The 144,179-nt window shown below is 35.9% G+C and overlaps 1 protein-coding gene across 2 annotated transcripts; it reads left to right on the top strand.

The window, feature by feature from the left end:
- Positions 1–33,677: 33,677 nt before the first annotated feature.
- On the top strand, positions 33,678–139,668 carry LOC128864454 (uncharacterized). 2 transcript variants are annotated; one of them, XM_054104118.1, is made up of 3 exons: positions 33,678–34,757; positions 102,642–106,065; positions 138,652–139,668. In XM_054104118.1, exons 2-3 carry the CDS (start codon positions 104,520–104,522, stop codon positions 138,855–138,857), a joined length of 1,752 nt encoding a protein of 583 aa, XP_053960093.1. In that variant the 5' UTR covers positions 33,678–34,757; positions 102,642–104,519; the 3' UTR covers positions 138,858–139,668. The 2 variants fall into 2 exon arrangements, with proteins under 2 accessions (XP_053960093.1, XP_053960094.1); XM_054104119.1 differs by having other exon boundaries at positions 33,678–34,770.
- The last annotated feature ends 4,511 nt before the right edge of the window (positions 139,669–144,179 follow it).

Raw genomic sequence — 144,179 nt, 5'->3', positions numbered from 1 at the left:
CTATACCAGCGAGCTCTTCATGTATAAGGCATATGTGTGTGTGTGTGTGCGTGTGTTGAGCAAGTCAGCTAAACTCAATCGTTGAAGCCAATTTATTTTTCTCAAAGGCCCTGAAGAAATAAGAATAGAAAGAATCGCATCAGCTCAGTTTAGAGTGGTTAGAGCTACTATTTGCTGTTAAACTGGTAACATCAATATTCTATTTCCTGCATCACTACATATTTCGCAATATAGGGGCTCTAAAGTTACAAGTACATGTGCGGGTGTATATCCACAAACGTTTCCTTGTAAACTGCTTCCATATCTTCATTTTCAACACTCACCATACGCGAGTTATTTGTGTGTGTATGTATGTATGTATGTATTCATATCTATCCTCGTTTTTTTTGCCTGTCTGGTCTATATATGTCACTCTCGCTCATGCGTTCTACTTAAATCATACCAATATAGAAAAGCTCATTTTTAGCTGATTATTTTCTCCTTTTCCTTCACTTTCACTATGCAATGACATACTGACAGCGAAATCTTGTTACTCGAAGTGCATGTAAAAATAAATACACATATACACCCACCCACCAGGGCTTATGTATGTAACAAAAATTCACCTAACATTTCCGCTGACTTTCTGCGTTGACTTTTACTGTCTGTATTTTTATTCGTCTTGTTAGGAAGCACATCCATCCACCTAACTTCTCCTTCTGAGTATACTTTGTGATAAAATGATAAATCGAAAAAGCTGAAAATGCATAATCAAATTGCATGACGTACAAGTTATTCAGTGCAAATCATAGTCAATTCGCATGCAAATTCTTACAAATTTCATGTTTTTACATATTGTGAATGGATTTGCGAGCTAGGAACCACGGGACAAAAAATATATATATAAATATAAATGTAATAATATTGTGTGACATTTTCATATATGTAAAAGTTTTACTGAATTCGTTGACGGTTTTTCTTAGGCATTCCGGTTGATATTGTGGAGCTCCAAACGTGAAATGAGCGAAAGGAATGTAAAAATTATGCTGATAAGGAAATTAAATTAGTTTGTCAATCTTATTATTTGTTTATTTTAAAATTATAAGATTATAATTATAAGATTAAAATTATTATTATATACTGTAGGCAAAAAGTAAGGTCAATTTATTTGTCAAACTTCGCGGGATTAAAATTTCGCTCTAGTTATTTTTTTCATGAGTTGGCAGCACTGTTAATAACATCTGGGCCAACTTTCATGTGAATGTCATTATCAGTAATATATTTACGCTTATGTTTACCAAACGACCAATAGTGCATTTTTCGGTTTTTACAATGTCTGATTTGATTGAGTAGAGAAGTGCCATCAAATTTTGTTTGCGGAATGAAATTTCGGCTGCGGAAACGTTTAGCATGTTGCAGAAGGCATTTGGTGATTCGACCATGTCGCAGAAAAATGTTTATAAGTGGTACAAAGACTTCAAAGAGGGTCGAGAACATGTTGATGACTTGGAGCGCTCCGGACCACCATCGACGTCAACAGATGACCAACACGTCAATAAAGTGAAGGAGTTAGTGCTCAAAAATCGTCGGTTTACTGTTAAAGACCTTACTGATATGATCGGAATATCAGAAGGATCTGTGAAAACCATTTTGAAAGACCATTTGGGCCTACGAAAATACAAATCTCGTTTGGTACCGAAAACTCTCAATTTCTTGGAAAAAAGTCGTCGCGTTGATGTGTGTGAAACAATGCTTTCAGACTATCAGGACAAGCTCAAATGCATCATTACGGGAGATGAGACTTGGATTTATGCTTACGACCCTGAAACAACCGACCAATCAAGCGAATATCGTGCTAAAGGCGAGGCCAGACCGAAAAGAGCACGTCAAAGTCGTTCAAAAATAAAGGTCATGATGACAGTTTTTTTCGATTTTCGTGGTGTGGTGCACTATGAATTCCTTCCACCTGGCCAAACTGTTAATAAGGAATATTATTTGAGCATTAAGCGTCGTTCACGTGAAGATCAGAATTATGGGCCAACAACTCTTGGTTTTTGCATCACGATAATGCACCGTCTCACACTGCACTCGTTCTTCGTGACCATTTCGCCAAAAATTCCACGTATATCGTTCCGCAATCACCGTATTCGCCTGATTTCGCTCCGTGTGACTTCTGGCTATTCCCAAAACTCAAGAGACCACTCCGGGGAACGCGTTTCGAGTCGATTGAGGAGATAAAAGCTGAATCGAAGAAGGTGCTGATGGCTATACCCGAAATGGACTATTTGGCATGTTTCGGGGATCGGAAAAATCGTTGGCATAAGTGTATTTCATCGAGAGGGGATTATTTTGAAGGGGATGAAATTGATTTACAAGAATAAATAAAGATTTTTCATTTTACAACCAAATTCACCTTACTTTTTGCCCACAAGTATATAGTGAGTTTACTTCGTTGAATGCCGAATGTCCAGATACCGAACTTCCGATGGAAGCGAGAGAACGTAGTTCTTTAATTTGGGAAGTTTAAAATGTGGAGGTTTATATTTTTCGTAAATAGCACCAGTTTCATTTTGTCAGAGTTGACCCTGAAGCGGAAACTGTCAGCTCAGCAACTGATCGGACAGCCAATGACCTTTCCAAAATCTCAGTCAGGACAGAGAGAAACGGCCACGACACCATCAGGACCAAGTCATCGGCGTATGCTACTAAGGCGTTTTTCAATAGGTGCGCTTCAACTTTTTTCTGATATGGAGGGCGAACGACGCAATATTTTTTATTTTTCGCTTGTCATTTGTAAACTTCATTAGTATACATTTCATCATGGAACGCCACACACTTGAACAACAACTGCAAATCGTGCAAATTTTTTATGAAAATAATCCTTCTGTTGCTGCTACTTTAAACCCAAATAATTCCAAAAAATCATCTTCAGTGATGAAGCTCACTTTTGGCTCAATGGCTTTGTCAACAAGCAAAATATGCGTTACTGGGCAGAAAGCAATCCACACGTGATTCATGAGGCACCGTTGCATGCCGGCGGCATAATTGGCCCATATTTTTTCGTTAACGAGAACGATCGCCACGTTACTGTGAATGGAAATCTATACCGCGACATGATAAACGATTATTTTTGGCCGCAATTGAATGGTATGGGCTTAGACGACATGTGGTTTCAACAGGACGGGGCCACAAGCCACACAGCACACGCTACAATTGATTTGTTGAAGAGTAAGTTCGATGAGTGCATTATTTCCAGAAATGGACCGGTCGAATGGCCGCCGCGCTCGTGTGATTTGACGCCTCTAGACTATTTTCTTTGGGGTTATGTGAAGTCATTGGTCTACAGTAACAAGTCGGCGACGATTTATGAGCTCAGAGCCAATATTGAACGCGAAATTGCTGGAATTTCGGCCGATTTATGCAAAAGAGTGGTCGAAAATTGGGTTCATCGATTGGGCTTCGTAAAACGTGCACGCGGTGGGCATGCAAAAGAAATCGAATTTCATATTTAAATGTATATAGTTATATTATAATGTTACATACTATACTTAGTTACATGATCACCCTATTCCTATATTATACCTACTCTTAATTCTAACTTAATCTTACTCTTATATTTAATTACTTATGCTAACTGTTATTTAAACCAACAACTGTTTCACATACTTTCTCACACTCTACACCCACACGCTTACTCACGCACTCAACATACACTCAACATACTTTCTCCCATTCTCATAAATGTTAAATATTAGTTAAGCTTTAGGTTAAGAAGAGTTTTTGTTAAACTGGGAGTTGAAATAAAGTTCTTGGAAGAAGAAGACGTGTTTCACTTCGTTATTATATGTTCAAACTCGATAATAAAAAAAAATTAGTTAAAAAAGTCAAACCGTTTGTGTTTTATTCAAAAAAAAAAGTTGAAGCGCTCTTACTGAAAAACGCTTTACGTTAGCTCCACCCTTTCAAACTTCCTGTGCAGCTTCCCACATTGAAAATCGGATAAAGAAGGCCAGTATAGTTTTCGATTCCTGCAAATCTATGTTCGGTAAAATGTGGAGACGCAAGCCACAGGTCGTGCTTTGTATGTACAACGTAGTGGATCTGCAAAAGACTGCATGTATTGGCATCTCTGGAACATGTTGAACTTGTCCCAGTGATGCCCTATCGTTTTGCACTTACGGGCAATCAGGCCTTAGACTCAAGAGGCAATCTCTCAAGGGACCTAGAAGCATTTTTGGGCAGTTAACAATGTATTTCGCTGAACTCCGGACAGATATTTCTATTTGCAAACTTCAGTCGGAGGGTCATGCCAGGTCCATACAGGAATCTTTCCAGTATGCAGGACTGAATCGAGGAGAAAATCTGCCCCGAAGCTGGTACATCTGGAGATCAAAGCTCTTGGGTGTGCAGGTAACATTTCTCTGATCTGAGTTCGTGGCCATAGAAACATAGAGGGAAATGAAATTGATGATGAGATCGCCAGGAAGTTGACTGAGTTGGTTTCAGAGACCTCATTCCCGGTCATCGGCATCCCTCTGACTGTTGTTAAAGGGGAACTGCACAAATTAATTCTCAGGAAAGTGCAGAAAAGATAGAGCTCTATTTCTTCATGTGCTATTTCGAAAAACCTTTGGCGCCAGTGCAATATACGAAGGACTCAGAAAGTCTTTTGGACTCCTCGCGATTCAATTTCCAAACTCGTAGCTGTGTTTACCGGTCATTGGACAATCGGCACAGACGGATAAAAACCAAGTTTACTATTTAATCCCCATTTCAGAAGCTGTGGGGACCTTTCATAGAAGGAGACTGTTGATCACTTTCTCTATAAATGTCCGGGTTTGGCAGTTAAAGTCCATTAGGTGGTCCGCTCTTCGACAGCCTGGGGCTTTCCATTACATCAACAGCACTAAAGCGCTCATTATGGTTGGATGGCGCTTTAGTGCTACTTGGGTAGTGCCAGATTGGTACTTCAACCATTTCACTTACCTATCTACCTAAAATGTTTTGACCATTTTGCACCATATCTAACAATGTACAAGCCTACAGGGTTACCGAAAAACTTTAGTACATGATTACTCGTCTTTAGGAAATTTTTTTATTAATTTGTTTGTATGGGACGCCATGCTACACTTCACCGTTTTTGTGATAATCGATTTTAAATGCCATTTAAAATGTTTTTTTGCTTGTACGCCCATTTTTTTTGAGTTTTTTTTCAGTTTTGCACTTCGACCTCATCACAGTACCTTCTACTCATCACATTACCTCATAGATACCCAGTTCCCTTTTTTTGGGTGCAATTGGCCGAGATGCCTCAACTTTCTACACGCTGTACTGCCACGTCCAGGAAGGAGAAGATGTATTGGAATCTCCAGGAGTTGGCCGCAGAAACGACAAGAGTCAGGGGACTTGATCTCAATTCTATGCATATGACTGCGCAATTTGCAATGACCTGTGCAAATGCCCGTGAACTTTCTTTAGAGTTTCCTAAACCATATTAGTTTCTTTTCCTTATGAGTTTCCTAACCTTTTTTGATTGTTCCCCTATCTTCAAGAGAAGTTTGTTAAAATGAGGGTCTCAGGCGCTTGCTTGAGTTATCGATTCGTTAATGATGCCCCAAGTTTTAATTTATCTATTGCATAACTTAAGGCCCACAAAATTTTGCTCGGTAATCTCCACTTCGATTTCGAAAATTTAGCTTTCTGTCGTCGCCATAGTGGCAAAACTTTGCCTCATCTTTAAACTTCTCGTAGCAATATCGCAATGGTGAGTTTCGCTAACTGAACCTAGATACGAGTATATTATTTGATTAGATTTGGAAATGTTTGAGATAAAAATATATATTTGGAGAAAACAGATATCACGTACCTAACCTTCAATACCGAATTTACACTCACGTTTCATAATGAAGGCTGAAAGGTTCTTGGTAGCGACATTCCTAACATTCACTTGAACATATTTTTCGACTATTAATAAAAATAATCATTATTTGACTAAACCTCACACTTTGTTTTGAAGTTACTTTTAGAGCATTTGCTATTGCTTGCCGAGGAGTGACCGCTAAAACCAAATTCCGTAAAATAAACTGAAGAGGTAGTATGAGGCAGAGAATTGCTATGCTGGAAAGCAGCTTTGCCGTGTCTCTCTTTACACTGTGGCTGGTTTTCATTCAGCGCTCAGTTTAAACTAGGAGTGGGACTATTTTCGAATAATATTCGAATAAAACGAATAATACTATTCGTTTCAAATAATTCGAATAGTTCATTATTCGAATACCTTACTTTTCGAATACCTCACTTTTCGAATACCACCTCACTATTCGAATACCTTACTATTCGAATACCTCAGTATTCGAATACCTTACTATTCGAATACCTCAGTATTCGAATACCTCACTATATATTCATTTATATCAACCTTCTCAACCGTCTCAACCTTCCCAATGATACTTTGAGCTTTGACTAATTCATCAGAGTACAAAGCCTCAATTCGTTTTCGAATGGTTTTCCGACAAGGAACTTTGTACCCTGGCTCCAAAACACTCATTAACGATCTAAATCCTTCATTTTCAACAAAGCATGTCATAAATTGTTTAAAAATATATTGGCCTTAACTTGTACTTTGAACAGCAAATCAAAACTTCCCTCAAGTGGCGAGAATTCAATACACGAACTGCTATATTTAACTGGGCGAAAATTGATGAAAAGATATGAATTCAAAGCTTACTATGTAATACTTAAGAACTGTCAATTTCGACTAGTTCTTTGTTCTACACCCATTTATCGAAAAGCGGCGGAAGCAGGTGTGTACACTTCAAATATAGTAAATTTCGAACTTTTGTTTTGAGAATTTTCTCAGCCATACACACTGTTAATATTTTATGTTCAGTAGAATTCTTTTGGCTCCTCGCGAGCTGCCATCCATGGTTCATGAACGCGCAATGAATACCATCCGGTCTGTTTTTGGACTGGAAAAAATACATACGGCAATTTATACTATTTCTTTTACAAATATTTCAAGGTTTTCCTTCTCGATCCATCGTCGATATAATTTTTCAACGACATCCGAGAAATAATAGTCGCTTTAGACATTCGAATTTATGGGAACTTATCTCCTTAGCTGCTGTTTAATCATTGCAAAGCTAGGCGTTGGCATATTCACAAACACACACGCATTTGTTTGAAAGTATTTTTCATCACTTAAGTTATTAACAAAAAAAAAAACCAAAAGAGAAAGGAAAAATATTGCTGCTAATCTCCAATCCCTAAGTGCTATCATTCTTCTGTTCATTCCTTCAATTCTCAATGACCGTTCAATACCTAATTAATCTCTGAAGTTAAACTAATATTTTTTTACTTCTGCACCCACGTTGCAAGTGTGTGCAGCAGTAGATTTCCCAAAAGCAATATTGCCACAGCTAAATCGAATGAGAAAATAAAAGAAAATCTAATTTCATCCGATTGATTTATGGCGAAGTGAAAATAAATGCTTTTGTCTGTGGCGAATGCACACGACTTGGACTTCGACTTCTGTGCCATGGCTACGGTTGCAGTAAAAGCGCGTTTCCGGCTACGCACTGCGCCTCTGGGGTGCCAAATGCATATGTACATGTATGTATACGTATTTATAACAAGTTAGTGCTTAAATGCAGTCCGTTGGAATTTCAAGAATAAGGGCGAACATAAAAGAAGCTCTATAAAAGTGTTCCGGAAAGGAAGCCAGTCTAAAAGAACAAGTAATTCAACCAAGGCGATATGTGGCACGTGGAAGCGCGTAAGCTCATGTGTATATATATGTACTTGCACACCTAGTAAACATTTGATAGTGAACTGAATCGGAGGTTTATTTGGAATTTAACGTACTTCTCAATTTTTTCAACGTTGATTCTCAATAGTACCCGCGCTGAGGAGTCATAGGATTCTGAGCAAAAAGAAAATTTTCTATGGCAACAATTACTTGTACATATAAGCGACTCCTTGTGAAGAGATCCAAATATTTTGGACATTGTCGCCTATTCTTCCGAAATTAGGTTTATTTGTAGGCTTGAGTGTAATAAGACGTAGATTGAGGAAATTTCGAAAAAATTTAAAATTTTGAGATTTATTCAATTTTGAAAGTTTTGGTATAAATTTATTTCAAGTGAAATATCTGAGGTTCTTTTTAACCGGTTTATTTACGTTGAAAAATGTACTTATAAAAAAATTAGAAAAAATTGTGCTTCACCAAAATGTTGCAAAAAAAGAAATTTAAAAAAAATTCGCGTTAAAAAAAAATTAGAAAAAGTTAGCCGAAAAAAAATTAAAAAAAAATTTTATTTCTAAAGTTTATTGAAAAATAATTGTACTTAAAAATAATTGAGAAAGACTACTTTTACAGAAAGTTGCTTATCTTTGTTTGTTTTTTCTAAGTTTTGAAACGTTTCGCTAGGGAATTCGATTATGGGGGAATTCGATTGTAGGGGTTACTGATTAGTCTCAGCTATTAAAAAAAAGCAAACATTTGAGAGGAGTTTTTTTCAAAAATTAAAATACAAAATTTATACCAAAAATTTTCGGTTAGAAAAATCATTTTTTTTTTCAAAAAACTCTTTGAAAAATAAATTTTAACGGTAAAATTAAAAAAAAAAATTTTAATGTTAAAACAATCAAATATATTTCACTTTAAAAAACAAAACTTTCAACATTGATTAAATCTCAAAAGTATTGTTTTTTTGCTGAAGCCTATAAATATAAAATACCGAGTTTCAAATATTAAACAAAAAAAAAAAAAAAAAACACTAAATAATTGGCGCGTACACTTCTGTTAGGTGTTTGGCCGAGCTCCTCCACCTATTTGAGGTGTGCGACTTGATGTTGTTCCACAAATGGAGGGACCTACAGTTTCAAGCCGACTCCGAACGGCAGATATTTTTATGAGGAGCTTTTTCATGGCAGAAATACACTCGTAGGTTTGCCATTGCCTGCCGAGGATCGACCGCTATTAGAAAAATGTTTTTATTAATTTTGCTTTCACCGAGATTCGAACCAACGACCTCTCTGTGAATTCCGAATGGTTATCACGCACCAACCCATATTTTTAGTCTGAACAAAAAAGCAGGGAAACAATTCTGTTAAGAAAAATGAGAAAAGTTGAGAAAAAATAGTTTTTTCTAAGTTTGTTGAAAAATATACTAATAAAAAAACTATTTGTTTTTTTGATTTAGAAAAATTCTCTTGAAAAAAGCTAGAAAATTTTGAGAAAAAAATAATTTTTTTCTAAGTGTAGAAAATCATGCTATGAGTGTCTTTTCATTTGAATATAAGCCGTTGGGGAAGTAAGGGAATCCGATTATGAACCTTGTAGAGATTACAGGCTAGTCTAAGCTAGTAATAAAAAACTAAGAAAAATATCTAAGGGAGGTTTTACCAAACATTTTCAACAAGGAAAATTAATAATTTTTCCAATTAAGAATATTTTTTTAATAGATTTTAGTCATACAATTAAAAGAAAAAAGTTATATGTTAAAACTCAAATATATTTCACTTTAAATAACCAAATTTTCCAACATTGAATAAATCTCAAAATTTTAAAAAAATTTTTTGTTTTTTTCTTTCATGTTTTCAGGTTACATCTTAGGCTTTAGAATGGGCCTAAACTGAAATATATCGATTTTTAGAAAATGTTGTGAATGCCCAAAATAATTGGATCACTTGGCCGGTAGTCGCTCGAATATTTTTATGTTTTATCACTTTTTTTATTAATTTTATTTATTTAAGTCAAACGTGCCACCATAGGTTATATTTACAAAGGTTAACTTTAAGAGTATCTTACATATTTAAATCCGCTATAAAAGAAATTCAATAAATATACATAAAAAACTATATTCCTCCAGTTAATACAAATCAAACTCACAATATTTGGAATGATGTTCATCAGGTCCATTGCTACTTAGTGATATCAACTTTAGAACTATACCATAGAAGAATGATTGAGATGAAATATCAACTTGAGAACTAAAAATTTCTCGAAACTTTGAGATTGACTTTAGACATCAAATTTAGAATTATATAATATATAACTGAAAGCTTTGAGCCCACTTGAATGAGCCTGTGTTGTTTTGATCTTGAGGACCATACATTTCTGAAAGCTTAAATAATGATGCACATATAAACTTTCCTTATAGGTTGATGGTTCAATCTCGACGAACCTCAAATTTATTAAAACTTCAAGAAATATATTTTATTGCTTGGTGGGTTCAGTTATATGTTGCTGCCGTTTGCTATCTGCTGCCTGTGCTCTCGCTTGGCATTTGGTAAGCGCAATCCGAGCATAATGGCAGGCGTTGAGTTGTCTGTAGAATTGGCACATCACTGGTGCATGGGAGGTGGCGAGTTGCTTGCTTGCGGTGGTGCCGGTATATCGTCGTCAAGGCCATTGCTATAGACAAACTCCATACTTCCGTGTACTCGCAAAGAGAGATATATACACACATACTCACACACTTATTTATATATATGATTGGGAAAACCTGGCAAACACGGTCGGTTGGCAGTCAGCTGAGCGTCAAGTGATTTATGACTGCCAAATGAACTTCGACATTGACAAAATAAATTCCATCACCAGTGCAACAAGAAAATGCAAGAAAAAGAATTATAAAATAAAATAGATGAAGATGAAAAAAAAAATATGTATTATAAAATTAAGTTACAAAAGGCGATAGGATAAAATGCAATAACAAACTCATAACACCAATGAAAAATCTAGCAGTTAAAAATGGTCGAGAAAAAAGCTAAGTAGCCAGCGCTTGCCCGAGGAAGTTTTTTGGCATTGCAATATGATTTTCAGCGCCAAGTGAAGGCTGCAGCTATTCAGAAATGCTGCCAGCAGCATGGACAGACAGCTACTCCGTCAACCGCAAACCGTTCAATTGATGTGCATCAAACTGATATACACTTACACCCACTCACACACATACACAGCTGTTCAGCTGGATAATCACAACGGCAAACCGAAAAGCGTCAATCACAAAAGATTTACAACACTGCGCCATTGCTGTGCTCTTTGGTGTTTCTTTCTTGATGTCTGTATAAGTTTTTCATATCCTGTCCAATTTGTGTTTGTATTTGTATTTGTGAGTTCAGTTTTGTTTCGCTGCAATCGCAGCGGCCACCCGCGCATATAGACGTCACATGAACAGCATCATCAGCATCAGACGTCTCTCGATTATTTGTAACCTTCGCATGGATTGCTGAGTCATTGGATGGCTCATTTGTTAGGGATTATTGTTGTTTTTCTGCGCTTTCGTTTTGTTTTCTTCTTTGCGGTGTGAAACAGTGTCGCGAGAGTGGGAATTGAGAAAAATAATTGATAATTTGTATTCAGTAGCAAGGCAGCCGGGAAGATAAAGTGTGAATTGGAAATATGGATTGTTGCAGAAATATAGATTTTTTAAGAATTATTAATTCCTCGGTGATAATTGTTGCTGTGGTCGATAGCCACTGGGGACAATAAATATGAGAAAATTGTTTCCAATGGCGCTTATCCAACGGGAGGCAATGAGAAGTACCCGAGCGTGTTTATGCTATGAAAAAAGTTACTAACTTGTCCCGTGTCCTCGTCAGGGGCAATTTAAAGCTGTAGGTGCCTATTTCGATAGTTACACTGGCGAGCATAATGTTTTTAATTATTTACACAATTTTTCGATTTATTTCTTTTTATTATTTTCTGTTATTTTTTATTATCAAAAAAATCCTAGCTTATGACTTAAATCAAAACTTTATAAGTATAACTTTCAACAGGTTGGTTCAGAGAAGATTAAGGAGTAAAAACGCCGAGCTCCAGTGATATCACAATGGGAGTATTCAGGCCTAAGTGTGTCAGGTCGGAGCCTCTCAACCTAACCTAACCTAACGTAAACTTTCAAGCCTTATAAAATATGTATAAAAATTCAACAAATTTTAACTTAATTTTTCAACTTTTTAACATGAATCTTTAGAAAATTTTTGTGTACGTGTGAAATTTTATTAAAATAAGTGAGAGTTTTAAGCAGCTAAAAAATTGGTTTGATTTTTAATAACTTTTGTTTCTACTAATGGCAGTGATTTTTTGTTTTTATATTTTTTAACCATGAAATATTATGAGGAATAAAGTCAAGGCAGCCGACAAAAAAATCAAAAAAAAAAAAATATTTTTTTAATCGACGCGATTTTATAGCTGCTTAAAGCTTGCTCTTATTTTACTAAAATTTTACGAGCTACCATGTATTACTGCATACCTAAATTTTTTTCGAAATTTACAATATTTAAAATTTTTCTAAATTTTTTAAAAAGTTTGAAGATCTTGTGCTTATGCGTCTGGTTAAAGCAAGAACAATGCCTAAACAAAAAAAAAAAACAAAATAAATATTAAAAAAATAAATAAATTTTCAAGCACTCAGTAACTTTTCAGTGGTAGAAGATATAAACGCAAACAACTCCACTTTTATTAAAGCAAACAAAAGCATGTTAAACAAAATAAAAATTGCATCAGGTAAAAGGCAAAAGCAAACTCTCAGTCTGACAGTTTTCCACACATTCATGGATGGAATAATAACAGACGTTAAACAAAATGGCAAATGGCTACAAATTATTAAACACAGAATTGAAAATAATTTTCCAGACAGACGATGCTGTGATACTAAGTGGAGATGAAAATAACTTACAACAAATGCTTTGCAGCTTTAAAAAATTTGCAACAAAATATAATAGGAAAATATCGGTGCTAAGACTAAATCCTTGATAGTTTCAATAAATCCTCTCAGATGTAAAATTTTTGTTTATGGTAAAAGTGTAGAGTGGGTCATGGAATTCATTCAGTTATTTATTGTATTTATTCATTTAATAGTCTAAAAATGCAGTATTTTCTACAAACTATGAAAAACAGATGAATGTTAAATAAAATTTACCTACCATTTACTAGTTTCATTGTAATGAATGCAAGAAAAGGTAACATTTCTTATAATTTAGGAGAAGAAATATTAGATAATACTTAGAATTTAGTTTAAGAATTCATTTATGTATTTTTTTATTTTGTAATGGTATTTTGCTAAACAAAAATCTATGTTATGAACAAAAATATGATTTCAAAGCGAATTAAATTATCTTAAAGTTCCAAAAATCGGAGCATTGGAAGCATAATTCGTTTTAACCATCCCTAACCGCAAAATATCTTGATTCGCTAAGTTTCGCTGAGGAATATTGAAATTATCATCATTTTTTCGAGTGGCGATAGAGAGTCAATCGCCTCATTTATCAAATCGAAAGCGAGGGAGAAAATAGTTCTTCAAATATCTAGACTTGTATAGGATGAAATTGGATCAGTGTAATTCAAAGAATGCAAAGCATAACGCACAGAAGCTTTCTGAATAGGTACATTCAAGCCTAGTAATATCGCAAGCATAATATGCTCAGTTGTTCATGATTTACAGGTCATAGCATTTACAGGTTGGGTGAGCCAATGCTTCAATGCGCAGTAGTCAACGCTTCATACTGCCCACCTTCTTGGTGGCCGTCCGCATTTTCTGCTGCCCAAAATGCGAGGGTTAAAGTTTTCTTTGCAATTATGTTGTCTTCCATTCGAAGGACGTATGCTAACCATCGAAGATGTAGCAACTGCACGAAGCGCAACATGTTTTATCCGTTTATAAATTCTTCTATCGCATTGATATGTTTTATTCTTTAAAATTCCTTAATAGTCAGAACCTATATTTCACATCCATACGTAGCTACTGGCCTTATAAGGATGATCTGTGACTTACACGTCCATGACAAGAGTTTGTTTCTAAGCAGTTTGAGGTGTGCGTAATTTCTTCTATTTGTTGTTCTTTATGCAGATAGAGGGATCTGTTGTACTACTTAAGCTTACTTCTAGATACTTGAAGGAAAACCGCGTAAAACTCTTTGGACTCCTTCTCTTTGCGAGGGGATGAAGCAAGGTAGTTCACTCGCCTCAATTTTACTCGTATTTGCTCTGGAGAAGATTGCACAGATATCTGGTATATGCCTGATCGGCACTATAATTGTAAAATCTTCGCAGCCTCTAACTTTCGCGGATGACATCATCCTAGCACGCAGGTGTACCGCAGCTTTCGAAAAGGATTTCCCTAAAGAGGCTGGGACCTCCCCATAAACGAATCACAAACTAAATTTTTGTGTATTGGAAAAGTTCCAAATATATGTAAATCTACCATATCGATTGGCAGTTACATTTTTGCGCGGGTGGCGGGATTTAAATATCTTGGATCTATCATCTCAGCAGATGCGACAACCAAACAAGGCTTCAAATGCAGAACGTGGTCTTCTTTTTGCTTTATAGGGCTCTAGGTTCCTCGTTTCTTTCAAAGCGAACGAAGCTAAAACTCGAAGCTGAAGCTCTATAAAACATAATTAGAACTTGCCCTACTTATGCTTCTGAAACCTTGTTGCTTAAGGCGGATGAAGAAAAGCTTAACATATTTAACTGAACAATTTTACGTTAATTATCGTCTACGTTACAGCGAGGAATGCATAGCTAAGCTAAACGAAGCATCAACGTCTTAAGTGAGCTGGACTTATTTTGGGTAGATGAACTCCAAGAAAATTGCAAAAAAAACTTACAACAGTAAGCTTTATATGCCTTATTAAAGGGGTCACGTTAGGAAAACCTGGATTTACACAGTTGATAACAACGCCAAGACCTTTAGACTGAAAAATTGAGGGATATCTGCAAAGCATGGCGACTTTTGGTGGCAGATATTGAGGGATCATCACGCCAACAATGATGATGATGATTAAATTGCAGGTAACTTATATTTTACCCACTTCACAGTGTGCAGCAATTGCTAAAGAATATTTCTAGATAAAAATTGTATTTGAATAAAAAAGTTATCTGTGCAAGTTCAAAATTTAATAGCATAAAAGTAAAAAAAACTGGTTATATGCATACATACAAAAATATATCCAACTAAACACAGAGTGCAATTGCCTCACCGCACTTGCCCTTCGTTGCTTCTTTAACTCATTGATTCGCTTTCGATTTGCTGTGCAATCGATGAACCAATTGTTGAATCGATATTGAGTGCAATTTTGTACGTGAATGCTGCGCTGCTTGCAATGAAATGAGGCTAAACAAGCGAGCAGCTTAGCTGTGTAAATGCAATCTTGGTAAGCGATTTGTATTTATAGCTGATTTGCTTTATCGGTTGTACAATTGTGCCACTCGCACAAGGCGCACGGGGCGTATGAGCAACAATGCCTCGAAAGGCGAAGAGGTGCAGGTACTTTGTGCGCTGAAGATTTGATCAAAAGAACTACAAGTAATAAATGGAAAGTGATAAAAAGTGGTTAAGGAATGTGAAAAGAAAAATGGAAAATGATGCCGACTCAAATGCTACGAAGCATTTATATACTCGTACAACAACTTCAGTATCGCATTAAAGCGGCTGAAAGTAATGCACTCGACACGTTTGAAGTGCATTGGATTTTATGCAAATTGACAACACCACCTCCTTATGACGAGTATGTGGCAAATGCAATTGTTGCTTACGCTGCTGCTGTTGTTGTTGTTGTTGTTTTTGTTGCACTGCAATTTGCTATTATTGTAAATTTGCTGCGAGCAATACTGGTGAATTTGCTGATATGTGTCAGCTCTTAAATGAGGTCAGCAATGCAGCGAAGTCAATGCTAGCGGCAATTTAGCGGCAGCAACAACGAATTACAGATACAAAAATAAAGAACAAAAAAAAAAAGAAAGCTATAATAAGAAAAACATTCGTCCGAATAAGCGACATTGTAGCAACAGCAGTAAGCATTATTGCATACATGCATGCTGCATGCAACATGCCGTATGCCACATGTGAGTGATAACTACATTCATACATACATACATACCGCTTTAGCTGAGGGCTCTGAGGGCGTTGAGGGTGCTTAGGGGAAGAGCGTTGTTGCAATTCACCCGCTGCTCTCGCTGAAGACAAAATAGTAGGCCAACTCATGCGCGCTTATTCCCCCTCCACTCGAACTAGTTAGCGCGCTTTTTAAGGTTTCGTTTGTCTCTGTTTTCTTTGATTTTTTTAATTTTTTTTCCAATTTTGTTACTGCTCTTCATCACTCATTCTGTTGTGCTCAAACTGTCTTCTCCTGCAGGCCCATTCAGCGCTGAGGTTAGCTGATGGCATCTGGCAGTCAGTGTGTAGGAGAAAGAACCCTGAATGCAGTATATACAATATATTTTTTTATTTGTCAGAGCTTACAGTAGTAGTTGGCGGTATATTTTTTGTTTCTTTTTTGGTTTTGTTTGTTGCCGTTGAACGATTTTAGCATTTCAAATGTGTCGCTGACATTAGAAAATCAGCGTAAACTCATGTAGCCACAAGCACAAAAGAAATAAGTGGAATTGAAAATGCTAAGCACTGTGTGTGTATATATGTATGTATGCACTTTATGTGAATGAATGTACAAACGGAATAAAAAAAATTTTTTCTTTCCCTACTTCGATAGATAGTAAGGAGGATTATACTAAAAAGTGTAGCTGCTTTATGAAAGACCAGATAAAGGGAACAAAAATAAAAAAGCAGCTGAAAAAGTTAGCAACAAAACGAATTATACGAAAATATGAAAATTATGAAAAATGAGTGGCGAAAAGAAAATGGAACTTTGTGTTTAATTTTTTAAAACGACAGTGAATGAATGAGGGACCTTTTATATGTATGTATGTGTGTATGTATGCATAAATGGGTGACCAGGTGGAAAAACGACTAGTGCGAGTAATGTAGCGACGTAGTGTAGTTGATAAGAAGCACTAATATTGAAAGTCCGCTATGAGGACCTGAACCCTAATGGCTATTTTTCTCGCAAATACAGTCAGATGAGTGAATTATAATAAGGATATCGCATATTGATATTTTTATATTTTTAAAATAAATTTTAGCTTTTTTTGTATAGAGATATAGTTCGTTCCACAACAAATGCTATATAAATCCGAGCTTGAATCCTTGTTGAAGTTTTATAAAAATTAGACAAAATTCCAAGAAATATACTTTAACTATAATAAAAAAATAATTTTTATTTATAATAATTTAAAAACTTCTTAATAAAATTTTTTTTCAAAAAATTTAAGTACGCGGTTTTATAGCTCATTCAATTTTTGGGCAATAAAGTGCAAGTTTGAGAACGTTCTACCTTTTTTTGTGATTTTTGATAATTTTTTCGCACACGATGTGGCGCATTTTCTTTGCATAAAAACATGTCGTGCATTTGTTGTATGAAAAAAATGTGCAAAGCTGTTAGAAAAAAAAGATCAAGAATTAAAGATAGTTTTGTGCCACTTGAAAACGGAACTTTATTATATTAAAATTTTGTGGACTTTAAACTGCGTACAAACGTATTTTTTTATTCTGGTTGAAAATTTTGAAAGTTTGATAGAAATTTTTATATATTTTGTGCTAAGCTTGAAACTTGGAACTTTGTGTTATATTATATATGATAACGTATGAGTTGACACCTCCAATAAACTACCAACAACATGTGCCGGCACCCACATTTCTATTTTCCTCACGGGAAAGCTACAACAAAATCTGAAAAACCTGAAAACTGCTGGAAAAAAGTTACTTAAGCTATGCCAGTTTTCAAAGAAATTAAAAAAAATAAATTTAGAAAAATTCAAATAAAAAATTTAGAAAAACTCATAAATAATTTAAGTGGTGAATAAAAGTTAGATCGGAGTCCTTTTTTAGCGAAAATAGGCATCACTCACGATGCGGGTACTAGTCGGGAATATTAGAAGTCGCTCAAGCTCCAGTTCAGTGAGCATAGACATGCCGGCCAGTAGTAGATGCTCCAGGGTTACTCTTGTACCCAGCTCATTAAATTTCCTACAAGCATCGTCAAGAGGTAGATTTAGCTTGTAAGCTTGCGCCGCAACTAGACAGTGCCCAGTCAGTACAGCAGCTATAGTTCTACAGTTCCTTCTGTGGAACGATATAACCGATTTGGTGTACCTCTCATCATATGCGCGTTTATATTTAATACGAGAGTATTATCCACCAGACAGCCAGGCAGCAATGAAAGCTCTAGAGTCCAAAACACACTGGACAGAAACAGTCATAGAACAGAACAACAGAGAGGATTCAAGAACTTTTATAACGGGTGATCAATCATGAGGTGCTTTTTTCAATAGTTAAAAAAAAACAAAAATGTAAATTATGTTCAAAACCTTTATTTATCATTTGAAAGGACATTCTTTGACATTTACTTTTTGAATATGACTTCATTCAAATGTTGGCCGCAACTACGCTTAAGGTGGTCCATTCTGAAGGTCCAATTTTCAATCACTCGTTCGAGCATTTCGACTGGTATGTCGTGAATAACACGCGTAATGTTGGCTTCCACAGCTTCAATCGTAGCTGGTTTATCAGCATAGACTTTAGACTCCACGAATCCCCAAAGAAAAAAGTCCAAAGGTGTGATATCACAAGATCTTGGTGGCCAACTCACAGGTCCTAAACGTGAAATCAGCTGCTCTCCGAAATGACTTCTCAATAAAGTCATTGTTTCACGAGCTGTATGGCAAGTGGCTCCGTCTTGTTGAAACCAAATGCCGTAGAGATCATTAGATTCAATTTCAGGTAGCAAAAAGTCCGATATCATGGTACGGTAGCGAGCACCATTCACAGTTACGTTGCGGCCATCATCATTTTTGAAAAAATATGGACCGATGATTCCACCAGCCCATAAACCACACCAGACCGTTGTTTTCTCTTGAAAGGTAGCTCTTGAACCTGTTCTGGTTGCTCTTCATCCCAAATACGGCAATTTTGCTTATTGACGTAACCATTGAGCCAGAAATGCGCCTCATCGCTGAACAAAATTTTGCTCGAAAACAGCGGATCTTCTTCAATCTTTTCAAGAGCCCAATCAGCAAAACGGTGACGTGCAGGAAGGTCATTTGGCTTTAGTTCTTGTACGAGCTGTATTTTGTATGCTTTTAAATGAAGATCCTTCCGTAAAATTGACCAAGTTGTTCCATACGGCAGTCCAAGTTGCTGAGAACGGTGCCGAATCGATTCATCGCGGTTTTCACGTACACTCTCTGCTACTGCCGCTATATTCTCAATGCTTCTTGCTGGACGTGGTCTATTCGGTCGAGAATTATCCACCAATGAATATTCGGATTCAAATTTGTTGATGGTATGTCGAATAGTGTTTAAGGCAGGCCGATTATGTTGACCATAATGCGGTCTAAGCGCACGAAAAACATTTGTCACAGAACGCTGATTTTCATAATACAGTTGAACAATTTGTAGACGTTGTTGCGGTGTGAGTCTTTCCATGATGAAATGCCAAACGCTGTTCAACAAATCCACGATGACAGTTTGCCACAACTCGCGCGCGATCTGTAAAAAAAACGCAAATGAAAAAAACTCCTCTTAATTGATCACCCGTTAGGTTTATTAACCGGTCACTGACTAATAAGTAACTATGCTGGAAGGCTGGGAGTTCCATACCACGATTATTGTGGAAGCTGTTATAATACAGAAGAGGAGGAAACTATGCGACATCTCCTTCGTGAGTATGAAGGATTAACTAGAAGAAGGCTTCACACGCTTGATAGTGTATTTTTAACAGTTGTAGCGGATATAGCGCATCTTAAACTAATGAAGTTAAGTTCATTTATAAAAGGCGCAGGATCGTTTAAAAGGAATCTCATAGTGTAAAAAAGAACTTTCAGTGGTATCACAAACCAGCTACGATAGGTCTAAGTGTCTCATAATGGCGCCTATCAGACCTTTCTACCTACCTACCTGGAATTGCTGGAAAAATTCCGTCCGAAACTGGAGTTTTATAAGATGAATGCTTTTAGTGCCAAAGAGATACTAGAGTCTCTTTGGAGCTAGAAGTCCTTCTAAGGAGGAACGTATCTAATGTTTTTTCGAGAGAGTCTTGACAATTCTCATCATTCATATTATAATTTATGCTTTTTGAGTCAGACGACCTGAACTGATAAAAATAATGTACACAACCTCCATTAGGACTTTGATGTGACATAACTCAGTATAGTGGTCTGATATCAGCACACATTAGATGGCTGCACTTCTGAATTCTGGGTCCGATTCCCCTTATTTCGCTCTCCTTCTTTCTCGATAAGTCCATTTTGAAGAGACTTTTATAACATCCGCCTCCAAATACGTTTGCTGTGAAGATTCTGAGCATATCTTTATACCAATTCTCTCCTTATTCTCGTTGGGTATGTGGACACAGATATAAATGTATATACTTAAACGATTCAGCACGAATAATAGCGAGTTTCGAGTGATTGATGCGTAACATTTTCTGAAGCGTGAAAGAAGTTAGAAATTAAAAGAAGCAAAACTCTGAAAAGTGATTTTTTGAGATGGGACAGATTGCTTCAATGTTTACTCGTGAATACACTCACGTACGTATGCATTTAGTGCATGCCTAGTGGTTTAATTTATTAATTTTTATTTTTATTTTTATTTTTGGGTTACTAACCTGAGAATGCGGAATATTACTATGCCATAACGCGATGGAGTTGTGTTAAGTGATAAGTAGAGCAATGGGATTTTTGTTGTTTTTAATTCGAAGTATAAAACCTGAATATAGATTCCAATTTTTCAACGTCACCTTTTTTAAACTACTGATTTGAATATACAAACGGAAGGTGAAAACATTTGAGTTCACAAAAAATTCATCTAAGACAATAAAAATGAGTAATTATTTGGAACTTTTTGGTGACTGGTGTTAAGCTGGAGGATTTCGAACAAAGCTGTTGACAAGAACATAATAATGGTTGGAAGATGAGTCAGCGTGAATTTGCTTGTTAGGTGGAAACTGGCAAATAAACGAAATGCAGTAAGGCAAGACATTTGCGAAAGATTAGTAAATAATACAATAATAAATCAGCAGATTAGGAAATCAGAGAGTACGGATACATATTTCATATTTGCTTTGCCTGCTTATTTCCGCTTAGTAGAGTTTATCACAGAGTAAAATTATACGCAATTTTTGGAAAAAATGCTTCTTTAACTTTAAAAACTTTTTATAGGGAATTTTGGTAGCAAATAGTTGATAAAATTAATGTTGGAAACTGATGGTAAATATTCTAGACCTTTAAAGCAAAACCGCACTACTCCAATCGAGTGGATCATTTTTGATTTGCTTCAGTTTGAAAATAATTTTTTGGGATTTTTCAACACATTTTGGCGTATAGACACGATTCTTTTATTAATACACATATTTTATGTCGAAAAGAACCTTGTAGGGAAGAAATGCTTTAAAATACAACAAAATCTGTGTAAATCGGAGCATTATGCGCTTAGTTATTAGCTTACATATATAGGTTGTCAAAAAAGTCTTGCGGTATTTCCGGAAGCTTGTCTTTGCAAGCGCGTAGTTCTAGTTGTATTCGTCGCATCGGTTCACGCTAGAACTTTTTGGAAAGCTCTTTTCGCGTGCTAACACGTGTTTGATTAATTGTTGTTTGCTTTTATTCGTTCGTGAGTTATAGCGTCGCAAACATGGAGCAAAATAAAGAGAAAATACGGCATATTTGACAGTACTACTACGATAAAGGCAAAAATGCATCTCATGCTGCCAATAAAATTTGTGCAGTTTATGGACCCGATACAGTTTCCATTTCCACCGCACAACGATGGTTTCAACGTTTTCGTTCTGGTTCAGAGGTGATCGAAGATGCGCCACGGTCCGGAAGGCCTGTCGTCAAAAATTGCGATAAAATCGCTGAATTGATCGAAAGAGACCGACATAGTAGCAGCCGTAGCATCGGCCAAGAGCTGGGCATGAGTCATCAAACCGTTATAAACCATTTGAAGAAGCTTGGATTCAAAAAGAAGCTCGATGTATGGGTGCCACACGACTTGACGCAAGAAAACATTTTTGCCCGTATGGATGCATGCGAATCGCTTCTGAATCGCAACAAAATCGACCCGTTGTTGAAGCGGATGGTGACTGGCGATGAAAAGTGGGTCACTTACGACAACGTGAAGCGCAAACGGTCGTGGTCGAAAAGCGGTGAAGCTGCCCAGACGGTGGCCAAGCCTGGATTGACGGCCAGGAAGGTTCTTCTGTGTGTTTGGTGGGATTGGCAGGGAATCATCCACTATGAGCTGCTCCTCTATGGTCAAACGCTCAATTCGAACCTGTACTGCCAACAACTGGACCGCTTGAATGCAGCACTCATGCAGAAGAGGCCATCTTTGATCAACAGAGGCCGAATTGTCTTCCATCAGGACAACGCCAGGCCACACACATCTTTGGTGACGCGCCAGAAGCTCCGGGAGCTCGGATGGGAGGTTCTTTTGCATCCACCGTATAGTCCGGATCTCGCACCAAGTGATTACCACCTATTTCTGTCCATGGCGAACGAACTTGGTAGTCGGAAGTTGTCCACAAGAGAGTTCTGTGAAAATTGGCTCTCCGAGTTTTTTGACAATAGGGAAGCGAGTTCTATAAGGAAGCATTATGAAGTTGGCATCTTGTTGGGAACTCGTCATCGAACAAAACGGCGCATATTTGACTTAAATCGCATTATTATAACCAATTTTATGAACAATTGAAAATTCAATAAAAATACCGCAAGACTTTTTTGACAACCTTTATATTTTGGGACTTTATGATATGAGATGTAGAGATAAGTAACTAGCTAACTAATGAGCAAGTATAAGTAGCTAGTTTTGATTTATTGGTTTAATAAAATTTGGCGCATAATCTTTGGAAATCTTTGAATATTACGAGAAATACGGAAAAATACGGAAACGAATGCATGTCACAAGCGCGTTTGGATTGGGCGTAGCTGTTAAAGGAGAGTGGTATCATGCGGTGCAAGGGCTATCCTGCCAGACAAACAGAGACTGCACAGTTTGCTCGCCGGGTATGAAATATGGCTTTTCTTTGTTTACTGGGCGTTATAACATCGCTAAACTCCCCTTAAAGCTCCGAAATTGCCCCGTGCGATGGTTTCTTATTCCTCAAGATAAAGTGGCAGCTCAAGAAAACTAATCATAGCGGCGTGCAGGAGGTCAAAGGAGCTGCAGTAGCTGTACTAAACGAGTTAACTTCCGAGGATGCCTGGGATTTGATTTCTTATTCATATTTATGGGCCTTTTTTGTTTTTTCTCTGAGTAGCAAAGGGCCTCTACGAGGTTTCTCCAACGTGCGTGATTAGATGCTATCGTGTTAGCATTGGCCCAGCCTGTGTTTATAAAAATAAGTCAAGCGGAGGGATCTTTTCCAGCTGTTCTTTGACCATTCGCGGTTTTTGTAGCGGCTTGAAGATTCCAATCTAGGGCAATTTTTGTGATGCTATGGGACGGTGTTTTAAAAGCGTTGCCTATACAACTCCATTTCTTGCGTGTTAGCTGGCGTTAGATGGGCTCCTCGTTCGTTTGTCTCCATAGTTCCCTGTTACTTATTATGTTGGGTCAGAATATTTTGCATAAATATTATTCTTAAGCATTTGATGGTGAAGCACTGAAGTTTCTGCGTGACCGTTTTCGAAAGAAGTCACGTGCCACTTCCATATAGCAACGTAGACTTGACACATGCGTTGAGTATCCTCAGCTTGGTGTTTCTGGAAATTTTTGAGTTTACATACATTTTTCATAAGCGCACGAGTGGAACCTGTGGTGGTTCAATCTGTTGTTGACGTATTTTTCTTCTCCGCCGATCGCTGCTATAGTGCAGCCCAAGTAGCAAAAGCTATCAATGAACTCCACTTCTTTGCTGTTATTTGCATTATCTGCCTTACGTAGTTATTGTTGGCGTAATTGCTTCTCTTTGCCTTGGTTTTTGCGATGCTTAATTCCAGTGATAAGAAATTAATGATTGAGTAAAAAAGTAGTAGTAGTAATTGAGTAGTAGTACATTTGTTAAATTTTCATACGTTTTTTTGGAAGATTTAAATTTAGTTTACATTCTTGTTGTAATATGAATTATATTTTTACTTATTTATTCCGAATCAATAAATAGTTGTTCTTGCTGACTACTTATTACAAAAGTTTTAATTTAACTAAAAAACAAAAAAAAAAATTAGTTAAATTGATAAAAATATATCGTTGGCAAAATGTTAAATTACAATTAACGGCTTAATTGAGCAGAAAAACATAGCTTAGATAAAGTAAAATCCAATTCATTAGTATTTGATCTCTCATTGAGTTCATGAAGAGACCGAGCAATAAGAGCATTACAGGCATAAATTGTTCGGAACGTATACAAATATTTATTACGTAAAGCCCAGATAGAGACCGAAAAGTTAGTAATTTCTAGAAGAGAGGAGCAGTCAGTCTCCCTCTGATGATATTTAACAAAAAAGACAGCGACAAAATCGATAGTCTACTTTCTAACTGTTTAAAATTAATTAGAAGCAAGCGAGATTTATATGACGCGCCAGAATCAGACAAATCCAGAGAAGAAAGAGCATACCTACTATTTTTGAACTCATTCAGTTCTGTCTATAGAGAATAATATGCCAAATAAAAATGGCATATTCTAATGTAGATTGAACAAATCCTGTAAATATAATAATAACTTAAGCGCATAAGGGTCCTTTTTATAAAAGCAAGTATAGAGTACGTTTTAGATAAAATAAAGTCTATATGATTAAGAAATGTAAAACTTGCATCAAAAACAACCCGGAGATCTTTGATTTTTTCAACAGATTGAAGTATATCATGCCTGATGTTATAAAAGGTAGTTTAGTGTTTAAAATATTTTTTATTAAGCGATAATTGAGAGACATCACACCAACTAACGAAACTGTTGACATCAGTTGGAAGTTTATGTGAATCTGCTGAGTTAAAAATAAGAGAAAATATTTTTAAGTCATCCGCAAAACAACTACTTAAATCATTGATAAACATTGAACAAAAAAAAATCAAAGGACCCAATATATTTCCTTGAGGTACACCAGTGGACGCAACAAAGTGTGCAGATGAAGCACCATCAACGGAAACAATACAATGTCTATTAATATATATAAGTAAGATTTCATCCAATCTACTTATATGAAAACTGAGTGGAAACCCAGATGCAGAAATGTATCAAATAAAATTACATGCGGTACTTTTTCATACGCTTTTGAAAAGTCAGTGGAAATACAGTCGACCTGTTGCCCCATTGAGAAAGCTGCAATACAGTATTCAGTAAAAGCGGCTAAATTGGAAACTGTGGAATTGCCTGTAACAAAACCATGGTGGTATGCTGATATGATACTTTTAACTGTAAACTAAATCTGTTCTTTAACAATATTTTTAAATATTATAATTTACAAACTGACAAGAGCTATGTAATTGCGGACGTCATTTTTTTACCACTTTTAAAAATTGGAGTAATAACTGTCATTTTCCATTCATCGATAAAGATACCAGATGCTAGCGATTTATTCAAAATTAATTTGAGGGGCAGAGCAAGAGCTGCTCTATGTTTGAAAAGCGTAGCTGAAAGACAATCCACATTCGGTTTTGTGAAGGGTTTTATGTCTAACATACCCTTCGAACATCCTCCAATGACAGAATCAGACACCCAAAGTTCGCGTAAGATCTATGGAACTAATTCAGTTTGAACCAAATTCATCATAGATAAAGTTTGCTTTAAAAAAATCTGTAAACAAGTTTATTACTTCAGAAGAGGTGGTAGCTAATTTACCATTCAGAAAAACAACAGATGGAACACCAAAACTGGACTTCTAGACAAGACAAATGTAGGACTAGATTTAATAATGCTTTCACCACTTATATAGCAATTTATTTAAACAATTATTTTTTTTTAATACTGCTGATACATTGCTGAAACTTCCTGTCTATTTCCTATTTTAAAATTCTTAAAGAATTTGTTACGCTTATTTTTTAGTCTTTTATGCTTGCGCGTGAGGCAAAGAAACCTGTACTGCCTTTTTTTTAAATTAAAAGCATATTTATGCAGCAGATCTCAACCACTTTAGAATTAGAAATAGAAAAGCTTTGGGTAACAAAATATGTAAATTATATAAATAGAAAATAATCAAAACTTATAATTACGCCACTAACTTTATTTTTGCCGAGATTCCAACAGCAGTGAACTAGCGACCACGGCCGGAGTACCAGCCTCAGTCTTAGTGTTTAAGCTTTATGTGTTCGATTTAATACCATACTTATAGATTATCAGGGATGATAGAATACTATATTACGCAGTTTAATGCTGAAAATTGAACGAAACGTTGTTGCGTCGTAATTGCAGATGAGAGAACTTAGAAGAGGATTTGAAAGTACAGAACTTTGTAAAAGTATAAACCATTGAAAGTTAGATTAACTTAAAGTAAACGAGGAAGGTAATAGCAAAAATATTAGAAAGAAAAATGATGGTTGTAAAAAAAAACGTCTAACATAACTGTGCAAAGATATAAGAAAGAAAAAAGCTGCTTGTAAAAAAAAAAATTGAACAAAACTGTGCAATTACGTCAAATTTACTGATATCCGATTAGCTATACCAGGATATGCGCAACCTTCTGTATTGCCTCAACCGTGACAACTTTTTTTATTCCAGCGAACATCAAATACAGTAAAATTATTTGTATCACTAAAGGAGCATGGGACACCATTTCTTTGCTCCTTCAAACGTATCTAATTTTCTTTTTTTCCGCTGGGAGCGTAGAGGCAGGTACCTTCAAAGCTTATCAAATAATACTCGCACTCAGAACAAACTTTTGTTCGTCCAACTGGCTATAAGTAAATCCAACAATTAAATTTATCACAATTGCTTTAGCAGCAGTAGCCTGAAGGCTTCATTCACACCTGTTAAACGAGCTGTTGTATTCTTCTCTTCGTAGTATTGTATTATGTGTCAGCAATACAAAAAAACAAATTTATTAAATAGCAGATACTTCTTCACAATTCAACACTTTAACAGAGAAGAGCAATAGGTGAGAAGTTAAATGATATACTTATATGTATATGGATGGATGTGTGTATGAATGTATGTGTGTATGGATGTATGTGTGTATGTATATATGCATGATGAATACGCACAATTTTGTGTATGCAAAAGAGTCGGATGTGGGAACAGACAGCTTACGCAATAACAGCCAATAAGACGCACATCAGAATGTTAAAAATGTTGCAGAATGCTGTTAAGTGATATAATACGAGAGAAGTAATACTTGAACAATAACACTTACAAGTGGCTCGTTGCTATGCGTAATGAAAAATGTACATAATTGTGTAAGACGTCTGCAATTTAAAGCAGTTACCATAGCATTTTTCTCTGAACTGAATGACACTTACGGCTGGCGCAAAATGTGTCGCAATAAATGTTCGCAGGCCTTATATTTAGTACTCTACACGCACGCATTGGTATGTGTTGGTGAAATTTAACACATGCGCTCAAGAGGCGCTATGAAATAAATGCAGGAATTATTACTACTTAATGCATGCATTTGTAAGTGGATTTGCATGAAAAAAAAATGTATGAAATGAAGTTACAATTTTAAATGAAATTTGCTGTTATGTAGAAATAAATAGATGATCTGTGCCAGTGCAATGTATTTTGTTGAAGTACAGTATGAAGTTTATTTGCTCTTCGCTGAGATTATAGACTTTCTTTCACTAAACCACACAACTTAAGAGTCCAAAATAACTAGATAAATAGCCTAAATGTATGCAGCAACAGCAGCTCGACTATGTCATGCTGTGATTACAGATTTCGGTCTATATGCAGCTTCGGTCGGCTATAGCAGCTTCTAGGCGAATTAACAATTTATAAATTATTAAAGCTGTGGTTGAACGATATTACTAACACTAGATTTACCTCGGTTCACTCGGCATAGTTAAAATGGAAAATTCTAACCGGGGTGCTTTGTGACAAAAGAATGCCACTTCACTTAAAAGGCAAAATAGAAAAAAAATGAAAATGTTGAGATGGTCAGCCTCGCTCATAATGCTGGCCAAAGTGCCTAATTGGTTCATTCATGGAAGTATTAAAATTGCGCCGATTCAGCAAAAAATATAAGAAAATAGTCTGCGCTGGTATGGGCATGTCCAGAGGAAGCCGCAATCAGATATGACAAAAATGTGTTAAACATCGCCACGGAACCAAGGAAGCCAGGTCGACTAAAACTCACATGGACGTAAATAGAAAGTGATCCCAGACGAGGATCCAAAAATCTCGAGATTACATACGAGGAGAGCTCACCCCAACTGAAATGGGATAAAAGCGAAGAATAAGACACTCACACCAGTACGAGTCAAAGTGACAGATTATATGGGCTGAAAATGCATAGCTCAACAATTGACTGGTTTTAGAAGAAATAGGTATATTAAACGGCTGGTAAATCTAGTGCTAAAGCAAAAACACCTAAGTCGACTTAAGAATTAGTTGGAAAATATATGTACTTGGTATCATATTCTACATAATATGAAATGTTTAGTTCTCCTTATCAAAGAAGCTATTAATACCAATATATTTTTGTACAAATAAAATACTTTTCCTCAGAACTACAATTTTTGGCCAAAGCGATTATTGCTTGTGAGCACTTAAATATTAGCAGCGGCTTTGGACAATATTCCGCCCGATATCGTTTGTGGTTTTTGATCTTTTGCTAGCAACAGCAATACAGAAACTACCATGTAATATGAGTGGCTTTGTCTTTTGGTAAAGTTTTCTTTTGCATTGGCTTGTCATTACTGAGTAAGGGCAAGGATGATAGAATACATGGTTGTGCCGTCCGAATTCGCCTTGTCGTCAGAGCCCATGAATAAACGAACAAAAGGGAAGGAATTAGTTGTTTGCAAAAAGGAAGAGTAGGCAAAAGCGATAGAAACTAACAAATACAAGGAATTATACACACACACACACACTAGCTTGCCACGACGTCTTCCGCATAAAAACGCAGAAAACTATATTTGGAGGTTTTATACTTATTTGTACTTTCAGAATTTAGCACGCGGGACTTCATTTTTATTAGTTTGTTTAGTTTAAATCTTACAATTCACTGTATTGCCAAGCCATTCACTAAATTTTCATAAACGTGTAGTTTCTCAAACTTGTGTTTTTTTTTTTGTATTGAGAAGGAACCTGACGTCAGACTTGTCAAAATAGCGAATAATTAAGTAACTGTTTTGGGAAGGCGTCACCTATAGCACTAAATTCGCCTTGAGTGAGGGAAGGCCCTTTTGACAAATCATATCACAGAGAATGTTGCCTATCCAAATACTTGATATGCCGCGCAACTTCAATATTTTTGAAATCAGTAAATTATCCGCATAAATCAAGGGTCGGCAACCTTTTGAGTCGGAAGAGTCAGAAATTACAATTAAAATAATTGGAAAGTTTCTAAAGAGCTACAAAACTTTTTCTTGCCAACAAATAAAGTTTTTTGGATAAAAAAAATATCCAATTATATATAAGTAGTGCTTTTCACAACAAATTAGATAAAATTTCAATGGACTAAGAAACTAAGCAACAACCAAAACAATCAATTTATGTCAGAGAATTTGCTCCAAAGAAGGTGAAGACAGTCCCATTAGCCGGAAAGTTCATGTTGACGATTTCTTGGGATGTGAACGACGTCATCCTCATGATTTTTTTAGAAAAAGAAAGAACGATCACGGGACAATACTGCAGTGAGTTATTTTGACCGCTTTCACAAAAAATTGAAGGAGATATGGCGTAAAAGATGGTGCTGTTTCACCACGATAACGCTCCAGCACATTCATCCGGAGTTGTCGTCGCCAAATTGCATGAATTGCGTTATGAATTGCCGATCTGGCTCCCCGCGACTTTTTCTTGCTCCTTAGCATGAAGAAATGGCTCGGAGGAAAAAAATTTAGTTCAAACGAGGAAGTCATCGCCAAGAGCCGGACGTATTTTGGAGAACTCAACAAATACATAATATACTATTTTTGGAGGGGTTAAAAAAATGGCCGAAGCGTTGGGAGGAGTCTATTTTTCTATCTGAAAAAAATTTTTTTTTTTTTTTAAATGATGTTTTGATTTCTAACATAGGTATTTATTGAACCCTCCTCATATATTCATGCAAAAGATCGCTTACTCGAGTATGTCGATCTGAAGATAGGCAGCACTCCAAATGCCAACTTTTCAACCTCACTGTAACGATCAAGAAAACTATTCCATGCGTCGAATATACATCAGCGCCTCAACTCGCGGCATTTCTTTTAAAGCTGCCCACTTTTGTTGCTTTACATACGAACATTTTTGGACCTCCAACTTTTCTAACTTGCTTTTCAACTCTATGAATTTTCCACGTCACAAAACTCTACTTTTTAAATCGATGAATTGCATTTCTAGAGATCCAGTATCAAATTCGTTACTCTTTGCGTTGAGAAGATTTACTATGAATGCTAGAGTAGTTTTGTTGATTTTGAATTTCTCAAATCTGCCAGCAAATTCATCTTTAATTTTTTCTCATAACTGTGCTGAAGTAATTCGTATCAACAGTTGCACTACTTTTAGCGCGATATTAATTTAGAAATTAAAAATAAAGCAATTTACCGGTCTGAATATCTTCTGTAAAAATAATTAGTTTTTCTTCAAAACAAATAAATTCTTTTACCAAATAACATTGGCTGTGTTCCCTTTCCTTGTAGTTTTAGATTCAGCTCATTAAGTTTCGTTGTGATATCCAGCATAAAATAAAATTTTTGCAACCATTTGTCGTTCTCTGATTCAGTGTGATTAATGCCTTTTTCATTGGCCAAGTAAAACGTTTCAACACCTTATCTTTGGAAAGCCATCGCACTTTATTGTGAAGAAGGAGGTTGGAATGCTGAGTCGCCATTTCGTTTAAGAATTCTTTACAGTTAGCGAGTACAAGTGGCTGCGAGACAGAATCAGTGCCTAATCGCCGTTAACCAATACAGAACGATTTTATGATGTTTTTTTCGACAAAATAAATAATGTTTGCAGATGAAACTAAAGAGCCACATCTTGACATCCAAAGAACCGCATGTGGCTCGCTAGCCGTAGCTTGCCGATCCCTGGCCTAAATGATACAATTAAGTGTTACTTAGCATAAAGATTTACAGATGTTACATACATTAAGGCGTACTTTTAAATACTCATATTATGAATATGGGAAAAAATCCGGATGGTCAAATAACTTAAGAATCGTGGGTCCTGGCAGCTAGTCTGCTTTTCGTATACAGACTAGTTTTATGATTGCTTAACAAAGCTAAGAAATAAATTTAAATAAAATTTATATTTGAAGTCTTTTGCTCTACCTAGCCACGGGAAAGATATATTTATACTGACGAAGAAAGTCGAGAAAAATTTGCGAATGAGATCTAAAAATGCCACTTCAACTGAATTCGCTAACATTTATTTTCAATACAATCCGAAACAATTTTCAAGAATGTTAACATTTCTGTTCCCAGTATTATCATTACATTTGTGCTGTAAAGTTTGTGCAGTTCAACATTCCTTACATTAGCCGTTGAGTGGAATTTGCATTTCACACATATATTTACATATGTTGAGCACTATTTTGAGTTGCTTATTACCGTGTATGTTATTAACAGATTATTCGTATGAGCTATAAAAAGTTCATAAGCCAATCTTGTCTTTATTCTACAATGCATATAAAAAGCTGCAAGTCAATCGCTAAATGAGCTATAATATAAGTATAGCAAACTAGTACCAAAGGTTTGGTCTAGTCACTTTTTGGGACACATATTACAAGTGTTAGTTCAATGCAAATGGTATTTGCATAATGCTGAATAAGTTACGTTGTTAGTATTACAAAAATTATTTCACCACAATAATTTTGCTATAACCATAACATCAAATGCATTCGAACTTTCAAAAGTTTTGTATTTACTTATAAAAGCGCAAATTCGCTAAGCATAGAAATCACATAGCTACATAATTTTATAAGCACGATGTTAAGCAGAGAAAGTATAAAACAGAAGAGGTAGAATTTGTTCAGTATTTCTTTTGATATAATTGTTCTTAAATAATTTCGATTTAGTTCTCACCCTTAAAAAATTTAAAAATTTCATCCCTTAAAAGAATTCCTGTAGCAGAGAATAATAATGTTAATGTTCATTAACATACTCTGACTTGAGCACTGCAAACAAAAGTGCAGCTCTTCGTTAATGCTGTTAATTCAAAACAGAAAGTTCTCTTAACAGAATATGTAAAATTGGTACATAGCTCCGTGCTTTGACAGTGAACCATTCCATCCCTGTTCACACATTCACTCAAGCAATTGCAGATTCTGAGTAACAATTAGGGTAGTACTCAACTGTTAACAGTTTGCTGTTGTTGATTGCAACAAAGGACGTGCAAAGACAAGAAGGCATGTTCAGCCGGTTCGCTGTCTTAACTAATTTAGCACATTTTACCACCCTTAGCTGGTTTTTTTACCATACAAAAAAAGGCAGTTGTTTCAAATAAGAAACGAAAATTTATAATTGTTATTTTAACGTTTTTTGATTGTATTTTATCACTGCATTAGTTTCACATAAAATCCCAATATCGGAAGGACACTCGTGCTTGAGTTCAATGAGTTTTTCAACGATTTATTGCACCGAGTGGAGAGTCCTACTCGTAAAGCCTATTACGAGTATTGGTAGGCAAAATATTAGCCGCAAAAAATTGAGAACAGTTTGAGATAAATAGTTTTAATGATGCTAGAATTTTAAAGCTACACAAACTCAATTTATACATAAAAAAAACATAATTGAACAAGATAGTAGCGTAAAAAGGCTGGGAACAGTTGTCGGAATGTAATTTTTACGTTTTAAGTTTTTAATGCATCAAGGCGATCGATTTTAGCATAAATGCAACATTATTATACAAACTGAAAACATTAAATGGTTGGAAGCAGTTTTCAAATTAGTATTTTTACCATGTAGGGAGCATTTTAAGGCTCCAAATAGGTAAATTTACTATTGGTAGGCAAAAAATTAGCTGAAAAAAAATTGGGAACAGTTTTAGATAAATAGTTTTAAGAATATTAGTAGAATTTTAAGGCTTCAAAATCCTAATTTACATACGAAAACAACATAATTGAACAAGATAGTAGCGTAAAAGGATTGGGAACAGTTATCAGAATGTAGTTTTTACTGTGTTTGTACTATTTTTTTATGTTCATCTGTCTTTATGTATGCAAATTTATTATTAATTTGCCGAACAAGAGCTAGAAAGGTGTGGGATCAAAATTTCAACGCAACAATTTGTACATATGTCCAGACTTAATATAATTATTCATATAAATAGGTTGAGAACAGTTAAGTGGTGGTTCAGTAGGTTTTTTAGTTTATATTTTAGTTAGGCTTTAACATTTTTTAATGTTTCATACACCATTTCAGTTTTTCTCCATAAGAAGCGCATAAATGAGGTGGGATCAGTTTTTTGATTTAATGCTTCTGCAAATTTCAAATATTTGAGGAATAGTTTTTTCCACATTTAACATAATTACCCACATAAAGGTGCTGGAAACATTTCTGAACTAAGAGTTTGTGTGCACGTTGAATTCACGTGCTCGCATTTAACATAATTTCTCACATGAAAGGGTTGGGAACAGTTCTCAGTTCCTGTTAATAGTTCTCTGTAGTAACCATTAACCTTACATGCACACACCCTGCTGGTCACGAATTCGCCGTAACATTTTCGGAGTAGCGCCACCCCTCGAACGTGCACGGAGACGTACGTGTTGACAGTAGTTGGTCGGCTGCCAATTCAAACAACCAACAAACTTCAGTACTTCCCATTGCCTTACACATTGTCGTTCAACTTGTCGGCGGTTCCGTTGACGGACAACGACACTTTTGTTGGTGGTAGCAGCTGCGGTGATAGCGCTACTACGAGAACTTTGCTACTGTGGTTTTGTTCTGGCTGCTGATGCCGAAGAACAACCAGCAACGACCGACCGACCCACCGACCTAGCTACCGGTCGTAAGAAAACAATTGCGGCGATCTCGGCAGTTCAACGTGGGCATTCAAATCGAACGGATGTCCTGACGCGTTATGTAAATGACGGGCACACGTAACACTCAAACACAAGAAAGCTACCGCTATACGCGCATTGAAATCGGGATGTATGTGCGTGTGCGTATGTGAATCACTATATGCATGTGTGCGACATGCTGCGAGCTATGAAAAACTGTTGGCGAATGTGAGTAAAATTGTCGGAGATTGATTTCGCAAAGCAGTAAAAAAACAACCATAACGAAATACGAAAAAATTATGCGTCAACATGCACAGCGTAAAGTTTTGCAAGCGCTATTTGCACACTCGCCTACGAACACACCGATATGCATTAAAAAGTATGCAATAAAATACGCGTGACTTTGATGCGTGATGGATTGGTGTCGTGTGTGCCATTTTGTGTGAAGTTTTTGCCGGAAGAGCGCCAATGAAGAGAGTGGGCCAAGAAAAAATCTGCAAAGTAAAAAAGTGCAAAGTGGAAACAAAATCGTATATTCACAAGTGAATGAGTGGGAAAATTGTAGCGATTTAAAATGAGTGGAGTTCGCGTAATTTTTTGCATGCAGTTATTTACACACGCACACACAAAAAATGTAACGACATAAATTCAAGTGAATGCATAAAAAAGTTTTGAATGAAAATCACAAAAAAAACAAAAACACTTTGCTTGGTATAGCGCAACAGCAAAGGCGCGTGTAATTTTTGTGTGCAAATTGGCGGAAAGCGGAGATAGCTGGGGAAATGTGAATAGATGCCGTATCCGAATTGTTGGTTTTTCCACCAAATGTGAAAAGTAATGATACTTGTGAATGTTGATGTGCTCATAAAAGGTAAAGTTTGACGGTGAGTTTATAAAAATAAATTCGTTGCCGGCATTGCTTAAAAGTGTATGAAATATTTATTTATTTATGAATTTGTGAAAAAAGCGAAACGTTTTGTTTTTTTTTTTAAATAAGTTGCCGGCATTTCAGGCAGCCCATTTATTACACGTTCGCAATCAACATTAAAAAAGCGGAACGAAAACTGCAAAACAAAAAACAAAAATAAAAAATAAAAAAAAAAAATATTGGAAAGCTCATGAAAACCTGCCGAATTAAAATTTTTTTCAAGTGCTTTGCGTGTTTATGCAAAAGGGTTGTATGATTTTCGCGCAATAATAGGAAAAATGAATATAAAAACAAGAATTAAATATTTGGCTGGGTTAGTCAGTGAACAAACAAACGAATTGATTGTTTGACGCTACAGGCATATAAATATGAACTGCATTAACAGCAACGCTAGCGTGAAAAAAAGTGGAAACTGTTATTGAAGGCAATTGAGTAGCTTGAAAAACAGGAAATTGAGAGCTAAAGGCGCACAAAAAAGTTTTTAATGCTACATGAATTGCCGTTTTTCTACAAGTCTCCGAATATTTAATTTCGTTCCCTAAAAAAAAAAAACAAAAAATTCACACTTACATGTATTAAGCAATTTTCTTCAATTAAATGGAAACAATTTATTTATTTTCGAATCCATTAATAATCGAATCATTTTTAAATGAGGCCAAGTGCCGTGAGCGCTATTTGACTTAATTTGAGGAAGTTGATGGGTATTGATAAACAAATTGCAATTTTTTTTATGGATACTTTCGGTAGACAAAACAGGAAAATAACTGAAATTCATTTTAACTGTACGGCCGTTGCGTACCTAAATAAACAGAGGGTTGTAGAACTTAGTAAAAATAATTTTTTTATTTGCATTTATTTTTCTTATATATTTTTTAATTAAAAACTGTTTTTAAGATTTTTTTCAGCAAGCATAGCAGGAAAATAACTAAAATTTCCTTAACTCCACGGAAGTTGCTTATCTAAATAAACTAGAGGGTTGTAGAGTTTCGTAAAAATATATAATTTTTAATTTCAAACACTTTTCGAGAATTTTTTCAGTAGACGAAGCAGAAAAATAACTAAGACTTGCTTAAATTTTAACCCAGTTGCATATCTAAATATACGAAATTTTTTCTGAATTTTTTTTTAAATTCGTTTAAGGAAATTTTCAGCAGACAAAACGGGAAAACAATTAAACTCATTTCATTCCTATAAAATAGTTGCATTTATATTATATAAACAAAAGGGCTATGGAACTTGGTAAAAATATAATATTGTAGTTTTATTGAATTTTTTTTATTGGAAACTATTTCTAAGAACTTTATCAGCAAGAAAAGTAGGGAAATAACGATTTTTTTACCTCCGCGGAAGTTTTTTGTCTAAATAAACTAAAGGGCTGCGGAATTTCGTAAACTTTTTTTTAATTTATATTGTTTTTAATTTGAAACTTTTTTAAGAGCTTTGTTTGCAGGCAAAACGGGAAAATAAGTAAAATTTATTTTAATCCGAAGACGAGGGCTATGGCACTTCGTAAAAATTTTTTTTTAACTTAAAATTGTGTTTTAGCAGGAAAAACAGAAAAATAACTAAAATTTGTTTTAACTCAACGGAAGGTCTTCACCTAAATAAACTAAAGGGCTGTGAAAATTTGTAAAAATATACTTTTTCTAATTTTTATAAAATTTTTTTATATTCATTTTTTGAAAGAAAATGGTTATGGATCTTGGTAGGCATTTTCCTTCTTATTTGTAAAACTTTTCTTAAGGAAATTTCAATTAAAATTCCTTTTAACCTCATGGAAGTTGTTTACCTGAGTGAGCCATATAGATGCAAATCTTTGCAAAAAAATTTAACAGTTTTAAATGCTTCAAGTTTTAAAATGAAAAATATTTCAAATTAAAAAATTAAAAAACAAACAGTGAAAAAATACAAGTCAGCTTCAAGAACTCTTTGTCTGGCTAACTTAAACCGGTTTTGAGCTCGAAAAATTAAAATGCAAATACAAAGCGTTTGGATGCTGAGTTATTTGAATTATGAAACATTTTTTATTTAATTTGTTTTTGTTATTAAAAAACAAATTTCAAAGATATTATTGGCAGAGTAAGCAGGAAAATAACTAAAATTTGTTTATTAAAAATATTTCGTTTTATTTGTAAAATATTTGTAAGGAAATTTAATTACATTTTTTTTAACTCGGCGTAAGTGATTTGCCTAAATATGCAATGTTGTCGTAGATCTTGGCAAAAAGTTTAACAATTTAAAATGCTTCAAGTTTCAAAATTTAAAATTATTTTAAAGTTAAAAGTAAAAAAAAAATATTACAGTGAAAAAAAATAGGTTCAGATCTTTGCAAAAAAATTTAACAGCTTTAACAGCTTTGAATGCTTCAAATTTAAAAATTAAAAAATTTTTTAAATTAAAAAATTCAAAAAAAAATCAGTGAAAAAAATACAAGTTAGCTTCAAGAAATCTGTGTTTGGCCGACATAAACCGACCTTAAGCCGGCGCAATAAAAATACAAAAACGAAATATTTGGGTGCTATTAAAACAGTTTAAATTATTAAAGTTTTTTTATTTTATTTTGTTTTTTGTTTTTGTAATTAAGAAATCTTTTTTAACTTTTTTAACGCCTTCAGCTGACGAACGAAATATTTGGATGCTATTAAAACAATTTAAATTATTAATTTATTTTTTTTTGTTGTTTTTGTAATTAAAAAAACTTATTTAGAGATATGTTTGGTAGAAAAAGCAGAGAATGACCAACATTTGTTGCTTACTCACACCCGTTGACCGCTAATTAGATGTGAGATACTTTGACCAGCTTTGGATACTTTTCCTTTGGGTTTTTGTGTTTCTGTTTATTTATTGTGTTGTTATAATCAAGTTTATTTTTATTTATTTTTTTTTATAAAAATGTGGCTCATTCACCTACAAATATCATATAAAATTTATAAAAACTCCATAAATGTCATCAAAATTTCTCATTTTTTATTTTGATGTGGCTCTCGAAAGCAAATTTTTATTTAAATTGTAAAATAAAGACATCTAGTGGGCGTTATAGTGATATGTTTTGCTCCAAAAAAGTTATGGACTGCTAATGACAGGCAACATGCTATGATATGAATTATTTTCGCTTGATCTTCCCTTCGTTGTTTTGTTGAAATACTATTTATGAGGAAGGCGTTGTGTGGTTGTTGTTGTTGTAGTATAAACTTTTCCCTTACATATATGTATATGGGGAATGCAGCTGTAGTGACAGTTCTTGGTCGAATATAAATCCGCACGTTCCGATTACGTAGAATTTTCTGTCGTCGATACGGGCGTTGTGTGGTCATAATTGATGGTATATCCTCTGAAACATTCATTGCCTGCTCTTGACAACTTCAGTGAAGTGTTTTATGTTCCCTATTCTTTGCGTTATTTATCATCGTCATTAGCTTCTCATTCGCGAATTTTCTGTTATATGCTGACGACCTAAAAATACTTTGAATTATAAATAACACAACTGATGTAGGTAGGCTTCAAGTCGTAGACAAATTTATTATGGAGACAAACTTGTTATGTGGCACCAAAAATCACGATTTTTTATTAAATATTATGTTTTCCAAAATCCCTTTTGCTTTTCATACTTCTAAAAGCATATCAAATTTCTTAAAGGGTGGTTAAATTTCAAGGGCCGGTGTTGAATGTGAACCACACCTAAACGTCAAGTTTTTTTCTGCATTTCATTTGACACTTTTCAATCTCAATTTGAACCATGGAAAGATACACAATCGATCAAAGTTAAAGTTATTCAGGCTTATTGTGAAAACGGGCGTTCAAATCAAAATGCATATCGCTCACTTCGTGATTCGTGATGAGGCACATTTTCACCTCAGTGGATTCGTCAATAAGCAGAATTGCCGCATTTGGGCGAATGATAATCCATGAGTGATTGCCGAAAAACCAATGCACCCACAAAGAGTGACAGTTTGGTGTGGTTTATGGGCCGGCGGCATCATTGGGCAGTATTTTTTCCAAAATGAGGCTGGTCAGGCAGTTACTGTGAATAGTATTCGCTATCATGAGATGATAACGAACTTTTTATGGCCTGAATTGGAATATATGGATGTGGACGATATGTGGTTTCAACAGGACGGTGCCACTTGTCACACAGCTATCGAAACAATGGTTCTTTTGTGCGAAAACTTTGATGGCCGAATAATCTCACGTCGCGGCGATGTCAATTGGCCGCCAAGATCATGTGATTTGACATCGTTGGACTTCTTTCTTTGGAGTTGTTTGAAAGAAAAGGTGTATGTTGATAAGCCTTGCAACAATTCAAGAGCTAAAGGATGAGATAATTCGGCACATTAACGGCATAGAACCTCAATTATGCCTCAGAGTCATCGAAAATTTGGACCATCGGATGGAGGTGTGCCGCCGAGGCCGCGTCATCCATTTGATACATATTTTGTTCCATACGTAATTGAGCCATACCAGTATTGTCATAATAAAGAGAAATGACAATAATTTCTTAAAAAAATTGTATTTTATTCAAAATCAACACCGGCCCTTGAAACTTAACTCTACTCTTTACTTCAATCAGTTAAAGACCTTAACGATGACTGCCGTTTTTCATTTAATTGTCACATTAATTTCATCTTATCAAAATTATATTCTGTCTTACGCTTTGTACGATGGATTAGCTAACATTTGACACACCATTATACCTTCAAATTGCTGTTCATTGGCATTTCCTGATCCTATCTCATATTACACATCTCGTTTACTATTGACTAACTTGAAGTCTTTATAAAATAGAAGATTGGTTCTGGCTCTCACCTTTGTCTTCATTGCTATTAAGGGTGACATTGATTGTCCATTTCTGCTACAAAGTATTTATTTTCTTACAACTCCAAGAATTCATCGCAACACTCTTCCATCTTATCTTAATAAGTTCAATACAATTTATGCTCGTGATGCCCCTATTGAATGTGCTCTCCGCGATTTAGAGTGAGATCTCCAATTCTCACTTGATATACTTTTCAGTTTCAAAGAATGAATTTTCTGTACGATTGAATAATAAATAATGGAATAGTTAAAGAAAGAGCTTCCATTAGACGTAAGTTTGTAATTAATATTTTCACAAATTTTTCTTTATTCTTTAGTTTTAGTCCATATTTTCTTGAAATCGATAAATAAATAAATAAATGTAAAGTTATTAATCTACACCCCACCGTGAATTTCGAGCTGTCTGTAATTCGGGCTCCTAGAGATTTTCATGGTTAGTTGCAGTTTCTATATTTGATAATTTCAATTGTTTTACCTCCGTTGGCAAGCTACCGGAAAATGATCAATAAACTAATTATTTACTATTCAAACAAATTTATTCATTTAAATTTGAGGCAGTCTTCTGAGTAGGCTTCTTTTGAAATAATGCACCTATACCAAAGAATATTCCAATTAACAATGTATTTTCGAACATACTTTCCATAATTCACTTAAGATATCGGCAGACATTTTCCTCAATATCTTCTATTGACTGAGAAATGATGCCTTCAAGTGGTAATTTGCGTTTTGTAAAACGAAAAAGTCACCTGGAGCCACACCTGGAGAAAACGGCGGTAGTTCGAAAATATTTGTCGAGCTCATGGCTAAATATTCCTTCGCAATGATAGATTTGTGAGTTGGTGCATAATTAAAGTGCAACATCCAGAAAGATTTTTTCCAAAAATTTAGCCTCTTGTGATGAATTCGCTCATTCAAACGTCATTATCCTGATAATATTCCTTATTTACCGCCTGCTGGTTCATTTTAAAATTATGTAAAATAATCTTAACTGGTGCGGCGAATGATTAGAGGCCTTAGGGTTAATTTTAAACCTTGAATGCGTAAGAACCTCACCTTTCTTGATACGATGGCTGAGGGTTTGGTACAATGTACGCAGTGGGCCACTTTTGGTAAGCAAAATGAATGAATGAAAGTGGAATGAACCAAACGTTTTGTCCTGTGCGTAGCTTTGTTTTTAATATTTTTGTTGCAAATTCCTCTAAACGCGCTTTTTAGATGAGAGTCAAGTTACTTTTTTGACGCATTTTGTGTTGACATTTAGGTCACCTGAAGTTTAGGAGTTAAGCACCTTTTTCATCATGCGATGAATCCTTTGGAAAGTGCCAAGCATGCCTGCAAGCTAGCAAGTGTGCTTGTAACTTGAGCTTTAGTACAAAATATATTCACATTTTTGCACAGAATTATCTACAGTGTACAGTGGCTCCCAGCTGCTAACCCATTTGAGCCAATTAATTTTAAAAATAAAAATTCGCAAAATGCCTTAAGGGGTAACACCACTGTACACGTGTAAAATAAACACGATTTTTAAAGAATTTTTTTGTATAGAAGGAAAGGGGAAAGGAATCACTCTGATTTGGGAAGTTATTACTTATATACTAAAATACAAAACTACAAAGTTTGATCGGAAAATTTTACAAAATGGCGACATTGGAGACATTTTTGTAATATGGTTTCTCTTGAAGGAGCTCCGCGACACGCAGCACAGAGGGTGCAAATTTCTTTGGAACAAGGAAATTTTTTTTTTCTTAATCTAAATAAGAATAGCTAGAGAAACACGTCGGGGATTTAAAAAATATTTATTTTTGTGGAATTAGCAAGCATTTGAAGGAAAAAACTCTATTTTGGACTAAAAAAACGGCACTTAAATAATTATAACAATCGTTTAAATTAATCTATCGAAAATCCCCTACGCTCTTCTCTTAAGAAGGTTATTATACAGACGTAGTGAAAAACCTGATTAAAAATATTTAAAATTGTTTGAGTTATGCTGCGTGCCAATTTCAGAAAACGTGTTTTGAGAAAAACGCCTTTAAAGTTTGGAAATTTGGAGAAGTCGGTAGGTAGCAGTCACTAACGCTTGGTTAAAAGCTTAAAATATTTATGAAATAAACTTCGGTAACGTATAAAACTTTTTGTTCTGTATTTTAAAAGGTTCAAAGAATTTTTTAAGCTTATAAAAAAAAAATCAATTTTTTGAAATTTCTACAGTGGTGTTACCCCTTAAGTGACCTGTATGACAGTGACGTCGACATATTCAATATATGCTCGGCATAGGAGGGTGTCCCACACGATGCTAACCACCTATTCATATGCCCCCCGAATCCCACTCAACTAATACCGCTCTCCCTTTGGACACAACTCGTCGAACCAGCGTCTGCGCCTACGGATCCGGTATCCTCGACGTACTGGTAGGGCTTGGTGAGCTGCTACAGCAACAACAACAACATCAACTGCAATTGCTTTCGGCTTACTTCAATTTTGCTTACTTTGAAAGTAACCGTTATAAAGAAAGTTTGAATTTATGCTGCCAAAACGGGGCAATTTTCAATGGACACCTTCCATCAATCAAAATTCACATTCACCACTCTGCACTTCCTGTTGTTTATTTTATCCAATCAGTCGGCACTCATTATGCTCCCTTTTGGCAGTGAAAAATGTAAAACATTGAATTAAGTGGAAAATTGACTTTAAATAAAAAAGTGATTATTTTTCTGCGCCATAAAATTCCTCTGTTTAAATAACCGTTTATTAATTGTAAAGCCATTTGTTTCATAATTGATCGACAACTCTAATAGTTACCGTTGTACAGTAATGACATTCACGCTTTACAATACACAAAAAAATTATTTGAGAAGTAAATCAATTTTAAACATTTTTTATGTATTGCACATGTAAGCACACACGGTTGAAATAAAATTATAAAAAAAATATATATTGTATAAAAAAATATAGAACAATATAGAAAAAATATAAAGAGAAAATAAGGCAGTGAGTTACAAAAAATACCCTTAATTTGTTTTATAATTACATTACTATAATTAAATTTAGCAGCAGAAGATCAAAAGAGGGTTGCTACATAAAAACCAACGAAAGCAAATGGATATGTGAGCGGAGCCCGTGGTCTAACAGATGTCAATCTATGGAATTTTTAGGAGTTCTTTTGAAGGCCCCAAAATCTAAGTACGACATTTAAGTTTCATAGGTATATTATATAATAATACTTTGTTGTTTTTTTTATTCCTTGGTAATATATCCACAGTTAATGACGTTTTCAAGAAGAACTAAAAACACTAAACAAAAAATATATATATCTTATTGCACATAAAATCGCTTGTCAAATCTGAACAGAAGCAGCCCAACGATTTCTGCCATCCGGTAGATGTCTAATTTCGTTGGAGGTGGCGTTGGAAGAGCTCTCATGTAGCAACTCTCTCTCATTCGCATCCAAGTTTGTTGTGAGCTTCCTTGAGGGTACCATTTTGGCAACATTGCCGCCTTCTCTACGGAGAGGATGCCCAATTTAGTTCCATTTTCGCATTATAATTTTGCAATTGATTGGACAGCTTTATCAGTGTATCAGTACGCTTTAGTATTGGAAACTGTTCTTGGCAAAAAAAAAAAAACAAAAAAATACAAAACTTGAAGCACATAAAATTGTTTATATAAAAATAGAAGAGCTAAAAAGTAGCGCTAATTGTAGCTGGATGTAGCTGGATGGTTTCTTCACTTGCTTGGGAGATGCTTTAACTTTTAATGAAATAACTTTTGCACTAGGACTTATTGACAAGTTTGTACAATTGAATTTTTAATATAATTTCAACAGTTTTTTCTTATGAAAATATAGTTGATTATCCTGCAAAAACCATACCAATCCAATTTGTAAGATTTTGTGCAATTAAAGTAATAAAAATTTAAAAATGTTCAGCAAAATTTCGGAAGTTGACATGACTGATTATGAGTTCGATTTAGCATTATAGACTCAATAATAAACAAATCCACTTGGATTCAATACTCGTAAACTCGAATAGAGTGAGCTACTTACCTTTAACTGCCTCTCAAAACTTACGAGGTGTAGAATCGCTGAGAGGGCACTGCCACGTGCACTGGCATCTGTCCCTTACAAGCAACAACAAGACCAGAGAGGTAAAGAGATAGACAGTGGAGCACTAACTAAGTATGTATACCAATTGGGACCTTAGGTCAATCCTAGGAGTTTCAAATGGTTTATAGACGGTTCATAAATAGTTCGAAAACAGATACTGGATTAGGTGTGGGAGTCTATGGGTCAAACATAAATTTCCGAAGTAATGGGCAAATGGCCTAGGGTGTATGTATTCGAACAATCAAGCTGCATTAAAAGCCTATTGTAATGAAATAATTTATAAATAATTCTTTTTCATTTATTTTATTTTTACTTCAAGCTGGGCATCCAGCTTGTAAAGCAATTGTTTTATTCCTGATTTCTTACATACTACGTACAAGCGTTTTTATAGGAATTTTAGTCAATGCAAACCAATAATAATTTTTCGGTGTTTACTTATGTAATATGATTCTAGCATTCACGCGCCGCACATAAAAGAATTACGTTAGCTATGTTTGCATTTAGTTTCAAGTGTAATGAACCTTTAAAAGAAATATGATATTATTTAAACGGCACAGCAAAGTGAATGCATAAGTGGACAATAAATTATTTTAAAACCAAAACAAAACAATAAATGTTTATGAATATTAATGTTAAGGAATATCCGACTTATAATCATACTACACTATTTAAGCCTGCATTAAAAACTACCTTCACATTCTGTGGAATCGAAACTAGTATACGAATGCCTTAACAACCTTAACCAGTAGTGCGACCCACAAACATTAGTCATTGTCGACTTTTTTGCCTACAGTATTTGCCGTTTGCACTAACACGTTTGCTATTCACAAACTTATGTTAACTAACACTAAGCAGCTATCTCCTTCTATCTATTCAAACTGATATAGATTGGCATCTTTGTCAAATTATTATTTTTTTTTTTTTTTGGAAATACTTTATTTGCAATCTATCTTAGAATACAGATATTCAGCAAAAGAGATCTTATTACCTAATGACAGCATAGTATTTACACTGGTGCAAAACTACATAGAAAACTATAGCATTGTCAAATGAAATATCAAAATGAGCGAATAGTTGTGTGTTCGAGTGTTTCTACAATTATATTTGCATAAAGTAAGTGAAGTTGGCGGCCGCCGTAGCCGAATGGTAGGTTCGAATCTCTGTGAAACACCAAAATAAAGAAAAACATTTTTTTAGTAGCGGTCGCCCCTCGGCAGGCAATGGCAAACCTCCGAGTGTATTTCTGCTATGAAAAAGCTCCTCATAAAAATATTTGCCATTCGGAGTCGGCTTGAAACTGTAGGTTCCTCCATTTGTGGAACAACATCAAGACGCACACCACAAATAGGAGGAGGAGCTCGGCGAAACAAACAGAAAGGCTGTACGTGCCAATTATATATATATATATATATATATATTGTATATAAGTGAAATAAAGTAATTCTTTGTATGAAATTAATATTTACTTAATACTTTTTGTACATATAATATGTACATATATCTAAATGCCGCTCCACAGCCGAGCAACTCAATCAAAAATTTCTTTTGCATTGGACGGTTGATTGCATCTGTTACACTATGTACATTAGCTTCATGGATATTCCCTATTTCTAACCTAAAAGTCGTGGATAACATCCAATTGCAGTGCAGCTACAATCCTCTAAAGGCAGAGTTTCGATTTAAATTAGCTTGAAGATGACAAGATTTGCCTGTTTTACAGCCGAAATCGGCTGTTTTTAATAAGTTTCTACTAATGTGGTTTTATCGATTATCGTTATGAAATGGGTTATCGAATAGCAAAATCGTTAAAATTGTGTTTATATAATAGAAAGATAACAAAGCGAATATCGGTAAAATATGTTAGTGAATCATACTACAGCTGAGTATAACAAATAAATTGTAAGTCGTAAAGAAATTGCTGATGAACTCGTTAGCGTGAGATCGGCAGCAGATTTTCACGGTCCAGAACCATAGTGCGGTATCAACGGGGCAGAAAACAGTTGGGAGATTATTAAATGAATTACCCATTGGGAAGTCACACAAGAACTCCGTCAAGTCAAAAGTTTTATAAGACCTTTTACCTGCAACAGGGAATTGTATAAAATACGTAAAGTAGACATCAGGAAAGTAGTAGATTTTCTGACAAGTCATTATTAACAAAATTACAACATCTCGAAAATACATATTGGAAATGAGACAGAGTGTCTGGAGGATGATGAAATTAATTATGAATTATGACATATCTTGGACAACGGTATTGCCTTGGCAAATACAAGATAGCACATCTTTCATTGATCCGAAAAATTTACTGAAAGAATTTGGCTATCAATCAATTCCAGCCTTAGGCAGGAAACATCTAGGTTAAATAGAACCAGATGTAATACATTCAATGATAGTAGCGCCAGTGAGACTTCTAAAACATGAAGTAAGACACAAAATATCTTTTAGGTTGAAGTGTCGGCCATTCGACACACTACAGATACTAAATAAATACGCCAAAGGCTTAGGGTGAAGTTACTCAATGAAGAAGTCGGCCATCGACAAAAGGCCGCAGGGACTTCACGGGAGGGAGAGGGGTCTTTTGCCGATTATTGAAGATCTTCGCTGTTCGGTGCGGCGTAGTTTTGCGATAATACTTCTTGCCCTATTGCAGACACCGGACCAGCTTGCTTTCGAGTTAAGCATAATATCCACTAGGTTAAGAACTCCAATTGGGTTTCCTACCCTAATACTTAAATCCTCCCTTTCGAAATCAAATCGAGGACAGACAATCAAAACATGTTCTGCATCCTATGCAGATGAGTTTAGTCTGTGTGAGGCCTTCGGCTTGGGCTGTGCGCTCAACTTATACTAGCCCAACCTTTTCCTTTTTTCCTTGTTCACTCCTCTCGGGAGCATAGGGCCTCGACAAGACTCTTCCATCGTACACGTTCTGTGCTATTGCTTTTGCATTTGCTAGTTGGCGCAACATTGACCTAAACCAAATGTTTTTTGGTCGACCGCGACCTCTGCTCCCTTGCGGATTCCAGTCCAGTGCCATTCTCGTGATGATATCTGGGGATTTTCTTAATGTGTGACCTATCCATCGCCACTTTCTGTGTTTGATTTGCCTAAGGATGGGTTCCTCGTTCATTAATCTCCACAGTGCGTCGTTACTGATGGTGTTTGATCAGAATATTCTGCCGCCCAACCATCTACGTAAAAAGAATTGTATTCGCTAACTGATTTTAAATTTATAAGTAATGCACAAAACATAAAAAACGTATATTTTTTAGGCAGCCTGTTGAAATATGAACGTAATCTAAATAAAGTACTGAAAAATCCATATTTCAATCTTCTACGCTACCCAAATTTTGTCATAAGCCTAAGGGTAATCTGGTGACGCTGTAATTTAAACTCTAAATATTTTTCTTTTATCCCAACCACTTAAATAAAGTTTTTATATTTTCTTCAAAGTTTTATACAACAACTCCGTATTTGATAGTGAGATGTTAAGCTTAAATTTCATAACCAGCACATACATGATATATCGGATTAATGTATGTAACATTAATGTGTGAGTGTGTGTGCGTGTGTAATTGCTAATCCAACCTTGTGGAGGCGAATGAGCTGATACGCTTGCGGATTTGACACTATCGGCTTAAGAGTGTCATCAGTTTTGTGGAGCACAGCATGGCTGGTGGCCAAACACGTATTTGTCCTTTGTGTTAATATGATATATGTGCATGTATATGTACTAGGTACCAATGCAGATGCCAGGCATGTGCGCTTGTGCCTCTGCGTGTGCCTATCACAACAGGCCCCAAGCCACCAGGCGGCTCGGAAAATTTATATAAAGTATGTATCGCTGGCCGCTCGCAGGGTCGGTGCGTGCCCAAGTGTCGGCGGCGAAGACTTTCCTAATCAACGAAAACGGCCATACCCTTCTACTGTTTCACACACATTCGCATGAATGTGTGCGCCTATGTATGCTCAAAGCACAAGTGTTAAGAGCTAAAGGCATTGCTAGACACAAATGTATTTGAAGACATCTATATTACATAAAACATATTTGTGCTTCTAAAAATATGTTTGGCTATGCTTCTTGCCCTTTATTTTAGGACGCCCCCCTGTCAACGGTTAAAAAAAGGTTGGTGCTTGTAGAATTTATTACATTTGATTATTCAATTTTACACAGCTCAGCTTGGCAGCAGCTGATTTATAGTGTGAAAAGAAAAAGCTGCTGCGAAAGGAATGGAAATTGCGTTAGCCTACTTTAAGGCTGCCAGTCACACTTTAAGACTCAAAGTCGCTGACTATGTTTAAGTTGTAAATCGAACTTGTTTGTTTGCTCAAGATTAAATTCTAAAGTGGCACTTGCACGTTTATTTAGGTGCACGTGTCTATGTGTGTCTATGCATATAAGTAAGTTTTATACCCATCAGTGGCTGTGTGCCTGAAACCCTTCAAGTCTACTTGTACTTATGTATTCATTTTAAACTCGATCGATTTTGTTCATTGCTAGCATACTCCAACGCTCAGTACTGCTTAAGTAAGCCGCTTACTAATACCGCGTAGCATACTTTCAGGATTAAGCGCGTAGGCAAGGTAAACAATAGTCGGGGTCGGTTGTCACGCATACATACTTTGGCAAGCTGTGAACATGACGATTTGGAGGGTAAAGTGCGCATGTGTGAAGTGGTGTTTACACATATTTGGTTGTACATACATGCGCCTAAGTATATGCTATAGATGTTTGCGTTACACTCATGCATAATTAGCCTTGAATTTTTGCTGTCTTTCGTGAGCATGTGTGAGATGAAGCGCAAATAGATGTAGCTAAGTGTGCGTTGAGTGGATAAGCAACAGCGTCGGCAAAGAGCAACACACACACAAGCCTTGAAGTCTGTCATACGCCTAATTAGCTGCTTTGACTTTTGCCCGCAAACAGCAACTCACACTCACACATGCTATAAAATTTGAAACTCTTCCCTCACACCACTAAGCCAGATGCAGTTAGATTAAATGATTACTGTACGCTTCTGCGTATAACATAATTTTAGGCGGGCTTAGGACAAAATTTGTTTTTATTTGGTTGGCAGCAACAACCGAAATTTTTGTTTATTGTTTTAATTTGTCGTTATGAATAACAAGCCGAGTGGCTGTGACGGCGATGAACAGATAAAAATTATAACGAAAATCACTGGGAGAGAGGAAATAACAAGAAATTTTGGGAAAACTTGTACTGTAACAACGAATGTAACGGAAAATTATGGAAATATTTGTTGCAGACAGCTGTTACGAAATTTACGAAAGCGAAGGAATATGCCTTAAATTAAATAATTAAATACTGTACTAGAAGGAAAAAAAATTAATTAAAATAGGATAAAAAATATTAATTAAAATAAATTAAAAAGGGCTTGATATAAAAAGAAATATGGTAAGATAAAATTGAAAAAAAAAACTAATAAAAAAATAAATAAAATAAAATAAAATAAAATAAAATAAAATAAAATAAAATAAAATAAAATAAAATAAAATGAAATAAAATAAAATGAAATAAAATAAAATAAAATAAAATAAAATAAAATAAAATAAAATAAAATAAAATAAAATAAAATAAAATAAAATAAAATAAAATAAAATAAAATAAAATAAAATAAAATAAAATAAAATAAAATAAAATAAAATAAAATAAAATAAAATAAAATAAAATAAAATAAAATAAAATAAAATAAAATAAAATAAAATAAAATAAAATAAAATAAAATAAAATAAAATAAAATAAAATAAAATAAAATAAAATGAAATAAAATAAATCAAAATAAAACACACTAAAATGAGACCAAAGACAGTTAAATAAAATACAAAAAATTAACATAAAATAATACAACGTAAAACAAAATAAATAAAGGTAAAAGAAACAATAAATAAAATAAAATAAAATGACAAAAAAATAACTGAAATCAAATGAGATAAATTGAACAATAGAAAAAAATAAAATAAAATAAAATAAAATAAAATAAAATAAAATAAAATGAAATAAAATAAAATAAAATAAAATAAAATAAAGAGAAATAAAAAAAAAATAAAAATAAATGGACTAAAGGCATAAGAAATTGAAAAATGTAATAAGAAAATTAAAACATAAAAAATAAAAAAATATCGAAATAAAGTAAAATAACATAAAGCAAAACGAAATAAATTAAAATATGGGGGAAAAATTAAAAAAAAACTTAAAAAAAATAAAATAAAGGGAGCATGATAAATAACAAGGTGAAAAAAATAAGTTACATAAATTGAATAATAAAAAAAATAAAAAAATTAAGACATAAATAAAAAATAATATAAGAAAAAGTAAAATAGCTTAAGTAAGACTAAAAGAATTAAAGACATAAGAAATTAAAAGAGAGCACAAAACAATTTTGTAAGTAATGAAATAATATGAAATAGGAGGAATATAATAAAAAATGAAAATATGTTAACATAAATTTAAGTTAAACAAAAACATGAAAGGGTAAATTTAAAAGAAATAAAGAAATCAAAAAAGGGAAAAATATTTAATAAATATGTCATGATATAAAATGTAACAAAATAAAGTAAAATAAAAAAGGAGAATAAAATTAAGAAAAACAAAACACAATTAAAACAAAGTACAATAGTATAAAGAGAATTAAAAAGAAATTAGAGCTAAAGTATATAATGAAATAAAAAAATGAACAAAAGATAAGATAATTATATAAAAAATTTATAGCGAAATAAAGCAACAAAATATATCAGATACAATTGAATATAATGAAATAAGGCAATAGTGATAATAAAACAAGATGTAAAGGAAAAACAATATACAGAAAATATAAAATAAAATGATATAAAGTTAATTACACCACATTTAAAAAAATTTACCTAAAAAAAATATAAAAAATATAAAAAAATAAATAAAAAATAATGTAAAGACCTAACATTATAAAATAATAATTAAAATGAAAAAATATATTTATTAAATTTTAAATTTTAAGGAAGTGAATTTCCGAAGGGAAGAACCGAAGCTCATTAGCTCTATAAAACGTAATTAGGGTGAGCAACATACGGCTGAAAATAAAATTACTGAGGTGATTGATGCATTTGTAGAAATAATCATTCCTACACTGACTTTTTTATTTAATTAAAGAAAAAATTTAATTAAAAATTAAGATTTAAAAAATTAAAATTAAAGAAAAATTAATTACAAAAAGTTTAAATTAAAATTTAAAAAAATTAATTGATTAATTAAAATAAAATAAAAATAATTCAATTTTATTTATTAAATAATTTTTAATGATTTTTTTTTAAGTAAATAAAAAGTTCAGTGTTGGTTGGTTGGTTGGTTTAAGGGTGACCCCGCGTCGGAGTGCCACATAGACCGCAAGTTGGGTCCGTTGTGTTGCCCTAGAGCTCATTATGTTACATGATTTCCCCACCTAACCGAGATTTTTATTGTGGATTTTGGTCAAAGATATTAATTCGTTTCGAGAATTTGATGAGAGATTCGATTTTCAGGTTCGAGAGTACTGAAAGATTGTCAATTGTTGGAGAGCCAAGAAGAGCGAGGCGACTTCTGGCTAGACCGGGACAACTGCACAGCAAATGTCCACTCGATACTTCCTCATCTTCGTCCTCGCAGTATCTGCACAGGTCGTTCTGAGGAACCCCGAGCCGACGTGCGTGAGTGCCGAACAGGCAGTGGCCGGTGATAAGAGATATTATATGCCTTAGTTCGTGTTTCGAAAGACTTATAAGGGTTTTTGTCTGTTTCAGATTGTAGGATGGCCAGATTTGTCTGGTCGTAACGCAAGTAGTTTCCACTCGCCACCTCCGATCAGCAATGCTGTGAAATTCTCGATCAATGAGTAATTTACATGTTGAGAGCGGAATGTGGATTGTGGGTAAGTTACTAACATTTGATTGCGCAGCTCCGGCTCTTGCGAGCTCATCAGCTTTGCAGTTACCTTCGAATCCACTGTGACCCGGTATCCAGATAACTTGGACAGAATTCTGAACACTTATCTCGTTAAGAGATAAGAGACAGGATCGAACCACATCTGAGTGGGTATAAGAGGAGCTGAGTGCTCGAACGGCCGCTTGACTGTCGGTGAAAAAGCGGATATCCTCTAGTGATATTCTATTTTCTAAGAGAGTTTTCGCAGCATACCAGATAGCGCATACTTCCGCTTGGAATACGCTACAGTAGTCGGGTAATCTAAATGATAGATTGATGTGAGGGGAATTGGAAAAGATTCCAAATCCCACTTTGCCGTCTTGTTTTGAACCATCTGTATATATAGTCAGAGGGCCATTGATTTCGGTTAGATTTGTCTTCCATTCTTCCCTAGTTGGGAGTGAACAGGAGAATAGCAAGGGTGGTGATGGAAGACTTACATGATAGTCTATGTCAGAAGAGATAACAGTGTTCCTGTTCAGTATGGCCGAATGGCCAAGATACTTATTCCATTTCGATATAGCATTCATGCGTGTCGCTGCTTTCGCTGCAATCGCTTTGCCAGCCAGATCGATAGGGAACAAGTGAAGCAACGTATTTAGAGCCTTAGTAGGTGTTGTACTTAAGCATCCTGTTATCAGGAGGCAGGCTGTTCTTTGAACTCGATCAATTGTGGCTACTCTACACCGTTTTTCGAGTGCTGTCCACCATACAACCACACCGTAGAAGAGTATCGGTTTGATGATCGAGGTATATATCCAATAAATGATCCGAGGTGAAAAACCCCAGGTTTTGCCTATAGCTTTCTTGCAAGTATAAAGAGCTATGAAAGCTTTTTTGCATCTGTTTTCGATGTTCAATTTCCAACTCAACTTCCTATCTAGAATAACTCCTAGATATTTAGCTGAATCAGATAGAAGTAATGATTCCCCTTTTAAGGTTATTGTTTGCAGTGGAGGAGATTGTTGTTTCCTATTGAAGAGAACAAGATTTGTCTTTGCTGGATTCGCATTTAGTCCGCACTCGGTGCACCATTTTGACAGAATATTGATTAAGCGTTGCATGAGCTCAGTAAGAGTATTCAGGTGTTTGCCTGACACGCAGAGAGCAATATCATCTGCATAGGCTACAACCTTGCAGCCTGCTTTTTCGAGATTTCGAAGCAAACTGTTTACAGCGAGATTCCAGAGAAGGGGTGAAAGTACTCCGCCTTGAGGAGTGCCTTTGACGGAGTACATTCTCATGCGGCTTAACCCAAGCTCTGAAGTGATTATTCTACTTTGGAGCATTTGTTCGATCATCTTTCGGATGGAGTAATTAATACCCAATTTGGCAATTTCAGACAAAATAGCGTTGGGTTCAATATTATTAAAAGCACCTTCTATGTCCATAAATGCGACAAGAGAGTACTCCTTATTGTGAAGGGAAGTTTCCACTGTTTGCACCAGTGAATGAAGTGCCGTTTCAGTCGATTTCCCTTTAGTGTAGGCATGTTGTGCCTCTGAGATCAACTTAGTATCAAGTTGGGTTTTGATTTGCTCATCTAAGACTTTTTCAAAAGCCTTTAAGCAAAAAGAGGTTAGGCTAATGGGCCTGAAGTCGTTTGGTTTACAGTGTGAAGGCTTCCCCGTTTTCGGAATGAATACTACCTTCGATTTCTTCCAAATTGTCGGAAGATAAGACAGATTTAAATACTTGTTAAAGATCCTGGTTAACCAAGGCAGTAGAATTTCTAGTCCTTCTTGAAGTTCTGCTGGAATGATGTTGTCAGGACCTGGTGATTTAAATTTTTTAAAGCTTAGTATTGCTGTAGAGATGCTATTAGAGCTGATTAGATCTGATCTATTCCCATAATTACTCTGAAAAGTGGTGGGAAGAGCAGGTAAGTTGGCAACACAGCCTGGAAAGTGAGATTCTAGAAGTATTCTAAGAGTGTGGTCAGTTGAAGTAGTCCAAGTTCCATCTTGAGTCAGTGTAGGAATGAATATTTCTATAAATGCAACAATCATCTCAAGAATTTCATTTTCAGTCTTATGTTGTTCGTCCTACTTACGTTTTATAGTGGCAGGTAAGAGCTAATGGTTCGGTTCTTCGCTTCGAAAATTCACTTCCGGAAGCCTTTATGATGGGGGTGAGCTCTTTGCATCACATGAGTCCATATCTAATGAGTCCACATTCCAAGTTTCAAGCTACTTACAAAACTATAGGTCCCTTCAGTGGGTAGGCAATATTGATTTATTTATTTTATTTAAGTCAAACATACAACCATAGGTAATTTTTACAATAATTGACCATAAGAATATCTTACATGTTTAAATACTAGATGATAAAAATAAATTAACAATAAAATTAAATTTAAAATTACATTAGTAATAAAAAAGCAGCAATAGTAAGGTATATAAAGAGGAAACCATAATTAGGGGACAAGTGTGGCCTAAACATATATTAAGAAAGTATGCGACAACATTTTGTTATGATGATATACACCTCCGTCTAAAGTAATGGTTTACCCTATGATCTAACTTGGGCTTGCTTCCTATTTTCGTGCGAAATTAGACTAGCTGGACGAAGAAGAAAAGAAAATGTAATATTTAAGAAAATGTAGAGTCGATGAGTTGGCTAGATAAGACACTTTTAAAGCTATTGCTCTGGACAAGTAGATTTCTGGAATACGCCGCAGCATTTGGCACTAAACTCCTTCAAAGATTGATTTTCCTTTGGTGCAAAAGAAACTGAAAGCGCAAAGTCGTTTTGCATGTAAGCTGTTTGAAAGTGGTCGTGAAAGCTTCTAAAATTATTTAGCAATAATTAAAAAAAAAAAAAATCCTACAAAAAGCTGCCTTACAATCAAAAGAGTCTTGCGGGTATTTGAGTCTAAAAGTCAATGGCTTGTACTTTCACGCCTGGAGTAGTGGTGTGTAAAAAATCCATAAATACACCATCTTCTCTAGAATATACACTTATTTAAATTTAAGTGGAGAACCACCAATTAATTTAAACCAATTAGAGTAAATTCTGAATATCTGAACAAAATTCATGCCGACTTTGTGGAAATACTGAAATACACTCTTCCTCCATTTTCAATAGATACAACGTGTTTTTTTAATATTTTAGGACAGGCAGGTCGTGCTGTGGATATACAACGCAGTGGTTTTGCCAATTTTAACGTATGGATGCCTGGTTTGGTGGGAAGCTCTTCGGAAGGGCTATAATATCACTAAACTGGGGAGGGTGCAAAGGACTGCATGCATTGGCATCACGGGAGCATGTAAATCTTGGCCCAGTTCTGCCTTGAATGTCGTTTTGCACTTACTTTCCATCGAGATTTACGTTATTTCCATTGCCGCTCAAAGTACGTTCAGGTTAAAGCAGGTTGGCCTGTGGAATCATTCTCTCAAAAGATATGTTGGCATTTTCAGACAATTAATACCGCATTTCTCTGAACTTCGAACAGATCTCTCTATCCGCAAACTAGAGTATGAGGGTCGTGCTGGGCCAATATCTCCAAACAGGCAGGATTGTATCGAGGGGAAAATCTACACCGAAGCTTGCACCACTGTCTTCGCTGACGGTTTCAAGATGGAATCAGAAGTCAGAGCAGAGTTTTTCTAAACTGTCGAACACTGCTAGTGTTCTTCAAGCAGAAGTTTTTGCGATCCTGCAGGCATGAAAAATGCTTGGGGAACATGGGAGCGAGGTAGATATTAACATTTTCTCCGATAGCCAAGACGCAATCAAGGATCTGACGACGCCATGGTGCAGCATGAAACTAGTAAACTCCTGTAAGGAGGAGATCAAATCTCTTGGATGTGCAGGTAACATTTCTCTAATCTAGTTTCCAGGACATAGGAACATAGAGGGAAATGATATTGGTGATGAGTTTGCCAGGAAGGGGACTGAATTGGCCTCAGAGATCTCCTACCCGGTTATCGGCATCCCCCTGACAGTGGTTAAAGGGGAACTGCTCTAATTATTTCTCAGGAAAGCGCAGAAAAGATAGAGCTCTATTTCTTCATGTGCTATTTCGAAAACCCTTTGGCCCCAGTACAATATACGAAGGACTCAGAAAGTCTTTTGGACTCCTCGCGATTCTATTTAGAAACTCTTGGCTGTCTTTGACGATCACTGGACGATCGGCACACGTGAAGAAAAGCTAGGGTTACTATTTCATCCCCATTTCAGAAGCTAAGGGACCTTTCAGCGAAGGAGACTGATGAGCACTTTCTCTGTAAACGTCCGGGTGCTCCTTTCCTCGACAGCCTGGGGCAGTGCGCCAACCTAAATCCCACCAATCTATCAACAGATCTGGCTGGCCGTAGATATCTGCCTGGTAGAGGTCTCAAACTGGTATTAAAATGGCGCTTCAGTGATACTTGAGGAGTGCCAGACTGACACTTCAACCATTTCACCTACCTACCAAATTGTCTAATATAGGAGGAAAAAGCAAATGTACCCTTTAGAAAATATATAGTTTAGGCCTACAGACAAGTTACAAATGTCAGCCAACTGATTTATTTAAAAGTGTTGTGTACTACAGTAAAGTATTTGTATTTAAAGTATTGCATTACAAACCTACTTATTTAATAGTTTATGCTTATTGTTTCATTTTAAGTTTTCAATTTGTTTAATATTACTTTTTAATGCTCTGCTGTTTTCGCCCTTTCGAGCTTCTTGCTTGCTAAACACTGTTTAAAGTTTTTTTTATATTTTTCCTTTTTTCTTTTATTTTTCTGACCGGTGCATAAGAGGGCGTCCCGTTTTCCTTTTGACCAGGGTGAAAAGATTTTAAAGCTGAGCTCTTTAACAGACCGTTAATGGGTTCTTAGTGAATTTGACAGAATCAGCTGATGGGCTGAAATCACTTGGGATGTGTTTACAAGAAAGCGGAGATTATGTTGGTGCTATACAAAAAAATCAAATAATGACACTTCTTTGCCCTTTTAACAATGACTGATTGAACGAGTGTGTGAATACAAATGTGTGAAGTGATTGTGCGGAATTCGGCTGCCGAATCCCCAATTGACGTGGCGCCTAATGTTCCCCTTACTATTTTCTTTTACACCATAGTTAAAGAGCAAACCTTTAAATCTATAATCCTTGCTTTTGGCTGCCAGGAGAGGTTGTATTTAAAGTGGTGAGTAGTGAATACTTAGTCGACGTTCACATCAATCAAGCTTCGACTCATGTCCTCAACAAAAAGTATTTAACTTTTTTAGAATAATCTAAAATATAAATAATAATTACATAACTGGCAATATGTCTTGAAGTTAGTAAATTTGTGGTATTTGGAGAAAATTGTCATAATTTTTAATTTTAAATTAAAGCATTACATTTCTTAATTTTTGATCGCACTCTCCCCACTGTGCGATGTAGGAGACTAACTAATTGCACCTCAGCAGCAAGACGGGCCTCAGTTATCAGTTATTAAAAGTTCAGTAAATTATCGTTAGCTTTACCTAAAGGAAAAGTACACCCGCTAGTTTAATCTCATCACCTCTCTACCTACCATCTACTCTCCTTAAGCTGTGCCCACGGTTTTCGCGAGAAATTTTTAATTCATTACCCATATTTCCTTAGATTTTTTCCACCACTGCGAGTTTTGGTGTGCCTTTTCCTGAGAGAGCCACAAAATAGACTTAACCAACAATAAGACAAAAGAAAAGAAAAAAATTGTAGCAACAAAGCTCAAAGCAAATTTAGAATACGGTTAAACATAACTGTTTGACGACAGACGCTGTCACATGAAAAGCAAAAATCCGTAATTATTTTAAAAACAAAGTAAGGAATTATACTACAATAATTCAAAGATACAAGTTAGAAAAAGTCGTTTGAGAAATATAATAATAAGAAAAAATTTGAAAACGTAACAAATAGCGAATAACAAAGGCGCGTTGACGTCAAAATGAAAATTAAATAAATGAAAAATAAAAACAAAAAATACAACCAAGGCAATGCACTTGAAACATACAAATGCGAAGCGCTCACAACTTTCACTTAGCAACATTTTAATTGGCCACCAATCAGCAACAAAAATAATTAGCCTTGAAAAAAAGGCGGAATTATAATAATACTAGTAATAACAAGCACAACAAAAGCAACCAAAAGAGACGTTCATGCTGTTGGCCGTCAGCAAAAGTTGCTCGCCACTCATTCCCCCAACGCTTGTTTCTCTAATTTTTTGGCAAAGATTTCAATTAGTGGAAATGTAAAGCGTTTTTGTGCGGGTGTGTGTGTGTGTGTGTGTGCAAGTTGGTCTCATTAGCATGCAGCGCAGCGCGGTCATCACGCCATAAAAAATGCAAAACATTTTCGCACATATAAACAAACACACACATTCAAATACTAACACAAGTGCGCTTACTTATGCTTACGGGGGTACTCGTACTTAAGTACTTATGCCCAACTGAGTTCTACATTGAGTTACAGTGTTTGTGAATGAGAGCTTTAAATTTTAATTAGTGTTTTCAAAATAAGTTTTGTTTGAATTTGTTTTTCTGTTTTAATTTGATTGAATTTGTGTGAAACTTTGAATTCTCATTTTGATTTGTGTGAATTTTTCCCCTCAAATTTTCATTTCACACTGAATTTGAGTTGGTTAAAGCAAGTTTTTAAATTTGAGCGCTGAGCGCATAAGTTTTAAAGCTTTTTTCCTTAATTTCAAACTATTGTATAATTTTTGAAATTGAACTTTTAATCTTTGAATTGTAAAATCGGTTTGCGTTACGCAACGCTGAATTTTCGTCTTTTTTCGAATTAGAGTTACGAGTTAAAGCTTCGGACTGTGAAAGCTTTGATGGGTAAAGTAAGGTGACACATTTTGAGCTTTCCCCTCTTTTCAAATACATTTTTATAAGTTACTACTCTCAGTTTTTACTTTCAAATTTTCAATTCTTATGCGCAGATTTCAGATTCCTTTATGCTTTGATCATAAGATTGTGGGGTCTTAGCCTTAAATTTCTTTCTCTTCATGTTTTAAATTAAATAAATCTTTGAACTTTAAAATCGTTTTACCTGACGCAATGCGGAGCTTTCGCCATTCTTCGAATAAAATTAACGAGTTAAAGCTTTAAACTGTGAAAGCTTTAATCGATAAAGTAGTTTAGGGTGCCACATTTTAAGCTCTGGCGCTTTATGTAACTTTTAGTAGCAAGAGCTTTCAACTTAAATTGTTCGAACTTTAATTAAAATTTGGGGCTTTCAGCAATTTTCACGCTTTGCTTTTTTGTTATGCTAATCATAAGGCGGTATGGCCTGAAATACCAAACAGGAGTTTCAGCGCTTTAAACTTTGTGCGGAGTTTTAATTTTTATATTTTAAGCTCTATTTGGGTCTGTTAGTGTATGTGTAGCCATTTTTGACCTTTAGTTGAGCTGTGAATATATCAAAATTTAAGCATTTTCAATTTGAATTTGAGTTGGAATTTAAGTTTACAATTTTGAGCTTGCAACTTGTGAAATCTTCAAAAGGATTTCTTCAAGCATTCAACTTTTCCCAAATTTTCAGCCTTAGACGTTGTGAACAATAGCTTTCAACTTCAAACTTTCGAAGTTTGCAAACATTTTGACTCTTTCTATGACAGTGTCTCAAAGCTTTGAGCTTAAAGCTTTAAACTCTTGTTTGCGTTAATTTTAATCTTTGTGCTCTTGCTTAGTTTTGAGTTTAAAATTTTGAATTTGTTTTCGGAAAGATTTTCAAAAAGGGAGCACTTATTGGCAGAAATACGGTTTTTTGATTGCTTTAAAACTGCATTATAAATTCTATGCTTTAAAGACTTGTATGATAATTAATATATTGTTTGAAGCTGTCAGCTGATTGAATTGAATTTTAAAAATTTCTTAAATTTAGTGATTTTTCCTTGATTTGGTTTACGCTTTTAAAAAGAAATATTCTCTGCATTTACCTTTTAATTTCTCCATTATGAAATGGAAAACTTAAAGCGTACACTGCGTTCATACCACAAGACGGCTGCGCAGCGTAACGCAACAAGCTCTGCCGTGACACAATGAGTCCACCACTCACCAAGCCACAAGCCTTATTAATTTTATTCAAAGATGTTTAGCCGCACCACACTGATGTACTCTAATAAACCTTATGAGCTATAAAGCTTAAAGAAATAAGCCCACAAGGGAGCTCACCCAAAAGCGTCAATAGAATTAACTTAATCCTCGGTTCTCTCACTTTTCGCAAGCGCTAAACATATTTGAATGTGAATATTTGGACTTAGAGAACCGTTTAACTGAATTGAGGTTTGAGCTTTAAACTTTAGTATGTGAAATTTTAAATATTTATTTCAAAGTTTCAAACTTTTCAAACTTTCAAAATATCCAAATTTCCATTTTTTACGATAATTGTAGTTTCTCCCTTACATAAATTAAAACTTATGTGCAAAAAAGTTTTCTTGCTTTTAACTGCTTCACATTAAGCTCAAAAGTATGATGTTTTAACTTCGTGCTTTAAGAATTGGAGATATAACTGTTAAATCTTAAAGTTATCAGCTTATGCTCTGAACTTTGAAAGTAGGGAAGAGTGTGAGTAGTGCATCGCACCTGACTCATATTTTTTCAAATAATGAGTTTTTAGTTTTGGGAGCTAACTAATGTGGCACATAAAGCTTTGTACCAGTTGTTGGGCTTTGACTCTCTCGACCTTTTAATGTGAGCTTTCAGTTTTAAATTTGGTAGAGTCTGGTATTACTGTGAAAGGTAAGACGGAAAATTATAATATTTAAAAATATAAATATACTAAACCAAGTAATTATGTTTGAGTTTTTATGTGAAGGACATTTTAAAGCCTTTGGGCTTGCATAGTATTAAAACTTGTTTTGTAAATTTTGATATTGATTTTTAACCTGCATAAGGCATTTTATCTTTGATGAAAGCTTTTCAAACTGATTTTTTAAATATTTTAATGAATTTAGCTTTGACCTTTCAATCTACTGATTAAATCTAAAGTAAAGCTTTATAGGACATTTAAGACTAAAGCAGAAAAATACTTAAACAATGAAGCTCTAAAAATTTGGGCTAAGCCTTGAGCTTTCTTCAATTAGGCATTCAAAACTATAAGCTATAAAAAGCTTGAGGAGATCAACTACATTGGAGCTTTATTCCTTGGAACTTATACATAGAGGTGCATATAAAAGGAATTTTTAACCATATATTATTTTGATAGAAACCGCTCTGCCTGTTGGAAATCCTGAACAACGTTGGAAAATTTGGGCTTTAGACAAGCGCGAAATGCACCACGATTTTTCGCAAAAAATCATCTTTTCCCACAAAATTTCTGCATCTGGGGATCGATAACCTCGCAGGGTCATCGAGAAGCTAATTTAGATTTAGAGAGTGATCGTTTGGCATAATAAATGATTCTTTGTGGTGGGAAATTGTAGTCGTGGACGTAGATGATCTTCGGTTTCAGCAGAATGACGTGCCATGTCACATATCCTATGCCACAATCGATCTTTTCGGGAATCATGTTATCTCCGTATCCGTCTTGAAGACTGCATTGAGATGTCAACTGACTATTTCGGAGCTGTATATTGACGCTGTTGCATTGTTTTTGTGGGGGCCTTAAAGAACTGATGTTATGCGAACAATCCATTAATGCTTCATGGGCTAGAGGCAGACACCCTCACCAAGGACTCTAAGAACTCGGTTAACAAAATGCGCTACTGCGAAACTAGCCGAGGCAGCCACATTCATGAAATCGTGTTCCATAAATAATGGGAGTATTTCCTCTTCCGAACAAACCGATAAAATGCTGAAAAAAAATTAATTTTGTTCTTTTCTTTGAGTTTTTAAAATTAAACCACTCTATATAGAGGGCGTTCTTTTTTACGTTGATCAGAAATATTTAAAACGAGTATGACGTTAATTCAAATAACTTTTTTGCTTGTACGAGAATTTTAGAAAATTTTGAGTTTGAAGTGGGATTTGTGGGGCTATGATAAGCTTCTTCTTTTTCTTAATTCGAGCGATAATCACTTACGCGATTTTGGCCGAGTTTAACAAAGCGCCCAAGTCGTTTCTTTCTCGTGTTAACCGCCACCAGTTGGACATACCAGGCTTCACAAGTCCTTCTCGACCTAATTTTTCCAACGTAGAGGAGGTTTTTCTCTTCCTCCGCTAACCACCAGCTGGTACCCCGTCGAATACTTTCAGAGATGGAGCGAGTGTTAGCCCTCTTGCTAGTTTCGCTAGGCTGGGAGGGTATAAATAGAAGATATTTAAAAATCTCCTACTCATTCTTAGTAAAGCTCTCAGTGGGCTTTACACACGGGGTAACTATTTCTATAGTTTTCGGATATGGTCCAACAGCTCCACTTCTTTAAGTGACCTATCTCCAGAAATATTTTCATACTTAATTTACCAAAGCGATGCTAGAAGAAGAGTGAACATATCTGACCATTAGGACCAGAAGGAAGTCATACATACTGGGCTTGGATGAGGTATAGTGATGAGTAGAGGGCGTAAAAGCTTTTTAGATCCGAGCTCATACCTTCATTTCGTTCTATTCTATTCTAAGGTTTAATTATACAAATATGGTTATTAGGTTAGAAGTTAATAGCAGTGAATTTTAAGTTCTTTTTCCACACTGACTATGCCGAGTTTTAACCTTTTCATTTTGAAGTCCATATTTTCATATCTTCAAACATGAAATTACCAAAGTGAAGCTGTGCAGTGCAATATGAACTTTGAATTCTTACCCTAAACACATACTAACATACATAAATATGTATGCAACGTAATTTTTTTTTAATAAAATGCTTTGTTAGTGCTGTTTGTTGTTGTAGGCTTTTGTTGTTGTGCATATTAAGGGCTGTTATTGTTACTGATTGGCTTTGTGTTGTTAAATTTGCTTCCTTATACATACATATTATGTATTATTGTTATACAAAGTGCCTGTTTTGTTGTTATTGTTGTTGGTTTTGTTTACTATTGCACGCCTTTGTTCGAGCGCGTCGTCCTTGAGAGCACTTGCGGGCGCGGTGTTCCGGCATGACGTTTGCCATTTGCATATAAAAGCAACAATTGAAATGGGCCATGTACTCCTACAGTAATGCTGCAGTAGAGGGGGGGTGAAGGTTGCGCGGCAACGGTAATTTGAATTTCAATTTACAGCTTCCGCGCGCCAACCAGTAGGCCACACAATACAAATGCAAACATTATTTCGTTTTGTTTTTGTATAACTCTTAGAATATGCAATTGCGACTTTTTATTTCAAAGCATTATAATTGCCATGCTATTTGCTTTATATTAGTACATACATATGGGGTGTTTTTTTAAGAGCTTGAGAACTTAAAATGGTAATAAATAAATAAATAACTGGCGTGCACACTTCTGTTAGGTGTCTGGCCGAGCTCCTCCTCCTACTTGTGGCGTGCGTCTTGATGTTGTTCTACAAATGGAGAGTCCCAAATGCCGACTCCGAACGGCAAATGGTTTTTATGATGAACTTATTCATGGCAGAAATACAGTCGAAGGTTTGCCATTGCCTGCCGAGGGGCGACCGCTATTAGAAACAACTTTTTCTTCATTTTGTTGTTTCAAAACAAACCTAAGTCCTGCGAATTGTAGTCACGCACGAACTCATTGGGCGGTCGCCGAATACAATACAAAACAGAAACTCTGTTGGTATGATTTTTTATTATAATCTGCTATATAAATTCATGGGATTTATTTTGGGAAAATGATATCTGGCATATGGTTAAGCGCGCTGTATGACAAGTTGCGCCTTCTTGTTGAAACCAAATTTAGTCGATGTTTAGCTGATTAACTTTAAGAAACAAAAATTTTGTCGGCATGGCTCGATAGGGCTCATCATTCACTGTATCGGCAGCTCCTTCTTCATTTCGAAAGAAATAAGGACCGATGATCGCCGAACTTCGCAAACAGATTTATTTTTTTCATTACATTGAAATCTCTAGTTAATATGAGAGGTTTCAGATCGTCGCGTTGATGAAGAACTTTACCACCATCACGAGTGAATCTTAATAACAAACCATGTAAACAATAGTATTGGCATCTTCCAGCATCTTTTTTCGCTGTCTATATTCACGACACCGCTGAGCGACTGATTTCATCGTCTTTGTGGATGTAGTTGAGGTCGGATTCATTGGACTTTGCGATGAATTGGCCTGATGTACGCAGGCTTGAACGACAATTATTCTTCCCTTAGTATTTTCAACAGGAACTTGAGCCTGCTCAGCGTGGCCACTCGTTTGTGATAAATATTGGTGCAATATGTTACCATCGTCTCTGCTGCTACTGGGTTGTGGATTGTCTGGATTGACTATAGGTAATTCACTTGGTCCAAAGAAATTCGCCGATGACTATTCGTCTCCGATAGTGGCGGCTGCATTTCTCAAAGTCTTCTGTCGAGCCCTACATTTTCGATTGCGTTGTGCTGCTGTTTGCGCTGGTTGTTTTTCTTGTTTCGAAAATTTTTTCCGAGCTCTATATTCTCGTGCACGTTCAGCAGGCGTTTTTGGCATATTGAAGTCTATAAGAAATAGTAATACCAAATTGGAAATCAACAATATTTTTTATGGTCATCCAATAAAATAATATAACTATTATAAAATTATACTTACAAATACTCATTAGTGATGTCACATCGGGTTTAGTAAGGCACGGCAGTTTTTCCTCAACAGTACCTGCTAACTGTGTAAGATAGATCTTTCATAATCACAATATACTGATATTTAATTTCTTCGCATAGGTACTGAATTTGACATAGTATATTTATAAAAATGTATCAATGCATACCTGTTCTAACTGGAAATTAATTTACAAATTTTAACTTCACTTTCACTGATTATATATTTAAATATTAAGTATTATTTAATAATAATTTTGATGAACACGTGAACTACACAAACACGTGTCGTTTTCTTCGTGACGGTTTTTCGTAACTCTAGCTCATGTGCTCGGCCTTGAAATTATACTCTGACGCGCGTAAAGAAGTTTTACTTCAAAAACACCCTATATATGCATGAGCAATGCGAATATTATATTAGGTAGTCCCAAAAGTGCGGTACCTTACTAATTTGGGTGGAACTAAAAATGGATTTTCTTTTGCTATTTTTCTGTTCTAATTTTTGTTCCACCATCATTAAATTTTCAGTGGTAATGTATTTTGCATTTTAACTACTACTGAATAGACAGTGGTAGTGCGAAATGCCCAACCTTGACAGCAGCTTTGAGTTCGCTGAACAAAAGTTTAACTAAATTTTGCAGACTCAAACCTATTCAATTCAAAATTTACTTCAAGAGAGCTTTGCAAAGACTAAAAGTAATGAAAATTTGATGGTGCATGATCAGGCCTATACGGCAAATAATGTAAAAATCCTCAAATAAGTTTCCTCGGATTTTCATGCGCCATAATTCGTTGCTTTTATTAGCTACTTGGCCAAAAATCAGTGCTTTCGCTGGACAATAAATAAGCTGCTCATATATAAAGCAATATTGAAACCAATGTGGAGATATGGACCGCAAATCAGGAGCTCAGCTTCACAATCAAATCTTGGCATCACACGGAGGTTCCGTTCAAAACTGTTGCGCTTGTTTGCCAACGCGGCATGGTTTGTCTGCTCCAATATAATTCAGATTTGATTTGGGAGTGCTATCGGTGCATGAAGCAATTGGCAACATCAGATTAAGATATAACAACCGGCTTGCTAATCATCCAAATCAAACCCACGCAGACTGAAAACCCATACCTACTTCAAAGATTTAAAATGTTAGCTTTAAGTAATGAATTCCATTGGGAATCCATGCCAGCTTTTCAAAATTGTAATTAAATGTAATACAGAATTTTATTTTATGACAAGTTGTACGAGTATTTAATAAATGAATTTAAATTGGAGTTAAAAAAAATATTAATGTACAAAAATAATAAAATAACAGCACTAGCCCACGACCATCAGTCTTTGTTGATAAGGTTTGTCTGCTGATTGAAGATAATTGCTTTCTTCCATCTCAGCAATTGCCTTTTGTAGCGGGAGTGTATGAGCTCATAATATCTCTGCAAGGCAGCTGAGTATCAAAGAAGTGCCTATATTATCAATTTCGTTCATTAGAAAAGTGCTTAGCTACCTACTCAAGACACTTTCAACACATGAATTTGTTTATGTCTGGAGGCAGTGTGAAGTCGCTAGGGGCCAAATCTGATGAAAACGAAATTCCTTCTTTTGCAAACTGGGTATTTTTTCAAAAATTTTTTCGTGTTGGTATAAGAGGTTATAATAATATTCAGAATTTAATGTAATCCACAAACAAAATTCCTTTTGCATCCAAAAAAACTGATGCTAACACCTTCTTAACTCGTTTCGGAGCCGAAGAACCAGGTTCACATCACTCTTTAGCCTTTTATTTTGATTTATGATTATGGTGATAGACTTAAGTCTCATCCATAGTGATGAAATGACGCACAAAATCCACTTTATCCTTTCGAAAACGCTCTAAATGTTGCTGAAAAAGTCGCATTCGAAAGGTTTTTCGTTCCATTGTTAGCGAATATGGCACCCGTTATGCACACAGCTTTCTGAAACCCAATACTTCAGTCAAAATATTGGCTACACTGTCCAGTGAGATGCCTCGGGTTTCTACTAAATCTCTTTCAGCCGCTCGACGATTTTCTAATTTCCGATTTCCGATTTTTCCTCGGTTTCTGGTGCTTTGGCTGTTTTTAACGTCCTTGACGAGGTTCGTCTTCAAGGCTTGTACGACCATGTTTAAATTCAGCAACCCATCTTTCTATTGGTCTAATTGATGGTGAAAAGTCCTTAAACACTTTCAGAATTCGTGCATAAATTTCCTTTATTTTTAAAGCTTCTAAAAATAAAAATTCACTTATTGCACGATACTTGACTCTTTTCTTGCAGAAAATACTGTGACAGGTTGATACTAAATAGTTTACAAGCAAGAATGAATTCGGATGTTGAAATGAATCTTCACATACTCATATGAAAAGTGTACCAACCGAATAAAAACATTTGGATAGCAGCAACGCCCTCTCTTATCGAACCGCTAAACTTATTCAACACCCTAGTACAATAGAAACAGCGCACTCCCATTTTTCGAATGGACTATATCGCTTATTTTGTTGAGATTATTTACAATATGTCACCAGTGGTTAACGGTTGTTTGTTCTTTATTACATTTATCTTCTATTTTGCTTGAATCTTTTTTTGGATACACTTGAGTAAACAAATGAGTTTAGTGCTTGGTAATAAATAATAGACGGTAACTATTTGGCGATAGCAACAAATTTTAAATGTTACAAATATAGCTCAGTTACCCTTAAGGTAAAATTAATTAATTAAATTTGAAGCATTGGTTACTTGGTATTGAATAAAATAATTAAAATGAGCCGCGCTAAGTATTGTGCGCGGGAAGTATCCAGATTAATGAAAATTTTAAGAGAACAAGGAAAGTCAATGGATCAAAGAACAGAACTAATAAACTGTTCAAAGCAATAAGTTTGTAATGCTTTTCATGACGTACCGAAGGCACAAACTCGAAGAAGAATATGTAAAATTGTGGGAAGAGAAAGCAAAAAACTTAAACGTTATAGCAAATTTAAATCTTTTTCGTCATCAAACGAGCTTAACCTTTATGTCAATAACGGGGTACCCGGGTACCCTTTTCCATCTTTGAGATAGTACAATTCAAACACTGCTTGATAAAATTTTTTTTCCGTCCGGATCCTCGTTATTTGGTAAATTTTACATCAATCTATGCTTTCAACTTTTTTTTATATGAAAATAGCATTTGATTCCTGGGGGTCAAACTAATTGATGCGCTTGTTCAATAACCAGGGTACCCACTTCATTCCTGTGTATTGTTCGTGCTGTAATTGTAATAAAATCAATATTGAAAGTGTTAAATTGGAGAAAGGGTATCTAGAATTACATACAAATCATTCTTATTGATAAAAAAATTTATGAGAAATATTTATTGAACATTCAAGACATTTACAAATAGATTTTGAATGCTCGTCACAAACAGGCTTATTACATTCTGAGCATGATTTTCGTGCTTTCCTCCTCTTTCTAAATTCACCTTTATAACATATTGTGATGTTTCTATTGGACCCTCTGTAAGCGACGGCTAAGTCCTTCACTATTCTTTCGCCTTGAATCGTCTCGAGTCCCTCTGCTGATTTCCCCGTATAAATCTGTCTATGAAGTGGATATGAAGTATCAGAGTCGCAAATCCACCAAACCTTTATTCCATATTTGGCGGGGGTCGATTTGAAGGTATTGCGTGAATCTTTTCCTTCCTCGGTATGGATATAATTGCTCGTCGATCGTCAAACACTCAGATGGTCTGTAGAGTTGTGATAAATTTGTGTTTAGCATCTTCCAAACATCACGTATTGGTGCAACTTTGTCATGACTTATCCGGTGTTCTCTAGTGTTAGCGTCATCAAAACGAATGAATCGTAAAATATTCCAAAAACGATTGATTCCCATTGTTGCTCTGTATAGTGGATAAGCACTTACTTTCCACATGTCCGTGGTATGGTCTACGTTTGAATTATTTGCACCACTCATGAGGAGAATTTCTAAGAATGCGTACATCTCTTTAGGCGGCAAATCTTTCCACACGTACTTTTTTTTTTTAATCACACTGAAATCGTTTACACTTCTCAACTACTCAGTGAATACTAAATGAAATAAACGCCAAAGACGCGGTCATATTACAACGTCAGTTCTTGACGTCATAGGGCTCGGGTAGTGGCACATCTGCCACCATTTGTAGGGGAGCGTGCGAGTACTTGAAAAGCCGGTACATTATAAGAATAGACCTGGGAACATGCAAAGAAAAAATATCTGAAAAATACTGTACTTGTTGAAACAGCTACAGATCTTTCAATTATACATATATTAACCATAAAAAAAAACCGTGGGTACCACTAAATACGCATATACGCATTTTATATAAGGTGGGTACCCGGGTACCCCGGTTATAGAAAAATGTCGAAAAAGTTGGTTATAGACAAGGGGGTTAAAACTGAGCAAAATTTTCCAGTCACAAGTCGGACATTTCGATACAGATTGGTGGCCACTGTATTAATAGCAAGAATACCCAGAAGAGTGCCGTTATTGAGTTCACAAAACAAAAAATCTTCAATTTGCAGGAAAACATCTCTCGAGCCGAGACTGGAAAAATGCCTACGGACGGATTAAAAGAAACAAAATATGGTATGTGTGAATCTGACGGAACACGATTTGTTCGATGACCCACAAGTGCAGTATGTGATCCCAGATGTACTTAAAAAAAAAAACTATTGTATAAAGCAAAGAGACAAATCAATAATAGAGTGTATATGACCTTCGGAGGAAGGAGTAGGTTCAATACTTTTTTATAAAATGCGTGCGGTGGGCTATGTGAGAATGTTGGACACTGTTAAGCTCCTCTGTGCAGGAGAAGAAATGCATAGGAATTTTTAAGACTTAAAAAATAAAAAGTGAATGTTTTAGAATAGCCGCCGTAGTCTCCTGACTTAATTGAGCATCTTTGGGCAGAACTGAAAAAGTTCATTGGGTCTTTCAAAGCCAGAAATAGTGAAGAAATGTAAAATCGAATTCAAAAGTACCAAATTTATCTTAAAGTATATACCATCAAGAAATAAAAAAGTAATAAATTCACCGTAGTATAATCGATGAGTATGAAAAGTTGCGTCATCTTCTAGGTACCAAATATTAATTTGTGAAAAAAATTCCATTCACCCTGCCGTTACGGCTTTACTTTCTTATTTCGAAAGTAGTAAGGGCCAATAGCATCGCGAAAAGCTTTACTATTTTTTTTTTCAAAGTAATTAAATTTTCATAATTTAGAATTTGTTCTGGCGTTAGACGATTCATGATGATTTGCCAACCTTTTACTTAACAGAAATGCCAACACAGTTTGTCATTCTCAGCTGCCAACTCTTCTGGCCAGACTTTTTCCACTTTGAACTGGAATTTAACATATATCTATTATAGCTATGGACTTGCACTTTGAGGTAGCTTCCTAAAATTTAACTTTCTATCGATTTAGGGATATCACCTTTTAAAAGTATCCTCGAACAGGACGAATAAAAGCTAAACCCGGGTGCCCATCTGAAAGTTTTAAGAAAGGTGTCCAACAGAGGGCTAAAGAGGCTAAAAGTGTGCGTGGATTTTTGATTTTTTTTGTTTGTGGTGTGATGCATTTTCCTCTATACAACGAACTTTTGTTTTTTATTATACAGTGGCAATGCGAAACATCTTCAAGAAAAAGGCTCTCAAATCTTTTAACTTTTCACAACTGGTACTGGAATGTCTTGGTACGCTGAATATCTTAGGCCACCAAAATAACCAGATACGTATACTGTGGGTTCCAGGGTATATGGGAATTTCTGGGTGCGAAACGGCAGATAAATTAGTTAGGAAAAGGGAGACCTCTCCATTTATAGGCACTGATCCATTTTGTGGTGAAGGCAATGGTAACTTCTGCTCTCTCTTACCAGGAAGTAGAGGAAGGACAAAGAAAATAATACTGGGACAATGTCTGATAGTTTTTGGCAATCAAAATCAATGATAGGTACCTTTAATCTAAACCGATTTAAAGATTGTCTGAAACTAAACAAAAATAATTTTAAAATCACCACTGGAGTTCTAACAGGACATTGTAGATTGAATTATCATCTTTTTAGCCTATTAATCCATTAAGGAGCATTTGGCGCTGAGGTGATCCGTGATAATAACGTCATAAGCATTCTGGCCAAAACCTATTGCTGAATAAACCTGAAAATTTACTTCAATGGAACTTGCAGATCATGAAGGGAAGAAAATGAAACCGCTAAATATTTACTGGCATCGAGCCCAGAAAACTCAATAAAATACTAAAATGTATTAAGGAAGTTGGGTTCAGAGATATACTTTCAATCCATGAATCCAAAATCGATCTCCCAGGTCGCAGTGCTAAATTTTATCCGAGTAATAATCATCAGCGAAAAAATTATCAAAGATCAATCAAATTTTTTAGCAACTTTAAATTTGCCCTTTTTTAATTTCGCAACGAGCTTTTCACGCTTCCATTGATGTTTTCAGTGCTTAGTCGACTTTGTCGAAATTTTTCCAAATACTTTATTTGCCTTACATTTTTTAGCAGCCTGCCGTACATTCTTTCTTTCGCAAAGTAAAAAAGCAAAATGCACGAAAAAAGTTTCAAATTTTCATTTTGGTTTAAATGTAAATTTTTCCACTAAATATCATGAGTTCTCACTTTTATTCAACTAATTGCAGCAATTAAAACAAAATATCATTTTTCAATGCTCCGTCCTCTTCATTTACCAGAATGAATGCACTTTATACTGTACACAAGAGTTATTCGAGTTTAAAACCGTATATCTGCAATTTATTGCCGAACTTGTTATACTACTCTAAATTAGTAGTGACAGATATAACACATGCATATGCATGTGTTGTATGTGCATATGTATCTGTAAACACACATTAGCAAATGGTTATTTGTATTTTATTGAAATAAAAGTGAAATGCTTCTGTCCCACAGCTGTCGCTGTCACTTTTCACTTTCATTCGCAAACTCTGGCACACATTCATTCTCTCGCAAATGGAACACATATGCGCTTGCAGGCCCTGCAGGGAAAGCTACTAGCGAACTGCATTAAATGCATGCGGCAGCGATTGTCTTTTCGTAAATAGAATTTAGTTTGCGTTGGGGTCAATCGCCACCTAAGCACTACATGTAGATAGGAAAATAAGGGTGCGTGCATGTCAGAGATGCGATAAGCGATAAGAGCGTCGATAAGAGCAGCGACAAAAGCATAGTGTCGAGCTTTAGTTTTGTGTGGTGTATAAAACAGAGCTGCGATAAGAGCGTTAGTTGCATTTGCAATTTAAGTTTTGAAAAGTGAAGAGCTATAATATTTATAATAATGAGTGATTCAGAGGAAGAAAATATGTTGTTGTTGACGCCTACTGCTGCATATTATCATCTACATAATACTGTAAGTGAAAAACGTCAGTTTTCGGCGCATCCTATAAACCAAGCAAGACTAGAACTCGGAGAATTTCACCATCTCTATAATAGTTTGAGACAGGATCCAAAAAAGTTTTTCGAATATATGAGAATGACAAGCGATACATTCGATTATATTCTGTCTCAAATTTCGGATTGACTGCAGCTTAATTGGCAAAATTGCCACAACAGACCAATCTTGCAAGAGGAGCGATTGATGCTTACAATATGGTACATACGTACGAATAATTTTATTGGAGAAAAATTAACACATTATAACAAAAAAAATGAAATATTTTAAACATTTAAAATATTGTGAATCTAAATCGGATATTCATTGTTTTGTGCATTGTCATCACATCTAGCCGTGGTGTTTTCAGTGTTACATTCAATATAAATAGGTATTGATTTATTAGCCAGTTCATGTGTCAGCTGCAATACTTTGCCACAATTTATCCAAAATGAACCTGTTGTGGTGATTTGGATCTTTTTGATCCCAAATTGCAGGTTTTCAAAATACTGCACTTATAAAATCGAAGAGCGAAGAGTGAGTTAGCGCGCTGCTCCGACATGCGCACTTCTATTAAAATACATGCATTAATTTTCTACGCTTCGCTCTTATCGACGCTCTTATCGCTTATCACATCTCTGACATGAACGCACCCTAAGTGATAGGGGCCTTTCGCCTTTTCTGTGGTACATTTCGCTTATTCTGTGACAGCTTATTTTTTTGGTTCCATGCAAAAGGCAGGAGACAAATGGGAGGCAAATAAATAAACTAAATAAGTGTTAGTTGAAGATAGCAACAACATATCAACTTCAGTATCACTAATTTTTGCGTTTGCTTCATCTTCAATCTAAAACACTAATGAGATCTATCTTCACAGGTCTCGCAGTCTTCGCAGACCCAACATAAACATCACATCAAAGCGTAGAGCTTTCGCTATGCTCCAGTCGATATCTTTGCTCCAACATAAATTCACCATAAGTAACATACGCCCAACGTTTTACGGACTACAAAATCGATTTTTCGAAATATTTTGCTCCGAGTGCGGCTAGCGAGTCAGCTTTTTTTTATATTATTTAATTTCCAATTGGTCAATATACCAAATTTTTGTGATTATGAACCGTATCAGATTATAGTGAGCATTTTTGGAAATATTTCGAAACTAGCGCGACTTGGAAGGTAAAATTTTCAGTTAATAAAATGGGCGATGTTCTGCTGAGAAAACTTATCTAATATACCTGCAAGTGGATATTCTGTATAATTCGATACCTTGATTCTGGTGAAGAAATAATGCAGACATGCATACATTTTGGGAATGGGCCGCTGACCTTCTTTCTAATAAACAATAACACTGAATAACAACCCGAAAATATCTTGTTTGATGATTACATTTTCTAAAGCAGTTTTTCATGCTGATTACTAATCTGAAAACCGGTTTTCTCTATCACGTCAGGTTTTTAAGATATTAACATAAACATACATTTTTTAATCCCTTATTGTTACGAATGAATAAGAAAATAGAGTTTAGTTTACTAAGTTAATAACATATTTGCTATTTTTTTTCAGTGAAAACAATGGCGTGTGCCATTGGTTGAGCGTGAAAAAGTTATTATGCCTCCACTTCATATAAAGCTGGGGCTCATGAAAAACTTCGTGAAGGCACTAGACAAAAACTCAGATGCTTTTCGGTACCTATGCAACAAGTTTCCAGAGTTGAGTTATGCGAAAGTGAAAGAAGGTGTATTCATAGGTTCACAAATAAGGAAGATCAAAGCAGACAGTCACATCGAAGATTTACTCAGCAGAACTGAAAAAAAAGCATGGTTGGCATTTAAGTCTGTTGTAGCCAATTTCCAATAATAAATCTCCTGACTATGTAAATATTGTGCAGAAGTGCATTAGTGCGTACAAGTTAATGGGTTGTAACATGTCCCTCAAGATTCATCTCCTCGACTCACATCTCGACTTCTTTCCAGAAAACCTCTCTTAGTGATGAACATGGTGAACGTTTCCATCAGGACATCTCGGTGATGGAGTCACGCTATCAAAGTCGATGAAGTGCAGCAATGTTAGCCGACTATTGCCGGATGCTTCAGCGCAACATGCCAAATTGTCAGAACAAACGCAAGTCTACAGCCAAGAAATTCAAACCAAACTAACTTTTAATTTAAGGAACTTTACGTTATACCTATGTATTTTACAAGTGTATTATATCTTAAACTATGTGTATTTATGTTAAGTAGTACTCTATTCAGCGATATATGCTCTACTGCGACATGCCTGCGAGTTGTTTGCTTTGATACAATATTAAACATATATAAATGGTCAATGCCAAATATCTCAACAACGGTGGGTGATAGAGACAAACGGTTTCTATATTTGTAATCAGCATGTCTTACTTGTCTTAAAACAAGTGTTGGTTTCCAAGATATTTTCCGAAAGTTTTTTTTTGTTGATCAGTGTAATTTTTGAAAATATTTTCAATGTACAGATATGAAGGCAGTAGAGTTTCATTAAACTATTGATTATTGTACTTCAATTAATCGGGTTGTATTTTAAAAACTTAACAATTTTCATTTTTAAAAAATTCCAATTTGGCACTTATTCTATCATATTTCAGCAACTAATCGTATCGCAGTGGTTTGAATTTAACGCATTCGTACTAGTTCCGGACCAGACGAGAATTGTGTCTCACTCAATTCAAGTGTTCGCGCCAGGGTGTATAAGTACTCATTTGGATATATATAATGCAATACATACACACATACATGTATACATACATACATACATATAAACATACATAATGCATTTTGCCTGCCTGAGTTTAAGCAGAAATGCAATCAAACGTAAATGGTTTTGTCTGTTTGCTATTTATTTAAGCCATGTCATCGTGTGCGTTTTTGCATGTGTTAGAGTAACATGATTCGCATTTATATGCTAATTAGTTTTCATTACAGTTTCCCATTATATAATTAAATTTGCGGGGAAATAAATCATTAAATTGTTAAAGCAAACCAATATCGAAATGAGTGTGTATGTGTATGCATGAGTTGTAAGTGATTGCGTGACCAAATCATGATATTGGCAGAATTTCCAGGGCTCAGGAGTAGCTATCTATTTAAAGAATAGCAAACATCAGTCACGATTTTCCATTTTGGTGTTTCTGATCGAAAATGCCCTATGATTAAAAAGTCCCGGAAAGGTGATGTTGACTGTTTTCTTTGATTGCCAAGGCGTAGTGCACCATGAGTACCTCCATCGGGCCAGACAGTCAATAAAGAATTTTATTTATCCGTTTTGAAGTGTTTGAGAGACGCTGTAAGTCACAAACGGCTGGAAATGTGGGCAAACAATTCTTGGATTTTGCATGATGATAACGTGCCATCGCACCGAGCCCAAATTGTGCAGGATTATTTGACCAAACACCAAGTAAATACCATCGTGCAAGCACCGTATTCCCCTGATATGGCCCCGTGCGACTTCTTTTTGTTTCCCAAATCGTGGAAGGAGATTTCAGTCGATAGAGAAGATCAAAGAAAATGCGAAATCTTTAGCCATCCCTTCGTCGGCCTACCAGGGGTACATGGAGTACTGGGTTAAACGTTGTCCGTGCGTTGCTTCAGACGGGTCATATTTTGAAGGAGATAAAATAAATTTGCCTAAAATTTAACTTTGTTTCGTTTTATTTAAACATTCCCGGTACTTTCTGATCATAGGGTACTTCATTTTAGACGACACACCTACATACATTACCACATATTCGTATAAACGCACTGCTAGTTTTAGTTTTACTACCTTCTCTCTCTTTGCTCAACGCATTGCTCACAACAACTTCTAACTCGTATTGTTTACCAAACTAATGGAAGTTAGGACTACATGTAAACTCCTACTTTCGTTGTTTTTGTGGTACTTAAATCATTGCATTTTCAATATAATACAATATTATATTAATTAATTAATCAGTAACTCACAACTGAATGGAACAAACAAAAAACAGCAAAATATTTTTTTTTTAGTGTGTCTAATCGATACTTTCGATTACTACAGCCATTTGCCTAAAAAATAATGGTTTTATTTTTCACCAAGCTAATATTATATTTAACTTTTAATATTTAATTGGTTCTCAGTTTTCAAAAATACTTTTTGGCTTTGATTTCACAAAATTCTGCACCGAAGTACGCCCCAAATCTTTCACCTTACCTCCTTCACAAAGGTATCACAAAGGACGAATACGTTTATCTTCGTCCAAGTGAGCCCATTTATTGGGTAACCATTCCAACCTAACCTAACACTCCAAATCTCCCCAAGCTTCGTTAATGTCTAATTTGAGCACATTCTTGTACTGGTTAATCTTTTTGTCCACAAATTTTGCGCGACATGCACCGCCAGAAGTTCACCACCGGATTCAAATCGGGACTGCTTGCTGGCCATTTCATAAGTGGTATGTTGTGCTCTTCAAGCCATTTCAACAAATCTTTGGAAATCTAAATGACAGCGTTATCTTGTTGGAAAATGCTATGATCATCCATTTTATCATCCCAATATGGGATGAGAGCATCGTCTAACAATTCTGTGTATATTTTAGAATTCATTTTATTCGACACAAAGCAAATATTTGCTTTTCCTCTTGATGGGAATGCCGCGCACACCATAACGCTGCCACCACTTTTTTTGGCATACGTACGTGGGAAATCTGATCGTTTGTCTGTGATAGCTTTCACCATAGGCTTGCACACCGGTTTTTTTCCATCTTACGTTACCTGCTTTGCTGGTTGTTACTGGAAGACCCAGTTCCTTTTTTATTTGAGTTAAATTTAAAAAAATAGTTTGTGGCTTCCTTTTCAATTTGGTTTATTTGGTAGTTAGCCAGTTTTTGATTGCCTTTCCAAGGCTTTCTCATGCCATAATTGTTGCATTTTTTTTAAATAAGAGTGCACCAATCCCTGTGATCTTCCGATTGTTCATTCAATCTCTCGATTTGAATAGCACTTCTTATGGCACAGATTAATCTTTACCGAATGGTTAAGGGGTTACATACGTCCAGCACCGCCAAAAATGCGCTAAAAGAAATCCTATTTTTGAAAGGGAGAACAATAGAAATAAATATAAAAAAATTTTTTACATTGGTTACTAGTATTTAAATTTTATAAAAAAATTATTTTAATTTTTCTTTACAAAAATTAGTATATATATTAAAAAATCACGTGACCCAAAGTACAATGAAAAAAAAGTTGCTCCACGGTCTGCATCATTTCTCCTTGAAATGTTTATGGGTCTGTAAAAAGTAAAAAAAAATCTTGTAAAATAAAGTTGTAGTTATGTTGAGCCGGATTTTTGAATTTCGGAAAATTTTGCAATACTTTAAAAAAAGTATGCGTGTTACGTCATAAATGTCACAATCTTATTATGTTTATAAAATTTTTTAATAAAAACATCAAAAATCAAATTTATAGGGAAAACACTTTCGAATAGTAAAAAAACACCGCATCAAAAATTATTAAAAACTGTATGAGTTATCATGCAGACCATGCGTGAAAAACGAGCGGACCGCTCTCTACCTAGTTAATGGGCTGTAGAAGCTATAATATAATATTGGAAATTTCCGCATGAAAATTTCATATTCTTAAGATACTAACTGTTGAAATATCGAAAAAAATCGATTTTTTGAAAATTCTGAATTAAGTAGTTCCTTAAAATATTTTTTTTGGCACTTGGATAAAAATTTTAAAAAGCATTTTAACTATTTTGCACTTGAATTGTTAAAAAACTTATCAATTATCAATTTAACGCAAACACGAGTTTATTTTTATTCACTTCAATGTTTTCGGTTTACTTAGTCAGGTGTGTTTAAACGAATATATTCTTATTTTTATATAATAATTAAAAAAATTGTGGTATGAAACTTGAATTTTACATTAAATTTAAATTTTTATTAGTGTGACAAAGAATAATTTTTATTTTATTTTTTAATCCTTTTATTTTTTGTGATCCGCTTTTTAACCATTAAGCTATATTTTTTCTTAAAGCTTTTAATAAAGTATGCTCGAATGAGTCTATTCTAAAAAACATGACTCTAGCTGCATAATTCAAAGTGACACACAGATGGCTTGAGATCTCCAGAAAGCAAAAGAGTTGGCATTTTAGATCTAAAGTAAAGATTTCAGAGTGAGCTTAGAATTTTTCTAAAAAAACATTTTTACCGCGAATTTAAGTTGGCTAAAATTCAACTCCAGCGTAAATACCATCAATACCACATTTTCTCACTACCACCTTTTCCCACTACCACATTATCTACTACTACCCAGTCAGCTAAATTTCAAGCCAAACCATAGAGGGTCAAGACAAACTGGTTCTGGTTTGCAATAATCCCGCATCATCAAAGAAAAGCTAAGAATGAAGAAGAGTTATTGAAAGATTTGAACTGGAAAAAATCTAAGGGATAGTGTCAGATAAAACGCCATAAGAAGAATGCGGTACCAAAATATTTAAAAAATACATTAACCTCCTTTCTAAGAATAATTTAAGATGCTGACTGATATTTAAACAGATCAATTTGGCCGCCGTAGCCAACCCACTCGTCTTGTACAAATTCACGGGCATGAAACATCAAATTATATAAAAAGGTTTTTCTCACGGCGGTCGCCCCTTGACAGGCTATGGTAAGCCTGCAAATGTATTTCTTCTAGGATGAAAGAGTTCCTGATAAAAGGCCACCTGTCGTTCGGAGGTGGCATAAAACTACGGGTCCACTTGCTTTTTGTGGAGTACGTCTTCTAGTTTTCCCAGGGAAAGGGAGGGACTCGACGTTTTATGCTGCATCCGAACGCCATCTGCCGTTTTTAACACACTTTTATTAGCTCGGGTTGTATGTATGTATGTATGTAACGGAATCATTGAGCTTAATTTCCACTGGCTTCTAAAAATCTGATCGACTTGGAATTTTGCACACCTATCAAGGACCGATGACAATGCAATGGTTTGATAAAAGTTTTCCATTATCCCTATTAGGATTGCCAGGATTAATATTTTCTTTTTTTTACTGTGGGCAAAAAGTAAGGTTAATTTGGTTGTAAAATGAAAAATCTTTATTTCTTCTTGTAAACCAATTTCATCCCCTTCAAAATAATCCCCTCTCGATGAAATACACTTATGCCAACGATTTTTCCAATCCCCGAAACATGCCAAATAGTCCATTTCCCGTATAGCCATCAGCACCTTCTTCGATTCAGCTTTTATCTCCTCTATCGACTCGAAACGCGTTCCCCGGAGTGGTCTCTTGAGTTTTGGGAAGAGCCAGAAGTTACACGGAGCCAAATCAGGCGAATACGGTGGTTGCGGAACGATATGCGTGGAATTTTTGGCGAAATGGTCACGAAGAACGAGTGCAGTGTGAGACGGTGCATTATCGTGATGCAAAAACCAAGAGTTGTTGGCCCATAATTCTGGTCTTTTTAGACGAATTGCTTCACGTAAACAACGCATAGTGCTCAAGTAATATTCCTTATTAACAGTTTGGCCAGGTGGAAGGAATTCATAGTGCACCACACCACGAAAATCGAAAAAAACTGTCATCATGACCTTTATTTTTGAACGACTTTGACGTGCTCTTTTCGGTCTGGCCTCGCCTTTAGCACGATATTCGCTTGATTGGTCGGTTGTTTCAGGGTCGTAAGCATAAATCCAAATCTCATCTCCCGTAATGATGCATTTGAGCCTGTCCTCATAGTCTGAAAGCATTGTTTCACACACATCAACGCGACGACTTTTTTCCAAGAAATTGAGAGTTTTCGGTACCAAACGAGATTTGACTTTTCGTAGGCCCAAATGGTCTTTCAAAATGGTTTTCACAAATCCTTCTGATATTCCGATCATATCAATAAGGTCTTTAACAGTCAACCGACGATTTTTGAGCACTAACTCCTTCACTTTATTGACGTGTTGGTCATCTGTTGACGTCGATGGTCGTTCGGAACGCTCCAAGTCATCAACACGTTCTGGACCCTCTTTGAAGTCTTTGTACCACTTATAAACATTTTTCTGCGACATGGTCGAATCACCAAATGCCTTCTTTTCACGCTTTTAACTCTAATTTGAATTATTATATTTGTATCTTAATTTTTGTTATAATTCTGTTCTGAGGTAGTTGACTATGACTGATCGTTCGATTTGCTATTGTATTACTTCATTATAGGTCTCTTTGTCATTAAAATTTATTTTCTACTTTTAAGTTCGATTACCAATAAAAACGTGTTTTTTAGTTTTTTTAAACTATTTTTTATTTATGAGGAGCTCTATCATGGCAAAAATACGCTCAGAGGTTTGCCATTACCTATTAGAAAAATCATCTTTTCCTATCATTTGATGTTTCATGACCGAAGTTTCGAGCCCAGGCTCTTTCGAATGGTACTTGCGCATTCAGCTAAAGCGGCCGCACTTTATTATACTAAAATTTCATGTGCTTTTAAACAGTCTACTCATATTTTTTTTGTATATTCTGATTAAAAAGTTTGCAATGTTTGATGAAATTTCATACTTATCAACAACTCAGGCTCCTTGCTCTACTGGCTTTCTGGTTCTTCCCTCTTTCCTTTCTTCTTCTTTCCTCCTTTCCCATATGCTCCTCTTTTCTTGCTACCGTATAATTCATTTCTTAAAATAGCAGTAATTATCGTTCGTGCAATCAGTGCCAACTTAAAGCGTTCTTCATAATGACATTCCATTAAAATACACATTAGTAAGCACAACGCTGCGGGAGCAAATCCTGAATCACTCAGACAATGCAATTAAGGCGAAAAGTTAACATTAAATGTAACAAAAACACATAAAGCAAAAAAACTAAATAAAATGAAAAATAACAGTAGAAGCAGCGAAGACGCGTCAACACTTCAAGCTCCACACAAGTTGCGCCAAAACTTCGTTAAATCTCGCACAAATTAAATGAAAATTCAATTGAAAGTGAAAACTGAAGCAAAGTTGTATGGATACAGTGGCATGGAATATGAAGGCATACATCCATATATGTAAATACGATAATCTTATGAGTTATCCCCGTAGGAAAATTTACTAAAATTTCGAGCTGGTGATTCTTCTGTTTGCCAGTTGAATTGGTTTGTGAATTTTACACATTGAAGTACTGGAAAGTGTGTTTTCTGCAACCAGTTTGAAATACTTGCGGACAATCACTATCAGTCAGCTTTTGCCAGCCCAAGATAGGTGTCCGCTTAAGTGGAGGGTAGCTTATTTTACAACTTCCTAATTTTTCCATTAATTGAATATTTTTTTTTATTTAAATGAAATAACGAAAACAAAAATAATCATTACATTCCAGCCAATAAACTACACAAAACTAGATATATTAGATTGGCTTTGATTTTCAATCTTTTATAATAATTCGAAAGTAGTAAAGTCATCACTGCAAAATCAGTTCAAGTTTGAAACTGCACTCAAAGGCGTTTCGTTTGAGAAAATTTCATTACATTCTTCGGTGTGCTGCTAAGAACGTGCCAGTGCTATGAACGTCCATAGTTTCCTTGTTTTCACGAGTAACAAAATCCAACCCGAAATTTATGATTTCTGTTGTTATAAATTCATCAGAATTTGTATTAGATTCCCCAAGGATTTTTGTTAATTCAAATAACAAAGCAAATGTTGCTAGTGGCAAGTCATCTTCAGGCTCGAATGAATGTTATGAAAAGAAATTTTAGTGTATTTTGATACGAGATTCGTGTTTGCTCAATAGAAATGTTTGTACAAATTGAAATGAATAATACCTGTTCACATCCGGCCAAGAGAGTGTCCGCTTAAGAGAGAGTAATTTGTTCCGAAATTTATAACTAAAATGTCCACCCAAGCGAGATGCCCGTCACATAGAGGTTACGTTGTAACACTTTATCCATCAGCAGATGAGTAGTTAGTACAATCATCGGCCATCCTTTGACAATTCTAAGCTAGTTTTGAATTTAGCTAATTATATTGAAGGAAGAAACAATAATTGAGTACAAATGAAACCGGAATTTTATAATAAAAAGTACACTCGAAGTGGGGAAAGTATTTTTTCCAATGTAGAGGCTCTTACTAGTTTTTGTTCTGCTGCATCTCTCTGGAAATATGTGAGTTCTTTGCGAAAAAAACAAAATGCTTGCCTACTGAGCCATTTTTTCATGCCTTCCTAAGTAACAAAGTGAAGTGCGTCTTCCATCGACAAAATAAATAGAAATTAGATGGCACTACGACTGTTCCTCTGCTTCTGCATCCAACTGTCGCCTCCAGGTGCTGGCTTGTCTCACGCGCCTGCGACTCACTTGTAGACTCTAATCCAATGCAGCACTTGTGATGTCGTTCATGGGCTTATGCAGTGTATGACCGATTCACTTCCATTTGCGACGTCGTACTTCGAGAAGGATGGGTATTTGCTTGCCAATAGGTCATTATGACTTAGACTTAGTTCAGACTCTACGCCTCATAGCCATATAAGTCCACCGATTTTACGTTAGCGTCGAAAATAAACAACTTCGTACGCCTTGGTATACGGGCCGATCTCCCGACTTTATCCAGCATACCAAAGGCAGAATATCTTTGGTATCGGCTTGCAAATATTTCCAGCTGGTTCGCCATTTTTTATTATAAAACTGCCTAGAAAGCAGAACGAAGTACCTCCTGCCTTCAAACAAACAGTCGGCGCACTCGCGTATTGGCACCCACGTCACTGTTGACAGTTATAATTTCGAGGTTGTAAAAGACTTCGTTTATTTAGGGACCAGCATTACCACCGATAACAATGTCAGCCTTGAAATCCAACGTAGAATCTCTCTTGCCAACAAGTGCTACTTTGGACTAAGTAGGCAACTGAGCAGTAAAGTCCTCTCTCGACGAACAAAACTAACACTCTACAAGACTCTCATCATGCCCGTCCTAACGTATGGCGCAGAAGCTTGGACGATGACAACATCCGATGAAGCGACGCCTGGAGTGTTCGAGAGAAAGATTCTGCGTAAGATTTTTGGACCTTTGCACGTCGGCAACGGCGAATATCGCAGGCGATGGAACGATGAGCTGTATGAGCTTTACGACGACATAGACATAGCGCAGCGAATAAAGATCCAGCGGCTTCGTTGGCTGGGTCATGTCGTCCGAATGGATACAAACGCTCCGGCTTTGAAAGTATTCGATGCGGTACCAGCTGGTGGTAGCAGAGGAAGAGGAAGGCCTCCTCTGCGTTGGAAAGATCAGGTGGAGAAGGACTTGGCTTCACTTGGTGTGTCCAATTGGCGCCGGTTAGCACGAGAAAGAAACGACTGGCGCGCTTTGTTAAGCTCGGCCAAAATCGCGTAAGCGGTTATCGCGGCAATTAAGAAGAAAAAAGCAGAACTAAGGGGGTGCCGGCAATCTGAGTAGCGTGCGTTTCGTTGGTGTCAATGCAAATGGATAAGTACTTCCCTGCTATATGCCTGTCGTACTTTTTTATGAACGCTTTTTTCATAAAAAAATCACTAGAACCTTTAATTCTATTCCGGGAGCATTTTGTTTGATTGCTTGTTACCGGCAATTTTGATTTGACGTAGTTTCAACGGTTTTTAGAAGAAAAAGCATAGCAGTTCTTGCACTGTCATTGCTCTTAGCATTACCATTGCTTCATTCCAAACCTCGTGCCATCTATCCCTCATCAAAACCATTTCCTTCCTCATGTTTTAAGGCATGCTTCCACATCTTCGAGCTATCTTTTTCTTGGGCGTTCTCTTCTGCAGTCTCCAACCCTCCCCAGTTCAAGCGCTTTTCGTGTTGCTTGCTTTTTCGGCATTCTCATAACTTGCCCGAGCCAGCTTATCCTCTGGGACTTAATGAACCGCGGTTTCGTTTCTGATTAATAACTCCAAGTCGTATAGTATCTAATTCGGAAGGAACCATCTTGCTGTCTTGCTGACCCAACAATCTTTCTTGGTATCTACTTTTCTTTCAAAATACATAGACGGGACCGCTGGAACACCCAATATTTTTTTGAGCGGAAAAATGCCTCCCCAGAATCATCAGCTGTTATTTAACAGGACAGAAATGCGACTTACTTTAGTTGTTGTTTCTACTCAATATGAAAATCTTTTTTGCCCCATCTGATCAGGTGCTCACTCACATTTCGATTGTAATGTGCAATAAGTGCAATATAAGACTTTAGGTTTTTGGCTTTGAGTAGACTAGTCGCCCCCAGTCTAGTAAGTAGTTACCAAAACGACCAAAATTGCACTAGTGCTGAATCAGAGTTTTTTCGCTCGGTTCGGCTTTTCCTGCATGGCTAATTGTATGCGTAAATACATAAAAACAAGCATACATTCTCGTACATGTATGTGCTCTTACAAATTGTGTGTAGCGAGCGTTACCCGTATATAAGATATGTAATATTTTGACTTCTGCTTTTGTGGTAGTGTTGACATTGAAGCCGGAAAAACTTCTGCACTTTGGCGCAACATTTGACACTTTTTCGAAAGTGTGAAATGATTATCAAAAGCTTTATCTTTGTTGTTATAGCTTTGATTTTCCATTGCTGTTTACATTGCTGTTGAAGCTTAAGTTGCTATTTGCTCTTATAAAATTCTTTTGGATGGAGTGAAAAACTTATGTAAATAAAAATAAAAAATACATTATAAAGTTGAATTTTATAAAAAAATAAAAGAAATATTTGATAATGTAAATACAGTGACATTTTCCTTTTTTCTGTTTGCTTTGGCCTCATAAGTTTTCTAAATAGATTTTGCTTCGCTTATATACTGGGTATGAAAATTAATTTTCCTTGGTATTCAGAAAAAAGTTTATGCAGGTTCGGGTCTGTCAGTTTTTGTAATAATGGTGTATGCTCAGCTTTTTTTTATTTTTTCATCAATTTAAATTTTTAAAGGATTTTAAAAATGTACGCCGAGGTGTCCATTGCGTATACTTTATTTCATGGAAGGAAAGTTGAACTATTTGTTGAGGTTTTTAAGGAGCAGTAAGAAAAGTGAAGTTGAGGTATGTTTTACTACATACCAGATGGCGCAAAATTAATTCTTTAATAGCTTTTTTACTAACTAAAGGTGGTGCAAAATTAATTGTCGGTTAAACTTTTACTAAATAAAGGAGGCGAAAAATTAATTTTTAATCTACTTTTTTACTAACTAAAAGTGGCGCAAAATAAATTTTTAACTTTTTTATTAAATAAAGGAATTATTTGAAGTGATGGAAATCTTTATTTTGATCTTTGTGCGTTCCGTTGCTTACCTATTTGGAAACTGAGTATATGAAATATTGGGTTGGGGAATAAGTTCGTAGCGTTTTTACCGCAGACTTTTATTTAAACAAAAAACAATAATCATATCAATAAGTTAATCAATTAATTATTCGTCGTTGCTGCTTACAACTTCTTCTCATCTTTCAACCAATTTATTGATGCCGTCCCGCCAAAAATCGCCTGGTCTGGTGTCAAAGAAGTTGTTGAGCCAGTTTTTAAAGGCCTCTTAAATATCGAAGGTAACGCCCTTCATATGGTTTGACAGTGAGCAGAAAAGATGTCAATCTGGCATTCAATATATTCCAGCCATTTCTCTTTTCCATCCCTTACTTTTCAAAACCATTTCATTATTACTTTTTTCGCGCATTTTTTACTTATTTACATATAAACCTGATATTGGAAAAATATGCACAAAAATTTCGCTAAAATGTTTTATGTTCAACAACTTATATATTTTCGACAACTACAAGATTCAGCAAGTAAAAATTCTTCCATTAGAAATTTACAGCTCTCGCTCAGCTGTTACGTTCTTATTTGTCTTGTAAGATTTCTTTTAAAAAGTTGCAACATTTGGTAATAATTTTTAACAATTTGTTTTTGATAATGACCACCCACATATTGTGTATTAATCTAGAAAATGAATTAACAATAAGCGCAAAATATTTGAGGAAGAAAACTTCTCTGCTAACAACTTTTCACTTTTCAATCTCAATACATTTCACCACAAAACTTTCATTTTCTCACTTATTTAACAAAGTATCGAAAGGGACGCATGAGGGGAATGATAGCGCCCCTCTCCCCTCTACTTGTCCACCTACTCTTCCCTACAATTTTGCTAACGCGGAAAGTGCAAGCTTTGAACTTACACAATGCCTCAACACCAACAACAACAATCATAAAAATATATAATTATAACAGCACACCCAGGGCAGTTACTTACCAGTTTAAATAAATTTGCCACAATAATACAAATACAATACAAAAGTAGCAAAAGCGTGAATGTCTGTCGGCATTTTGAATTGAGGGATCCCCCATTTTTCGCATTGAGAATATGAGAACTGAGTGCGAGGATTTGTGTGTTTGCGGGCGAGCGAAGTGTGTGTGTGTGTGCGTGAGTTCGGTGTAGTGAATGGGGGACGTATATGGCAAAGTAGCGCGTAAATGATGTCTTGAGGGTGTATTTATATAACAACTTTATTTTGTTGGTACTTTAAACTGTTAAGAAATAACTTAATTTCTGAATGATGCTGAATGAGGAATTTTAAATTTCTTTTAAGTACTTCAGTAATATTATTTGAGATTTTAATTTGGATTACTTCGTACTCAATCGATTTTAGCCAATATCATAAAAAATTGCCAATATCAATAAATATTGAAGAAAATATAAGTCATCTGGTGGATGACTATTTCGATTTATTACTATATACATTTGAGAAATTCAACTTTATTAGGCATTGCAAGCGGCTTTTGTAGGTCAGTTTCGTGCACTGCTGTGCAATTGTGTGAGTTTTTTGATAGAGTAAGAAGAAAATTATCACTATGGAAGAAAGAGGAATTGAGGAGGGAGGAAAAAAGAAATTGAATTTAGGAAAATTACTTTCATCACTCCGGAAAGTCGCATCCACATATTTCTAAATCCTTGAATAGAACTCGCGACACTATTCAGTGCATCATAAACTGCCATAAAAGTCAGAACAGAATGCAAAATAAAATAAAAAAATTAAAAAAAAAATAGAAAAATAAAATAAAATAAATAAAGCATTTTTATGAAATCGGCATTGAAAATCTTTTATTAGGGTTAAAAAGAAATTGGGTACGCAGTGCATAAATTTTGCTATAATAAAGTGAAAGTCTGAAGTGGCTCACATTTTTTTGGATTTTAATAAAATAATTTTTCTTTATCAGTGTTGTGCATTTTCTACATAATAATTAAAAAAATATTGCGCATTCGTTGTATTAAGAAACATGTGCAACACCGTCAAGGAAAAACTTATCAAAAATTAGCGAGAATTTTGAAGCTCTTTAATTTGCACTTTATTATGCAGAATTCAATAGGCATGCCCAAGAATTTTCTAATATAGAAATGCTGAATAAAATGTGCGAAACTTTGTTGAATAATTTTCGTGTTTTTATAAATCTTGTACAAAGCTCGAAACTTGGTTTGCATGCCACTTAATTTTTTGAGTTAAGCTGCTCATATCTGCAAAAAGCAAGAAAGAAAAATAATGGTTTCGGGAAGTTATAGCCACATATACGTATGTTCTCAAACGCCGTATGCATCCTTCATATGGATTTTGTTAAGTAATGGAACATATTTTTATAGAAACAAAAAAATAAATAAAATTAATTAAAAAAAAATTAGTTAAAATTTATCAATATATGGCGACTTTATCACTCCCTTTATAATATTGTAATTACTAATATGAGATACCTTTAAAATAGTGTTACCACCTTAACGAGTACAAACAAATATTTTTTAAGTAAAAGTAATTTTGGTTTTCATATTTCTAAAGCAGGTCAAAGACGAGTAATCGAAAAATATCAAGGAAGTATGTTTCTTACGAGTAATTTCTTTTGCTTTTATATTTCTAGAGTGCGCCAAAGTCGAAAATCTTCGAACAGTTAACCTCAGTATTGCGTACTCAGAAATACAAGATTCAAATAAAATGGGATAAGATTGGAGGTACTTTTTCCAATAGGGGGTTTTCGACAGATCTCCCGTGTCTACTGTCAAGCTAAATATGTACATCGTTTTTTTTCAGTATTCATTGATATTTCATCGTAGAAAGACTTACGCCTCAACAACGTTTACAAATCGTTTAATTGTATTATGAGAATCGACACTCTGTGAAAAGTGTTCATCGCGCGCTCAGGCCAATTTATGGTGAACATAACCATTCTACCGATGAGGTCCAATAAACAATAAACAAAATTGCCGTATTTGCCCTAAAGAGCAATCCTAAGCTATTCAAAAACAGTCATTACATCCATTGAAAACAACAAGTTTGGTGCGATCTATGGGCTGGAGGAATTTTCGGCCCATATTTCTTCAAAGACGAGGCCGACTCCAATGTAACAGGGAATGGTGAACGCTATCGCACCATGATAAACAACCTTTTGATTTTGGAAATTGAAGCCTGTGATCTCCACAACATGGTATCAACAAAACGGCGTTACTTGGCATACAGCCCGTGAAACAATAGATTTACTGCGCCGCCGTTTCGGTTAACAATTTATCTCTCGTCTCGAACCAGTCGATTGGCATAAAGATCGTGTGATATCACACATTTGGACTTTTTGGATTATTTGTGAGGGGATGTAAAGACTAAACGCGTTTTGGATACCAGCTTCGATTGGAAACCAACATTAAAGTTATTCACGAGATACCGACCGAAATCCTCCAGTGAGTCATTCAGAATTAGTGTTTACGGAGGGCCCAATTACGGCGCAGTTGTGGCCAACATTTGAAAGGGTTGGCTTTAAAAAATAAAGCTCATGAATGATTATTCACAAAAATATTAAATAGCGCCCTATCCATTTGAATTTTCGTTGGTTTATTTCAATTTAAAACCCGATATCTCTTAATTGATTATGTTTTAAATTGTTATAATATTTAAATGAATATAAATAAAATTAATAATACGAGGGGGGTTCACTAAGTACCCGTGTTAGAATGAGGACAATATTTTTTAAGTGAAACTTCTTAGGCGTCGATGGACGAGCGAGAACGGAGAGTAAAATTTCAAGGCCATGCAACGTTTTGGGCATTTTCGTTCCGCGAGAGAGAAAAAATATATAAGCGAAGAGGAAAAGGAGAGAGAGAGCTATACCTTATATATATCTTATATAAACTTTAGGCTATTTTTCCGTGGTTTTTCCTTGTGATTACTAGTTTCTAGTGATAAATAACACTGCCTGCTTTTTGGCGCTTATTTGTTGGTGCAACCATGTAAGAAATATATTTTTGGTGCCTACTTTTTGGTGTTATATTTCTTTGGTGCCTACTGTTTGGGGCGTTTTTTGGTCCCAACTTTTTTGGCGTTTTTTTTTTTTGGTGTCTACGTTTTGGAGTTTATTTCCGTTTCCTGGCTAGTGCTTGTGCATTCCGGCGTTGGATTTATTGGTATTGCCTTGTGGTAATATGTGTCATTACTGCAGCCATGGAATCGCTACGTTTGTGCGGGTGATAAGCGCTCGGAGTAGTGCGCGTTGTGGCCACGGTTTGTGTCCGGCGTTTACCTACACCGGTCGGCCCTTCTCCGTTTTTTGTAAATTTTGTCTATTTGTAGTCTCTGCAAATGTTGTGAATTTATTTAGATATATATTCTTTTTCTCTCTCTCTCTCTCTCATTCTCTCTTCGGTCTCTCCCTCTTTCTTTGTTTGCCTTAAAAGTTTCACTTCTGGTATGTGTACTACGCCGTTTTTTTCAAAACATTTATTTTTATTTTTCAACATGCACCCCTTTTAGAAACATAAACTTCTCCCAACTCTCCGGGCATTTTTTTAATCCCACCAAAAAATAGGATTTGTCGAACTCTCCAAAATACGCTTCTGTCTCGGCGATGACTTCCTCGTTTGAACCAAATTTGCTTCCCGTGAGCCATTTCTTCATGCTAGGGAGCAAAATTCGCGGGGGGCCAGAACGAGTGAATACAGACATTTTGTTAGCGACAACTCCGGAGAATGTGCTGGAGCGTTATCGGGGTGAAACAGTTCCTTTTTTTTTGCCAAATGCGGCCATCTCTCCTTCAATTTTTTATGAAAGCGGTCAAAATAACTTACTGTAGTGTTGTCTAGTTATCATCTTTTCTTTCTCTAAAAAATCCATGAGGATGACGCCGTTCGTATCCCAAAAAAATCGTTGCAATGAACTTTCCCGCCGATGGGATTGTCTTCCCCTTCTTGGGAGCAGATTCACCAGGAGAAATCCATGGTTTTGATTGTTGCTTAGTGTCTGGTGTGTAATGATGAATCCAGGTTTTATCAGCGGTGACAACTCGATGCAAAAATTTTTTCGGATCTCGTTTAAAACACGTTCAAACAGTGCTTCAAAGTTAACAGCCGCTCCCGCTTGTTGTTGCTTATGAGCAGTCACGACACACATCGGGTCGACAATGTTTTTATCGCCAATTATCATGTAATATATTAATTGCCGTTCGGTCAACACACCTATCTTACTTCGTGCACTTTGGTTCGTGGACTTTTTGAATGATTTCCTCGGTAAACACTTCTGCCAGGCGCCTTGGTATCATCAAAAACGGATACCCAGGTTTAAATTCGTTCAACCAATATCTAACTGTGGTCGTAGACGACGAAGCATACCCAGAGCTTTTATCTCCTCGCAACAAAAAGCTAATTACCGAACTATACTGCTCTGCACGTCCTACTCGAATAGATGTCAAATCCTAACTAACCTATCAATCAGTTTGAAATTTGTTTTGCCGTTGTTTGATGGATGACATCACACAATGGTAATACCAATTTCTCTCAGGAACGGTCTGTGTCGTCAAATACGGGTGCTTATTGAACCGCCCTCATATTTTTAGGAATTTCTTTAATAATTTTTTGCATTGTGATATACTTAAATGCAATCAGGAATATGCAGTGCAACGATTCTTCCATTTCCGTACAGTTTCACTGCGTTTATTCTTTTTCGTGCATACCTGGGGCTTTTCGTTGAGCCTTTTGTTTACTTTGTGTAGACGGAATTTTTCTTGGGAGATGTCCCCACTGTTTTTTCTGCTACCGCAATAGTGTGTTATCTAAAGAAGTTCTTCCGCATTTTGTATATTCAGGAATATCAACATTTTGTAGAATTTCTTCTGCAATGTCTAGCCGAAATTTTGAAAATAAATATTTCTTAGAATTTGCAATTTGTTTTGCTTTTCGAAATAAACAACATGTTTTTTTTACAGTTAATTCATATGTTTATGGCCGTCATGGAAAAATTTCTGTTTTTTGAAGCAGCTGGTATTGCAAAAAAAACAAAAAATTAAAAATATTCCCCTTCTCAATAAAATTCTGTGGACACATGCAGGAACAAAAAACAAAAAAAAGCTCATCCTCTGCCCACGTCGGGAATAGCAGGCACTCAATAGCAGCCCGACTGCTTGCATGCAACCTTTATTTCTTTTTTCTACAAGTATACAAGAATTATCATAAATATAGCAATCTGGCTCATATGGAATTCATATGAAACACCATGAATAAGTGAGGTTGGCATCCTACTAAGGTAGGATGTGGCAACTCTGAGGGATAAAAGTTAATTAAATGCGTGGAATGTTATATTAATCGGCTTGCGGTTTTCCTCAATTTTCCCTATCCCAGTCACTTGTTTTCAATTTTCAATGCCAATCGATTAACGTACGGAGTTAACTGTTCAAAATATCCCTTTCATGCCTTAGTGCCTGATAATGAAAAGCTAAATTTACATACCGCATATTCCCGTGCTCATGCATTCAATGTCCCTCAACTCGTTTACTGCAAAATCATCTTGTGGGAGTGTGTAATTGGAAAAGCACACGATTAACCACAATTGCTACACGTACATACACGTATGTGCATGCTGCCTAAGTGACTGACAAGGTAGTTGGTTGGTTGGCTGACTGATAGTGACTTTCACGGGTTTAAACTTTGTTGTTGCACATCCCTTCCACTGCTAGCTGTCGTTGTGCTTTTTGCTATTTTACGTGGCCAGTTCACCTGAGACACGTTTCAGTGCAATTCCGCTCACTTTTCCACCTTTCATCTTGCAATTTTTGAACTTCCACTTAGTTATTCTCTCTGGCTGTCTCTTTGCCCTTCCAGCTGTCTTCAACTGAATTTATTTTCATTTCCGGCTTAGACTGACTGTCAGTTTGTTTGCTTGACATTGCTTGGTTTGGCTGAGCACTTGTGCTCTTATCTATTCATACTCGTATATGGATGCATATTTGTGGTCTGTTGTTTGCATGCAAAGGAAGGTGTAGTGGATAGTAGTATTCATATCTGGTAGATTACAATTAGGATGGGTTTGTTTTTTGGACGGTATTTGTCGTGGAGGTCTTTGTGTTATCAAGGAAATCCAGCTATACTAAAATGAAATATAAGCAAAAAAGCAACTTAGACCCTTTATTATCGCTTATGTCCTTTATTTGGTGTTTGGCTGACTACTTACTATTTTATATCGCCTCCGAACGGCAGATGGTTTTATGAGGAGCTTCTTCATGCAAGAAATACTCTCGGAGACTTACCATTGCTTGCCAAGTTCGGCTGGCTATTAGAAAAACCGTTTTGAATCTTTTGTAGCTTCATGCCTGGAGACTCGAACCAAAGAACTTCCGAAGGGTAGTTTTACATCAACGCATTCAGCTATGACGGCAACAAAGGTCTCAATAAAACACTACTTTAGTGTGCCCGAAAAACTTTGTTTTTTCATAGAGGACCCGCTATAGATGTATTGTGTATTCGGAAGGTCTCTTGGATGTAGTCAAGTTAGACTCTCTAAAATGTTTTCATAAGTAGACTAGACTAGATTATGTCAAATAGGTCGAAAGGTATCCGATGCACGTAATGAATGAGCGATTGAGCAATGGATATTTTTTGCTCATATTCAGCAGACCTGTGTCTATATAAAAGGTCATCTACTACTGAAATTGCACAGGCTTACTTTTTGTTGTACAATATATAATAAATTTAGGTCAATTAGGAACACTGGGATCGTATTTTATTCCCAGAGCCTTTAAGGTGAAAACGCAAGGGGTCACACCGGACCAATTCGATCAGCTAATCCAGTTAGGGCTGCCTCCAGAAGCTTAATTCCGTCGGTGGGTACACCGATTGTTATAGATGATTAAAGGTGTAATTGACCCTCTATCAAATTTAATGCCACTCCAATGATTTGGTTGTTTCTTGCATAATTTCTGAAAACACAAAAGAAAGCATCTCGGCCAGACTACTTCGAAAGAGGATTCTTATGTTTTTTGACGTCATACTCTTCTAAAGGATTTTTTTTTAGAGATGAATATCTTTGAATGAGCAAAACTATTTTCTGTGGCAGTCAATTTGATAGTTACTGCCGAGGAGGATAGTTTGGCTTACTAATTCATCATGAATTGTTTCGCGAAAGTTATTAACTGGTGAAATTGCTCACTTCGAAAATCATAATTGTCCATCAAAGCGATTGATTCGACATTCTGTGGATTCTTTTCACAACTTGCTTACACGCGATTTTTTTTTGTGGATAAGTAGAGTCACATTATTCCAAGATATAGCCTGTTTTACTGCAAAATGTTAGGTTAGGATGGATATTGAATCTCCAGATTATGCGTCAGTTGCAGCGGCCTATCCACGAGTACTAAGGCTATACAATAAATAAAGTTAATCCTATTGGATATTGAACACTCTTCTTTATTTTTTATTTCAATTTGAGTTTTCCCGCCTCTAAAAGGAAAAACCATCTCCAATTACAGTAAATACGTTTTGGTATCAGGATTTGGAAAGTTTAAGTCTATATTGTTACCTTTCTCAAGGCTTAGTCAGTTAGGCTAAGTGGCGGCTGCGCTCAGAAATCGGTTTCATCTCAGGTCCTATCCTTATATGTATGGTCTACGAGAACAATTGATTCCAGAAATTTGATTAGAAATACAGCGCTTTCGTAAAGGAAGTGCTGTAGGGATTTTGTATCTTCCTAATTTCTCCTAACCCTTCAAAGATCTTTACGCTGGCCTGAAAAACTGGCTAAATTAATATACTATTGAAGTGGCTTATGCTCCTTTTTTTGAGCATATTCTTCGTGTTCTTCGTTTAGTTAGGTTAGTCCACTTGTCACAGCTGGGAAGATCCAGAATTCATACACCCAATCGCTTCCACTGTAGGGGGATCAAAATGAACATCGAAATGCGGTAATGTCATGAACAATAGCCTGTAGCTGCTACTGTTGAAACGGTTTCCGTCTTTGTCTTTTTTCAGCGCGCTCACTCAGCGACCGCATTCCCTGCTTGCCAAACTTGAACGCCACTTCTCAATACTGTTTGAGCTGCACATGATGGGTATGAGATCGGTCGGTTGTATTCCACACGTCAGGGTTAATTCCTTGCACCTTCTTGCAAACCGAGGACAGTGGAATAGAATATGCTTCTCGTCTTCGAGTTCAGGGCAGGTGGGGCAATGTGGTGAAGCAGCCAGACTAGATAATATTGAAAGCATCCATGTCCAGTCAGCTACTGTGTTAGGTAAAAGTCAACTTCTCAAAGTCTATAACGCAGCTATTTTCATTAGCTGGGCCATAAAATTCCAGTGCATATTCTCTACGATTGTGCAGCTACGGCAAGATGAAGGTTTACACACTTAGGTGGTGGCACTCTGAATCGATTAGTGATATGGAATAAAGATACTGAGAAAGTGCTTAAAATAATGAGAGGCCCCCAATTATAGGGTCGAGGTCATGCGATGTACATAGACTACATCAGACCGTAGACCAGATGTAGAAAGCATCGCAATGCACTGTGGTTCAATAAGAACTAGCTGACTAGGCTACTTGCTATTAATCGCTTATCCTACACTTGGGAAATCAAACGGATCTTACTTACTTGGACTACATTTCTCACTTCCTTTCTATGCGCTTTTGAGTGCTTGTTTTATGTCCCAAAATATCACCTTCAGCTGATTTCTCCAATTCTCAGTAGTAAAGAGTCAATCTGTGATTGGTGGTATAGGGTGGGCCATGTAAAATTTGCTTTTTACATCAATATTTTTTAAATTTTGTTTTTTATTTTGAAGATTGAACATTGTAATTTATGAATGAAAAATAATATCGTTCAAATGACTGCCACGACTGGCTTTACAGTAGGCCATTCAATCAACCCAATTTTTAAGCACATTTTCGATTGTTTGGGCTCATGAATGGCAACTTCGATTTCGTGTTTTAAAGCATCAATCGTTTCTGGATGGTTCGCATAGCATTTGTCCTTAACGGCTCCCCACAAAAAATAGTCCAACGGGCTTAAATCAAAGCTCCGAGGCGACCAAGTGATATCGGAATTCAAAAACGGTAGCCAAAAGATCGAGTGTAACTTTGGCAGTGTGACAAGTTGCACCATCCTATTGAAACCAAATGTCGTCCATGTCATCCTCTTCAATTTTTGGAAACAAAAACTCGTTGAGTATGTCACGGTAACGCTCGCCATTCACTGTGACCGCGGCTCCTCGCTCGTTTTCGAAAAAAAATGGCCGATGATGGCGCCAGACCAAAAACCGCACCAAACAGTGACTCGTTGTGGATGCATTTGCTTCTCTACAGTAACGTGTGGATTTTCTGAGCCCCAAATCCTACAATTTTGCTTATTGACGTTTCCACCGATGTGAAAATGAGCTTCATCAGGAAAGAAGAGGAAGACTCACCACTTTGGAAATAGGTTTTCAATATTTCCCAATTTTGTTCAAGCGTATAGCGTCCCATTTCGTAAATGTCAAACCTTTAAGTAAATTATGAACACATTTGACATGTCATTTGTGTTACCATTCTCAAAAAAAAAAGGTGGTTCAAAAAGCAAACGCTATATGGCCCACCCTGTAGATCTACCTAAAACGAGATTCGTATTGAAAAGAACCAGGGGTGGAAGTGCTTGCGATAGAACGTCGACGTCGGTGCCGTACAAGAAAAGTTATGCCAGAAGAAGCTTTCAAATAATTAAAAAATATTTATTGAAATGAAAATTTAAATGAAATAGTCTAAGTCCAGGAACACCCTAATGCTCGCTACATATTATTGCGCTCTGGGCCACGGATACATACATACGTTGAAGCAAATCTTTATAAATATTCACATCAGTTCTACCTCTTTTGACATCAAGAGCCATAAAATTTTCAACTTCGCGAATTTTACCAGTCGCACGCTGCGAATACGGAGGCGGCTATTAACACACAATGCAAATGTCAAAACATGCCGCGGCAAGCAGCACGTACGGGAGCACAGCTCGGCACTCAATACGCTCATTTGCACACACTTACATCCACTTGCAGTTCCTCAACCCTTGCCTTAATATTTTCGCCCCTAGCCCGAAGACCTAATATCAACTTTTGAAACACTTTTGGCCCCGATGTGGACACGTAAATAAATGCAATGGAAAAGTTTGAAATTGAATATGGCCAAAAGAGTTTTGCAAGACGCCCACTACAGAAATGTCAAAATGGTGCAGCAACAAAAAATAAAATCCAAACAAAGAAGAAAAAACAAAACCTACCAAGTAAAAGATAAAACTATTCTAGGAATAAGTAGCGGCATGAGTTTGTGAGTGAATTGAGTGAATAAAGCAAGGGAAATAGGGGTGGAAGGAAGCAGGTAGTAGTTGTGGAACTAGGCAGGAACCCAGTAACCGAATTGTGTTGTTTGGCAGTGGTCATGAAGTGTGGATTCTCAGTAGCAGCCTAAGGTGGCGGAAATACGAACGGAAAAGGTGGGCGTACAAAGTTTGCAATTAGAAATTTGTGAATTACAATTTTCGCTAGCGGGAAGAGAAGGGATGGAGGGCGAAGAAAATAGTGATGTCAATTGGGACTGTTAAGCTGGGTGTAATCTGCTTAGAGCGTGTACCGAAATCCAGGTTAACCTATCAATAAACTGACCTGTGTGAAAGAAAAAGTTTTTGGTAATTACTTATTTGTGTTAAAATGACCTCAGTTGGTGATTGAAATACATTTTATTAATTAATATATTATTTTCCTGAAATATATCAACCATTTGGACTTTTTAATAGAATAGAAACAACTGACCTCAAAGTCTGAGGTTTTCCTTTTTCTTAGCCACCTACTGGTACCTCATCGCGTAATTTCAGTGCTGGATGTTTTGTATTTATTCAGAAATCACTGGCTTTCATTGCAATAAAATTCTCACTTTTCAGAAGAGTGGCATTTATCACAACCCCATTAAGTTAGATTCCTTCGTCTGAATAAAATTTCATACTTGTCTGTTGAAAATGAAGTAACTACCAGTTTTAATTAATCGATGCCTATTCCTTAAAGCACATTTTAAACTCAAACAGCTGTAAAAAGTAACAACCGTTTCATCGGCTCATTTACCCAATTCATTTGCGTGCGAGTTCATCTTAGTAAATCGGTCGGCTTTCACACAAGTATCCTTCCTGGGAGAGAAGGTGAACTCTCTTTCCTTACTGTATATGAACTAGGTAGCGAAATTTAATTTCTACCAACCAGTTGTAACGAATTTTCTTCCCTTTAGTTAGTTTTAGATTGACTAAATAGAGGCTCTTGCTGATGCCACGTAATTTATCAAACTTGTCACCTACCTAGGAAGCCAGATTAAGCCAGATGGTGAAACGATGACTGATATAAGTGCAAGAATTAAAAAAGCCAAAGCGACATTTGGCAGCTTAAAAAAGACATGGTACTCGAAGCAACTGACAAAATGAACGAAACTATGAATTTTCAATTCAAATATAAAATCAGTTCGTCACAGTGGTTGTGAAACTTGGCTCGTATTTGCATCTACTACACAAAGCTTGAAATTTTTTGTTAGCCGATGTCTCAGAACAATCCAGCAGTCATCAACTCCTTGCAAGAAGTGGACAAAAGCCAATTGCTCTTGAAATACAGGATCGTAAATGGAGGTGGATTGAACACACCATTTGCAAGTCAGCGAACGAAATAAGCAAATTGGGACTGAACTGGGACATTTAAGGTTATTGCCGCAAAGGCAATAAATAATAAATTAGTGACCTTGGATCTCCACAAAATTACTGTTATTTAGTAACATAAACTAAATACCCAATCGGGGGCATCCAGTTCCGGAGGCTAGACTAAATTTTCTTATCCTCTGCATCTTCTATTGGTTTTATTGAACATTTCTACTCTCTCTAATCGATTATGACACCTTTAAGTACTCGAGCAGTATTACAGCTTTTTTTGTGAAACTGTATGGGATTCTACTTCGACTCAAGTTTATGTGATAATGATGATAAACGTAAGAGTCAGCTCCAGTAATGCTTTGGTTCCTGAAAATTCATCTCAATTTTCGCTCCGTGGATTCAAAGCCTCATGGGAATTCTCGATATCGCTGTTGTTAATTAAGTGGCATTTGCATTCTGGGTACCCATTTTGCGCTGACCTTACAACGATACTAAGACGGTCATGTAAGATTGGAGGATGTTCAAAATAAACATAGATTATATTTCAGCATTGCCTTCGTTTATTTATTTTCTCTAAGCGCGCATCTGAGTAGAAGTTTATCGAATTTTCCCACAAAGTCTAAGGACATCGCTTCGCCGTAATCTGTTGTCCCGGGCTCTGTTCATATTCAATTGGATTTCTACCTTGCTTCGATAAATTGTGATAATTATAAATCATTTTTTTTTTTTTTTGGGAAGAACCCTTGTAAGTAGATGACATATCTCTCAAACTGATTTGTGAGTATTCTAATCACGACATGGAAATCAATTTTCTTCATAGCTGATGTTTGCTTACCTCGGTTACTTTCTTATCCTGCAATATCTTAAAGGCCAATGAACTGATGTGCTTGAAACTTTGTACTTATAATAAAATATTGAGTCGACAAGTTATATTAAGTAGGAAAACCCGACCTCTCTACGAGTTTTCTGACTTTCCTTCGCATAAGCGGCGGTAATCAGAAGGTCTTACACTCTCCGAAGGCATGACATAAAAAGGCTTGGAACAGTTTTTATTACCTGTAGTTTGTCTACTTGTTTCTTAACTGCCCACCTACGTTGGAGAAATTCAAATATATATCTGAAAACATTTTGGGTGACTAAGAACTGTGGCGCCAGGAAACTTTGATTGAAATAAATGCATGAGGGCGGAATAGTCACTTCTTGGAACTTTCACTATATCAAAGTGTTCGCGATAGTTTCTTCATTAAAGCTGTTTCGATAAGTGTTTTGTTTGGTTGTAAAAATGACCAACTTCTGTTCAATTTTGGAATTCAAATTTTCATAAAAAAAAATTGTAGAAAATTGAGGCTTCTCATAAATTTATACCCAAAAGCTTATATTTATGCCTCAATACCTTTTAAACTTCAAAGGGTAAAATACCGGTAACTTTTCCATCACTGCTGCAGAGACAAGAGCGTAGGCGGTGAGCAAAAGCATAATTTAAAAAATCGAAAAGAAATCAGGGCAAGTGAGGAAGTGCAGTTTGCAAGGAACAAAAGGAAACACTAAAGTATTGCAGTGAAAGTAAATTGCTTGGCATGAATGGTTTATTAAATTGATGATGATGATGATGATGGTGATGGCTATGGCGATGGTGATGGTGGTGGGCATGACGATGACGTTGACTAAGAACTCGATGATAATGCGAAAGATGATGATTTTAGAAGCAAGAAAACTATAAATTATGTTACCAGTTCACAAGTGCATGAATGTACATGAATGTGTGCACTTGGAAGAATGCAACTAATGATCAAAAATATGCTGCTGCTGATGTTTACGAGTGAGTTTACGATGCATATTTTGTTACATTAGAATGTTGTTAATAACAATTCTGACTTGGAGAAGTTTAAGGCGAAGTCTGAAAGAATGATGGAAGCCATTAGAGAGAAAGCTTTTATTGGCATTCACGTTGGAAATGCTGGTACTGCACTTCTTGTATTTCTGTAGCCACTTTTATTTACGCTCATGACATCACCGGAAATGGAAGTTGTTATAATCAGCAGTGCAGTGCTGCTATTGCTACAGCAAGTGGTATAACTTAAAACAGCAAAAACGAAAATGTAATAACTGCAATACCAATTGCGCAAAATTTCAACGACAGCTATACAAACACGAACAATAGCCAGCAGCTATGCAGCAGTCGTTGACAGCCTAATAGTAGGCTACAAACTACGAGACTAGTTCTCGTTCTACGTCTGTCAGTATGTGTGTAGAAGTATACTTATGTATGTATGCATGTAGCATTTTGGCTTGGCAATAGCAGGAAGTAATTTGAATTATACGCCATTTATACTTGCTACTAAGCAATTTTGAGTTTTCAAAAAGTTTGACTATGAAAAGCAATTTTTGGCCAAGCGGATATGCAACTGAAATGAAAACGAAGCAAAGAAGTTAGAAATTCACTAAATATTAAAAGGAAATGAGCGCGCAGTGGGTGGCGTGTGATGCGAATGTTGGCAGGAACCAAATCTAAACTGGCTTAACGCGCGGTCTTTAAGTTGGAGAAGTATTTGGAAAAGTGAAAAGTAAACTAACTAACTGAGCTAACTCATTTGAAAGTGATGCAATGCAATTTGCTGTTATTACAAAAGAGTAAAGTTCAAAATTGTGGAAGAAGGAACGGTGAAACCAAAGGTATAACGGGTGGATGTCTTATGGGTGAAGAGTGCAATAAACGCCTTTGCGCTATAGTAGTGAAAGGGTGAATTTTTAGGTGATTGCGTTTTCCTAAAAGCTTAGCTGAAATTAATTCTTTGAATCGCTTTGACGTTTAGATCTGTGGATGCACTAGAAATGCTAGTTAAATAATATATTTGCGTTTTTGTGGATTGTAACCAAAAATTACCACTGAAATATTTTGGTATAAGTGGATGAGTAAAATGTAAGTGAGCGGAAAGAGAGGTGAGCGAAAAAATACACGAAAAAATTAAGAAAAAAGCGACAGTGCGGGGAGAAAGTGAGAGTAACAAAATGGACTTGAAGATGGTGAAGGAGAAAAGTGAGCAGAAACGGAGTAGGGGCGAAAAAATATATGAGACAAAGAAAGCGCCAGTGAAGCCCTAGCACAACAGGTACTGCGATAATATCAATGTGGTTTCAGACCAAACAGATCTCCAATAGACTAAGCATTTCAAATGTCGACAATTGCTTTGGGTTTTGACATTCACCTTCATTCATTGACTTCGACAGGATGCATTCAGAATCCATGGCCAACGCAATGCATGAATTAGGAATCCCATTAAAGCTTGGTTTGTTTGACGATGCCTACGCTGAAAGCCACGAAAGTAATATTTTCTATACAACAAAATATGACGACCTCATTTTCATCGGCACAGAAATTTGAGTACGCGAAGAAGTTGGCGAGCACAGAATCAGCCCAATAAGAAGCTGCTAAGTCTCTGAAATGGCGAAGATATTGTAAGATTTATTAAGTCGCAATGCATCAGAAGGGCAGTCCACATCATCCACATGAATGACGGTAGGCCTTAAGACCGCGTGATAGGTTAAAAATAACTTGGCTGCATAACGACACCGCGTACCGGAAAAGATTAGACATCAAAAACTGTAAATTTCTAGCGCTGGATCATGTTGATTGGAGGAAGATTGCTGAGTCAGCTAAAGCCCACCCCGAGCTGGAACGCTAATAGATCACGATTAAGAAAAAGCCAGTGAGAAGAGAGAGAAGATATGGAGTGGGAGAAGGGGAAGGGATGGGAAGATGGGTGATCAAGGAGGAGGGTGAGCAGAAAGAGAGGTTGAGGCAAAAAAATGCACTAGAAAAAGGAAATGGAAGCGAAAAGAGAGGTAGAAGGAAAAGAGATAGGAGGATGGCGAAGGAGGAGAGTGAGCCGACCAGCATCAGAGAACTATTGCTGAGAGTTATGATTCTGTCATTTGCCCCTTTTTATTATGGCTTAGCTAATAAGTTAAACATTGGACTCTTCTAAGGATCTTAACAGCTAGTAGTGAGTAGTGAACAGCCAAACACTTTTTTGTCTACTTAATAGTGAGACACTTTACATATTACCGTAATTTAGAAGCCTGCATTTGTGATTGATTGAGAGTTCTTAGTCGAATATTCTACATTAAATTCTCTCATCCAACCATTACCATTTATGCAGAAACTCACGGGATCCCAATTTTATATCCTATAACTCGCCTGAATGTAGTGTGTCGAAGAAGTATTCACTCGGAGCCGATGCTAATGCACACATACCATCTATATTATATACGAATATATATGTATGTATAAAATTGGCGCTTACACCCGTTTTGGGTGTTTGGGCCGAGCTGCTCTTCCTATTTGTTGGTTTGCGTCTTGATGTTTTTTCACAAATGAAGGGACCTACAGTTTTAGTTTCAGAAATAGTTTTTCATCTAAGCTCGAAACTCACTCAATGGGCCTTTCAGTTGTTGCATACAGATGTAAATAGAGTAAGTAAATATTGGAAACGATTTGAGTCGACACAAATGTACACTGACCCATTCCAAATGAATGGAATTTGCTTGAATTTTTGGAGCGTTCGTGGACCAACTCAAACCGGTGCACCTTAATTTAATTACGGCATGAGAAATAACTGTTTGCCTAGTGCAACGTTTTCATGCATATTTGTTTTTTTTTTAAATATTTTAATGACTCAAAGCCTGTCACAGTCTATGCCTGGCGGATGACTCGTATAACTTGGCTACCGATGTGCTAAAAATGGATTCACTTTATTTACAAGCTAAAACAAAACATCAAAAGAAAAAACAAAAAATACATCTTATAGCTCGAGCTAAAATAGTACAACAATATAATGCAAAAAAAAAAAACAAAAACAAAACTGAGACCTACTACAAGTTAATTTTGCCTGAAATGAGTCAAGGAGAGTGAATCTTAGGTCTGTGTCCCTTGCTTAAAAACTCTGTGTGTAATTGTATTTACATAGATTAATTTTGTGTTCTCCAATTAGTTGACAAGTTTAGTAATATCATTAGCAAGCATTTTCTAATCGCATTTTTTAATTTACTTTTATTTACTTTAAGGAGGACAAAAATATCAACAGCACTTGCAGTCACCAAGAGTAAAACTCAAGCAGATAACGAAAACCAAGGTGATGCTAAAATAACAACTTAGTTGAAGAACAGAGAAATAAGCAGTGTAAGCAGAAAATACCACAAAAAGTGAGTAGCAAAGCTGAAAGGAATTGAATAAATGAATGAAACAAATAAAAATAATTGTCGAACATCGCGGATTGATGGAAAAAGTGCATTGTAAAGGGAGGAGTTAAAAAAAAAATTAAAAACTAATAAGAAGTGAAATGGAAGAGCAAAATGTAGAAAAAACACAACAAAAGATCGAATAGAAAAAGAAAAGTGAAATAAGCGAAATAAATAATTAAGAAAAATGAAAAATTTTAAAATATTATTAAATTAAAAAATGAGAGAATAAAAGAATAAATTTTAAAATAATTTAAAAATTTAATAACACTTAAAAAAAAGTTCAACAAAAGGAAAACACAACACACTGCAGTTGAACAAGAGGGTTAAGCGAAAAAATTTTAAAAGAATTTTATGTAATAAAATAAAAAAGTAAGATTAAAAAATAAAAAAAAGTGGAATAAAAAAGAATGAAAACTATTGGGAAAAAATTAAAAAATTAAAATATGAAATAAATTTACAAAATGAAGACTTCAAACATTTTTCAATAAAAAAAAATTAGAATTAAAAATACTACAGCTGAACAGGAGCGAGTGTGACGTGAAAACGACGTAGAAAATGAGAGATTTAAAAAAAATAAAAAATTATAGTTTTAAGAAAACGTATAGATTAAAAAATATAATAGAAAATAATTAAAAAAATAGATGTTAGAAAAAACTCCAGCAGCTGCACAAAAACGCTGACACTCGTGGAAAATTAAGAAAAAAAATATTTAAAAAAAATTTAATTAAAAAAAAACAATTATTTAAAAAGTTATAACTTTATTTGAATTTTTTTTTTCAAACAACCCGTGACAGATAAAAGTAATGTTGGAAAACACTAAGTATACATACAGTAAAGAAGAAAAACAAAATACAACCGCAGAATCATATAAAGTTGCATATAAATGTAAAAGTATGTGTGCGTTTGTATTGGTGTAAACAGGATGAAAAGAAAAAACACTGCAAAAGTGCAAGTAGTGAACAAACAAGATAAGCGTTCTCTAAGAATGACTAACTAGCAAATACAAGAATACAATACCCGTACAAGCATACAATACATTAAGCTCCAGGGCGTATACGTAACCTGAACTCAGCGCAAATAAATGGAATGATTGGATGAATGAAATTACTGCGCAGTGAAGCGAAGTCAAGTGCATGCCATCATATAAAGACTAAAAAGTACTCGTCGAAGAAGAAGAATATAAAAAAAATGCAACAAAAACACAATAAAATTAGTGTTAGTGCATATTAAGGGATTGCAAAAAAAGATAAAGAAGTGAAATGAAAATGTTGAACAAAAACCAAATTAAAGTTCCGAGGAAGTAAGTTAAAGAAAAATAATGAACTTGGGAAGAAACTTGTGCTAGATGAACAGGGAGAATAGGGAAAAGGGAGAATAAAAGTGGAAAAATTAGTAGTTAGTAAATTTTTGCTGTGATGCTGAGTGGAGGGTGAGGGAAGTAGGGAAGTTAAACAAAGTGAGTATTAGAAAGAAAGCGAAGTAAAGAAATGAAGGGAGAATATTAGAAGTGAATGCATGGGAAATGAATGTCTGAGAAGATTGAAAAAAAATGCGCCAATTCAATTAAAGTATCCATACTGGCATAGAGTTGCGATAAGAGTGCATGTTCAATGAATTAAATGAAAAAATGGAATAACTGTGAATGAAACTAAATCTTAGTGAAAGCAGCAAAAAAAAAAAAATTGATTGAATACTGGAACGATGATACTGCAGGCGCAACCAGCTATGCCAGCGGCAAGTAGCAATGTAGACGTGAAAGGCTGCAATCGCATACTCAAAAGTAGAGGGCAAGCTACTTGCCACCCTTGCATCAACCATACTAATAACGAAAAGAAGAAAATATCTACCAATACGATTAGCACACTTTTAGGCGATGTGGGATTAACACCGCTGCCACACGCCAACCCAATAATAGCGCGGCATTTGCGGCGACGGCAAGCTTGTCGCAGGCGTAGACGCAGGTGGAAGGAGAAGGAATACAAATATAACTACAACAAAGGATCAGCAGGCAACCCTACTACACGTAGAAATGGGATTAAAAAGAGAAACGTAAAAAATCGAGTGAGCTGCTGTACTGGCACAACAGGCAGCATCTGCCGTACGAGGAATAATAGTGACATTGGAACACGAATAGGAAGCTTGTTGCATGCGCCTAACATCTACAGCAGCGCATTACAAGCGCATAGTTATAATTGGTTGCAAACAACTACGCCAGCAACCGCAGCAGTAGCACTAACACAAACAACAATGGCGGCGGTAGTAGAAAAGCGCCTTGCAACGAGAGCGCCAATATTGTGTATGTTCCATGCACTAACAAAAACAGCAGCAACAAGAAATTCCACAACAACAATAACGCCACACTCATCAAAGCCGGTGAAATGCGAGCGGCTGACAAACAGACGAAAGCTTGTGGCGCCGACGGTGGCAATGCGCCACAAAGCGCCACAACCGCACTTACCAACTGCTAGCACCATCGAATATTTGCCTGCCACCCTAGAACACCAACATCCTAAAGAAGAACAGCGACAGCAGGAGCAACAACCTGATATGCCTGCGGCGACCGCATTCGAAGCAAGACTACAAGCAGATGTTGAGCAAATAGTAGTTGCTGGCGGCAATGGTAGAAGCTCTGGTGTACGATGTGACCAGCTAGAACAACACCATTTAATATGTGAGTCCAAGCAGCAAGCAAAACAACAACAAAAACACTGCCTACAGGTACCAGCAATAGCACAACAACGACAAGTTTCAAAAGAAATCGTACAACAACGAAGTTGGCGAAATTTAATTGGATATGTTGCAAGTGGCACTAATGCTACTTTCACAACACTGAAAACAACAAAAATAACAACACTAGCAGCAGCTACAACTACTGTGATGTCAAATACTGCTTTGCTAGCAGCAACAATTCAAGCTACAAAAATCAATGAAAATGCGACATATTCATCTGTCGAGGCGGTAACCGAAAAAATACAACACAGTGCCGAACAAGCAACAACAGTCGTACAAACTGAAAGCGTGAAAGCAACAGTAACAATAATGCCGACACGGCAACATGCGCCGAATATTGGTGCGTGTAAATCCAACTGTCGAAAAACATTCGCGTTGACAAGCGCATTAACGCCAATGAAGAAAACAACTGTAATAAAAGCTGTGAAAAAAACTGCAAAAAGAACAACAATGCCAGCAACATTGTTTGGCGATATTTTGACACTGCTTGTTAGCGCGCTGACGTTGCATGCCACAGGTAAGTTCAACACGCTTATACATTAATGTGGCATTGTTTTTTTACGCTAACTAGGTAACTGTTTTGAGACAAAAAAAATTGGGGCACTAAGTTTTTATTTAATATTTACGTTTTTTATTTAAAATTGCCATTGAATTCGTATGGTGAAAATGAATTGTTCGGTAAATTTGTAAAAAAAAATATTTTTCTATCTTCTCTCTAATTTTCCTTCACAAATGATCATAAAAAAATATGAGAAATACGGAGAATTATTTTTTTTAATAACATTTTTATTTTTTCATTTTAAAGGCTCTATGAATTTTTTTATAATAAAGCATGCATATATATTTTTTTAATGAAGAAAATTTTATAAAGCCAAGATTTAAAAATCTAAACCCTCAAGTGTTTTTGAGATCAAAAACAGTATCTAATAATCGAAGTTCTCAAAACTGAAACTAATGAAAAGAGTCTTCCATGGGAATTTAAAAACATTTTTCAATTGATATCTTCAAAAAAAAGATCAACATCGCTGATTGTGTACTCTAAACTAGAGGGTCCGCCACTCAAAGTGTAGCCAATTAAAAAGGAAATAAATTTAATTTGCAAAATTACTTTTATTCAATTCAAAGTAAAAAAGTGTGAAAAGAATCTTTACTTTTGCTCGATATGACCACCTTTTGGCTTGACCTACTATGGGCTTGACACGGCCCAGAAACGAATCGCAAGCTACCCGAATGTGACTTGAAGATATTTTGGGTCCACTCGCGAACAATGGTTTTTTCCGCCGCCTCGATACTGGTGAATCTTTTAGTTCGTGTCTTGCTCTCCAAAATGGTTCAAAGAGAATAATCCATCGGATTCACGACTGGTGAATTTGAGAGCCAATGTTGGGACGTTATGAAGTTCGGAACGTTGTTTTTTAGTCCGAGCTCTGTGAGATGATCCCGAGTCCTGTTCAAACGTCCATGGTCTGCCCACGGCTTTAAAGCAACCTCCCGAATACTTTCCCGATAATATTTCGTATTAACCATGATACCAGGCTAGATGAAAATGTTTGGAGAGCGTCCATCTGCGGTTACAGTGGCCCAAACCATGTAGCTTGCTGGTGACTAATCGATGACTCAAATTCTCGTATAAATAATAAAATTCTCGTAAAATAAACCGTATCGCTTTGGGAGTTAAAGAATTGCTCAGTTTGAAAAATTTTCTTTTTCACTTTCGGCCAAGCGAAGCAACTCCTTCGCTTCCTTGGTGTGAGAGCATGCGCCTTTTGGATCTTGTAAGGCGTGACGTTGAGATTATTGTTCAGTTATTTTCAGTTTTTTCGCCTTTTGATTGGCACTTCGGTGGGGATTTCGCTCAAGTCGGCTCTTCACTTTTTGAACCATTTCACGTGACGTTGCAGTCTTTTGGTGACCACCTCCATGACATTTCGCGATGCTACCCATATCATTGCAACGAGTAGTTGTACTATAAACAAACACTTACATTAAGGTTACATTAAGGTGCTCGAGCTCCCGAACTATCGCTGGCTTTTTCAGCCAAATATAATGCAATCACACTATTACGTTAGAAATTCATTACTGAATTTTTTTTTCGCGTTTACTCTCGGCAAAATACTTGCGTGCGCTTGGAAACAATACTCTAGACTGTCATTTATTTATTTATTTATTTATTTAAGTCTATGAATTACAATCCTTACAGACTATGATACAAAAGTTGCTTAGATTAAGCTACAAATATATTATATGTATTTAAAAACTATACTAGCTACTAACTAACTATAATATAGAATTCAAAAGATTTAAAAGTGCTGTTCTTGAAAGCGAGAAATCAAGAAGAACATCATTATGAACGGCATTTAATTCCCGTAAAGCACGAGTAATGGGAGCATTGCTGGCATACGTAGTTTTAAAGTTTCCCCCATAATAAGGGTAGAAGTTCCTAAGAGATCGCTGGGGAACATTAAATCGAATCCTTTCCAATAAGTAGGGACAATCAATTACTCCAGTAATAATATTATGAGTAAAAGACAGACACAGTATAGTCCTACGAATCTCTAAGGACTTGAGACTTATAAGCATGAGACGAGCAGAATATGATGGCATGGGATAAATAAAATTCAGGGACCGAAGGGCATATTTGAGAAATATTTTTTGCACACGTTCGATTCTATTAATAGCTTGCTGACTACAAGGTCTCCAAATAAAAGCAGCATATTCTAAGTGAGATCTAACAAAAGATGTATACAGTAACTTAATGGTATAGGGATCAGAGAACTTAGTGGCGTTCCGTCTGACGAAGCCCAACATCGAAAAAGATTTAGAAGTAATATAATTTATATGGTTATTAAAAGAGAATTTGTTATCGGAGATGACGCCAAGGTCCTTAAACTCACTAACACACTGCAGGACACATGCCGAGATCCTGTACTTAGTGCACAAAATATTAGATGTTTTAGAGTACGATATTTGGAAGCACTTAGATAAGTTCAGCGATTTAGCCAACTAACAGACAGCTGATACCCGTGCATCAGCTGCGCGAGCGGCCTGAAGTAGTGCCGTATCCTGTAGTCAAAGAATGTCTCACTTTCATCTCGACTACATCCGAAAACTAAAAAGTGAAGCTCATTTGGGTTCTTAGTCACAAAGATATTGTGGAAAATTACTGTTTTCCAGCGAAATTGCTGGCTAGGTTGTTTTCCTCTCACTTGAAAAGGATTGAGATTCTCGGTAAATGTGGGCTTCCCGAGCGTTGGGCAAGTATACTAACTTTCCAGATTGCGAAATACTTCTGCAAACTTTTTAGCTTCAAATCTCGAGCGCTGTGGCTCTCCTATCCGAATATTGTCCATTAGCCATGAATGTGCTGAAACTTGGCATTATTTTGAGCTACTGTTTTAGCAGCTATCCGGAGGATGAGTGTAGAATCATTTCTGAGTCTTCTGCTTACTTGAATACCTTCGCGTGGTCAGGTTTAAGCATCTTGTCTGCCACTATTTTGCTACGCCAGCGGATATAGTAGGTTGAGCTACTAGCTGTCTACAGTATTTCTCTTTCAGGTGTGTGCATGAAGTGGTTACCAAAACCGTAGGTAGCCATAGCTAGATCTTTCATTTGATGCCTATTTCGTTTTTCTGTTGACTGTTATATTTGTTCCCTATCCAAAACTCAAATTATCACTTCACTGCACTTTTTTAGAGCCCGATTAAAAATTTAGACTATTTAGCGTTTCCGAAAAATGTTCCTCTTGATTAGCTCTTTTTCATATAATGCAAAAGTCGAGAAAAGTAATGACACTCTGGCATTGCTCATCCAACATATCTCCCTCGCAATTATATTAGAATTTGTCGCCCGAATACCTGGTAATGGTAAAATATATTAATTTAGAGGTTTACAAAAGAAATCATACAATTTAGGTTTTGAATAAATTTTTATTAAATACAAAAAATAAAAGAAAAAAATATTTCGAATGATTGGAGTGTATATTTAGAGCTTTATAATTGATTTTATTAAGGGGAAAAGACGATATCCCTTGTTATACATTTGTGTCTATTTTATCCCATTTTCCATAACCGCAAATTCCAAAACCTCATATTTACAAAACATCACTCATCCAATTATCATGGTCCCCGAGCGTTCGCAAGTAACAGTGACCATATGGCCGATGACGTCCTCAAAAAAAAATAGGTCAGATCACTCCTCCTTCCTGAACGCCGCACCGCATGGTGAGTATAATGACGCTTCGGGCATAATACACTAATTTTCAGTGCCCCAAAGTAGGTAAAGTGAAGATTTTGCTTTTCGACGTAATCGCCTCGACACTCATGGTGATTTTCGGCACAACATCGACTTCTCCATTGTTCAGATTGAAGACGGCTTTTCGCGATTAATGGTTCAAGAATGTAAGAAGAAGCTTAATTCTGTCGCAAGACAAAACAGGCTTGTACTTATATGGGTTCCGGGACACTCCGGTGTTCAAGGAAACAAAATCGCCGACGAATTCGCCAACCGTGGATCAGCGGTGCCCCCACAGGGGCCAGAGCCAATAATCGGAATCAGTTCTGCAGGAATCAAGAATTGGATCAGCGATTATGTAGGCAATCCACATAAAGAGCGATGGTCCGGTCTAGAGCGCTGCAGAACTGCAAAGTGTTTTGTGACAAGTCCGAATAGAAAACTGTCAAACTTTCTACTAAAACTTAGAAGGAAAGACATTCGGTTGATGGTCGGCATCATTACAGGACACAACCCATGGGGTCAGCATATGACCACCATTGGAATCATCGAGGACCCGGGATGCCTGTCATGCTTGGAGGATGCGGATAGCACTTAGCACTTTCTCTGTCCTGCCTCTGCTAGAGCACAGCTACGAGTATTGGGTTCCGATGTGATGGAATGAGTAATATTCGTTCTCTAAAACTGGAGGATATTTACAGATTTGCCAAAGAATCTGGAAAATTCTCACAGGACTAACTATCTCTATTTCTGTCTCTATTCTTTCCTATCTCTTTCTCTGATACTTTCCTCCGATACTTTTCTCCTTCCCTCCTTGACTATCTACCCCCTTTCCAAAGCTTTAAATACAATAGGCTCTTTAGCCTGAGTGTTTTAGGAGCCACCAAATCTCCTGGTGCTCCTTGGCTCAACCTTTTCAAATTTCAAATTTTAATGGTCAGCAGGCATTAGCTGATGCATGGCGGGCACTTCCAGGAAAATGTTTTAGATTTTCATTAAAATTCGCTGTAGGGCCCGCCTGTTGATGCCCATTTGCATGGCCCGTCATAGTATTAATTATGAAGAAATGAAATAAACAAACTTGTAACTTGTAATGTACTTTATAACTTCTTTGGTTGAATTATGAACTTTACCATTGTCAAAGCAAATTTAGCCCATCTGTGTTAAAACTAAATTGCAGCAGGTGATAAATTTTCGTAGCGGGGCAGCAGCTACTAAATTAACCTAGTTAATTTACAGCAATTGCAACCACGTGGCAAAACTGCTCATAATATCATATTTATAATGACTTTCATCTTCAAAATGTGTGCCCTACCCTATTACTTAAGCCACCATGTAAAAATTTTGATATGCAGATAAGCCGTCAAATTCATTTTGTCCTAGTGAAAAACCTGGATTGCTTAAAATTTATTTATTTCCAACACTTTTCGCTCTCTATTCGTGCGGATATTTACATAATAAATGCCAATATTATTACTGAATATTTTTGCTTTATTGTTGTTATTTGGCGTGCACACAAAACACATATTATTTGGTGTCAGCAAAGCCTAAAGTAATTTATTGAGGGCAAACCGAGCTTTGCGGTCAACGATTAGCTAGTCGACGCGGCATGTTGCTTTGTAATATCGAGGCATCGAAGCTAATACTGTGCGAAACAGATGCTGAAAATTGTTGAATATGCAAATAGAATTACACAACTGATACACAGATGCACTGGCAATAATGCAAGTATTTATGCGTTCATATGTATATGTGTGTGTATGGATGAATGTAAGCAAAATGCCATTAAAATGCGCAGACAATAGAAAATGTCATGGCGAAATGCACTCGTCGAACATTTGCATATGCCAACATATACATATACAGTTCATATACAAGTACACTTGGTGCCAAAATAAATGCGTCGCTTTATTATATGGACAAGAAAAATTTTGCGGGAATATTTTTCCAAAGGTTTTCGACGAGCACGTGCTGACTATAACTCAGGCGTCATAATGGCGCAGATGGCTCTAGGTTTAGATATTTTTTTAAGAGCGCAAAAAACGAAATTTGGCTCATGCAGTTTGGCGCAAAATTAATCATTCAATTCTTTTTAACAAATTTTTAATTAAATAAAAAAAAATGAAAAAAAGAGGTTGTCTGTAAAGTCGGTTTACTGACGATAGTTTAACGTGATAACGTCATAAGAAAATACTGATTGAATGGTTGGATTTTTCAAAAGAAAATTTTAATTTTATTTGTTTGATAGATATTTTGTATGGATATAGAGAATGAGTTAACATTAACATAACATAATATAACATAACATAACACAACACAACACAACACAACACAACACAACACAACACAACACAACACAACACAACACAACACAACACAACACAACACAACACAACACAACACAACACAACACAACACAACACAACACAACACAACACAACACAACACAACACAACACAACACAACACAACACAACACAACACAACACAACACAACACAACACAACACAACACAACACAACACAACACAACACAACACAACACAACACAACATAACATAACATAACATAACATAACATAACATAACATAACATAACATAACATAACAATAACATAACATAACATAACATAACATAACATAACATAACATAACATAACATAACATAACATAACATAACATAACATAACATAACATAACATAACATAACATAACATAACATAACATAACATAACATAACATAACATAACATAACATAACATAACATAACATAACATAACATAACATAACATAACATAACATAACATAACATAACATAACATAACATAACATAACATATCATAAAGCACTCACCAACAGCTTTCATTTGATCCCCATATTGTACATACACGTCCGAAGGTTACCCGGGTCCACGTTTTGACCTATATCTCGAGACCCTATCTACCAATAGGTATTCAAACTATACGGAAATCATCTTCAATACCTACTTAACAATGTGTGTAAGTTTGGTTTAATTCGGTTCAAAGACACGGCGGGTCCACGTTTTGGGATATATTTCGAGACCCTAGTCATCAATAGGTATGAAAATTACCCCGTATTAAAGCACTTATCAACAGCTTTCATTTGATATCCATATTGTACAAACACATTCTAGGGCCCACGTTTTGGTCTCTATCTCGAGACGCTAGTCACGGAGCGGATGGAAATACTCTGAACTAAAGCATTCACCAACAGCTTCCATTTGATACCCATATTGTACATACACATCCGAAGGTTACCCGGGTCCACGTTTTGACCTATATCTCGAGCCCTATTTCCAAAATAAAATATAATCCATGTTACTCGTGGATGATGTAGCTTTCGAATGGTGAAAGAATTTTTAAAATCGGTCCAGTAGTTTTTGAGCCTCTTCATTACAAACAAACAAAGTTTTCCTCTTTATAATATTAGTATAGACAACATATCTTATAAGGTACAACATATCTTATAAGGTATATGGTAAATATTAAAATACATTTTTTCCTTTATATATAATAAAAAAATTAATAATTATAACATTAAAACAACAGGTATTATTAACAAACTTGGTTTTATTTTAAATTCTTCAAGTGAATCAAATTAATAATAATCAATAAGAAGGCATATGCAAATACAAATACGTGAATTTATATATGTACATATGCGCATATACATACATATATACGCTCACTTAAGTAGGAGAGAGCAAGATGTCGAACGTTGCCGTTCGTTTGCTTTGTTTGCTTTGTCGTTCGTTCCGCGCTTTCGCTTGCAGTTCATTCAATGCAATGAGCAAGGTAACTACATATGAGCAAGGTAACACTAATGAGCAAGGTAACACTAATGAGCAAGGTAACACTAAAGAGCAAGGTAACACTAATGAGCAAGGTAACACTAAAGAGCAAGGTAACACTAAAGAGCAAGGTAACACTAAAGAGCAAGGTAACACTAATGAGCAAGGTAACACTAAAGAGCAAGGTAACACTAATGAGCAAGGTAACACTAAAGAGCAAGGTAACACTAATGAGCAAGGTAACTACATATGAGCAAGGTAACGACACATTTTTTCGTGCGTGCAGCCTGTTAAATCGAATTATAAGACGTTATCACGTCAAAATGTTTTAATTGATGAACATTTTTATTTTGACCTTCACGGCCTTCATTGCTTGTCTGTTTGAATACTGCAGACTTATGAACTAAGCTCTCAAATATGATTGACTTAGGAAGCCATTTGCAAAAATTGTACATCTTTCGAGAGGATGATTAATATTGTGCCACCTTTTATTTGAGGTTATGTAACATCGCGATTTATTATTTTTTCTAAAAAAAACTATTCACAGCGTTTTGAAATACAACCTGTAAAAATTACAGCACTTCAACATTTTGACTAGTTTCTGCTATTTCTTCATTTTTTTTTTAATTTTAATTCTTATTTTATAAAAATATAGCACATTCTGGGAAAATACCACATCAGTCCTAAATTCAAACTTTGTTCAAGATTTGTAAAAATTAAAAGAGTATTCATTAACATTTCACACTGTTCAAATTTCCCAAAAAAATGTGTGTATCCAGATTTATAAACCATTAAATTTTTTTGTAATAAAGCATCATTATTCATAATTTTTTCCCCCTGACTATTTTGGGCGTTTGTTAGATATAACATTGAAGGCATTTAACAAAAAAAAAAAAAATAATAAAATATGATAATAATACACCTAATAATACGAAAAAAATCTATATACATCACAGTGCAACTTTCAAGTGGTTCAAAGATTGCGTTGATTTTTTACAATTTTTTCTGCTGACGGTGTTGGGTACTTTCTTCCATAAAAAGGGTGGAGTGGGCGTTAAATGGAGAAAATGCACAAGACCGCTTCCGAAAAAAAGTCTCAAAAGTTAGTGTGATTTTTGATCTACTTGAAATTCGCACTTATTATACTAAAATTCAATGATCTATAAAGTTGCAAGTCGAAATTTTTCTAAGAATTTCGAGTAAAAAGTTTGAAATTTTGGTACAAATTTGACGAATTTTTACAAATTTTAAGCAAAGTTGGAAACCTTTATATGGTCGATGTTGTAATAAGAAGTGTATTTTTACAAAAAAATGATTGAAATTACAAAATAGATAAATAAATTGTCCGAACTTAACAATATTTGGTGTAGACTTTATTTTGACGCTGGCTGTATAAATAAAAATCAAAAGAATTTCATAAAAATTTTAAACTGGCACCAACTGGCAACTAAAATATTTGAATTTACATCGTTTTTGCCAGACAATGGGCTATAATTTAAAAAAAAATTATGAACATTAAAGAAAAAAAAAAAACAAAACAAAATGTAAAATACAAACCGACAAGCAATGGAGCTCGTAAAGGTCGAAAAAAAGATTTCCACCATTAAAAATTTTTTTGTTTTCGTAATTTAATGAAAAAGTTATTCACAAACAATAATGGTTGCTTAATTTTGCGCCACCTTGTCCATCTGACTTTTTGTTTGCCTACGGACATATGTCAGCACGAATTGCTGTGTAGATTCGAATGCTAATCCCTTGCGACAAAGTACACACTCATACATATAAGTAGAACGCAATTTACGCATTTGGCATTTTAATGTTTTATTGATCAGTTTATTGCATTACATGTTTTGTTTTATGATATTTTTGCTTCGATTTTGTATCATGGATTAATCAGACAATAACGCGGCTTAGCAGTGAACTAAAGCAAATCCTCTTATCCACAAATTTATATGCTAACAACATAAGTATTTTGTATGCAGCACATGTGTATGAGTTTATGTATGTTTGGATGTGTATGTGTATGTGTATGCGTATGCACATGAGAACACTTTCACTGACATCGTAATTGAATTTATTTATTTGTTTATATATATGCGTGGGTATGTATTGTTTATATTACTTTCCTTTTTATGGCGGTTGTTTAACCCGACGATAGTCGATACTCGAACTTAAATGACTTACATACATACACACATCAGCATTCGCTAGCGGGTATTAAGTGGCACAGAGTTGAATTTGATTTGGTAACTCTTGAAGGCAGTATTTTTTATTTTTGTTTGTAAAAAAAAGAGATTTGGTACTTAAAAAGCTGCTTGGTGTACTAATATAAGGTGACGCAAAATTAGTCATCCTATAGGAAGATGTATAATTTTTGCAAATGGCATCGTATATCAACCATATTTGACACTTGTAATAATAATAAAAAACGTCAACTGAAAATTCTTTGATTTGGTAAGGACAACAATAAAAAATAGCAATAAATATGGCTCTGATTTTTAAGCACTAAAATGGGAAATATGCACGTGTAATATGTCCAAAAAATTCGAAAACACTGCAAAAAAACAAACAAAATATTAAAAAAAGTTACTTTCTTTTGTTTTGATATTTCAAATTTTCAATTATTTATTTAGTTTCATATTTTGTTTTTATAAATTTATAATGAACACACAACCCTCGTAAGTAGAAAAAATGCCTTATCCCATATGAAAAGGCTATCTCATCATGTCAACAGCCAAGCCTCAGTTCTTCCCGACCAACACAAATGGTTTGAAAGGATGAAACATAGAAAGCCGGCACCTCTTTGCAAGTCTTGGCCAAAGCATCATCAATTATTTATATTTATTATTTATTACGGAGGCCGCCGTAACCGAATGGGTTGGTGCGTGACTACCATTCGGAATTCACAGAGAGAACGTCGGTTCGAATCTCGGTGAAAACACCAAAATTAAGAAAAACATTTTTCTAATAGCGGTCGCCCCTCGGCAGGCAATGGGAAAGCTCCGAGTGTATTTCTGCCATGAAAAAGTTCATCATAAAAATATCTGCCGTTCGGAGTCGGTTTGAAACGGTAACCACAAATAGGAGGAGGAGCCCCCCCAAACACCCAAAAAGAGTGTACGCACCAATTATATAGATATATGAGGGGTGCCTTTTATATTTCGGGATTAGAGAACAAAAACAAATTTTAATCATCAAAATATTCTCCATGAAGATCTATACACTTTTGCATGCGTTTGAACCAATTGTCGAAGCACTTTTGCCACTCTGAATGAGGTACCTCCAAAACATGCATTCTGAATGCCGCAACCGCTTCTTCAGGTGTCGAAAAACGTTGACCTCTCAGTTTGCTTTTTACGTACGGGAAATAAAAAGAAGTCATTCGGTGCCAAGTCAGGACTATACGGCGGATGACCCATTAATTCGATATTTTGGGTGCTCAAAAATGCAGTTGTTTGAGCCGATGTGTGAGAGCTCGCATTGTCCTGGTGAAGAGTGATCCGTCTTTGGCGATTGGTTTTCCTAATTTCTTGGAAGACAACTGGCAAACAAATGGTTGTGTACCACTCAGAATTTACTGTTCGGCGTTGCTCTGGTGGTACGGTTGCGACATGCCCAGTTTTTCCGAAAAAACAGGCAACCATTTGCTTGGAAGTGCTTCGTGCGCGAACAACTTTTGTTGGATTTGGCTCATCTTGAAACAGCCATACAGTTGACTGCTGTTTACTTTCGGGCTCATACGCGTAAAACCATGATTCATCACCTGTCACGATGTCATAGACGTGTTTCGAAGCCCCGCGATCGTATTTTTTGAGCATTTCCTTCGACCAACCGACACGAGCCTTTTTTTGAGCGATTGACAAATTGTGTGGGATCCAACGCGAACAAATTTTTTTGACAGTCAAATGTTTATGCAATATTGAATGTATGCTGGTCCCACTAATGCCTCAACCTCACGATAGGTCACATGATGATCTTGCAATATCAGTTCGCGCACAGCATCAATGGTTTTCGGAACAACAACTGATTTTGGACGACCTTCACGAAATTCGTCTTGGAGTGAACTACGACCACGATTAAATTCACCATACCATCGGTAAACACTGACCCTTGATGGGACTTCATCGCCAGAAAATGAATTAAGTTCATCCATGCAATGTTGCTGAGTTAATCCACGTCGAAAGTTGTAAAAAATAATCGCACGAAAATGTTCACGATTTAATTCCATTTTTGGACCGAGATGAATCTTTTAAGTTACTGTAAACAACACAAATAGCGCTGGTATTTCAAAACGTTCTGAGTACGTAAAAGCCAAAAAATGTCAAACTTTGCGATACAGCTGTCAGTTGCCAGATTGCAACACCAGGGTTGCCAAATCCCGAAATATAAAAGGCACCCCTCGTATATATATATATATTATTTTAATTATATTATACAATACAAAATCCAATTGAAGATTTTGAAATATGCATTTAAACTAAAATTTGAGCACTTAAAAGTAATACAAAAAATTATTTATTTTATTTTTGTTATTTTTTTATATTTTTTATTGATAATAAATTTAAATTACATACTTACAGATTTTTCAGCTTGCTTTTCTTAAGGCTCTATTAGCAAGTAATACAATTTTTTTCTGGAAATTTTCAAAGTTAGGGCTTATTTCGGCCCAAAAAGTTTTGTTTAGGGGTAACACTCTTTCTCTGTCAACAATGGTGATTGGGGCTTACTTGAGTTAAGCTAGTTCATTGGGATTGTTACTATAATAGATGCCACATAAGATCCTTAAACCCTCTTTTTTTTACAGAATTGTATCAAATTATTCCTTAGCTAAAATTATTATTTTAGCTCAAGTTTACTCTGCATACCTTGAAGATTTGTAAGAGAATTCACTTCAACGTGCACTCTGGAAGATTTCAATTTGGAACGAACTGTAGTTTGCTCTAATGTTTAAATTACTTAAAGTCTGTCGAATTGTTTGTGTGTTTTAACATATTAAATTTGTAATACTGCATTTGAAAAATACAAAATAAAGAAATATTCTGTTTTAGTAAAATATCTCATATTGGTTGGCAAGAAAGTTTTTAGAACGACGTATCGCTGACATATCCCAATGGTGTGAAAGCTGCAGTTTGTAGTTCTGTTCCAAAACACAAACAATCGAGCAGATAATTGACAGGATTTTTTCTTCTGGGTAAACTAAAACAAAAGAACAAATTCAAAAATTACAACAAAACATTTTCAAATTATTTTGTTTTCAGAAATGTTTTTTGTTTGTAATAAATTTTCTTTTAGTTAAAATAGAAGATAATTTAATTGTATGGAGCATAATTTGTTTTGTTATGACTATTTTAAAAATGGTAGGCACATTAAACTTTATTTTTTCTAGAAGAGCAGCACAGTAATGAGCTCACTAATTCAGTTCACATTATACTTAGATTAAACATTTTTTTTTATAAATAGAATTTTCCAAGATTCGTAAGCTTTTTTCTCCAAACAACAATGAGGCAAGTCCAGAAAGTAAGTGTCTTGGGGTTTTCACGAGTCGCATAGGCTATGCTTCCTTGGCTTTTTGGTAATACTACCCCTTCTTTATAAGTTTGAACAATTTGAATTCATATGCAGGAAAGTGTGACCCAAAATTATCTCTTATAAACAAATTCGATGCAATCCCCTGTCAAATGCAAAATACTCGCCACCACTCGCAAGCTCGAAGAAAAAAACTGCAGGTCAAATTTTTAAGAAAGTTTTTGGTGACGAAGTTATGAATCGTGTCAGTTGTGGCGCGAGTTTCGAAACGCCGGCACTTCCGTACGATTTGAATCAAACCCTACTTTCGCTTGCTCCGGTGCCTTCTGATCACCAGTCGTTCACTTTTCTTAAGGAATATATGGATGGAAAGAAGTCTCACAAAGGATGTTGCGGGCGTGTATTTTGAGGCAGGTTTCAAAAAATTATTCCTTCACTTCAATTACTCACCTGCGTCTGAAAGGAAAGCCAATATTTATGGTGATAAGTAACTTCAAGGTTCCTTAAGCCGACACAAATTGTGTACTTTGTTACTTTCGGAACGTGCCTCGTAAAATATGATCGACATTTGCTCACCTGGTGTTTGTAGAGCGGAACTCACCTTGAACTTGACAATAAACTTTGCTAAGCCACGCACTCCACATCACCATTCCGTACCGTTTAACCGCTACCTCCTTCGCTGTATCCTGCGGTGGCCTTGTATCCTATGCCCTTTCTATGCTCGTATATAAATAACTACCCCGTAGAGCATACTTTCTTATTGTTATCAGAAAAAAAGTTTTCAAATCCGATTTCTAGTCTCCTTTAGTCCTCTTATCCGCTCTCCTAAAAATATTATCCAACTTGATTGCAACATCTTCCGCAGTTTATTTGCGGTTGGCCGCAAATATGGGCATGTGCTTGTATGCGTTTTGTTTCATAAATAATTCATTAAGACTTCAATTGATTTATGTGTGTATGCTCAACGTGGCGTAGGACGAAGTTTTCGCACAAATTCCTTTTGCCTTTTATTCGCAAATTCGTACATTTCGCTTTTTACACAACTTTTCAACCTTTTTATTTTTTTTCAACAATTGAACAAAATTCTGGTTTCTCTTCATACGGAGTTGCTTGATTTTTTTCAGCAAATTTACATGCCAAACAGAAAGTTCTGTGTTGATGTGAACAATTTATTTCTATTTTATTTTTAATTTTTTGTGGGAAAGTTTATGCCACATATGACCTTGTTCTTTAGCAAAATGCATATAGTTATATATGTACATGTGTATGTGGTTTTAACTAGTGAGAGTAGGCATCAATCGTGTGCACTATTATACCTGGTAGAAAAAATTGTTATGCTATTTCACATATGAAGTAGAGGTACTTGTATTTCAGTGCACTCTGATTTCAGTGTTATCATTAAGTGACACCACAAGACGAGCTAGTTTGACGAGGCTCTTAAATAAGGTATTTTCGAAATTCCTCAAAATTTTACTTTTACTTTTTACTATCGCCATTGCTCTGGTCTATCCCAGCTGACAATTTGGTACAAGCCATTAACAATAAAGGTATTAACACAATGGGGTATACGGATGACATTTCTGTAATAATTAAAGGCATCCACGAAAGGACCATAAAGGACTTAATGCAGGATGCCTTAAATATAACCTGGGAGTGGTGTAGAAAATCAACCCTTCCAACCAAAAAATAGATCCAAACTAAAACTAGGGAACACTGGAACGGCACAAGCGGCCTTAATTACCCCCAAAAGGTTTTGAGCTTCAATGCCAACAGAGAAAAATCTGCTCTAACCCTAGATAGAACGGCCCTCAGATTACTCTATTACTTTACAGGTCACTTTGCCTATAGTAAACACTTTAGCACAATTAGATTATCTAGTACAAGATTATGCAGGTTCTGCTGTGATGTAGAGGAGTCTATGGAGCACTTAACCAACAACTGTGAGACATTAGATCACAGGAGACATGGACTCCTGGGCTCGTACCTACTAGAAGAGGAAGACCTACAATTGCTCCCTCCTAAGGGGCTGGTTCGATTCCTCGGCACACTAAATAATTATAATTAGGTAATTAGGCCTTAGCCTAACCCGTACAACCATTACCATGGCCATTATCAACTTAAGTTCCAACTAGTAGAGCCACTACCGTTGAAGTCAGATCCACTATTGAAAGCTTAAATATATCATTAACAGCTTATCCCGAATAGAAGTTGATGCATGCACTATAATCTAAAAGAAGTGGTAGCAATGATTGCGGAAGAGAATGCCATCGGTAATTGGAGGTAGAAGCATTATTGCCAATTCAGATTTATATGAAAGCTTGAACACCATCGAATGCCACAACTGCATCCTCGGCCAGACGCGTCACTATAAGTGCCAGAAACAACAATTTCGACTTATTTTGAGTCGCGACTTTTATTGAACTCCAAGCAAGAGAGATTACAGATTATAGAGCTTAACTCCGATGCCCATTGTATCACAGAACAAATATCGCCATTTGGCTGTCGAAACATTTTGCTGTTTTAGTTTTGCTAGTAATTCTGCTTAATCTGAAGTAATCTCAAGATTCTGTAGCACTCACCTACAGCTGGTAGTTTTGCTTCGAACGTGCTCCTGGATTGATTGACTTCAAGCTAAGTAAACTTCTAACCCAATATCGCAGTCAGCATAGAAGCAAATTTCTTCTTTATCAAATACTAGACCTCGTTTCTATTCTCTTCTGCATGGGAAAATTACCTGAAAGTGTTTACTTAAGTTCAGATTTGCTACCATATGGCAACCAAAGACTCAATTTATTAACTGTAAACTATTATTGGTGGACCCATGCCCGATGGTCTCCGCTTCCATCGCTTAGTTCTATCTTTCGAGTCTGATTACTGGAACACTGACTTTTTTTCAGGTGTAAGTTAGTCAGATTCAAGGTAACTTTTAGCATCTCATACACCATTTATATCCGCTCTGCCTGCTTTTTGTATGTTTCGTATTTTGCTGATTTTATACTGATTCATTAAAGTAGACCTCTATGGGATAAAAGGGTTGCCTTCTCTTATTTTTGCAGAAAATCCTCTAATGAGTAAAACGACTAACTCCGGCTCTCTTACTGCACTTTTCAATACTAATTTTCGAGCTTAGTTTGATATCAAGCCCGGCTGCACGATTTGACTCACGATAGGATGGATGGACAGCTGGCGATGCTAAGAGTCTGGTCGTAGTGAGACTTAAGGGTAAACGTAGCATAGTAGATATTTCTTTAGCAATGCAAGTAAGCTACAACTAGTGGCTCAAATTCTTTTCTTATTTGAAAACATCACAGAAGTAGCCTTCATTACAAAATCTTACAGCAGCTCTGATGCGAACTTTATTGCATCTCCTTATTCCCTTTCATGCTGTGAGTTATTACCATCCAAATATGGACTAGTGTTAAGTCGACCTTAAGCTATTTCAATTTACTACAGGTATATCAAATACGTATGTGAGGGCACCTATTACCATGCCCCAAATTGCTTTCTCGTTTGTCCAACTCAATTGCTTTCGACCTAAACCACAAACGCTGCAACTACAACACCAACTGCAATATAACAGCATCGCAACAAAAAAAAAAACACAAAAAAAAAACCGAATGGTAAAAATACAATGCCAACAGCTACGAATTCGTTTTATGCCAAAATAGCTGTTTGTTCTCCTGCATACTTTTTTTGATTTACACTCACCTGACTGATTCGCACACAGACGAATACAGCTGGTGCTACTCGATTTTGCCGCTGTTGTTGTTGCAATACTTTTGTGGGTTTGGCTATGCTTTTTACGGTCGTTGATTGCCAAAAATGCCGTAAATTAAAAGTCAGTCTAGTTCGACTATGTCCAACAACGTATCGTAAATGTATTGATGAGAGTATTCGAAATGAAATGAGAACCTTCCTTTCATGAAAAAGAAAATGAACAAACGTTCAAGGGTGCCTTACCAATACCAGCAAATGATTGAAATTTTTAATTTTGACACCAGTTATCGTTTTTTTTTTTTTGTCTTATTCTGTTTCATCGTGTTTCCGTTTTTGAAAGCTTTGAAAGGTGCAAAAAGCTATGGAAATTTATTAGTGAAATGGCATGAAGCATGAGAAAGTCGTGATGAAAGTGAAATGTCTCGCGTTAGAAAATTAATAAAATTGGTTTTGATTGGAATTTGTACGAGTTTATGGATTAATATATTTATTCTAACGCATTCTACATTTTCTCTCTCTTCTGCTTTTTTTATGCTACTGATTTCAAAGAATGCGATGAAGTATTAATCTTTTTTTTATTTTACTGCAATTTTTGTGAAACTAGTATTATCAAAAATCATCTCCAAGGGCTCGATGGCTTTTCTCGTCTATGGCTGCCTTGGGTATTCCCTCAATAGCGTCTCTTGTTAAGTCATCACATTGCCTACGAGGGGCGTGACCAATCCAAACTCATTTCTTTCTGCAAATCTCAAGGCATATTTAAATCGACCCGCCCTAATGCTTAGAGTCTAGTTAAATTAATTTAATAAGAGTGCAAGGACTGTTGCACAGTTTAGTGTCTGATCAAAATTAGGAACATTAAATACATTTTTTCTATTCTACTCTAACCAATTTTGATTTAAAGAAAATCATCCTACGATAGACCAAGTCCGTACAATAGAAGAAGTTTTGGAGAAAACACTATGCTGCTCCACTAGTTTCCTCAATGTCGCAAAGGTGTTCGACAAAGCCTGGCACGAGGCTTTCGATGCAATTTTCAGATCTCCCAGAAGTCTTGAGATGCTACAAAACAAAGTGCCCCGAAATATCGTTTAGTGGCTTGTTCGCAACGATGACATACACAGAGATCTGCATGTGAACACAGTCAATGACTCAATAAACTCTTTCGTTGCAAGGCTGCGAAAAGAATGCAAAAGCACACCACTGTTGAAGCTTCCAGTCTTTGCAACGAAGCTATATACACAAGGTGATTGAAAAAGAACAAACCACTGGACCTTGTCGTTAGCCGTTGTTATAATACTCCCATGTTTTGAAAAAATGTTAGTTGCTTGTTTTTTTAACTAGCTTTAAGAGCGTAAAAAAATAAATGTTTAATGTTTCAATAACAATTTTTTTTATTTGAGCGGCTCTCCCACTGTATAATAATTCAATTCCATTGGTTTCTGAATATGGTTTTTCACTTAAAGTGAAAGTTATTTCATTAGGAACAAAGCAGAAGACAAAACTTAAATGTATGTATATGCATTTAATAATACTTTAGCATGTTGATCTAACAAAGTAACTCAAGGTTTATTGAAAAAAAATCTACTTAAATATTTTCAAGAGAATTTAAGCGGAGAGTAGTAGGTTTTAGTGCATTTGCACTGACGTAAAAATAAAGAATAGATGAAAATGTAACTTTTTATAATAGCGGCCTACATATTTGAGTTAGTATTCCTTTTTGACGTGATAACGTCTTATAATTCGATTTAACAGGCTGCACTCATGAAAAAATGTGTCGTTACCTTGCTCATTAGTGTTACCTTGCTATTTAGTGTTACCTTGCTCATATGTAGTTACTTTGCTCATTAGTGTTACCTTGCTCTTTAGTGTTACCTTGCTCTTTAGTGTTACCTTGCTCATTAGTGTTACCTTGCTCTTTAGTGTTACCTTGCTCATTAGTGTTACCTTGCTCATTAGTGTTACCTTGCTCATATGTAGTTACCTTGCTCATTGCATTGAATGAACTGCAAATTCTTTCACCATTCGAAAGCTACATCCTCCACGAGTAACACGGATTATATTTTATTTTGGAAATAGGGCTCGAGATATAGGTCAAAACGTGGACCCGGGTAACCTTCGGATGTGTATGTACAGTATGGGTATCAAATGGAAGCTGTTGGTGAATGCTTTAGTCCAGAGTATTTTTCATGCCGCTCCGTGACTAGGGTCTCGAGATAGAGACCAAAACGTGGACCCTAGAATGTGTTTGTACAATATGGATATCAAATTGAAGCTGTTGGTGAATGCTTTAGCACAGAGAATTTTTCATGCCGCTCCGTGACTGGGGTCTCGAGATATAGGTCAAAACGTGGGTAACCTTTGGCTGTGTATGTACAATATGGGTATCAAATGAAAGCTGTTGATAAGTGCTTTAATACGGGGTAATTTTCATACCTATTGATGACTAGGGTCTCGAAATATATGCCAAAACGTGGACCCACCGTGTCTTTGAACCGAATTAAACCAAACTTACACACATTGTTAAGTAGGTATTGAAGATGATTTCCGTATAGTTTGAATACCTATTGGTAGATAGGGTCTCGAGATATAGGTCAAAACGTGGACCCGGGTAACCTTCGGACGTGTATGTACAATATGGGTATCAAATGAAAGCTGTTGGTGAATGCTTTAGTACAGAGTATTTTTCATGCCGCTCCGTGACTGGGGTCTCGAGATATAGGTCAAAACGTGGACCCGGGTAACCTTTGGTTGTGTATGTACAATATGGGTATCAAATGAAAGCTGTTGATAAGTGCTTTAATACGGGGTAATTTGTTATGTTATGTTATGTTATGTTATGTTATGTTATGTTATGTTATGTTATGTTATGTTATGTTATGTTATGTTATGTTATGTTATGTTATGTTATGTTATGTTGTGTTGTGTTGTGTTGTGTTATGTTATGTTATGTTATGTTATGTTATGTTATGTTATGTTATGTTATGTTATGTTATGTTATGTTATGTTATGTTATGTTATGTTATGTTATGTTATGTTATGTTATGTTATGTTATGTTATGTTATGTTATGTTGTGTTATGTTATGTTATTTTATGTTATGTTATGTTATGTTATTTTATGTTATGTTATGTTATGTTATGTTATGTTATGTTATGTTATGTTATGTTATGTTACGTTATGTTATGTTATGTTATGTTATGTTATGTTATGTTATGCTATGTTATGTTATATTATGTTATGTTATGTTATGTTATGTTATGTTATGTTATGTTATGTTATGTTATGTTATGTTATGTTATGTTATGTTATGTTATGTTATGTTATGTTATGTTATGTTATGTTATGTTATGTTATGTTATGTTATGTTATGTTATGTTATGTTATGTTATGTTATGTTAAAGTATATTATGTTAACTCATTCTCTATATCCATACAAAATATCTATCAAACAAATAAAATTAAAATTTTCTTTTGAAAAATGCAACCATTCAATCAGTATTTTCTTATGACGTTATCACGTTAAACTATCGTCAGTAAACCGACTTTACAGACAACCTCTTTTTTTATAATAAAAAGAGAGTAAAAATAATAACAAATTTCCTACAAAATGAGATGTTTCAGTCTCCATTCAAAACGCTTCGAAGGAAATTACAAAAAGTCCCGAAAGTCCCGGTACGGTTGACAAATCATGCCGGAATTTTTGTGATTTAAAAAATACCGGTATCCCGGGATGGGTATCACTACCCAAAAGTATGCGTGCCTTAGAAGCAGTTTGCTTAGAAGTGCTGACCCATGTGGCTCATCCGCCATACTTCTTGCTCTTCTTAATTGCCGCGATATCCGCTTACGCGATTTTGGGCGAGTGGAACAAAGCGCCCCAGTCGTTTCTTTCTCATACTAACCGGCGCCAGTTGGATACGCTACACGCAGAGGATGCCTTCCTGGTACCACATCGAATACTTTCAGAGCCGGAGCGTTTGTATCCATTCGGTCGACATGACCCAGCCAACGTAGCAGCTGGATCTATATTCACTGTGCTATGCCTATGTCGTCGTCATCCGCCATACTTAGCTGCATCGAATTACCAGTGATTCTATCGATACGACAGATGTTTGCAGATATTTGCCTTGGGAAAATGAAAAAAAGTGCTAGATGAGTTCTAACACTCTTAAGCTGAAAATGTTTTATTCTGCGAATTTTCTACAATATTTATTTATTTATTCGTCTGCTGAGGTTCTTACTGACCACTAAATTACTTAAATATTTTAAATACACAATAGTGTGAACCATTTAAGGGGTAACACCACTGTAGAAATTTCAAAAAATTGATTTTTTTTTTATAAGCTTAAAAAATTCTTTGAACCTTTTAAAATACAGAACAAAAAGTTTTATACGTTACCGAAGTTTATTTCATAAATATTTTAAGCTTTTAACCAAGCGTTAGTGACTGCTACCTACCGACTTCTCCAAATTTCCAAACTTTAAAGGCGTTTTTCTCAAAACACGTTTTCTGAAATTGGCACGCAGCATAACTCAAACAATTTTTAATATTTTTAATCAGGTTTTTCACTACGTCTGTATAATAACCTTCTTAAGAGAAGAGCGTAGGGGTTTTTTGATAAATTAATTTAAACGATTGTTATAATTATTTAAATGCCGTTTTTTTAGTCCAAAATAGAGTTTTTTCCTTCAAATGCTTGCTAATTCCACAAAAATAAATATTTTTTAAGTCCGCTACGTGTTTCTCTAGCTATTCTTATCTAGATTAAGAAAAAAAATGTTTCTTTGTTCCAGATTAAAATTTGCACCCTCTGTCCTGCGTGCCGCGGAGCTCCTTCAAGAGAAACCACATAACAAAAATGTCTCCAATGCCGCCATTTTGTAAAATTTTTCGATCAAACTTTGTAGTTTTGTATTTTAGTATATAAGTAATAACTTCCCAAATCAGAGTGACTCCTTTCCCTTTCCTTCTATACAAAAAAATTCTTTAAAAATCGTGTTTATTTTACGCGTGTACAGTGGTGTTACCCCTTAAGAAAAATATTTGGTAAATCATTAGTAAAAATGGGAAATAATACTGGACCTCAGTGTGTGCCTTGAGATATACCAGACCAAACGGAGATCAGTCAAAAGTATCTCGCGAGATTTCTTTACATATTGGACGTATATATGTAGCTATATTTAGAACGGTGTCGTCTATATTGGATTAGTAGATTTTGACTAATAATTAATAGAACAGTCATCACTGCTTTGACCCCAAGCCCAACGTGATTAGTATGAAAAGAGAGTGCCACGGTAGTAGTTAAATATACGCTTGTATATGCATATTTCACTTTTTTTGTTACGGGTGTAGAGATATAACTTAGAAGATGATACGTTTTCCGCTTTTGTATCTCGCTTCTTGTCCTTATATCCTCTCTTTCCCTTTCTGTATACCGCTTTTTGACTTCCACCTCCCGTTTCTTATTTATACGATCTTCGGAATCTCGTCTCCCATCTCTGGTTTTTTCTCTCGTCTGTTTTAACTCGCCTCTTGTTTTCTTGATATTCTCTCACCTTATCTCGTCCTTTAGAATAACGTCCAAGATCATTTTTTAGAGTAGCGAGGCAGTAGAAAAGTTTGCAGCGAATTGTAAGCTACATTTGTATTGGGTTCCAGGCCATAAGGGCGTATGCTTCTAAGATGGGAATTTCAAGTGGATGAAGATGTTGCTGTCCCAGGATCACTAATCGATGGCGAAATTTTATCTGCGACAGATACGAATGAAAAGAGCAGCGACGAAGATGAAGGAGATACGTCAGAACCTATGGCAGAGGTGTTGTTAAGGTAGCAAGAGCTTCATTCGTTAACTTACAAAGCTTTTGTCTACAAAACGAAACTGATGAAACAGCATATCAGGCCCTTTTTCTGCTTAAAAAAAATTATTGGAAATACTGAGCAGCAGTGATGTGCTTCGAAACAAACCAGTATAAGTGAGTTCTTTTCAAAGATTAATTAATTCATGATTATGTAAAACATTTCTTTCTCTCAAAAATTTCGAACCATTTAATATTTCAAACACTTGATAATTCGAAATATTTTAAGAGTCCCCCGAATTTCGAATTAACGAGAGTCGACTGTATGTATGTATATTAGGGCGGGTCGATTTAAAAATCGCTCATTGCTTTGTGAAAATCGTATTCTAAGGATCAAAATAAGAAACTTTGCCGAGGGAACCATACCTCTAAAACGAATTCTGATGTCCCCCAATTTGGGTCGAACTTTTGGGCAGGGGCAAATTTTGAAAAATCCCACTTTGACCCATTTAGAGCGCTCCAATCGAGTCCAAATGTATGACCGACGCCCACTAACTTTGGACGGCCGATCCACCCATGCAGGTGGCACACCCCCTGGAACTCCCCTGGGGGGTTCCACATACAATCATTTCAAAATATCACCATTTTTGGCCTTTACATGAAAAAATCAGCTAAAAGGCTATGTTTTTTCTTTATTTTTATTTTTTTATAATAATATTTATTTATAATAATAATATCTATTTTTTCTCTTAAGAAATTTATTTAGCCAGAACATATTTAAATGAAAAAAATAATTTAAGTGAGTTATAGAAAAGAAACTAAAAAGTTCGATCAAAATTGGGGGACATCAGAATTCGTTTTAGAGGTATGGTTTCTTCGGCAAAGTTTCTCATTTTGATTCCTATAATATGATTTTCAGAGAGGAATGAGCGATTTTTTTGCCTCCCCACGAAAGAAACTAAAAGTTCGACCCAAATTGGGGGACATCAGAATTCGTTTTAGAGGTATGGTTCCTTCGGCAAACTTTCTTATTTTGATACCTAGAATATGATTTTCACAGAGCAATGGGCGATTTTTTTGCCTCCCCACAAATCGACCCGGCCTAATGTATATATAGGTATTCATATATATATGATCCTTTAATTCCCATTTGAAGCATAAGGCGTTAACAACTTCTCATCGCCAACGGACACGGGTTTATACTAGGGATCTTGGTTTATTCCACGATAATCCAAGAGGCTTCATTTCAGCCTCTGTTGAGCGCTGCCAGTTGGTACGTGGTCTGCTAATTCCTCTAAAAGTTTGTTAAAATGGATTGCAGCGCAGCGATTGTTTAGCGCCATTGTCGTCATTTTTTCTTAGCGTATGCCAATCCATTGCCATATCTTGCTTTTGATTTCTGATGCAGCGTCGACCTGGTTAGCTGGTTACTGGCCGGGACTAGAAAATTTGACGAAGGTAGCGATTTGTGGAAGTATAGAGGCGCTTCGTGATCTTTGCAGTTACTTTCTGGTATCGCTATGGACCGAAGCGGGCTATGCGCGGCTGCAAGTTAACCAGTTCAACTTAACCTAACTTTACTTTATCTCTCTCTGTCTCTCATCTTCTGTGTTTCAATTTATTGTCTATCACCTTCTATCCTGGGAGTACCAGAGTCTTCTTTCTCTCTCTTTTTGCATCCATTCTCCATTTGTCGCTCATTTTCTGCCTTCGAACTTTAATCACCTTCTATATCGCACCTTCAGTATCCCTCCGTTTTTTGACATTCTCTTTTTGTCTCTATATATCATTTTTGCCACACATATTCGTTCATCGTCGCCTCTATATCTCGTATACACTATCTTGTTTTTCGTCTCTCATCTTCTGTCTGTCGTCATTTCTCGCCTTCTATATGCCGTCTTATGTCCCCCGTTTTCTCTTTCGGGCTTTATCTGTCTTGCTTTTGGGGTCTCTTCTACTGTTTCTGTTCTATCTTCTCTGCCTTAACAATACTCTGCTCATTACTACCAGTTTCAAATGGTATCTATTATGGATAAATTTACCGATAAAATGAGGTGGAACCACCTAGCACAGAAATCATGCTGCCTCGTTCAAACGTAGGATACCTACTGTCAAAGCTTTTCGTTTCCCCATTCCGATCATCAAACCATCTTTACACATTATTAACTGGTTATATAAAAGAAAAACTTTTTCTATTCAATGGTAAGCTGCTGACGGTTTAATGTAGTCCCCCATCGTTGATCTAACAATGCTCAATTAAAATATTTTATTATCTGCTGAAGCTGAGCTGAAAACGAAGCGAAACATAAAATAATTATTTAATTACTGAAGGAACTTTTTTCCGATTTCTTTTTTGGAATACCTCTGAAGGCTTCCATGGAATGCAATCGAGTTGTGCGAGATTTTAATTTAAGCAAATTTTTTCGATGTCGTAGCAAAAAATTAAATATTCACAGCAATTTGTGGGACAAAAATTAAAAATGGAAAAAAGTATTTAAATAAAAATAAGAAACTGAAATAGCGCAAGGGCACCAACTGGTGATGGGTAGAAAAAACGTAAAAAAACGTTAAAAAATAAAAGCAGCATAATTTCTTTAAGCCTTGAATGTAACAACGAGCATGGTATTATACAAGTATGTGTATGTATGTGTTGCTACAAGCAGGCAACACGGATCGCCACAGAAGGCATTTCGTGCGCAGCAGATGGCGATGTTTTTATTAACCGGAAATTATGCGAAAAATCCGACTGTAATGGCAAAAGCGAATGGGGCAGCTGCAGCGGCAATAGCTATGAGTGCAACAACAATATGAGCGTTACAGCAACAATTACAGTGCAATAAACGAATGTGCTGGCAAAAACAAAAGCAGTTAGAAGCCATTGAGCAGATAAGAGAAACAAAAGTAGAAGTTCATGCCGCAAATGGTGGCTGCGAAAGGGTTAAAAAAGAAAGAGAAACGGAATAGAGGTAGACAAAAAAAAAGAGAGAAGGAGGGAGAGATTGCCATATAAAACTATGGGAATGAAACAATGCTGCCGAACAATGCACACCAGTTAGCCACACATGCCAGGCCACAAAAAGCGGCTGACAGTGTGAACGAACAAAAGCCATTTCTCTTTGAAACACTGCACCATTGCATGTGGCAGCGTGGAAGTGCTTTGCGGCCGGTGTATGGTTGCCTGTTCGACGGACGACAATGACTGCGTTGTTTGCATTTGCCTCTGCCTTTGTATCCGCCGCCATGTGGCAGAGCGATTAAAAGCAATGAGTAACGGAAATAGCTGGAAATGCAAGAGGAAATGTTGCACGGCAATTGAAAGGAGCGGGGACGAAAAGAAGCCTACGTCGAGGCAAGGCATAGAGTAGAGGCACGGAGGTATGACTTCTTTGCGTAGGAACGTGTGACAGCCACTAAAGTCAAACCCACACACACACACACATACATATATACAAACTAATATACGCGGGCTGAAGTCCCATATGCCGTCCCTTGAAAGCCAAGTAGCTGGACGACCAAGTACACAAAGCGGTCTTAACAAAACACTGAGCGAGTGGAGCATAAAAGTGCAAAGGAGAGCGGCTGAATGCAGGAAATGTGTGAATGAGCGAAAAAGTGAAGATTAAATAAATGTAAATACAAATAGCAAAAGAAAACACATTAAAAAGAAGTGTTGGAGGTGCTGATGCAAAAGCTAGGTTGGGGAGAAGCATAGAAGGAAGAAAAGGAAGTGCGTGGTTGATAGGAAATTGAGGAGAGCGTGGATAGGGGAGTGAAAATATTCGAAAATCAGTTGCTGGGCGGCGGGAGAAAGGAAGAGTATGAAAGAGAGACGTAGAAAAACGGAAGACTGCGTGCAGGTTTGCATTCCAAGCGCTACAACAACGTAAATTGAAAAAGTAATTGTCGGAGGCAACGTGTGGTAAATAGTGCGTTGGGGAATTGGGTTGCTTCACGCGATAAGCTATAAATAGTGCGATGGTGCAGCGAGAAAAACCAGAAGAAGTCAATTCTATGAAAAAATGTACAAACAAGCGAGGCAAAAGATGAAAGAAGATTTTGGTTGAAGCCATGCATGGTCTCTAAATTATGGCCCTACAAAAATGAATTGAAATGCCTTTCTTGATTAGAATTTTTTAGCAACATTGGCACATAAGCTAGTGTCCTCTCCCAGTAAAACTAAAAATGCGAGAGAATTGCGGAATTTCAAACTACTGCGCTGTGTTTCAAGTCAAGTCAAAATCTATGCAATTGACACGGCAGCAAAGCCTGTAAGCGAGATGGGACTCCATACCTGAAAACTTGCTTACGTTGCAGAGAGTTAGTAAAACTCTAAGGCCGACACCGCCTGACTCAAAAAGTGTTAAAGAATGATTCGAAGATTTCTGGAAACTTTTTGCAAGCACTGCGATAAACTGTTCTTAGTTTCGGGATATAAAGGTATTGTAGGAAATGAAAAAGCAGATGAAAGCACGGAATATGGACTCGATATATGATTTTGGGAATTGAGTCCCGCGGGATTTCCATTTCCACAAGTTGAGCCGAAGGTTAGGAACAGTTTTTAACAATAGATGAACTCATCGAGAGCCATAGAGAGTATTGCGTTCACTTTCGCCAAAATTCGGTAAATGGGGAACACGGAACTTACTGAGCCTCCCAAAAATGAACACGTGTTTTCCTATACGAATACAAATGGGGCACTTGGTCATCGATATTGCCCAAATGATCTTCGAATTCGGTGCTTGGCATAACGATTTCTCTTAGGAAGGAATACTTTCTATACTTCGAAGAATGCGTATCAGCTTTTTACGGAACTATTCCTTCGAAGACGTGGTAGAGTTTTAGTACGAAGTCTACTTGGATTTGCCAAAATATCGATATATATTGAGGATATTTTAGATAGGACTGCGAATATCTTATCTGGATAATGCAATGAGCCAATGCGATTCTTGATTGTTCTCTTTTTCAAAGCATTTCGTCTATATAAATATTTTGTGGTAATGGCGCTCTTATCCTCGGCATATAAATATATTTGAACTCTTCCATGAATTTATGCAACCTAGCCTCTTATGCCCAGTTATGCTCATCTTGAAGAGTACAATCTTTAGCCATCGTCAAGTTGGCGTAACCAAGAGGTGTAGAGTTTTAGGCAGAGTGTTTAGGTTGTGTATTTATCTTCGCTTACAGTCTTTTTTCTGCAGAAAGCGCGTTCAGAGACGTATGTAAATATGTAGGTCCTTGCAACTCCCATCTGGAGCATAGGTCGACTTTTATTCCAATCTAAGTCCTAATACGATAACCAAAGATCCTCGACGGTTGCAACTCCCATCTGGAGCATAGGTCGACTTTTATTCCAATCTAAGTCCTAATACGATAACCAAAGATCCTCGACGGTTGCTGTATATTTGATATCTGAGGCAATGTGATTGATGATCCTTTAGCAACTCAAATATAAGTTAAGGAGGTTTCTAGTATGCCTGCCCTAGCTTGGTAATTGAATGCTATCAGCATCTCCAAGTAGGTGTTTTGGTACGCGAGTAGTATTTTATTTCACACCTACTCTGCATATCTGCCGAGCATTCCTGATCCGTCACCTGGGGATACGTCCGATGGGAGACAAGCAACTCCGCATGGACGTATGTAGGGCGTAAGGTCTATGTTTTTCCTTCTCTTTAACAATTGCTGCTAAAAGTAATAATTGCTTCCACCTCTTTTCCTTATTTATACCGACTTTAAGGGTCTCTTTGCATCAGAAGAGCGCGCATTACGCGTTCGTTTTCGATTCCTTATGAAAATCGCTCATTCCCCCATTTGCCCTGGGTTTTCGTATCGTATTCTAGACATTCTGAATATCATGCCTCTCATTCATTACAAATTGTTAAGTCCTTCTTTTCGACGTGTCCTTTGTCTGACTAACCAGCTTCGAATCAATTGATCAAATATTACATACATACGTTTTTGTCCGACATAAGTTACCCTATGAATGGATATCTTCATTTCATAATTTTCTGGTACCCTGATCCCAATTTATCGCGAAACCAGTCCGTTACAGAAACCAGGGCTGCCGAAGTTGAATTTGTATTTGCTGAATACACCTGTAGTAGGTTTTTGGGTTAAAATCTACTAAGTTCCCGCTCCGAATGTATTGAAAATATCTAAGTGTATTTCTTTCATATTTTGGTTTAGGAGACATCTGCCGAGCAGAGGCGGAAAACAGTTTCACGCAAGAGGACCGAAGTTTACACATGAGCAACGTTTTTGTTCGGAGTCGGCTTAAAACTGTAGGTCCCTCCATTTCTGGACCAACATTTAGGAGGAGGAGCTCGGTCAAGCTTATCAAGAATTTCTGATAATTTTTGTTGAACTAATCTTACTATAGACGCTAAAAGTGAGCCATGACACAACGACTACTAAGACACAACTTCGGCTACAGCTGTTCTTCATGCCAAATATTGAAGTTCTTGGTAGTGGAGCAGACTATACTATCCTGTCGTAAGGGATTGTTGTAATATATAATATTAGAGACGTAGATGAGCAGGTTGACAAAATGAGCTTAAATAGCTAAGTTGTTAAAAAACTCATTCAACTGAGAAATTCTGGTTATAAGTTTGATCTTAGTACCACGAAAATCCATAAGCTCTCAAGAGATCACAATAAATGGTGCGATCTAGTGCTGGTGTTGTCCGACTAATTGTACTATAAGCAAGGATATAAGAGATTACAAATCCATAACACTGGAATAGAGAAGTTTCTGTGCTAATGGTTGGAAACTGTATATAAATCCTCGTATATAGAATAGTTGGAGATGGAAGATTTTGTGCAGAGCCTTTTCTTTTTATGGTAAATATCGACATTCAGACTCTTTTGTTCATCGTCTTCATCGAGTACGTCGGCAAAGTGATTTCGACGGAGACACTATTTAAGAATGGAGGTATAGGGATTGTCTTTCAGCTCTTACTAGGCTCCGACTCAGGCTTCTAAGCAATTTGTCTTCCTTAACCCGCTTAAGAATTAAACTGGCTTGGAGACTAGCAGATTTGCAAATTAGCCTTCAATCGTATGTCTAAGTAAACTCTTTATAAAATTAAAAATTCCTCTTAGCTGTGCTAACGTAACCATAGGGGCTGGAGTGTAGAAGGTACTTTTTCCCTGTGACCTCGAGACTGAATGTTAGCCACTCAAATACCGTAACCATCCCTTAGAGATGCATTATGGTAGCCATGAAGAGTCCAACTACAGTCACATCCATTGCGCGTAGCACTTGAGTTATTAATGTTGCATGCAACATGCAATTGGCGTGCAACATAACAATGTTGTTAACTTCCAAAAAGCTGAACAATGGTGGCGACGTTTTCACAAGCCCGGCTGCTTCACATTTCTTTCCCGCAACTGTTTGCGGTGGCTTATTTGTATAATAATCGCATAACTTTGTTCGTATTTTTGTGTGTATTTGTGTTTTTACACTCATACATCCTCACACCCTTTGACCACCATTGCCAAGCATTTACGGCACTATTTTCTTCACTTGTTTGCGGTTGACTTTAATATGCCTTCACCTACACACATATATATATATATATATATGGTAAGCATATATGTACACATTCACACATACAGTCGTAATTCACAGTTCACAACTTTATTGCCCCTCTTTGCTATTGTTCGTGACGTTGTTGCTGTCAGCATTTATTCTCACTGAAACTTGGTCAATATATCTCACATTTAAATGCGGAAGTTGGTAAAATGCAGCCAAGAAATACAAAAGAGCGGAACGAAATCACGATGTGGTTGTAACCGCAATTGTACACATTAAAATGCAAAAATTAGCCTGAGGGCAGACTATGTAAAAACGAAGGAAAAAAGAGAAACTAAAAAAATTAAATGTGAATGAAGAAAATGAAATTGCGCTGGTAAGTAAAGGTCCAACTTTTGCATAATAAAGATTCGAAACAGCCGGAAAAAGAAAAGTAATTATGTTTGGAATTTAAATAAGCGCTGAAATATTCAGTCAACGAAATTAAATCATAAGAAACAGATCACACAAACAGAAAAGGAAGTGAATACCTTTGTTTGTGTGGGTTACCAAGCGAACAGTGTTATTGGTGGCTACGGTGTTGACAAACCGTTTTGAGGGAGAGGGTTTCCTTCTAAAGACATAATCAAATTTTGAGTGAAGCGATTTGAACTACCAAATAGGCCAGACAGACCCTGAAGCTCGTTCCCACGAGAGTCGGTTCTACGTTACCGGAACGACCCGGATTTATATCCGACCAAGGACTGCCACTGCAGTAGCATTCCCCATATATGTATGGGGAATGATTATGCTGCTACAACAACAACAACCAAATAGGCCAGAAACTGTGTCCCTCAGTAAATTCATGTTTCGCATTTGAATTAAAATGAATCATTACTAAAATTTTTCGAAATATCGCGAAGCGAGTCTTAACTACCGGAACAACTCCTTTGGGCATTTTGCATTACCACTAATTTTTTAGTGATAATTAAAATAAGGTTTCATTACCATCTACTTATTGCATTAATTATGGATTATACCTTTTTGGCTACACACCTAAGTCAAATATCAACAAACTCAACTCATTACTAAACTCTGCTATACGAACCGCCTTAGGCGCATACCGTACTACACCGATTCGCAACATGACGTTCGAAACAGGCATACCTCCGTTAACATAAATGAGGGAGTTTGCCACAACAAAACTTTGCAAAAACCTAATCGTTAATGACCAGTCAACACTTTCCAAACTTACACACAAAATAATAATTTCTAAACGAAAACACAAAATTCAATCAACACTCAAACGCATAATAGAAAAATCTCTGGAATTAGATATTCCCATCAATTATAAACCTAAGACCATCACCCGATTTCCTGGATGGCAACTACCTTTCAATGCCGTAGATACATCACTCCACCATTGGAAAAAAGACAAAACGCCTTCAACAATATTTCAAAAACTCTTCTCAGAATTAACCAACAAAATTATAAAAAAAATTTCAAACTAATCTTCACAGACGGTTCAAAAAGCGCAAACCAAACAAGCTTCAGCGTTATATACAATGACAGAATATTAATTAGCAAGGTCTTACCTTATTACAGCACACATTTTGCTGCAGAAACGATGGCCATATTTGAAGCAGTACAATATGCTAGCCAAACACCAGGCAAATTTGCAATTTGTTCTGATTCCTTAACCTCATTAGAAATGGTAAAAAATATAAACAATAATAATTATTATAGAGACTACATAAGAAACTGCTTACTAAAATTCAAAAATAAAATCGAACTCATATGGATACCAGGTCACGCGAAAATCAAGGGCAACAAACTAGCAGATTTAGCAGCAAAAGAAGCACAAAACCGCTATATCTCTGAACCTCCTACACACAGATATTAAAAAACATATAACAAAAATATTCAAAAATAAGCAACACTCCACATTCGAACAAACAACAAGCTGGTACAAATTTGTTAACCCAAAGAAGCAAGCAATCAATGAACATACATTTACACATAATACTAACATAACTAGAAGGGAAATAACAAAAATAATTAGACTACGACTTGGGCACACACGACTAACACACGAATATTTAATAAAAAAAGACCTAAATATCTGCAAATACTGCAATACCTCAGCTCCAAACATCAAACACATCCTAGACGACACATTTTACAAACCACAGAAAATCACTAAACAACACAAAACCTACTGATATACTTTTAAACAATTCTGCAGAGAACATTATTAAACTTATAAGCTATTTAAAATATTGTAATATCTTAAATGGAATTTAGCTAACACCCTACATACACATATATACACAGCCAGTATATTAGCTTAAGACCACAGTAGCCATAGCTATAAGCTTTTTTGTATTTTATAGTTAACTATAAATACAATTGTCAATAAAAAAAAAAAAAAAATTATTTAGTGCACTATGGTTTGGTATGATTTTTACTCAGCTAATATAATTTTTTTAATATAAACCAAAACAATTTCAGATTTGGATATTTCGAAATATGTCGACGCCAGCGCCACCTCGAAAATAAATAATATTTTAAGGTATGAAAGTCTAATAACTGCCAAGAAAATTCCTCTACCTATCCGAGGCGAACAAACGTGCACGGACCTGCAAATGAGCTGCTTTTTACAGTGGGTTTTTCATTTTCCATCAGTGCAGGGGGACTGCCACGCGCACCGACACTGAAATGCCTTATTTCAAAAACTCTAAGACGTATGAAATAATGTGTACAATAAAATCGATAATTTGAACAAATATTAAAATGTTTTTGCTTTTTATTTAATTTTTTTTTAAACAGTAAACTTCGTATATTACTCTGCCTGTAGTTTTTGTTGAAATCCATGGTAAAAATTTGGAGCAAGGGAAACATTTGAAAAAAGGTAATACTTTGAAAATGTTTCATTCGGGGATAAAAGGGCTTGTTTTAAGGTTTCTTTGGTGATCCAGCTAGTAGCCATGTTCTTTTGTGTACGACTTGCAAAAGAATATTCCAGCTCGGCTGATTCAGATATGGTGGCACTGATATAAACTGTCAATGATTCACAAAAAACAATTCAATAATAAAATAACAGCGTTCAAGACCAAATGACGTTTGAATCGAAATTTCTAGCTCATGCTGGGCAAGGACATAGAAGGTGAATCATAATTAAACGCTTGGACAAAATTTTCCTAAATTTGCATTGCACGATATTTAAAACTGAGCAAGTGGCAGTGAATATCCGGAGGTGTCTCGAAAATGATGCCATCATAACTCGCAACAGAAGCATCTGAAACTAAGAAATCAAAGTGGATTTGTTAAAGAAGACAATTACGGAAGTAACTGTGAAAGATTTTTTTTCCATTTCTAAATTTTGCAAAGCACTTGGAACCCATATAACTGATTTTCGCTGACTCGCAGCTGCCAAGTTTGCTACTTTCTTGTCATCACGCCAGCAGAAGAAGATTATTAAATATGAAAAAAGTTCATAGAGGTTCCTTGTGAATTATGTAAACAAGTAGTGTGCAACATTTCAAACCAATCGGAATAATACAATAGAAAATTGCAAGTTTTAGAAAAACTCTTTAAAGTCGAGCTGCTACACTCAAATTATTATCACTTGTCAATTTTCTACATCTCAAATAGAAATGAATAGCATTTATAAAATAAAAAATGTTTTACCCCTCTCAAGTTTATCTTCCTCTGCCTTTTGAGCTCTTTTTTCAACTTTCGAAAGGTCACAATGGATCTTTGAAGTCATAGTACTAAATTTCCTCAGAATAATAACAATAATAGTAATTAATTTTCGACAAAATTAATATGTACTTTAGTTCTATTGGCTTCTGCCCTCTAGGCATGACTGTATCCGACTGCTTTAGGCGTCTTGCCATAATTTTGTCAGAGCTATGACTAGTCTCGAACAACCTTCCGAATCTTTTGGAATAAATCTGCCTTTTTTTGTAGAACCTGCCAGCAACCAATTTTTTGTCTGGGTACCTATTTACAAGCGTGGACCAATCTTCCAACTTATGTTTTATTTTCTTCCCATAATCAGCGCGCCACGATATGAGCCAGCATGGGAACGCAATCATATTCCGAGACACAACTGACGACGAAGTAGTATCCAAAGTCAAACTCTGTAATATAATATCCAAAGGGTATTTTTTAATCTGTATGACAACTACCGATATCGATAACTATGGTTCGTGAATGGCAAACCCGTGTTGGCATTCCACGTCAGTAAGGTTTGGAAAGTCATAATGAATCCTCAAACGCCAGAACAACGCTTACAAATTGTGGGTTTTTATATAGACAAAAAAAAAAAAAAGTTCGCGAAGTTCATAGAGAATTGACGGCATTATCGGTCCTTATTTCCTTTGAAATGAGGAAGGAGCTGTCCTTACGGTAAATAACGAGCGCTATCGAGCCATGCTAACTTAATATTTGTTTCCGAAAATTATTCAGCTAAACATCGACGACATTTGGTTCCAATAGGATGGCGAAATTTGTCGCAAAGCAAATATTGACGCCATACGACCAGATTTATTGAAAAATAATTGTCAAAAATTGAACTGGATATCATATTCAAAAAATAAATGCCATGGAATTATCTACCAAAGTATAATAAAAAAAATACCAGTCTAACGGTTAACGCTTCGTAGTGTCGCTTTTTCGTTTCATCGAGTCTCAAATCACTCCCAACAATTCTAAAGAAGTTTTCACTTCAAAAATCATTCCAAGAATATTTCTGTTTTGTATTATCATTTTAAGTTCTCAAGCTTTTAAAAAAATACTCTATGTAATATATTACACTCAAAGTGGTTCCAATTGGTGTCATGTTCTTTGTGCTTAGACAGAAGTCTGTTAGATGACCAAAGTTTCCACGAGTGCCGTCTGTACGTTACTCAAACGACCCGGACTTATATTCAGATAAGGACTGTCGCTCCTGTGGCATTCCTCAAATTTTTATCGGGAATGTTTATGCTGTTACAATGGCCGCAATGACCATTTCTTTTTCCGATTGCGCTCAGTTTGGAAAAGATTTTTGTTTAAAAATTTTTGATGACCAATTTTCTCACACTTTTGCTTACGCAATCTGAACGTCCATTTTTTAAATTCGTATTTTTCAGTTCCTCCGAAATACTTGAATCTGTAGAAATCACAATCTGTTTCAGCAGCTATTCTTTGTAACGTAACTTTATTGCTTACAAGTTATATTGGACTATGAATAAGTTCGTGCGGTTTTTTTTCGAAATTTGAAACTTTATTGACGTAAAATGGTTACAAATTTAATATTCAAAATATTGTCCATCGCTTACTACTACTTTTTCCCATCTTTCTGGCAATTCACGGATTCCCTTTGTGAAAAATTCGGTCGGTTTTGCCGCAATCCACGAATCGATCCATTTTTTGACTTCATCGTAATTACGGAAGTGCTGGTCAGCCAGGCCATGTTGCATCGATCGGAAGAGATAGTAATCGGATGGCGCAAGGTCTGGACTATACGGCGGGTGGGGTAGGACATCCCATTTGAGCGTTTCTAAGTATGTTTTGACCACTTGTGCAACATGTGGCCGAGCATTGTCATGTTGCAAAATAACTTTGTCGTGTCTATCGGCGTATTGCGGCCGTTTTTCTCGCAGTGCTCGGCTCAAACGCATCAATTGTCGTCGGTAGACATCCCCCGTAATCGTTTCATTCGGTTTCAGTAGCTCATAATACACAACACCCAGCTGGTCCCACCAGATACACAGCATAACCTTCAGGCCATGAATATTCTGCGCCGACGTCGATGTTGAAGCATGGCCAGGGTATCCATACGTTGCCCGACGTTTTGGATTGTCGTAATGGACCCACTTTTCATCGCCAGTCACAATTCGATGCAAAAAACCCTTTCTTTTGTGCCGTTGAAGCAGTTGTTCGCATGCCATAAAACGGCGTTCAACGTCTCTTGGCTTCAATTCATACGGCACCCAATGGCCTACCTTTCGGATCATTCCCATGGCTTTTAAACGTTTGGAAATGGTTGATTGATCAACTCCCAAAGTTTTTGCAACCTCTTCTTGCGTTTGAGCCGGATCTTGATCGAGCAATTCCTCCAATTCGGTATCCATGAACTTTGGCGGCGCACCCTCGCGTTCTTCGTCTTCCAAGCCAAAATCACCACTTTTAAAGCGTGCAAACCACTTCTGGCACGTTCGCTCAGATAGAGCATGCTCACCATAAACTTCCACCAAGATACGATGACTTTCGGCTGCTTTTTTCTTCATATTAAAATAATGAAGAAGAATTCCCCGCAAAAACACATTATTTGGCACGAAATTCGACATTTTCAAGTGTGGTAAAAATATTGTTGTTTACGCTTCAAATAAAAAACTTATACTGACGTTTGTGCCTTACGACAGTAGCTCTCCAATGAATGTTTGGAAATGTGGATCGATGGAATAATAATCAAGTTACGCCATCTGTTGTAAAACCGCACGAACTTATTCATAGTCCTATATAAATAAAGCTCCCATTTTTTCAGTTTTCCGGGCATTTTGAGGCATTATCTAGGAGTGAAAGTGCTTTGGATTCTAGTTTAAGTTGTTGCATTTCTTTTGGGGCTCTCAACTTCACACTATAGTAATATTATTTATGCTGTGCGTCTACTTTTTATCGGATATCAGCGGAGGTTATCTCAAAGTCCCGTTCTATATTTTGCTCTAAAAGTGTGCATCACCTATCTATACTATAAAGGTGAATGTCTGTACGTTGTCCGCGCATCACTACGAAACGACAATACCAAATGACGTAAAAATTTTTATACATTCATATTTTCACCCAATGAAGGTTATAGGCATGTTTTTATGATGGAACTCCCTTCCCACAGCCCCCAGGCCGCGCCACCACTCTCATTCGTCACTAATAATCGAATATTTGCTTCAATTTAGTCTAAAAAATCCTAGTTTTTCCTATTTCCCACTATTTATAACACACTCTAGACTTCATAATCCGCATAAGCTGTTCTACTATGACCCAAATACAAAGTTCAAAAACGATTTGAGGTAGAAAATTTATAATTTTGCTTGATATTTTTCTGATTGGTGGTTTTGATTTCATTCAACGAGGCATAGCGGGTATTGTAATATTATGGTTATTAATGAAAAATTATTTTCTATGAAATTATTGTTTGTAATTCTTTTATATACATATCCTAACTCTACTCCTACGCGAGCGGGGCCGCGGGTTAAAGCTAGTACTTTATAATTTTTACTATAGTTTCGCATTAGAATTGTATTTATATTCCATATTTGATTTTGTCTTAATGCCCTACTTCTTCTTCTGTCTTACTTCACATTGACCTTTTAGCCGCAAACTAAACTTTTAATGATGTGTAAATATCATGAAAACTTCTCTGACTTTAATGTATTCTTTCTTTAAGCACCTTCGTTTCTAATAAAAAATGACACAATTAAGTCGTTGAACTCTTTTCGTTCAACATACAGATGCCGTACATTTCACAACAACAAGAGGCATGCACCTTTGCATAGTTTGCTCAATTAATTATTGGCTGACTGTTGCGATGTAATTGGACTGGCAAGTTGAAAGTTCGTTTTGGCAATTGCTTGAGATTGATTTATTGAACACGCACCACGCACCACACCCAACGCTCTTTACATGCTTCGCTACTTTGCTACTCTCCTCTGAATTACTATTAGCTGCATATACTCACATACTCACATATACTCACACATTTGCGTGCTTGGCACCTTCTGCCTACCACCACAAAAGGCTATAATTCATTTGTATTCGTTGTGCGCATCTACTAGGCTCGTTAGGGGCGGCACCAGTTTGGCTGGATTGCATGTGATTTACCTAAGTGGGTTAAAACAAAAACAAATACTCTATATATATGTAGTATAGGTATATAAGTATAGAAGTATGTGTTTCTGGTATTTCTTCGAGTTCGGCAACCAGCTTAAGTCCTTTGTGTGGCCCCCATAAAAGCTTCTTCTGCGAATTACTAAAACTTTATTAATTTGCATGAA

Source organism: Anastrepha ludens, chromosome 5 (genome assembly GCF_028408465.1).
Source record: "Anastrepha ludens isolate Willacy chromosome 5, idAnaLude1.1, whole genome shotgun sequence".
In the NCBI taxonomy this organism is placed as follows: domain Eukaryota; kingdom Metazoa; phylum Arthropoda; class Insecta; order Diptera; family Tephritidae; genus Anastrepha; species Anastrepha ludens.
Note: the sequence above shows the minus strand (reverse complement) of the source record. Positions and strands in the feature narration are given on the sequence as shown.

Bases quoted from the DNA above. Each gene is read 5' to 3' on its own strand.
- LOC128864454 (XM_054104118.1), top strand. From the start codon at position 104,520: ATGATACTGCAGGCGCAACCAGCTATGCCAGCGGCAAGTAGCAATGTA. The intron at 106,066-138,651 runs GTAAGTTCAACA...AAACAATTTCAG, and splicing joins GCTGACGTTGCATGCCACAG to ATTTGGATATTTCGAAATAT.